The 143,496-nt window shown below is 47.2% G+C and overlaps 3 protein-coding genes, 2 long non-coding RNA genes and 1 pseudogene across 10 annotated transcripts in view; 1 reads left to right on the top strand and 5 right to left on the bottom strand.

Moving 5' to 3' along the window:
• RAB9A (RAB9A, member RAS oncogene family) overlaps positions 1–15,840 on the bottom strand; it is a 22,529-nt gene extending 6,689 nt beyond the window's left edge. For 4 of the 6 annotated variants that reach the window (XM_047075902.1, XM_047075899.1, XM_047075901.1 and 1 more), the window contains exons 1-2: positions 15,705–15,840; positions 215–307 (exon numbers count right to left, since the gene is read on the bottom strand). The gene's annotated coding sequence lies outside the window, so the exon portion shown is untranslated. Of the gene's footprint in view, positions 1–214; positions 308–12,161; positions 12,252–15,704 lie in introns of all 6 variants that reach the window. The other 2 variants (XM_047075900.1, XM_047075903.1) reach the window with 2 other exon arrangements.
• Positions 15,841–33,779: 17,939 nt separating this feature from the next.
• TCEANC (transcription elongation factor A N-terminal and central domain containing) lies at positions 33,780–38,386 on the bottom strand. The gene is given in 5 exon segments (XM_047075897.1): positions 33,780–33,986; positions 33,989–34,141; positions 34,144–34,595; positions 34,597–34,937; positions 38,353–38,386. Coding segments are annotated over 4 exon segments (975 nt in total). The 5' UTR covers positions 34,788–34,937; positions 38,353–38,386; the 3' UTR covers positions 33,780–33,807.
• Positions 38,387–38,642: 256 nt separating this feature from the next.
• LOC124509643 (uncharacterized) lies at positions 38,643–44,040 on the bottom strand. Its single transcript, XR_006961476.1, has 3 exons — positions 43,948–44,040; positions 39,292–39,573; positions 38,643–38,681 (listed from the first exon to the last, which is right to left on the bottom strand). It is a non-coding gene; the product is annotated as an uncharacterized LOC124509643 (long non-coding RNA).
• Positions 39,864–41,894, top strand: LOC124509644 (uncharacterized). Its single transcript, XR_006961477.1, has 3 exons — positions 39,864–40,120; positions 41,148–41,284; positions 41,583–41,894. It is a non-coding gene; the product is annotated as an uncharacterized LOC124509644 (long non-coding RNA).
• Positions 44,041–51,721: 7,681 nt separating the features above from the next.
• Positions 51,722–108,120, bottom strand: EGFL6 (EGF like domain multiple 6). The gene is made up of 12 exons (XM_047076343.1): positions 107,807–108,120; positions 85,196–85,335; positions 79,244–79,336; positions 74,942–75,061; positions 71,926–72,045; positions 68,686–68,820; positions 66,799–66,921; positions 63,711–64,037; positions 62,588–62,668; positions 58,801–58,902; positions 55,333–55,598; positions 51,722–51,832 (listed from the first exon to the last, which is right to left on the bottom strand). The coding sequence occupies exons 1-12, from the start codon at positions 108,118–108,120 to the stop codon at positions 51,722–51,724; spliced, it is 1,932 nt and encodes a 643-aa protein (XP_046932299.1).
• Positions 108,121–131,709: 23,589 nt separating this feature from the next.
• On the bottom strand, positions 131,710–132,675 carry LOC124509614 (aldo-keto reductase family 1 member B10-like; annotated as a pseudogene).
• Positions 132,676–143,496: the final 10,821 nt, after the last annotated feature.

The raw sequence follows: 143,496 nt of genomic DNA, 5'->3' as shown, positions 1-143,496 counted from the left end.
ATGCGACACCGGCAATGCTGGGCTAAGGCTAAGGCAGCGCATTGTCCAGAAGCTTCTGGACAGCCAAGGCAGAGGGGAAAACTTTCCCGCAACAGAATCTAGCCCACCGTCAGAACGGAGAACAGCTCCTGGCACAGAGGCCAAGGGTACACACCCCGGGCCAAGCTACGTGCCCTCCTGAAGCTCACGGGACAATGGCCACAACAGTACCCACCTCCTAGGACCGTTGGGAAGAGTCACTGGGACACGGACAAGGGAAAGGCGTTTCACCAAAGTGCCAGGCTCATGATAGGAGCGCAGGAAGTTTCTGTGGAACAAACACAAGAAGTCTTCACAGGTGGTTTTAAGGAAAGGTTGGTTTCTTCCAAGACCATCTCTCGCATCAAATTGCACTAAGAGCCCCGGGCAGAACAAATAAAGAGGATTATGCAAGCAAACACGAGGAAGCCCTAGAGACCAAATTCAATGTGAAGGTTTCGGAGTGACGGCCTGCCTATGCGAAGCTGGGCTAGCGCACCAGCCTCTCTTGATCTAAACCAAAAGTTTTACACGCCCCCCCACACATCTTTTTTAAGCACAGGGCATCTTTGTGGAACTTACAGACAGCAGCTCGTAACTTATAAATGCCATCAACAAATAAATGAGACTCTACAAAATGCGGACATCTGGGGTTCAAGATACAATAACGACAGCAACAACAAGCACAACAGCCAACACGGACGAAGCCCGTAAGCCATTTACTCCGCTTCACTGCAGCCATTCTCAAGTAGTGTCCCTATGCCTACATCACAGAATAGGACACCGACTCAGAGAGGTCTGCGACCTTGCTTGAGGTCACACAGGTAGGAAAAGGTGGGGAGGGAGATCTCAAGGCAGCTGACTTACTCACCCCTTAGGTACAGCTGCCTTTGCAGTTATATGCGAGGGTTTCCTGTTAGCTGTTGGAATGTTAGCTGCAGGTGGAATGAAAATAAGCAGCTGCAGAGCTAAGGGTCTTTCACCTGTTTGCTTTATTTCAACAGCTGCACAAAAACAAGTTAACCTGGGCGCGGCGGGGGGGAGGGGTTGTCAGTCGGTTGAGCGTCCCTCTTGATTTTGGCTCAGGTCATGATCTCATGGGGTTCATGGGATCGAGCCCCATGTCGGGTTCCGTGCTGACGGCGTGGAGCCCGCTTGGCATTCTCTCCCTCCCTTCTCCGCCCCTCCCCCGCCCCCACACGTGCACACTCTCAAAATAAATAAACCTTAGAACAAAACAGGTTAACCTGACAGACGAGGAGTATTCAATCCATTAGCATGTGATATAAATAAAGCGCATCTAACCGTGGCTAAGTTTTAACAGAGTTTCAGTAGTTTAATCATGTTTTGAATGACATGTCTGCAGAACTCTGAAGCATCTCCCCAGAAGTTCCATGGAACGAGCGGGAAAGCAGTTTTTCAGCAAGCACTTAGTGGGGCCTCCCGCGTGCCAGACACTGAGGATGGGGCCATACCTAGTCACTGCCTTGTGCAACCTGGGGTTGGGGGAAGTGACAGCCTGCACGCAAACCCGTATGCGTTACAACGTGGCAAGACCCACAAATGAAAGGTACGTGGTAGACAGTGCAACTGTTCCTCCTCAACCAGAAACCGAAGCACGGCTTAGACAGTGTGGGGGGTTCTGCCCAGAGTCCCCCTCGGTGAGGGGCACACGCCGTGTGCACACCTGTGGCTCCCTCAGGCCCAGGCCCCACGTGTGACATGTCAGGGGGCCACACGTGATCCCAGGCGCTGGGGGACTTCATTTCCATACACCACCATCCTGTGATGCCGCCAGCTGCGTCGCCCGCTGCTCAGAGACTCAAGGCCAGAGGGAAACTGGTGTGTTCAAGTGCGTTAGAGCCTCCCCGCCAGTTTCCAGGGTGAGCTCTTCCCGAGCCACGTCTCAGTGATCGTTTTGGCCACATGCTGGTACTCAGAGCGCAGCCTCACCTCGCTCTGATTCTGCCGCAGGGGCATCTGATCCAGGGTAAGTGGGTCTGATCACAGGCTAAGCTCAGCAGCAGGAGGAGAAAACTTCAGAAAGGTGGAGGGGGCCGCGGGGCCGAGGCAGCCTGGCCCAGCGGCTTCAGGCAGGGCCTGGGAAGGGTTTCTGCCGCCACCCTCACAACGACGACAGCACCGAGACAGCTCCGGCAGCGGGCCACCTGATGGGACATGGAGTCCACAAAGGTAAGTGGCTGAGGGGAGGGGAAGAGGACGGCCTCGGGTAGAGCTTCAGTGGATGCCCTTAGATCCCTCGACTACTGATGGCACCGGCCGGCTCTGGGACTGCAAACTGGCTTTCGTGCCTTGCGGGGGATCCTGTAGCAAAACGTTCACACCGAGGCTTTGCGCCTCACCTCGCTCCCTCTGAACTCTTCCTCTTGCTCCTTAAGTCGTGCTCACCCCTGTAGACGCAGCTCATCCCCCACCGAAGCCACCTCCCCCACATTCCTAAGACCCTGCACAAACCTCCAAGTGCAGAGGTAACGATGCGGAGATCGCCATGCCCACATGCCTAATAAAAAGGAATCACACTCTCTAAAACGGTTCGGTTTTGTGGAAACGCATTATACCATCATAAAAATGCCCATACTTTCCCCCGAGTTATCAATTTTCTCAACTATAGCAAAAAATATATCCCTATACTCTTCTCAAATCATCTCAAAAAGAAAAAAAAACGTGCAAAAATGTGAACGGTACGGCAAATGCCGATGCCCTAAACGCCTAACTGGGGGTGTCCTGCAGCCCCGAGGAAGCACGGGGACGCAGGACGGTTAGAAACGGGCTACTGCCGAGAGAGAAAATAGCACGCGCACCGCCATCACACCATATAGAAGCTTACAGTTTATATGAAAGTCTGCAAGAAAACCCAGACCATCAATACTGAGTTCAAGCTTCAAAGTTTCGATTTGATTGCAAAGTCACTTTTTTTATCAAAAGTATCTTTTTAAAGCTTCATTTTCCCTTAAAGCCTAACCTTGACTGTATGCTGCGATTAAAATGAAACGGAAATCATTTTCTTTTAAATTTTCTTCAAATACTGCTATCCACCAGACCTCAAGTACAATGGCTTCCTAAATTTTTCTGTAACTCAGGTTATATTAAAAAATAACTCGATGACACAAAAAACAAAAGGAAAAAAGATAAACTGAACTTCACCAAAATTAAACTTTTTAATTTTTTTTTAAAGCAGGCTTTATGACCAGCGTGGAGCCCAAAACAGGGCTTGAACTCATGACCATGAGATCAAGACCTGAACTGACATCATGAGTCAGGCGCTTAACTGACTGAGCCACCCAGGCACCCCTCAAAATTTAACATTTTTGTGCTTCAAAGGACACTATCCAGAAAGTGAAGACAACCCACAGAATGGGAGAAAACATTTGCAAACCACGTACCTTATAAGAGACTCGTATCCAGAATATATAAAGAACTCTTACAACTCATCAGTAAAAAAAAAAAAAAAAAAAAAAAAAAATTTTTTTTTTAAATGGGCAAAAAACGGTCAACATCATTAGCCAGTAGGGAAATGCCAATCAAAACTACAATGAGACATCACTTCATACCACCAGGATGGCCACAATCAAAGAGACAGACAATAACAAGTGTTGAGGAGGAGGATGTGGAGGAACTGGAACCCTCATACACGGCTGGTGGGAACGTAAAATGGTGCAATAATGGAAAACAGACCAGCAGTTCCTCAAAAAGTTAAACATAAAGTGGGGCACCTGGGTGGCTCAGTCAGTTGAGCATCCAACTTCGGTTCGGGTCATGATCTAGTAGTTCAAGAGTTCGAGCCCCACCTCCGGCTCTGTGCGGACAGCTCAGAGCCTGGAGCCTGCTTCAGGGTCTGTGTCTCCCTCTCTCTCTGCCCCTCCCCTGCTCGTGAAATGAAAACATAGTCCACACCAAGACCTGTACATGAAGGTTCACAGCAACATTATTCATAATAGCCAAAAAGTGGAAACCATTCAAATGGCCCTCAACTGAATGGATAATCAAGTGTGGTGTATCCATACAATGGAAGATTAACCAGCCATAAAAATGAAGTACTGATACAGACAACAATGTGGATGAACCTCAAAAACATTATAATAAGTGAAAGAAGCCAGACACAAAAGGCCTCGTATTACATGATTCCATTTATATGTCACGTTCACAATAGGTAAATCCATGGACAGAAAGCAGATTCGTGGTTCCAGGAAATGGGAGTGGAGAGGTAAATGGGGAGTGACTGCTAATGGTATGGGGATTCTTTTTTTTTTTTTTTGGGGGGGGGGGTGGATATCCCGGAATTTGTGGTGAGAGCTGCACAAGTTTGTGAATATACTAAAAGCCAATGAATTGTATACATTAAAAGGGTAAATTGTATGCTATGTGACTTATATCTAAAGAATAGTTAACTAGAATTTAAATAAGAATTTGGAAGAAAAAAAAACTATAGTATGCATATGGCCTAAGAATTAGCAATAAGACCCTAAAATCAGATTTATGCAAAGCCACAAAGGATCTCTTTGTCCCTTCAGCAGTGTCCTTTTAAAGAAACCAGTTATGCACACAATAGGTCCCTTAGGGCTACAATACCATGTACTGGCACAAACACACTTGTATACAGCACACATTACTCTGAATGGGAAAATGGAGAAGTAGGTCATGGCAGGAAAGAAAATGAACCATGTTTTTGGAAGAGCCCTCAAAACTAAAGGTAAAAAAGAGAGCTTTGTATGTCAACCCTTTTCTTTTTACAACACGATTTTTCCCATTTTTCTGCTGTGTACTTTCTTATCTTAACTATCAGTTGTTTATTAAGGGCAGTTTATCGGCAGTACCATTTTCGCGGGCTGTCCCAACCCCTTGCTGGTTTCCGAAGCCATATACTACAATAAGGGGGGGGAGGGTCAGATCCAAGCCCGGAGAATATCTAAATCTCCACTAGGAATGCCTGCAGGGATTAAAGGCAGACATGTTTTTCATTGTTTGTAGATCTAACTGCTTCCATCCTAAACAGATAACTAACCCCATTTATTTCCTCATTATTATTATTAAATAAAGGTTTTGAGCATGGCATCCACAGTGCCATCCAACCTCACTTACAAGCATGTCCCAGTTATATCCCTACAAGTCACTGTCCCCACACCCTTCAGAGGCATTTGCAGTTTACCTTGCCTGGGAGTTCCCTCCCTACACCTACAGAGCTATGAAAATCCTAGTCACGCAAAGGCTTCGTTCAGATCACCTCACCCAAAAAGCCCGCTGTGGCCCCAAAAGCCTAATGGTTCTCTTCGCCATCCCCACCGGATTACAGCTTTCACTCACACCCTAACCACTGTCAGTCTCATATCTGTCTCTTTCCTAACTACAAACTCAACTCCCTGGGAGGGACACACAACACCTAATTCCATCCATTCATTTGTCCTTTCTTGGTTCTGCAACATCTCGTACAAAACTTTACATGGGGTGAGGTAGCAAATAAAGGCAAAATCGAGAACAAAGAGTAAATTACTTCCTCCTTTATTCTCGTTATTCTATTCTTATTCTTCTAATCGTACTTTCCACACTTAACAATTCTTTGTTTCTCTATTCAATCAGTTCTTCCCCCATTCTATTTTTGAAGTCTGTTACACTGTGTGGGAAGGGACCAAAAAATGGATTCTTACTTGCAAGTCTAACAAAAACGTCACTTTAAAATAAGTACTTCTGACTGCAACAGGGAGCTGGTGAACATTAAAAAACAACGTTCCTCTAATAAGCGGCCAAAAGGAGAGTAGGCTGGGTTTGTGAACTGCTCTTCTCAAAATTTCAGATTTGGAACACATAACACATACTTTGTAACCCCTTGACTAGTTCTCACTTCCAAACACTCAAATTGAATTTATCACTCTTGGTTTAAATTTAGGAACATTTTTTTCCCCTCAAACTCACACATTCCTTTTGCATTTACCCTGAATGTCCTACTTAGACACATACCACTTACTCTGAGGCTGAAAGGAACTAACCCAGGAAACAAAAGCACGGATGATCCCTGAATGATGTCTATTGTCGCTTAGAGCTGTGTTCATTTCCTTGTGGTTTAATATCGGTGTGTCTCACTTAACAGCCTAATTAATCAGTTCCACTCTGTTCCCAGTCTTCCTGGGTTGTCTTGCTGAAATGCATGAGCAAGAAGCAAGCCAAGGAAGTCTCTAAGTCTAATGGGTGCTCTAGCTCTACAGCAACAGGTCGAGACGCACGCACGCACGCACACACGGAAGAATTAAGCAAAATACCGTAGGAAGAGACCAACTTGGAGGCATAACTTGCCAACTGAAATAAATTACCTAGCCGACCACTGAGCCGACCACTGAGCCCAGAGAAAGTGAGAAGGAAAAAACTGTAAACCAAACTACACCATCACGATGCCAGAGCAGCACACCCTGTTCAAAGAACTCGTTTCAATAAGCACTCTTTTTTGAAGATAAGTCCTCTAATCAAACTTCTAAGAAACATATACTCACAATTTTGTTTACAACAAGGCACCCCTGTAGTTAGCTATACAAACTAATCATTAACAGTGGTGGAGAGAGAGCGAGTAGAGGGGAAAGCGAGGTTAAGGAACAAGTCTTCTTAAACCATCCTGAGAACACAGAGCACCGCGGTCGGACGTAACTTTCTGCAACGGGAATATTCTAGAAGTGCACCATCTAATCTGTTGATCATCAAGCACACGTGGCTACTGACCGCTTGAAATGGGACTGGTCTGAGGAACTGAACTTGTCATTTTATTTCATTTTAATTGGTTTAAATTTAAATTGCTACATGAGTATTGGACAGTGTGGGTACAGAGTGCTTACTTGGGAGCCCATGAAGGAGCTGCAGGGGGAAAACGCACCTCCTAGAATGACACGTGAAAACAAGGATGAATGTGTGGACGCAAGCGTGTGCTTCAGCTTTTCTCCGGAAAGAGTACAAAGGGTTTCATCTGATTGTTAAAGGATCTGGAACGATCAATACATGTCCAGATCACTTGTGTGCGCTTTTACATTATATATATACATATATATGCATATGTATGTATCTCTCTGTATGTAGATGTACCTATCTATAGATATATTAACATATTTTTTTAAGGTAAACTCTACCCTCAGTGTGGGGCTCAAACTCACAACCCTGAGATCAAGAGTCACATGCTCTACTGACTGAGCCAGCCAGACACCCCCACATCATTTGTATATCATGTGTGATCCATTTGTGTAACTCCTAACACCCTCCAGACTTTCGTCTTTACTTGGCATCAGCATTTCCCCATGCTCCCCCTCACCTGTGAGACTTTATTAATATTACACTTTGACCATGAACTGTGACAGTTCAGTGAACAGATTTACTCATGGGAAACTGTTAATCCTGGAAGTGAGGATTCTGTTTTGTTCTGTTCTGTTTAATGAGGTCCTGAAAAGGAACACGCGTAAATCAACCTGTAATAAGACACTGACCTGTGAAAGGCACTTAAAGTGCTTAATAATAAAGAAAAGAGTAGGGATAGTTGAAGGTTGCACTGTGAGGGGCAGAATTCAAAGACAAAGAAATGGATAAAGGTCACAAGATAGAAATACTGGAAATTCTGGCTAGGTATTTCCGGAAGGAGACTGCATTGTGAAAGAAATGAACTTCAATATGCATGTTAGAAAAATGCATTAAAGCAGCAAAACACAAATTAAATGTGATCTGCAATGATCTGCTGTAACTGAAGAGAACACTGACTGCCTCCTCAAGTCAGATAAGAAACCAGGGGTCTGTAATTTGGAGCAGAAAAGGGTAAGGGCTGGAGAACTCGCCTAGAAGCCCAGGGAAGAGTGAGTACACAAACAATGCCCACAAGACGTGAAGCCACAGCAAAGTAAAACTTCTTGGCTGTTAAGAAATTAAGTAAGAGGAACGGGGATTTCCCAAGATGTATTTCAAGAGGACAGCTATGTGTCTAGCATGTAGGACTCAACTAGACTAGAGGCTCCCATTCTGCGGGGGAGTTGGCACCAGGTCAAAAGCAGAAGAAATGGAAGAGCACTGCAGGCGGCTTTCGGGAAAGTTCACTTCATCCCACTTCTCCATCAATCATGCCCCAGTTTGCCCCAACCAAGGTACTGAAGCGGACTTGGCTTACGAAAAGGCTCCCGAGCCCAAACTCACTCTGCCATCAGTATCTGTTTCACCTCTACACCTGACCGCCCCTCTACTCCGCGCCCCCCACACAGGCTGCCAACTTCTCCATCCCCATGAGTGGCAGCAGAAGTGACCAGAGGCCTCCTAAATGCCAGTCCAAGGGCTTCTCCTCAGTCGTCATCCAAACGCCCTAAGGTACATGCAGCCCTAAAGCAAAGAGAAAAGTGCTTCTCTTAGGACTTGGCTATGCACGCTTCCAGAAAACACCTTCACAGTTGACCAGTGTTCCCACAGGAAGCCCACCTAGTAAGCAGTGAATTCTCTCAGATGTAGCCACTTGTCTGGATGTACGTGACATAAAATCTCACAGGGTACTCAAGACTTTGTTTTTAAACAAATAAGGGACCAGAGGCCCAACTGGGAAAGGGTCTTAGGAAGTATCACACCTCTAGCTGGAGGCATAGGTGGGACCCGCAAGTGTTAACCAGGACTCCATTACTGCCTCAGTAAGGTCTGCACAGCCTGGCAGTGACCTTGAAAATACTTCCTATTTAATGGTCCATAAAACGCCCCTTAGCTTTCTGCAACTTAGATGGCTCCCTCTTCCAACAAGCTCTTAAAGCAGGTATGTGGCAAGGCGGAAGCCCTTACCTCTTCCCAAACCACTTCTTCCCGTTTTAAAACCCAGGGATTCCTGAAGTCCCCCTCCTCAGGACAAGAATTCCAACCCCTTTTATAGTATGTTCGCCTGGTACGCTGATGGCAGTTCAAATTCAACATCTACAAAACCAAGCGAGTTATTTCCCCCACTTCGAAAAATCTCTTTCTGCTTTTGTCTTCTCCGTTCACCCACACAAGAAAGCGTCTACTTCCTCCCCACCTACCGCCATTGTCTTGTTTGCTCAAATAACAAATGCTACGACCATAATATCATTCGCCACCACTATTTACTGAGTATCCACTAGGTACCTGGCATACAGCACCTTCAAATCACCTGCAAGTTGATTTTTTTATGTCAATGTTTTATGTATCGATAAACACAAGTTCACAAAGATTAAGTAACCTCCCCCAGTCTACTTGAACGGGGCGGGTCTACCACGTGTTCCCTTCACTCCCACCGAATGACAGAAAACATCTAAAAAACATACTAATCCAAAAAGACAAGAGGGAACAACTGTAGACGAGAGCAATGAAATTGGGGTAGGAAGCAAATGTTCCAGTAAATGACAAACTGAAGAGGCAAGGAACCCTAACTGCGGGAGAAGCATCTAGCAATGAGAACGCCCATTCCTGGGGCAGACTCCAAGAGGCACAGGCCGGAGAGAAGCACGCCGGCACTTGTGGACGCTTACCGAGACAGGCTGGCCGGGCTGGAAGCACAAGGGTTTGTCCTGAAAGGCCGAAGAGCCCACGGCCACCCGCTCCACACCTGGCGGTTCCCTTCTCCACTAAAGAAGCATGTGCAGCAGAAGATGGGGATAAAGGCATAGGGACAGGGGAAGGAGGGTCAAGGGACAGTCCGCATGGCAACAGGGGCAGGGCAGGCTCTTCTCAATTTCTGCAGGAACCACCGAAGAGCTGAGTGTCTGCAAGGCACCACGCAGGCCGGCGCCCGAGGGGGTTCACGGTTTCCACGTTAGATCGGACATTCCGGTCGAGGACGCCGCTAGCTTTGCAAAGCTGGGTTTTCCAGGGCTGGTGTGATAAAAATCAAGTACTGCTCAAATATTAATGTGGAACAGGATATGAGGGTGGCAGCTGTTTGCTCCAAAACAACAACTTAGGAAACCTCACTTAAGAATACTAGTACTCGGGGGCGCCTGGGCGGCTCAGGTCATAATCTTGCAGTTTGTGAGTTCGAGCCCTGCGTCGGGCTCTGTGCTGACGGCTCGGAGCCTGGAGGCTGCTTCAGATTCTGTCTCTCCCTCTCTCTCTGCCCCTCCCCCACTTGCTATCTGTCTCTCTCGCAAAAATAAATTAACATTTAAAAATTGAAATGAAAGGGGCGCCTGGGTGGCTCAGTCGGCTGAGCGTCCGACTTCAGCTCAGGTCAAGATCTCACGGTCCGTGAGTTCCAGCCCCGCGTCGGGCTCTGTGCTGACGGCTCAGAGCCTGGAGCCTGTTTCGGATTCTGTGTCTGCCTCTCTCTCTGACCCTCCCCCGTTCATACTCTGTCTCTCTCTGTCTCAAAAATAAATACAAAACGTTAAAAAAAAATTTTTTTAATTGAAATGAGAATACTAGAACTCATTCCAGATGTTCTGCATTCACCAACGTGTGGTCCTCAAGCAGTTCTTCCACTGTTCTGTTCTGACTTCCGACTAAACCAAGTAGGTATTTTCCAGTACGTCCATCCCATCACAGCGCTGATGAAATACACACGTGTGAAACTGCACAGACCATAGCAGCCGCCTAGCTGCACACGGCAGCCCAATGAGTTCTGACTTTCCTGAACCTGTTACGTCATTTCAACACTCCTCTAAGTGTTCTACACAGCGAGTTCTGGAAAGAAATCTGTAAGGCTTTTTCCAGGCTTCTCGAACACTGATGATGCAACCACTCTTCCGAAAACTACGTTCTGAAAACCACCTTGGACTCTGTACCCAAAAACCGGGTCCAATTCACAAGAACTTGGAATTAAGACAGTTTAGTTTACATTGAACCGCCAGTTCAGTTTGTTGGCTCACACTGCTCCGCAGTCCCCCACACCTGGATAATGAATGTGGCCATGGAATGAAGACGTCAAGTTGTTCCACGCCGATTCTCCGGCCGCGGCCAAACAACAGCATGGACTCGTAAGGCACCGGGCCTTAGACGAAAGTGGCGTCTGTGTCCAGACTCGCCACCCTGAAACGAGCTGGCTTCGGTGAGGCCGGGATGTGAAACCTCGACTGCCTGTTTCATTTCTATCTTTCTTTCAAAATACGAAGCCATGTGTCTCGCGCGGTCACCTTACTTACGCCCATTTACTTCTGGCTGTCCTCTCTATGTTCACCACAGGCAACAGGATTCTAAACCCTGAGTCCGCCGTGGTCACAAATTAACAAACAGTAACGGAAGAATACAGAATGTGGACATACCCAGAGTTCAACTTTCACAACCGTACCATATCAAGATTCACTTTGGGAACCAGATTTCTCTGCCCCCCCCCCCCGCCCCGCCCCCCGCAGGCCTCACCTCTCCCAGCAGGAGGCAGCCAGGCCTCCCCCACCTACTTACACAGCCAGGAGTCCCAGGCCCCCTCCCTCAGGCATCCTGACCTTACATCTGCATCACAGCTTTCCAAACTCCGGGAGGCGTTTTATGACTTCACACCCCACCCCCCAAATCCCCGAATAAATGTTCTCTCTTGATGACCTACTTAGTCACAAGCCCTGTTTTCCGGCCCTCGGTTTTGACTAACCAATTTATTACCTAGCTAGCTTTCAAGTGAGACGCATTTCCCAAACACATGCACACTTCTATTTGCCTGATTTCCTCCTGCTGCTCAACTAGCAAATTGCCTGAAGCAGAACCACTTGGAAGCCAATCATTTGATGTCTCCACTCGGGTGTCATATAATCTCACAGAGGTTATAAAGCACAACCATCTCATTTTACGAAGAAAGAAATGGGGTGACCTAGCTTGGGCAGAGCGGCAGGCCAAGTACAGATGGAGCAAGACTCGTCGGAGGCCGAATGGATGTTCTTCCTGCACCGATTCCTCTTGACCCTTCCCAGAATAAGACCCCTGCGATCAGGAAAGAACGCGGATCCCGGTGTTAGAGCCCGTGTGATAGCAATCACTTTGAGGTGAACACTTCAGCATCCCCTCTGCCCCACTGGAGACAACTCCTGTTAAGAGGCAGAGAAATATACTAACAAAGAACACACTGTCCAGCAGCACGGAGTCAAAAGCAAAGCTACCCACAAAAGACACATGCTGACTGCATGAATAACACTTTCACAGTGATTCCGAAAAGGAGAGCCCAGCCTGTGTGACTCCTCCTCTCAATCACTTACCCCCAAAGTTCACCCTGTAGTTACATCCACCACCAAAATGAAGAGGTATATACTGAAGGGCCCGGTCTTAGACGGGTGTGGTGAAAATGGCTGGAAGACACCAGAAAGAAAACGATGCAAAAGCCATTTTAAAAAATGTCATCATTCCTTTCTTGATTTCAACGATAAAAACGCACGTATAACTGTTGTCTACTAAGGCTAAATCTACGGCAGAATTTTATGCCCAACAAGAATGGCTTCTCGGTTGGATTCTTGTAAATATTCACACACGGTCAACCTAAAAACCTATCAAAAACGCATCAACTCTTCCCCATTTCATATAGGTCCACCCCACGATAAATGTTCTTCAAGTACCTGTGTGTGGGTGTGTAGCTATTTTGTTTTTTTTTTTTTTTTGACACCTAGCCCCACCCTCAGGAGCCCAGGCAATAAATTTTGCTCTAGGACAAAGTGAGAACCTGCTCTTACGCTTGTGATTAGACTGTAAGCTTCGCTGAGTTGGGCACTGCCTACTGCCCTTCATATCACCAGCACCTCCGTATCAGTGCCCGACAGATTGCCCATAAACAGACTGTTCACTGACAATTGCAGTAATACGGAAACCAAACCCCTCAGTCTGTTTCAACAGCTCTGAATTGTTCTCAAGTCCTTTTTGACACTTCTGCCTTAAAAAGAAAAGATTCTGCTATCAGAAATTATTTGCTCACAGGGCGCCTGGGTAGCTCAATCAGTTAAGTGTCGGACTCTTGTTATCAGCTCAGGTCGTGATCTCACGGTTATGAGATAGAGCCCTGTGTAAGATACAACATGGAGCCTGCTTGTGACTCTCTCTTCCTGCCCCTCCCCCGCTTGCATTCGCACTCTCTCTCTTTCAACATAAATAAATAAACGTTTAAAAAAAGGGGGGGTGGGGGTTGGGGCACTTGGGTGGCTCAGTGGGTTAAGCGTCTCACTCTTGGTTTCGCACTCAGGTTTGTGAGTTTGAGCCCCACATTGGGCTCCGTGATGACAGTGAGAAGCCTGCTTGGGATTCTCTCTCTCTCTCTCTCTCAAAAATAAACTAAAAAAAAAAAAAGAATATTTTAAAAAAGGGGGAGGGGGGCACTGGGTGGCTCAGTCGGTTAACCGTTCAATTTCAGCTCAGGTCATGATCTCACGGTTCGTAGGTTCGAGCCCTGCTTTGCCAGCTTCCAATTCTGTGTCTCCCTCTCTCTGCCCCTCCCCCACTCATGTGGGTGCGCGCTCTCTCCCCCGCCTCTAAATAAGTAAACATTGAAAAAATCTTTTAAAAAAGAAATTATTTGCTCACTCCTTAATCTTTCAAATGAATGAATAAGCCTCTTGGTTAAGGGAAATCTCTCCAAGTTCTCAAACCTTCCCTACTGCTCTTTCCTAAAATGACGAGGAGGTATCCTCAATAGGAAAATGACACTGCATTGGAAGAACTACAGAAGCGCTGGAACGTGAGCCCCAGGGTTACACAGACTGCTGCAAAGCAGGGTTTCTCACCCCTAGCACTAGTGACATTTGGGGCCAGACCACTGTGTCGCCGAGGGCTGTGCTACGCCCTGCAGGACGCTGGGCAGCACCCGGGCCTGTACCCACTAGATGCCAGCCTCTCTCCCTCTCGGGGGACAACCAAAAATGCCTCCAGGCACTGTCAAATGTCCCCTGGGGTTAGAACTCACTATGGCTGGCTTTGGATCTTGCCCTGCCCTCTCACTACCTGCGTGACCCAGGGAAACAGACCTAACCCTCCTCCACCTCCCAGCAAATTCATCAGTAAAATGGAGCTGACACCACAGAAACGTTGGGAGAATGAAATAAAATGAAGGACGAACACGATTTATACGCACATAACATTCAGTGCCAGAGTGACTGCCCGAGCAATGGTAAGAAACGAGGGGAGGCTAAAAATCAGCTTCTAGGACCAAAGGAACTTGGCCTCAGGCCTCCAGAGTACTGTAGCCCCCATGGGAGGAGTGGCGGGGTTAGGAAGAAACGGAAGAGACAATCGAGGATGGAAAAGAGGAAGGGCACTAAACTATTTCCCCAACTTCCAAGGGAGTCGAGGCCAACGACGCTCTTAGTTTTTCTCTGGTCTACTCTCTCTGACCTCACAAACGACAAACCCCAAATATCCCCAAATCAGAACACTCTCCAAAATAAGTCACCAAGCCAGAAAGTGTTTCGTATAAAGCAAGAGGCATTTACTTTGGTGTCTGCACAGAAATACTGAAAGCACCCAGCGTCTTCGCTTTGGGAATCTACAGACCATAGGGAGAGTTACAGACAAGTCGCGATGATCAATTTCAACAGAAGCTTCTGAAAGAGAAACTACGCACACCCTTCTTAAAAGTCCCCGATTGAACAGTTCTCCGTTTCCTTCATCTCTCCAGTTTGGCTCCACGGAACAGTTTTTGAGATCACAGACAAGTTAGGGATTTTCCATCACGACGGAGCCAGAGACAGACAAACGTGTGAAAACAGTTTCTTTTATTTGAAAAAAAGCAATCAAATGCTACTGATTTTTCTCGGGTCGCTGAAATATTATATAAAGAGCCCGTGGTCACATGACATTTTGGAAACTAGCAGAAAAGTCATTCCTCAAAGGAACCGTGGTCACGGGATGTATCGTCACTTAAAAGGAAAAACAACAACAAAAAGGCGACTAATACCTCCCCAACGATTTGGCCGGCGCTTTAAATTCTCATCTCGCCTCTCCACATACAGGGTTGGAAGAAAGGAACACGATTCTGAAACCTTAGCTTGGCGTCGCCATCAGATAACGCCCCAAACTGCCTCCAGCCCCTAGAAGTGGCTTTATAAACACTGCAAAGCCCTCACCGGACTGGTCTTAACAGCAGGGCAAATGTTCACCGAGGCAGCATGGCAGAGGTCGCCAAATCAAACCGCGCGAGCGCCTTTGCTTCGTCTACATTAATCCTTCGGGGGTACGGTTTGGTCTTGCGTGGCCTGGGGTGTGTGCACGGGTGTCCCCGAAGGGTCGGGGGAAAGGCTGGCGTTCTGTTGTGTGTCCCGGGAGGACTGGGCGTATTTCTCCGCGCGCGCGCGTCTCCCCACGGGTTGTGTGTGCGCCCGTCTCCCCCCCGCCCCACCCGGCCCCGGGTACGTGTGTACGTGTCTCTCTCCCTGGCTGTTTGGGTCTGTGTGCGCCCCGGGTGTTTGTGGATCGCTCTTGCCCCGGGTGTGTGTGCGTGTGTCCCCGTGCGTCTTCCAGATGTTTGCGCGTCTCTCCGTGGGTCCCCGCGCGCTAGGGTGTGTGTCCCTCTCCCCGGGTCGTGTGGGTGTGGGAACTCGTCTTTTCTCCTGCGTCAGTCCACTAGGAGCCAGGAGGCAAAAAGCCGTCCCCGTCCCGGGACCGACGCCCGCCCCGCGGCTCCGCTCAGCGCGCGCCCCAGCTGCCCGAGGGCCAGGCCGCACTCGGGGCGCACGGGCCCCCCCCGCCCCGGACCCTGACGCGGGCGCCCCCGGCCCCCGGCCCCCGGCCCCCGCCCCGAGGGGCGTTCGCGCTCCGCTCACCTCGTGGCCACGCAGAGGACGCCCGGGAGCTCGCGGCCGGCCCGTCCAGATGCAACGAGGAGGGAAAGTCGGGGACTGGTGGGCAGGAGGCGGCGGCGCTGCCCGGGTCCGACTCCGGCGGCTCACGTCCAGCACCAAGGGAACAACATGGCGGCGGGCCGGGGCGGGGCCCGGGGAGGCGGGGCCTCGAGGCCGCGGTACGCCCCGCCCTCACCTTCGCTCCCCGACCGCCTGTCCCCTGGCTCAACCGTGGTTTCCCCCGCCCCCCCTCCGGGATCGGCCGCTCCTCGTGGGCTCGGCTGCGTTCCAGCGAGAGAGGGCACGGAATCCTAGTTATCTTTAGAAGTTTACTAACGTGGGCATAAACAGATCGCATCAGCACAATCGGGCTTTTGTGATTACCGTAAGAAAACGAGTGTGCAAACGGCTGGATGGAAAATGGAAACAGCTGTGATATTGTGGCCTAACAGGCATCGTTAAAATTAAATTTAAAACTTCTCCGTAATCTTGTTAAAATGCTGCCTCTGTTAGCTCTAAATATAAAGCAGCAGTGGGCAAAGGCTGTATTGGAAAAGCTTCTTCTCAGTTCCTCACTTTATGTATGGAGTTGAGTGCATCGCTCTTAAGATACATGTCCCTGGAGACCCGAGGGACCTTTCAGTGACCTCTCAATATATTTCGTGGGGTGGATTTAGTTTGTTTATATCGCAAGAGAAGGGCCTCACTTTTATGATTTGCTGGGCCCACAATCATGAAATAACCTCTGGCTTTTTAGGGAGTCACTTCCAGGTAAACGATCTAATGTAGTCTTTTCATTCAGCAGTAGAAAAAGTATATTTAGGAGAGTTTCTTGCAAGTATAAAACACAATTTTAGAATGCCTGTGAAAATGTAATAAAGATTGAGTTCTAGATTGAGCTTAGATGAATTTTTCTTTTATTAAAAAAATCTATTTGGGGCACCTGGTTGGCTCAGTTGGTTGAGCGTCCCAACTCTTGATTTCAGCTCAGGTCATGATACGAGGGTCATGGGATTGAGCTTCATGGTGAGCATGGGGCCTACTTAAGATTCTCTCTCTCTCTCTCTCTCTCTCTCTCTCTCTCCCCTGCCCTTCTCGCCTGCTAGCGTGCTCTCTCTCAAATAAAAATTTTTTAAAAATCTATTTTTTATTCATGCAGAATTTTTCCCCAAGGAAATATGAGCAAAGGTTTATAAAATACAAATCTGTTGAAAGTAGGTAGGGGAAAGAGATATTCATTATCTTATTTTAAACACAAAATAATGAAAACTACAAAAAGGGGCACCTGGGTGGTTCAGTTGGTTGAGCATCCGACTTTGGCTCAGGTCGCGATCTCACGGTTATGTGTCCAACTTTGGCTCAGGTCATGAATCTCGAAGTCTGTGAGCTCCAGCCCCGCGTCGGGCTCTGTGCTGATGGCTCAGAGCCTGGAACCTGCTTTGGATTCTGTGTCTCCCTCTCTCTCTCTGCCCCCCTCCCCACCCCGCAGCTTGTTCTCTCTCAAAAAATAAATCAGTAAACATTTAAAAAATAAATAAAGTAAGCCTTGGGAAATTCAAGAGTTTTCAAAAAAAAAAAAAGTTCTAAGAAGGTTTTACAAGTTATTCATATGCTGTTCCAAAATGTAAGCAAGGCAGAGTGTAGCTTATACTCAGCACCTGAAGAATGAGTTACTTTTTCTGAAATAACTATTACTTAGACACTAGACAACTGACACTTAAGAATATTCATGCATTCTGGGGCACCAGGGTGGCTCAGTCAGTTGAGCGTCCAACTTTGGCTCAGGTCTTGATCTCAGGAGTTCGAGCCCCACAGTGGGCTTGCTGCTGTACAGAGCCCACTTCAGATCCTCTGCTCTGTCCCCCTCCCCCCCGCCCCTCTCCCACTCATGCTCTCTCTCTCTCAAAAAATAAACATTAAAAAAAATACTCATATTCTGGTCTCGCCCACCATTCACTTCTTTACCTAATTGATTGACAGCGCAACAGTAGGGTGGGTCAAAAGATTTTTCCCTGAAGGGCAAGTTTGGGGGATTTTTGTTGTTGGATGTGTGTGGTTGGCAAGCTGACACAAGTTAGATACGTGGTCTCTCTCTCTCTTGTTCCATGAACTTGTTTACTGATGAAAAACATTTAAAAGCTGACCTCCTTTGGGGCGCCTGGGTGGCTCGGTCGGTTGAGCGTCTGGCTTCAGCTCAGGTCATGATCTCACGGTTTGTGAGTTTGAGCCCCGCTTCGGGCTCTGTGCTGACAGCTCAGAGCCTGGAGCCTGTTTCGGATTCTGTGTCTCCTTCTCTCTCTGTTCCTCCCCCGCTTGTGCTCTGACTCTCTCTCTCTCTCTCTCAAAAATAAATAAACATTAAAAAAAAAGTTGACCTCATTTGACTCACTTCATCTAATTAACATTTTTGTCTTTCTATTCTGTCAACATCCACTGTGTCACTCATGGAGGAAAAAGAGGTCAAGGCTGCTAAGCATTAATGATTTCTTTCATTAAATGACACCTACTTATTACTGTGAGCACTGCGAGTTAGTACCCCATTTCCAGCTGGAGTCTAAAAGAAAATCATCTCTGGAATCTCTGAAGAAAAACTATAAATAAGTGGGCCCCAGACTCAGGTATCATAAATATTGATGTAATTAAATCGACCATACTTCTCACATACAAGGAAAAACACAGAACTCAATGGTAGGCAATTTGACCATTACATGACGTATCTAAATAATCAGAAATTTTATATTTTCCCTAAACCATCACCAAAATAAGAGATCTGTTCTCAATATTACATAGATGTACTTGTATAGCTGTACTAAGAAGAGAGAAAAGCATAAAAAGTAATTTGAAATCCATTATATTTGGCTTTAAAGTCAGAGGGAACATAACAACATACAATAAGTGAAAAAGAATATTATCAAATATTATATGAAGGAAAGAATCCCACTTTGGTGGAGGAAACATTTCTTATATAAGTTCAGTAAATATTCAAAGATTCATCTAATCATTATTTACTTATATTTATACATTTATATGATACATACATTTTCAATATTCCAAACCAACGTCACACCCATCCTATTTGCCGAGAAACTAAATTCCGCATGTTTCTTACGCTAATGCAAACTTTTTATCCTGATCCTTAAGTCAGATCAAAAAATACGAGAAAATACCAGAAATCTGATTTCTTCCCTGCTTAGCTTAAAAAGGAAGACTAAATAAAAAAACAAAGAGTAGCATCGTCCTTAATCTGTATATCGTCAGTGAGAAACTTTCAGAATTTGCGGTCTTCAGATCGAAGCGATCAAGTGGAAAGTCTGACTCGCAGCCATGACGGAACGTATGTTCTTTCATGGGTCCCATGATTTCTGTATAGTGGTTGGTGTTCAACGGTTACCCGGGAATCAAGAGCCCCCAACATACTTCCTTCCATCGGCCTGCCCACTGTCAGATGAGAGGGGGCATAAGAGTCAGGAGCCAACGCAACTGGCACGTTCCCAGTCTGTGGGTCACCACCACACCAGCCCAAACCCTTCCAATGCCCGCGGTATAGACACACATCTACTCCCTTCCCTTGGGTGGTTTTCAGATTTTGTGGGAAAGGCAAAGTCATCTCATGCTAATACTTGGTGATTCGGCAAATATGTAGAGAGGGCCCACGCTGCTCCAGGTGCTGAGAATACGACGGTGGGACAAGCTGCAGAAGAATTCCAGGGGTGTCCCCAAGCACCCCTGCGTTTTCGCTGCTGTCTCCCAGCTGTGTTGACATCATATGAACTTAACCTTCATGAAGAGAAGAGACATTCAATAAGCAACGAAACGAACGTGCAGTTACAAATTGGATTAAGGGCCTTGAAGGAAACAAACAAGGTGCAGTTGGTGGGAATGCAGGGGGATGGTATCAGAGGAGGCATGAAGGCGGTGACGTGTGCTGAGCCCTAAAGACAAGCAAACAGCAGTGGGAAGGGTGTGGACAGGTGATACTGGTTGAGAGAACAACAGTCTATTAAGAACCTAGAACGCGGTAGCACTCAATACAACTCTAAAGAAAAGAGGCAAACTATTAGAAAATCTTCATAATTGATGGGAGAACCGAAATTAGAGTCGTTTCTCTAGCCACGCTTAGATCTAAAGTATTCTCTTAAAAAATATTAGGTGCATTTTGAATAGTGATCTTTCTCCACCACATTCTAAACATAGCTTCACTCAGGTAATTACAGATGGCAGAACGGAGCAGGCATTACGATTCTGGAATGTAGGGGGGAATCTGATCCCTTTGCTGATTGCCTGACGAATGTGAGTCATAAATGAACTTTGCCTTTAAAGGCAGTAGAAGGGAAATTCCCGGGACACCATGGCTACATTATATAAAAAGTATATTTGTGTGTGTGTGTGTGTGTGTGTTTGTGGGTGTTTCTGCATATGAGTGTTTATTTAAAAAAAAAGAATGGCAAGCAACAAGGAAAATCAAAACAGTTGAATCACTGGGGCAGCAGGATTCTGGGTAATTTTTATTTAAATTTTGAATTCCATGTTACAGTACTTTTTTGAGCAATAAGTAGGATATTTTGGGGGGGGAGGGGCAAAGGGAGAGGAAAAGAGAATCTTAAGCGGGCTCCATGCCCAGCGCAAGGAGGGGCTCGATCTCACAACCGTGAGGTCATGACCTGAGTGGAAATCAAGAGTGGGATGCTTAACCGACTGAGCCACCCGGGCGCCCCAGGGAGCCAACTATTTTGTGAGTCTTTTCATTATAGAAGCTCTAAAGGCCAGATACTTAGATACTCTCTCTTCCAGATACAGGCATGAGACCCAAGGCCAATCAGATACTCTCTTTGAAGATCTGAATCTTAGGCAGGGAACACAGAGATGCTGGAATAGTTCAGCGTTCATTCCGGCACGCGTAGTGGCAGCCTCTGGTATCTCGTGACCACAGATGGTGCCAGAGGTGACGATGCCAGGGGCAGCGCCTTCCACCCAGCAGTGACCGCATCTTGATCAGGCCATTCGTGTTGTGGATTCTCATTGTTCCTGTCCACTGTCCAAACTCCATACTCCAGCCTTGCCTCTAAGAACTACTCCATATCTCCCTGAGAAATCCCTTTTCTAAGTTAGAAGGATTTGATGTCTTTATTTGAAACCACAGTCGATACTTGAACAACATGGGCGTTAGGAGCACTGACTCCCATGCAGTCAAAAATCTGTATAAAACTCTGACTCCCCCAAAACTACTAACAGCCTACTGTGGTCAGAGGCCTTACCAATAGTATAAACAGTCAATTAACACGTATTTTGTGTATGTATTATATACTGTACTCTTATAATAAAATCATACAATAAATATGTATGTGTGTGTGTATACATATACTTAAAATCCACGTATAAATGGACCTGAGCAGTTCAAATCTGTGCTGTTCAAGGGTCAACTGTACAAACTCCGAGTGGTACAAAGTTAGAATGTATCTTATAGATCATCCAGTACAAATTTACCGTGATTCATAATATAAATTCAGGTAATTGGAATGATACCTCTCAACACTTTTGTATCGACCAGCTTAGGCTCAGCCATGCTGTGGTAAAAAAGATGACCTCCCCCACCCCCACCAACTCGCAGGGGCTTATTCTAGGTCATGCTCCCTCTGGACCCAAGCTGATGAACCTGAGCCAAAGGAGAAGCCCTTGTCAGATACAGTGCAGGTCTCATTGGTTGAGAGAAAAGAGACCACAATACTACAGCTGCTGGCTCTTAAAGCTTCTGCCTGGAAGTGACAGGCATCATTTCCACCCATGTGTCCTTGGCCAAAGCAAGTCGCGAATTAGGATATACAATCCTTCTAAAGGGAGGGACGGGATGCTGCAAGTCACGTGGCAAATCTGATGTCAGTAGTATGGTATTCTAGAACTGTCTCCCTGGGAAGGTCATCAAATACTTGAGCAATAACACAGTCTAACACAGCTCTTATGACTCAGGGCTTCGTGTGACCGATTTGGTAAGTTTCAAATGCCATAACATGAATGAAATAGATTTATTTCAAATAATTTGGTTTTGGTTTTTTTTTTTTTTTTTGGATATTGGGTTTGAAACACTAACAATAGTCACGTTTGATCCATTTTATTAAAGTTAGATGCGGTCCTTCCAAAGTGTGGGGTGGCATATGTAGAACAGAAATACATATGAATGATTGGAATTCCACTCTAAGTAAAAACCTATTTTACAACATTGAATTAAGCCATCTACCACACCCGGAGTTAATCTTGGGGCTTTGAGGGATACAAACATCACTAAGATGGGCACAGGAATTTAATGGGCAGTTAGAGGAGGGGAAAAAAAAACCATGCCCCCAAATAACATGAAGCAGTGAGAAAATAGAGGAGAGATAGGTTGGAGAGAATTCACGGGAGGAGCTAAGTGTGAAATCTCTCAGTCTAGAGATACAATGGAATTGTGTGAGGAACAGACTGCCTTATAGCAAGCCACATAATTCTTTTTTTGGGAAGTCATAGATTGCAAATGCACAGTAATTTTATACCGCACGGTATGTGTGTTTGGAAGAAGGCATGCAGGGGAGAAAAAACTGATCCAACATGTGGCTAGGAATTCCTAACTTTGCTCCTTACTAAACAATGGCTACAAGTCTTTACTAAAGACAATGGTTGTAGTGATGAAATCAGACTGAACTCAACTTGGCCAATGACAGTAAGTAGGGGAAAATATCACTTCCCTTTTCTTAAAGAAAAAAAAATCTTGTGACCTTTATCTTGTAGATAAGTGGGTTTTTTTTTTTTTTTGTCTTTCAAAATGTCAAGTTTTTTTTAAATGTTTATTTCTGAGACAGAGACAAAGCATGAGTTGGGGAGGGGCAGAGAGAGAGGGGGAGACACAGAATCCGAAGCAGGCTCCAGGCTCCAAGCCGTCAGCACAGAGCCCGACGCAGGGCTTGAACTCACAAACCGCGAGATTATGACCTGAGCCGAAGTGGGTCACCCAATCGACTGAGCCACCCAGGCACCCTCAAAATGTCAAGTTTTAACATGTGATTACCAAAAATTACTGACATAAAAATGTGGAGAAGTGCAATTATGACAGATGTAAATGTTAATTTATTTATGTAAATTCAGTTAAAGCTGCACTTTAAATAAAGGCCAGTTCAGTTCCTTTGGTTAGTAAAATATGGTTTGCTTCTTGAGTTAAAAAACAAAACAAAAAACCCCCCAAAATACACATGTGAAACAAGTCAGACACAAAGTCACATATTACATGATTCCACTGATAGGAAATGTCCAGGGTAGGCAAATCCATAGAGACAGAAAGTAGATTAGTGGTTCCCAGGGCCTCGGCAGAGGGCAGAATGGGAAGTGATTGCTAATGGGTTTAAGGTGTTTTTTGGGGGCGGTGATTGAAATGTTCTGGAATTAGATGATGGTGATGGTGGTACAATTTTGTGAATATACTAGAAACGAGTGAAAAAAACCTCGTAAGTGGCAAATAGTGTTCATATAATGTGATTTGGGGATGATTATTTTCAAAGAGGCACTTTCAGAATTACTGACATATATCTAGCCAAGCACATTCTGTAATACAGACAAAAAATCAACAGCAACAAAATCACCAAACGACTTTTTCTTTTTTCTTTTTTTTATTTTAGAGAGAGAGAGAGAGAGAGCGCGCATGTGAGCAGGGGAAAGGGGCAGAGCGAGAGGGGCAGAGGCAGAGAGAGAGAATCGTAAGTGGGCTCCATGCTGGGCACAGAGCATGACGCGGAGTTGATCACGACTTGGGATCACGACCTGAGCCGAAATCAAGAGTCGGACGCTCAACCCACTGAGCCACCCAGGCGCCCCACAACTCTCTCAACTATGTTCCTTACCTAAGATTTGCAGGGTCTTCTGGGAACTAAAATGATGAACATACAGAACTTTTTTTTTTATCTCCTTTTCCTTTTTTATTTCTGATGACAGTGCTATTGAACACTAAAATGGAAAACAACATACAAAGAAGGCAACCGGACAATTATCTATTATCTACGGTGGCAGAGAACATAATACAGTCAGATTCTAGATGTTTCTAACAGCTTCACTGAGGTGTAATTTACATACAGCAAAATTCACTCATCTTAAGTACACAATTCAACGATTTTTAGAGCGTCTGTGCAGAGTTTTCCAGAGTTGTGCAGCCATCACCGCAAACCAACTTTAAAATATTTTAAAGACCCCCATTAGCAGTCACTCCCCAGGCCAACCCCCAGCCCCCGGCCACTACGCATCTACCTCTGTCCTTACGGATTTGCCTATTCTGGGCATTTCATGTCACTGAAATCACTTAGTAAATGTATGTTTTTAATGGACAGACCATCGTTTGTCTGTGCATTCACCGGTTGATGAACAGCTGGGTTGTTACACTTTTTGCCTATCGTGAATGATGTGGCTATCAACTCTCCCATACAAGTCTTTGTGGGGGCTTACGTTTTCACATCTCTTGCGTAGGTACCAAGGTGTGAAATTACTGGGTTGTATAGTAAAATTGCATTTAACTTCTTCAGAAACTGCCAAACTGTTTTCCAAAGTGGCTGCACCATTTTACATCCCCACCATCAAAGCACAGATTTCCGATCTCTCTACATCCTCGCCAGCCCTCGTTATTGTCCAGTTTTTTGATTAGAGCCACCATAGCGGGCACAAAGTGGTGTCTCATGGCCGTCTTAATTGGCATTTTCCCATGACTAATGATGTTAAACATCTTTTCATGTGCTTATTGGACATGACTGTATCTCCTTTGATCTTCTTTGCTGGAATGTCTATTTAAATCTTTTGCCCATTTTTATTTTTATTTACTTATTTATTTTATTTATTTATTTTTTGTAAAAAATTTTTTTTTTAAGTGTTTATTTATTTTTGAGAGAGACAGAATGCGAGTGGGTTGGGGCAGAGAGAGAGGGAGGCACAGAATCCGAAGCGGGCTCCAGGCTCCGAGCTGTCAGCACACAGCCTGATGCGGGGCTCGAACTCACGAGCTGTGAGATCATGACCTGAGCCTGAGTCGGATGCTCAAACGATTGAGCCACTCAAGAGCCCCGGTTTTGCCCATTTAAAAAATTTGTTTGTTTGTTTGTTTATTTATTTTTAGAGAGTGTGAGTGAAGGAGAGGGGAGGAGGGAGAGAGAGAATTTATTTTTTTAGGTTTATTTATTTGAGAAAGAGAGAGGGAGAGGGAGAGAGAGAACATGCACATGCACAAGTGGGAGAAGAACAGGGGCTGGGGGGGGGGAGAGAATCCCAAGCAGGCTCCACACTGTCAGGGTGAACCTGACGCGGGGCTCGATCCCACAACCCTGGGATCATGACCTGAGCCCAAATCAAGAGTTGGACGCTCAACCACCCAGGCGCCCCAAATCTTCTGCCTGTTTTTAAGTTGGCCTTCTTATTCTTTGGAATAGAGCCAATAGGATTTGCTGATTGATTAGAAGCTTAATACGAGAGAAAGAAAGGAGTCGGTCATCCCTGCCTGGTTTCTAGCTTAAGTTAGGCAAGTGTGGAGTTGCTATTAAGTGGAGAAGTCATGTTGGAGAGAAGGTCAGAAGCTTGAGTTTAGGGGCGCCCGCGTGGCTCAGTCGGTTGAGCGTCCGACTCTCGGTTTCAGCTCAGGTCGTGATCTCATGGTCTCTGTATCTCTCAAAAATAAATACATAAACTTAAAGAAAGATAGACAAAGTCTGAGACGCTTTAGACATCCAAGTAGGGTTCTCAAGGAGGCTGTTAGATTTGGGGGCTTGGAATTCAGAGGAGAGACACAAGCTGAACCATAAAGAGGGGGAGTCATTCGCACATAGACGGTGCGGAATGAATGTAGATACAGAAGGTGTCCGATTAGGAAACTCTGGACACTCCAAAGTTAAGAGGTTAGGAAAGTCGCGAGGAACCAACAAACAACATTGAGGCAGAGTGGCCGCAACCCACTGCCAGCCACGTGACAAGCGTGCCCGAGAAGGAAGCGAGCGTGTCGAGTGGGGCTGAGAGTTGTCCCCTGCATGTAGCAGTGTGGACGGTGGAGGTGGTTCGTGGCCAAGACGAGAGTTGAGAGACCCGTGTTAGCTAGAAACTCGGGCATCTCATCCCCAAGCAGAAGCCGGAAGGCGGAGTTCCCAGGCCCACTTGCTGCGGTCAGGAGAGCGCGCGCGCAGACTGTAACACGCATTGTGAGGAGTCACCGAGGGCTTGGCGACAACGTACATTCCGATCCAACGGGTCTAAGCGGTTTGGTACTCGCTCCCAGGTCTGGCTGCGGCCGCTGAGCCCAGGGCCTCACTGCGAGGCGGCGGGAGTGGCGCGCTGAATTCATCTGCAGTTTCTTCTCTGAGTGCAGATCTAACCGGGCACGCGAATGGCACTGCTCTAAGATTTTCTGTGTTCTAGGGGCTTGATGTCACTGACACAGTGCAGCTCAGGTCTGTGGCCTGACAAGCGGGGAAGAAACGCAAGGAGCGATGACGGTGGGTGGAAACTTTAGCCCTGTTTGTTTTGTGAAAGCGGGAGGGGCCTTCTACGCACAAATGCAAAGGCTGGGGCCCAGCCAACTGCCTGGACAGAGGCCTCTCTCTCTCTCTCTCTCTCTGTGCAAACTGGCAGGGGAGCCTCCCGCAAGGCCCCTTTGAGGAAGACTGCCATTATTTCTCCATTACACGCGGGAATATACTAAAGGTTCACAATGACTCGCTGAGATAAATATCCAAGAGAGGTCCTATGTCTCATTCCCTCCCTCAGTTCGTTTGATTTTTTTCCAACAGCTTTATTTACTGAGATCTCAGTCACAGACCACACAGTTCGCCCGTGTCAAGTGCATAATTCGATGGTGCTTAGCATATTCGCAGTCGTGAACCATCACCACCGTCAATTTGTGAACATCCTCATCGTCCTGGAAAGAAACCCCCAGGCCCTTTAGCCACCGGCTCGTTTTGAAATGATATTGAAATCCACTAACATGCCTGGAAACTTTCTGCTCAGCAACTTGTGAGATGTCACAAAGCTGGGGGGAGGGGGGAATGCATCTGTTGCATGAAAACAGAGCTGTAGAGATGGAAGTCCTCGGTGTGAGACGACACGACAGGCGAGACCCCCGGTGGACTCACAGATGCCAACACACAAGCCACTGAAACCTGGGGGTCCTCTCCGGTCAGATGTGGGTGACCACCCCCTTCAGCTGGCCCGACAGACGCGCGCTTGGGTCCCCTGCCATGGGCCAGAGCCAAGTGGAGCAGGGCTTGCGTGGACAAGTTCTGCTATGCTGTGGTTGGGGACAGAAAACGGAAAATGGCTTGCAGCTCCGTCCTTACCGCTCTCGGTGCACTAGGCGCACCCGGCCGGAGGACCCCACGGGGCAAACTTGGAAACGTCTTAATTGTTTCCATCCACAACGGTGAATTTAGCAAATTAGGATGCCATTTTGATGATTTCAAAGCAGCAGCTGGGGAGCTCTCTCGATGTTTGTTACACTTTTTGAAAGTGAACACCGTCTAAAAATAGTGAAGTGTTTGAATGGGCAATATTTTCTTTATTAATTAGATCTGTAACTTTCCCACGGCCGTTTTAGATTTTGTAAAAAATATGTGTCATCACAAAGATCATATGACTTCACTCATATGAGGACTTTAAGAGACAAAACAGATGAACATAAGGGAAGGGAAGCAAAAATAACAAAAACAGGGAGGGGGACAAAACAGAAGAGACTCTTAAATATGGAGAACAAACTGAGGGTTACTGGAGGGGGTGTGGGAGGGGCGATGGGCTAACTGGGTAAGGGGCACTATAAGGAATCTACTCCTGAAATCATTGTTGCACCATATGCTAACTAACTTGGATGCAAATTTAAAAAAAAATGAATAAATAAAAGTAAATAAAAAATAAATTTCAAAAATCTTAAAAAAAATGTGTCATCATTTGAAAAAGATTAATGGCTCCTATTTGTACCTTGTTGATATTTTAAAAGAAAGCAAGAATATGTCCAACAAATTTAATTCTTTTTTTAAAAAAAATTGTCCTGCAGGATGCTTGCAATAATTTAATAAAGGATAGAAAACAGCTTGGTTACTTTGTCATAATTGACTGTTATCTTTGTTATATAGTTTCCCTATGTCACACAGAGAATGAAGATATTAACGCCACTATATTTTAGAGGAAATGATATTTGAAGCTGCATTTATACACTTATAGTCTTCAAATTAAAAAAATATATATATAAACATATAAATGTCCCTTTAAAAGCTCCATGTTTTTCTGTTTTTTTTTTTAAATGTTTATTTTTGAGAGAGAAAGAGAATGCGTGTGCACGAGCGGGGAAGGGGCAGAGAGAGAGGGAGACACAGAATCCGAAGCAGGCTCCAGGCTCCGAGCTGTCAGCCCAGAGCCCGATGCAGGGCTGGAACTCACGAACCCTGAGATCATGACCTGAGCCGAAGTCAGACACTTACCCTATCGAGCCACCCAGGTGCCCCTAAAAGCTATATGTTTTTCTGTTTTAAAATTTAAGTATTTTAAAAATCACTTGCTTTTCAGAAAGCTGGATAAGCCACATGGACGCCACAAGGTTTGGGAAGGGTCCCGTGTCAGGAGCCCCAGCATGGGTGGCTGGTGCCCCCGGCTGCACAGCACTGGAGCAAGGTGGAGTCTATAAATCACACACTCTGGTCATTGAAAAAACAAACCACAACTAAAAAACAGTGGTACCTTGGGTGGAATTAACAGGAAGTCAGGATGTTTCTGGAAGCGAATGGATATGCAAGAAAAAAGCCCCCAAACAGCACCCTGCCTGGTTTTGTCGCTGTGTGCCTCCTGCGCAAGTCACTTAATCTCTCTCTGCCTCAGTTTCCTCATCTCTAAAATGCCGGCAGGGTAGTCGTGAAGATGAAAGGAGATGCTGTATATAAAGGGCCAGGAATCTAGCAAATATGGTGATGGGATCCCCTTCCCTCTTCCTCTGCCTGGCTAACTTCATCTCTAGATTTACCCTAAGGGTCGCAGCCTCCGCGAAGCCCTCCCTGATTCTTCCGGGTACCCTGCAGCCCTGCCGGGTCCGTCAGTCAGTCCATGCCTCGCTCCTGGCTCTGCAACTGGAAAATGATAGCCAGCTACATCACGCTGTGGATCCCCGAGCCCCGGGTTGGCTCCTGATCGTCTCATTGCCCCCAGCACCCGGCAACGCAGCCCTGTGCAATCACTACCGCACAGCGTTTCCGATAACTACAGCAACATCTCTGCAAACCTCATTTTCAAGAATCACGCCAAGGGGATTGCACGAAGCTGTCCTCCCCTCTCCTTTTGATTTGTGCGCTGTGCTGAAAGCAAGACGAACGCCTGCTATAATGTAGGTACATACAATAAATACCCCGGCGAGGTAGGAAAGTATTTTTGTAAACTCTTTTGCATCTACTGGGAAGTCATAAAGAAAGCGATCTGACCTGAGAGATGAAGCTGGGCCCCCGGCGGCGAAGGCAGCTGCCAGCTGCGGCTTCCTGGCTGGTGTTTAGAAATGGTAATAGCGCGTGAAAGGGGCCTCTCAGCCGGGGAAGTGCTGGGGAAAGACACAGAGCCGCAATTGTATCCAACTTTTTTTTATCTAAAAAAAGTAACAGGGACAAAAGGAGAGTGATGTGGGCCAAGTCCCAAAGAGCCCTTCCGCATTCAGGTGTAACAGCTGATGCTTCGGGCCCTTTGCAGGGACTCCCGGAACCGCGGCAACAGATCCAGGCTCCACGCGCCGGGGGCTGCGTTTCCGTGCTGTTAGCTGATTTGTATTGCGGGCCCGCGCGGCTAGGGGATGTGGGGTGGGTTGGAGCTGATGAAACGTCCATTTGCCCAACTGCCAACATAAGGAAGGAAGAGGGATCTTTTTTCTTCTACCCCCATCTAGGCTCTCGGCTGGGGCTCTGTGACAAAAGGCAGATTAACGAGAGGAAAGAAAGCGGTCACGTGTACGTAAGTTAAATTTTAACGGGACACAGGAGCCTTCGGAAGGAAAGGAAGCCCAAGACGCAGTTAAGGCGGTGGGATTTGTCTTCTGGGTTTGTTTTTTGTTTTTTGGGGTTTTTTTGGTGTGCTTTTATACTCGGCCTGACGAAGAGTGAAGCATCACGGAGAAACGGGATAGGACAGAAGGGCACGAGCTAAGGGGGAAACCTAGAAGGCCTCTTCGTTCGGATTCCCCTCCGTGTCCCCGCCTCTGCTCTTGCCTGCTGAACCGGGAGGGCACCTTTTCCTGGAGGGTCTTGGGACCTGCCTCAGGGGAGAAGGGAGGGGCAGAGGGTCACTCAGATTCCTTCAGCTTATTCAATGCGCCAAGGTGCCGTATTTTGGAGTACCACGTCCCGAACCCTGTCACCAAGGACTTAGTCCACTATAAAGATGCAGGGAGACCAGCCTTGGTGTTTGAAACCAGTTACATGACATCTGGACCATTGCTATGGCCACCTAACTGGGTGGTCTGCGTCCCTTCTTGCTTCCCCCCACCCATCTAACTTGACAAGGCACAGGGACCTTTCCCAAAGGCCATTCAAACGGTGTCACTACCAGCTCCCTGGCCTCAGTGGCTTCCCATTGGGCTGGGGAAAAAAACCCAAGGTCCTTGTCGTGATTGACAAGGGCCTTAACGAACCCAATGGCTCTTAGACGTCACCTCTCATCCTTCTTCCTCTTGCCACGGCTCCTCAGCCCCGGTGGACTCCTGCTCTGCCTGGTCTGTGTCAGCCGCCCCCCACCTCGGGGCCCCTGCACTTGCCGTTCCCGTAAACACGATTTCAAATTAAATGAAAGCTCCTTAGGGTGCCTGCGTGGCTCAGTCACTTAAGTGTCCGACGTTTGATTTCAGCTCAGGTCATGATCTCACGGTTCCTGAGTTCAAGCTCTGTGCTGACAGTGCGGAACCAGCTCGGGAGTCTCGTCTCCCCCCCTCTCTCTGCCCTTCCCCCATGTACTCTCTCTCGCTCAAAAATAAACATAAAAAAATAAATGAAAGCTCCTTTCTCCCACGAGCAATTTTAAAGAAAAACATTTTTTTTTTTTTTTTTAGCGGCTAAGACAGAGCATGTGAAGGAATGATGGTACTTTAAAATGTAATGCTGTCTCATTGGCTAAAAGAAAAAAACCCACATTACATTACAAAGTTGATAGGAAATGAGAAAGACTACCCAGATTTTTACATGTTAGGGGAGTAAAGGAATTGCCATTTCAAATGCTTCTGTCTGCAAATTAAGTTTGCACAATTCCAGTACCAAAAAAACCCAAAAAACCGCACACAAAAAACAAACACGGCACGAACACTTGGTTTTCATGTGATGTGCTCTTTTATAACCGCTGAATAGTTTTTAAGATCACTCCAAGTCACATGAAACCAGTTTGTGAAACTTGAAATTTTGGGTGACTCTGCAAGTTTCTCTTTACAAGACTAGCATGTTACATCACAACGAGCAGTCCTGGGTAGCCACAGGGAGAAAAGGTATCAAAATAGAATTCCTACGTGGTGGCCTCAAGCCATTTGAAGACACAAACATATTTGAGTTTTATGCACATTTGGGGGAATTCCGGCAGGAGGCAGGTAAGTTGTATGTGTGGTTAGGCCTTCAAAGCTCTGGTTCAGAAGTTAGGAGCGGTGGGGGAAAGAACTGGTGAAAATAGGTAGGCTTGGAGAGAACTTACAAGTGAACTTATTAAAAATGTAACCGTTGGGGCGCCTGGGTGGCTCTGTTGGTTAAGCGTCCGACTCTTGGTTTTGGCTCAGGTCATGATCTCAGTTTGTGAGTTCGAGCCCTGCAGAGGGCTCTGCACTGACAGCGTGGAGCCTGCTTGGGATTCGTTCTCTCTCTCTCTCTCAAGAAAAAAACTGTAACCATTAATGCCCTCTAAGTTCTTAAAAGAGAACACAACCAGCTGTAATCACACGGAAGGCAGGTTGTGCTGAAAGGATTGCACAGACTGGTTAAACACTGCAAAAAAAGCCTTGAAGAACTGACTTCCTCTTCATGATTCATTCATTCGAGAAATATTGGTAGATCCAAAGGCTGAGGCAATGGACTGCCTCTGACACATGAAGGCCTGTTTTTACATAAGCAGAATTGGAATTTCAGACCTAACAGGGTTCAAAATATGTGGTCCCCAGATACGCCATGCTGGCATAAGGATCATTCTGCACTGAGAGCAAAAGAGAAAAGGCAGACACGGAATGAGCTCTCCGCCTTCCACCTACCTGCCTGAAAGTAGAACATAAAACCCCCTTGTGAATCCTGTACCAGGAAGGAGGTAACAATCTTATCACTGGAGATGGGATGGCACGGAGAAGAGTCTACACAAACAAACCTTCCTAAATAAACATTATCTTCCATCAGCACCCCCGTATTTTACCCTCCCACAGTTTGCTGCCCCTAAAAGCCTAAAGCCCTTTTCCTTTGTCTCATTTCTCTACAAACGTACACTTCTTTAAGGTTCTACTATACAAGCCCAAGTTCTAACCACCCCTTTGAGTTCTTCATCACTGAGTTTCTCCTGCATGTATTACACTGCACATGTTAATAAGCTGTTTTTCTCGTTACTGTCTTTGGTCATGCTAATTTGCAGAGTCCCACCTATACAGCCTAGGAGAGCTTTTTTCCTCCCTACAGATCTTTTTTTTTTTTCCCCCAGTAGGCTTCATGGCCAGCACGGAACCCAACTCACAAACCTGAGATCAAGACCTGAGCTGGGATCAAGAGTTGGACGCTTAACTGACTGAGCCACCCAGGCGCCTCCAGCTCCTCCAGATCTAAACTCATACGCCCTTGAGAACATGAAGGCTCTCTAACAGAAACCAAATTTTATAAACGGTTTATAGACTCTTGAGAACTTGTGCAAAAAAAGCCCCCACAAAAAACAAAACACACACACACACACACACACACACCTCCTCTAAGCAAGAGGACTTGAAACAAAATTCTAACTGTGGGATTAGTTACAGGACAACTTTCATGGTTCAAGGGAGAGACCAGTAATGTGAGAAAAGACAGGGAACAGTAACAAAGCTCTAGCTGTCCAATGTTAGGGCCTAAACACACATCTCCAGGAATACATTTCTCAGAAGTTAATGGTGAGACGGTCTTGGACAGTGAATTTGGAAGGCCAATGTGGGAGCCGTTTGAATTGGGCTAGTTAAGGTTGCATGGCTCGGCCAAGTCACAGCACCTCCGTGGACCTGTTTTTTCATCTGTAAAGTGTATAGTGACATTCTTGTCTGAGAGCCGTGAGACAATCAAGTGAGAGCCTGTGTGTGAATAGTTCTCAACTCTGCATCTTAAAATAACTTGAGGAATTAAAAAAGAAATACTAATGGGGCACCTGGGTGGCTCAGTCAGTTGAGCGTCCAACTTCGGCTCAGCTCATGATCTCATGGTTCGTGGGTTCGAGCCCCGCGTCGGGCTCTGTGCTGACAGCTCAGAGCCTGGGGCCTGTTTCGGATTCTGGGTCTCCCTCTCTCTCTGCCCGTCCCCCGCTTCCACTCTCTCAAAAATAGATGAAAATGTTAAAAAAAATTTTTTAAGGAAATGCTGATGCCTGGGTCAGATCCCATGCATTCAGATTTCATTGTTCTAGGGAGGGCCCTGAGCACCAGTGGGTTTTCAAAGCTCCCCAGATGATTCTCCTATGCAGCCACTGCCGAGAACTATATGCCTACTGCGAAAGCAGCACTTGTCAAACTACCTTGAACAGGACCGCTCCGGGATCCTGCCGAAATGCAGAGTCAGACTCAGCAGCACGAGGCCTAGGACTCTGCATTTCTAACAGGCTCTAGGGTGTGCTGAGCTGCTCTCAACCACGCTCTGGAGTCCAGCAAAGTACTAAGTGGCCACAAAGCACAGGGCCAACAGTCATCCACTCTCTCCCCAAACTGTCAACTTTTAGTGACGGTGGTGTGAGCCTCAACGAATGACTTTCCTTCCTTCTTCTTAGGGTTGTTTTGAGAATAGTGTGTACAAGATTTTAAGACCAAGCATAAAAGGGTGGTACCGAAAAAAAAAAAAAAAAGAAAAAAAAAAAAGGCATCACTCCGGCTCTTTGTGAAGAGAACATTTATTTGCAATTACAGGCACACCCACCTGCTGTGGTACCACTGCTCCCCACACTCATTACAGATCACAGAGGTCATCGTGTCTTCGTCTGGATTTGAGTTCCGCACCCAGCCTGGAAGGAAAAGTGCTCCTCTGGTGATTACGGTGACCTTGCAATTGAACTTCTCACAGCTTCTGCATTTTATTTTGTCTGTGTGCCCCCCACCACTCGGGGAAACTGGTGTTCCTGGATGCGAGATTCCGTGTATGCGGCTCTCAACTGCTTCAGGTCCTCGTGTGCCATTTCCAGGACAGTCGTTTTGGCAAATTCTCTTGGCGACATGGTCCCAGAAAGCAAGATTTGTTGTGAGAATTTTGGGGGGGGTTCTTCAGATTGGTGACTTTGCTTCTAACACAAGTTTTGTATTTTTTGAGGTTCTTTAAATAGAGGGTAAGAATGTCTCTTGCGAAGTTGTGCCACATATCGGCTTTGGGCTGCTGCTCCGTGGAAGAACTCGTTAAAGCTTCATAAAGAAGCTCTGTGCCTTTAGCTCTCACAGGTACTGTGGGATCCGGCAACTCACTGGATCGCTCATCAGCGGATCGAGGGGCACCGCCCGTGAAATGCTTTTTCTCAGGTTCCACTGGACTAGTGCTGTTTTCAGGCGCAATCATTTCGATGGCTTCTGCGACATCGTGGCATGATGAATGAGAACCGGAGCCACCCCGTATCTCACCCCGACTTGGGTCATGAGAAAGTCCTGGCTTTTCTTCATTTCCGCCCGTAGGGAATGATTTCGGGCTGTCCGTTGAAGCGGAGGTCCTTATAGACAGCTTTCCATTCTGACAATAGACGCTTGGCTTTCTTTTTCCAAGCCACCGTGGGGCAATTTTTGAGGACTCCGTACACGGCCCTGACCACAACGGTCCCCTGGAGGTGCTCTTGAGTCAAACGAAGAGTTTCTGGCTCAGTAAGGTGGTTGCCAAGATCCTCAAAATTCCTTCTAGACATCGAATGCTCAATAAGGGAAGCTGTGGTTGTCGTCACACATCTTTACAGCAGCAAAGAAAAAAGAAGGTTCCGTTTTTTTTAGGCTTGTGCTTGCCAATCGCAGCGACCTAATAGCAGCACAGCACTTTCTGCCAGTTACCTATGTGTTTTCTGAAAGAGTTATGTAACAAAAAGGGGTGTGACATGTTAGAAAACGGCATCTGCAATGTGCTATTGTTGCAGTTTCAAAAGTCTGAGTCCCTGTAGCGGGGGGAAAAGAAAAGCAGCAATGCAACCAGCTTTTGCAGTCCCAGTCACTTAAAAGAAGCTTGCTGGAAGAACTCTAGAACTTTGTCCATCTCAAGTTGGACAAATCCATGACCTTTGCGGATCCGGATTGGCCAACTGCTTTGGATGGGATTTGACGGTCCTGTTGGGCATGAAATCATGCCAGTGTCAGCATCAACAGGGAAGTCTGGGCAAGGCGGGACCATTTCCCCCCCTCTTCAGCCACATCGCTGAACTACTTGCTGATTTTATCATCTTTAAGAGGTACTGTTCTGAATACGAAAGACTGAGAAACAGAACAATAAGGGGATGCTGTTTAGACATCCCAAGGACATCTGAAGAAATCGTGAGATAGCACAGGTTGGGAGGCAGCCGCAGACAGGCCTGGTGGACCCCAAGGGTCAAAAGGCACTGTGCTGACAACTGAGTCTTCTGAACAACAGGGTAAGGGTTCAGACTAAGCAATCTGGACAAGTGATGACTTTGGACCAAGCCAGTCCCCAGGCCAGTTTGGTTCCATTAATTTTGTAACTTCGAGGTGCAAAAAGTTGCTTGATGATTGTATCTGTGTGAACCTCATCCTGGGCAGGCAAATGTTTCCTTTATCTAACCAGTCCATTTTTCTCTCCACGTAAGGTACATAACCTTGCTACCTAATACCTTTGGACCTACATCTGCCCATCATGTCTACACATAGACATATGCATCTTGACGGTAGGGACCTGTCTCATAAGAAACTCATGGGCTTCCATTTCACAGGACCTGATATTAAATGCCCATCACTAAGCACACAGGCTGACACTAGAGTGCAGAGAGAATCCATGCAGTCTTCTTAGGAACCATCCGACAAGTTCTGTAAAATGCAACGTCCTTGTCAGTGATTCGACTTCTGCAAGTTTACATTAGGGAAACGAGAGATGGGGAAGGTGTGTATGTAAGAATGTTGTCAAACTTCAGACAAACTAGAAGGTCTCAAATGGTTAAAGTTGCATGCAGATGTTCACAGCAGCACTATTCTTAATAACCCCCAATTGGAAACAACCCAAATGCCTGCCAACTGATGGATAAGCAAAATGTAGCATATCCATACAATGGAGTGGTATGTGGCAACAGAAATATGAAATTCTGACATATACAACATGCATGAGCCTTACAAACACTATGCTGGGTTAAAAACACAGAAGACCACAGATTGTACGATTCCATTTATATGAAATGCCCAGAATAGGCAAATCTAGAGACAGAAAATGGATTAGTGGTTGACTAGGGCTGGGGTGGATGGATGGGGCGGGGGACCCAGTGGGGTAGAATGAAAGGGGGTGGCTACCAATGGGTGTAGTTTTTCTTGGGGAAAGTGGAAAATCTTCTCTAAAGTGGACTGTGATGATGAACTGCACAGTAGAAAATATACTTAAAACCACTGAAGTGTATACACTTTAAGGAGGTTAACTGTATGGTGTATAAACTATATCTGAATAAAGTTATTTAACATTTTTAATGTTTATTTTTAAATTTTTTTGGGGCGCCTGGGTGGCTTGGTCGGTTGAGCGTCCGACTTCGGCTCAGGTCATGATCTCACGGTCTGTGAGTTCGAGCCCCACGTCGGGCTCTGTGCTGACAGCTCAGAGCCTGGAGCCTGTTTCAGATTCTGTGTCTCCCTCTCTCTCTGCTCCTCCCCTGTTCATGCTCTGTCTCTGTCTCAAAAATAAATAAACGTTAAAAAAAAATTAAAAAAAAATTTTTTTTAAAGATGGTTTTTACATTAAAAAAATTTTTTTAATGTTTATTTTTGAGAGAGAAGGAAAGAGAGAGAGAGAGAGAGAGAGAGAGAGAGAGAGAGAGATTGAGATCGAGAGCATGAGCAGAGGAGGGGCAGAAAGAGAGGGAGACACAGAATCCGAAGCAGGCTCCAGGCTCTGAGGTGTCAGCACAGAGCCCAATGCGGGGTTCAAACCCATGAACCATGAAATCATGACCTGGGCTGAAGTCAAATGCTTAACCGACTGAGCCACTCAGGTGCCCTTATTTTTTTTATTTTTGAGAGAGAGAGTGAGACAGAATGTGAGTAGGGAGCGGCAAAGAGGGAGAGAGGGAGACACAGAATCGGAAGCAGGCTCCAGGCTCCAAGCTAGTAGCACAGAGCCCGATATGGGGCTCGAATTCATGAACTACATGATCATGACCTGAGCCAAAATTGGACGTTTAACTAAGTGATCCACCCAGGCACCCCCTGAATAAAGTTATTTAAAAACAGTATATAGAGTCTGATCCAAATTTTATTTAAAAATCACATGTTTGTTTGGGAAGACCTTTATCTCTCCTTCTAGTCTAAATGACAGACTTGTTGGATAAAGGATTCTCGGCTGCATTTTTTTTCTGTTCATCATATTGAAGATCTCCTGCCTTTCCTTTCTGGCCTGCCAAGTTTCACTAGACAGATCCGTCACGAGTCTTATCGGTCTCCCTTTATATGTTAGAGCACGTTTATCCCTAGCTGCTTTCAGAATTCTCTCTTTATCCTTGTATTTTGCCAGTTTCACTATGATATGTCGAGGAGAAGATCGATTCAAGTTACGTCTGAATGGAGTTCTCTGTGCCTCTTGGATTTCAATGCCTTTTTCCTTCCCCAGATCAGGGAAGTTCTCAGCTATTATTTCTTCAAGTACACCTTCAGCACCTTTCCCTCTCTCTTCCTCCTCTGGAATCCCTATTATACGGATATTGTTGTGTTTCATTGCATCACTTGGTTCTCTAATTCTCCCCTCACGCTCCTGGATTTTTTTATCTCTCTTTTTCTCAGCTTTCTCTTTTTCCATAATTTTATCTTCTGATTCACCTATTCTCTCCCCTGCCTTTTTAATCCGAGCTGTGGTTGCCTCCATTTTATTTTGCAGCTCATTTATAGCATTTTTAAGCTCCTCCTGATCCTTTCTTAGTCCCTTAATCTCTGTAGTAATAGATTCTCTGCTGTCCTCTATACGTTTCTCAAGCCCAGCGATTAATTTTATAAATATTATTTTAAATTCTTGCGCCGTTATATTGCTTAAATCGTTTTTGATTAGTTCATTAGCTGTCGCTATTTCCTGGAGTTTCTTTTGAGAATTCTTCCGTTTCGTCATTTTGGATAGTCCCTGGGGTGGCACGGAACTACAGGGCTCTTCCCCTGTGCCGTCAGGAGTAACTTGCGTTGGTGGGCAGGGCCGCAGTCAGACCCGATGTCTGCCCCCAGCCCACCGCTGGGGCCACAGTCAGACTGGTGTATACCTCCTCTTCCCCCTCTCCCGGGGGCAGGACTCACCGTGGAGCGGGGTGGCCTCTGTCTGGGCTGCTTGCACCCTGCCGGGCTTGTGGCGCTGCTTCGATGGGATCTGGCGTATTAGCTGGGGTGGATCCGTAAGGTGCACGGGGGCGGGAGGGGCAGGCTCAGCTCGCCTTGCCTTCGGTGGTCCGCTTCGGGAGGGGCCCCTCTTCCGTGGGCCTCTCGTCTACGCCTGGCTCCAGAGAGTCCGTTCTGCTAGTCTTCTGGTGGTTTTCTGGGTTATTTAGGCAGATGTGGGTGGAATCTAAGTGATCAGCAGGACGAGCTGAGGCCAGCGTCCTCCTATGCCGCCATCTTCCCCTCGAACACTAAAAATCACATGTGAAGAGAAAAGGTTGAAAATAAATACACAAAAATTTTAGACAGTGACATTTTCTGAACGGTAAGATTTTAGGTGATTTTTGTTCGTTCTTTTACTCCTTCCTGTATTTTGTATGAGTACGTATTATTTTCACAACCAGAAAAGTGACTAGTCCAATGTAATTTCATGGTAAACATGTATTTATAATATTTGCAAATTGGACACGGCCGGCGGATCCGTCTTCTACCTTCTCTTGGAATCAGAGTATCATACAGGTGTTACAGGACCTGTGGCTTTGCCTTCAGACCAGCAGTCAGAACGAAGTCTGTTACTGAGTCTAAACCAGATGAATCTCCCCTCAAATACGAACGGTTACGTACCCTTGGTCACAGCTATGATGTTCCTACTCAAGTTCTCCCTGTGGGGCCAGCTCAAGAATGACCAAGATTGCGAGTCTGGCATTTTTGCCACGGGAGGGAGTTGGAATGAAGGCAACCTGGGTGGTCTTTTTTTTTTTTTTTTTAAATTATTTAAGACTCAGTGGGCCAGCAATTCAGGATCTTAAGTGGCTATATTTCTTGTTAGCAAGAATCAGTACTTCAAGATCATTGTTTTACCTTTTTAAAATTCCACTTTGAAACACTGGAAACAGTGAAAGAGGTCTTCCTGAGAATCAAAGGCTCACTGGGGCACCTGGCTGGCTCAGTCGGTTAAGCGGTTGAGCGTTCCACTCTGGATTTCGGCTGAGGTCATCATCTAGTGGCTCACGGGACTCAGGCTTGTGTCGCGTTCTGCGCGGACGGCGCTGATAGCCTGCAGCCTCCTTGGAATTCTCTCTCTCCCTCTTCCTCTGTCCTCCCCACCTAGTGCACGTGTGCAATCTCTCTCTTTCTCCCTCTCTGTGTCAAAAAAGAAAAGAAAAGAAAAAGGCTCAGTGGACAAAGAACAGGCAAGATAACACAGAAAAATAAAAAAATACTTGCCTTCAATGGCTGAACATTTCTCCGAACCGTCTGCCTGAGATCCTGGGATCTGGAGGATGCCTAGCAGCCCACATCACGATAAGGTCTCAAGCTGCTTAATACACTTGAACCCTCCCCACCAGCTTGTTGGCAAGTTGCCTGACAAAGAAAGAACACTCACCTGGCCTGCATTCCACATTCACTTTATATGCATCGCTACCAAAGGGATCGGGATTGAAGTTTGCCACATGTCAGCAAGGTGGTTAATAACAGACAGGCCTACAGTGCCCATGTGGAGGCTGGACAATATTTAACTCAGGCCAGAATTTCTCAACCAAGGGTCAGAGTCTCCAGGAGATTCTGAAGGAATGCATGTCTTTTTATTTACCTCTCATTTCCTTCTTTTTCAGTTTTGATTGTGAAAAAACACACATACCCCAAGACTTAGCATCTTAGCCATTTTTCAGCGAACAGTGAAGTGACAGTAAGTACGTTCATGTTGTTGTGCAACCAATGCCCAGAGTTCTTTGCATCTTGCAAAACAAACTTTGTACCCATTAAACAACTGCCCATTCCTTCCCCCTGCGTGGCCCTTGGCCACCATCACCCTACTGTCTCTGAATGTGACTACAGGCCGCATTGAACTGGAATCATACAGCAGGTGGCCTCTTGTGTCTGGCTCATTTCACTTAGCATAATGTCCTCCAGGCTCACCGGCATGGTAGCACGTGTCCTGGCACGTGTGGTCTATACATGCAGTGGAACCTTATTAAGACTGAATCATATTCCATTGTATGCATAAAGCACATTTTACTTGTCTGCTCATCTGCCAGTGGACACATGGGCTGCTTCTACCTTTTGGCCAGCGTGACTAACGGTGCCGGGAACCTGGATGTACCAATCTCTCTTCAAGACCCTGCTTTCGATGCTTTTGGGTAAATACCCAGGAGTGCGATTGCTGGGTCATATGGGAATTCTATTTCCAATTTTTCGAGGAACCGCCATACTGTTTTCCATTCTCCTCTATATTTTTAACAGCATTTACATCCTGTCAAACTTTCTATACCCTCTGTGGGACAATGATGCGGATATAAAGCATTTACTGCCCTAGGATGGTATACTGTGAAAGCAACCGAGATATAAAATTTTGAGAAGTGCCACAAGGAGACAAAGTAAGCTGTGGGTCCAGTTTAGAGTTCCACAGAGCTCATTTAATAAATATCACAGGGGCACCTGGCTGGCTCTGTCAGTAGACCATGAGACTCTTGATCTCGGGGTTTTGTGTTTGAGCCGCACGGTGGGGGTAGAAATGAAATACTACGGATCTCTCCAAGACATTCCCTCATGTTCCCGGCCCTCCAGAGGTTTCCCTCTGCCCTCAGGACGGAGCCCGAGGTCCCCCGCCAGGCGATAAAAAGCCCCCTGCCCCCCCCCCCCAGCAGCCTCCTCTGAGACCTCAGAACCATTCACAGGCCCCGCCTATTTCACAACTCTGTGCTTCACCTCCGTAGCTCCCTGAGCCTAGCCTGATCCACACCGCGAGCGCTTCTCAGTCCTGCCTATAAACCGGAGTCATCTGGAGAAATTAGCAAAAACAAAGCCGAGGCCAGGGCCCTGTCCCAGACACACTGGATCAAGATCCCTGAAGGTAGGCCTAGGTGCTTTCCCAGCCATCCAGGGGACTCTGAGCTGCTGCCACTGCTCTGTACATGGGCACAGGGCCCTCCCTCAATGGGACCGGCTCAGTTCTGCTGCCATCAGCCCAAAGACAGCTCCTGTCCTGTTCCTGGACTGAATGTACAGAACCGCTCTGGTTGTGGGTTTTGCTGGACGAGCCCCCTCAGGACGTGTTAAAAACACTTGCCGGGCACGGCGGTTGCGATGTTGCAAGTGTCACGATGCCCCGACTGCCCATACTCATTCCCTCCCTTACCTCTCCACGGCAGAAGGCACCCAGTGGGGTTACTGAACAAGTCTACGTGCCGTACGCGCTCCCGTCATCTCAAGCCTCACGACAACCCCGAGACAAGCATGCGGCTTATCTCCATCTTACAGATGAGTGAGACCTGTTCAAAAACTGCAAATATTGGCAGTGGTTTTTCATGGCGTGTATCGCACTGAAAAAATGGTTTATTGTCTGCCTTGCCCACAAGACCATAAAAGAATGATGTCTGTTTCATTCACGGAGAATGCCTGGAAAACACTTGGCCAGTGCTTTACTATTTCTCAACAAACAGGGTTTTTATTAAAGGAGAAAAGAGCACCCAGGCTGCGCCCTCTCCTCTCTGCTTGTGCGCTCCCTTCTATGGAACCGCTTGCTTGTACCCACTTCCCCCAAGCCCAGTGCCTCTCAGCTGCTTCCACAGGAGACCCAACGTCACCTCAATTCTAGTTTAAAAAGTCATATAAAAGAAAAAAAACAAATGCAGCAGCACGGTGCCCACTAGAGGCTAATCGAATAGACTCCCAGTGTCAAGCATTTGGGGATAAGGAGGGTCAGGAGGGTGCAATTTCTAGAAGGGAGGGGTGTTGAGCACATCTGGCATGTCTCTTGACGATTTTGTGCCTCGATTTCCTCATCTCCAAAATCAAGGAAATCCCACATCCTAGGATTAATACGGGAAATAAATGACACAGTCCTTATAAAGTCCTTAGAACCGTGCCTGTGACACAGTAGGCCTGACAATTAACACAGGACTCTAATTAAAAAGCTCACATGACATGTATCTACCATAGCAGGCATTGTTTTGCAGCAAGGGGTCAGCAAATCTTTTTCTGTAAAAGGCCAGATAGGAAATATTTTAGGCTGTGCAGGCCATCCAATCTCTGTATGAACTCCTCAACTCTGCCGCAGACAATACATAAAAGAATGAGTAAGGCTTTGCTCCAACAAATCTTTTTTTTCAAAGACAGGCAGGCTGGATTTAGCTGCAGGCCACAGTTTGCTGACCCCTTTCTAAAGCAGTACTGTCCGATAGTAATATAATGCAAGCCACAGATAGAATTAAAAATTTTCTAGTAACCACTTTAAAAAATAAACAGGTGCTCCTCATCTATTTTTTAAAATGGTTACACAAAATAATTAAAACTACAAAATAGGGGCACCTGGGTGGCTCAGTCGGTTAAGCGTCCGACTTCGGCTCAAGTCATGATCTCTCGGTCTGTGAGCTGGAGCCCCACATTGGGTTCTGTGCTGACAGCCTGGAACCTGCTTAGGATTCTGTGAATCCCTCTGTCTCTGCCCCTCCCCCACTCGAACTCTCTCTCTAAAATAAACATTAAAAAAATTTTTTTTAAATACACAGACGAAATTAGTAACATTTTGCCTCACCAGTGTATCCAAAAACACTGCTATTTCAACATGTAATTGGTAAAAACAAATGATGGATATTTTAATTCTTTTTCATACTAGCTCTCCCAAATTCGCTGTTTTACACTACCACACATCTCAATTAGGACTGGGAACATATCAAGTGCTCATTATCCTATGTAGCTAGTGGCTACCATAGTGAACAACACAGTTCTAGAGCATATGCTAATATAGATAATGCCAACATACACACCTATAACTCCTACCTTCTGAATACGTATCGATAAGAGTTTATATAGGGCCGGCCAATAGTTGGTCCCATACATCTGTTGACTAGGTGCATAAAAAAGCTTGTAAATGTTAACTAACGTTTACATGGGCAAGGTGCCCACATCTGCACATTTCTGGCCTAAACCCCGGGGAGAGGGGAGATTAAAGACAATTTCCAAAAGCCGGTAGGTAACAAATCAGCAGTAACTCAATTCTGTTTAAGTCTTTAGACCTAACATCTAGAGAAGAATTCTGTTTCTAGCCATAACCCACATACACAGGGAGCCCCTTCCTCTATGGAGAGAACTGAAGCCAAATATTTGGTAGGGGCGTCGCAGTTTCGGAACAGCCACTCAACACTGCGCTAGCGCCCTTTATCACGTTGGGATGATCCCTAGCACGGGTGCAGCGAGGGGAAGGGACCAGCCCGAAGACCCGCTGTGGCCCGGGTTCGGGGTTCGGGGTTCGGGGTCCGGGGGGTGGAGCGGGGCGACAAGCAGAGCCGGCTGCAAGCCGTCCCAGTGTGCCAGCCTGGCACCCAGCACAGAAGCGGCGGCGGCCCCGAGAGATCTGCCCACCCCGGCGACTTCGGGGGGGGGAGGGGGAGGAAAGGACAGGATAGGGCCTACCCGACCCAGGACGCACCGAGGGCCCACCCCCACCCCGAGCAGTCGCCGGCTTCTCTGAGCACCGGCGTGCAGACACCCCGGCGAACCTAGAGCTTTGCTCACCGAGAAACCGTGAAATTCCGGACACCTCCGCGCTCAGAGACAGCAACCGCACACCTCCGCTCCCAGAGAGAGCTTCCGGACACCTCCGCGCCCAGAGCTTCCGGTACGCGGGCGGGACCACCAAGGCTCAACCAATCCAAGCTCGCAGACTTAGAGACCACCGCCCCTGCCCCTAGCGCCTGCGTGCTAGGTGAATGGCGCCTGCGCAGAGCGACCCGCGGCTGTGAAGCCGCGCCCCCCGCCCCCTACCGGAGGGCTGATTTGCCTGGGCGACTGTGGGGTAGCGGGGCCTGGATTGAAAGAAACGATCCCTAGTGATGTTTTTCAGCAGCAACGTTGGTTGAAGTACTCTGCAACGCACGCTTTCCGCTTCCATTCAAGGCATTGCTGAGCTAAATGTTCACAGAACTTTAGCCAAACGTGCGATTTATTTAATGCAGTAATTAATACAAGTATTTATTGCACCCTCTAGCATACATCAGTTGATATGAAAGTAGTAAACGTTCATTAAGCAGCCGTGGGTGTATCCTGCACTTCTCACCTGTACACATTCTTTCCCTGCAAGGGTCCAATAAAATCAAAGTGATGGTAAAACTAGAGACTTTAGTTTCAAAGGGCTGTCGCTCTAAGATTGTTTCTATTACAAGAACAAAGTGAGACACCTATACATCTAATTTATTGAGTAGGCTGGGATCCATAGGGTATAAGAAGAAACCTATTTTTTCTCACCATTGCTTTGAAACCAGCTCTGTTCACTCTCTCTCTCCCGCCCCTTGGCTGCTCCTGGGCTGGAGCTTGAGGTTTGAGCAAATCCCACAGCTTTTCCAGTCACTTTCAGGTATAAAGAAACAATCTGATCAGTGTTGTGGGTTGAATAATATTCCCCCCCCCCAACCACCCCGACCAAGATAGATATGTCTACCTCCTAACCCCCGAACCCTGTGAATGCAACCTTACTTGGCAAAAAAAAAGGGGGGCTTTGTAGGATCTGGAGACTACACTTGAGCCAAGCAAGGGCCAGAGCTTGGAATTGGATGAGTGCCTGAAGTTTCAATATTAGATTAGGCTGGACTTTCTAACCATCTAAAAATAAGATAAGGGGGTGCCTGGGTGGCTCAGTCAGTTGGCGTCTGACTTCAGCTCAGGTCATGATCTCACGGTTTGTGGGTTTGAGCCCTGCATCGGGCTCTGTGCTGACAGCTCAGAGCCTAGAGCCTGCTTCAGATTCTGTCTCCCTCTCTCTCTCTGCCCCTCCCCCACTCTCTCTCTCTCAATAATAAATATTTAAAAATTTTTTAAGAATTAAAAAATAAAGAAAAATAAAAAATAAAAATAAGATAAGCTTCTGGAATTCTAACAGCTCTCTTCCACTCTGCCTTAAAGCTGAAGAGGGGTGACGGACCACGGGTGGAAGAAAGTAGTGTTGGGCTCTCTATTCGGTGAGCCCCACGCAGATGGTCTAACGTGTCTCTTCATTTTATTATTATTTTTAATGTTTATTTTTCTAGAGAGAGAGAGAGAGCGTGAGTGAGGGAGGGGCAGAGAGAGAGGGAGACATAGAATCCAAAGCAGGCTCCAGGCTCTGAGCTGTCAGCACAGAGCCCAATGCGGGACTTGAACCCACAAACTGTGAGATCATGACCTGATCCGAAGTCAGACGCTTAATAGACTGAGCCACCCCAGCGCCCCTACCATGTCTCTTTAGAACCAGAGGGCACTTACACACGATGCTCAGCTTTGGGGCCCTGGGCAAAACTCTGAGTCAAGAAAAGTCTCATTTAACATCCCCTTGCACCTGTCATAATCTGTAGGTCGTTTCCATATCACTTATTCTTCTCCACGCCATTTGTCCATTTTGCCCATTTTTCTAGAATTATTCTACCACAGATTTGTGACAACGGATTAGCAGGGAAATGAAAGACCGGCACGTACGGCTTCAATCACTTGGTGGTGCATATCACAGGATGGAAATTCAGAGGCAAAGAAACATTTTATACTACTTTGTTACTAGGGATGCCTCGAAATTCCATTTAATCAGGAAAATATAGATAAGGTACAAAAAAAAATGGGAAGAAAGGATGCTAATGCTACGCAAAGACCTCTGCCTGCCTGCTCAAATACCTTTGGCATTTCTGCTAAGAAATCTGAGCCTGCCACCTGGGATTTCATTCTGTCAGAGTTGCTTGTTGCCCGAAGGAATACAGTCCGCGATCCTGATGTTTGGACGGCTCTGTGAAGTGCCTCGCCTCGCTTTGGCTCTCAGGTTTTTTCATTTAAAGGGAGGTTTCTTGGGGCGCCTGGGTGGCTCAGTTGGTTAAGCCTCCGACCCCGGCTCAGGTCGTGATCTCACGGTATGTGGGTCTGAGCCCCACATCAGGGCTCTGTGCTGACAGTGTGGAGCCTGCTTGGGATTCTCTCTCTCTCCCGCTCTTTCTGCGCCCCCCCCCCCCAAATAAACTTGAAATTAAAAAAACCCTGCGACAATATAAAGGATAACATGCTTGGGGCGCCTGGGTGGCGCAGTCGGTTAAGCGTCCGACTTCAGCCAGGTCACGATCTCGCGGTCCGTGAGTTCGAGCCCCGCGTCGGGCTCTGGGCTGATGGCTCGGAGCCTGGAGCCTGCTTCCGATTCTGTGTCTCCCTCTCTCTCTGCCCCTCCCCCGTTCATGCTCTGTCTCTCTCTGTCCCAAAAATAAATAAAAAACGTTGAAAAAAAAATTTAAAAAAAAAAAAAAAACAACAAAAAAAGAAACCATTTGTGTGTAATGACAAATTGTATTTGACAGAGGAATTCACTTTAATAAAGCTAGTATTGGGGCGCCTGGGTGGCGCAGTCGGTTAAGCGTCCGACTTCAGCCAGGTCACGATCTCGCGGTCCGGGAGTTCGAGCCCCGCGTCGGGCTCTGGGCTGATGGCTCGGAGCCTGGAGCCTGTTTCCGATTCTGTGTCTCCCTCTCTCTCTGCCCCTCCCCCGTTCATGCTCTGTCTCGCTCTGTCCCAAAAATAAATAAACCTTGAAAAAAAAATTAAAAAAAAAAAAGGATAACATGCTTATTCCAGGTCTTCTGAATCTTCAGGCGGAGACACATTGGGCCAGATGTGAGCCACCCAGGCGCGCCTGCAATGTGAATTCTGAGTAATGTCCCTTGTATCGAAGCATAGGCAGAGAGCAGCAGCCTGGGGCAGGACAAGTACACAGGGGTGAGATGGGAAATAATGAAAGGTCTGCAAGATTGGCTTCTTCAGGATCTCAGGGGTGACCGGACTGGAAGGTTCTAGGCTCCCAGAAAGAGGCACGGGTTCGCAAGACACCGGGGAGGGGAGAAATGGAGCAGAGAGGCAGCAGGAGATACTGAAGACGGCCCTCTTTGCGGTTTGCCCCCGCGGCGGCCACACACACACACACACACACACACACACACACACCCTCCCGGCTGCCACGAGAGGGCGCTGCCAGAACTAGGAGAAGGATCCGAAAAACGAACGCTGGCAAGAAGTGTCTCCTATCCAGCAGGAGAGCCGTGTGACTGCAGCTTGGGCCCACGAGGGAAAAGATTTTAGAAGGACAGTGACAGGACTGGGAAAGGGGGATGTAGAAGCTTTCACGGGCGTCCAGAAGGACCAACACATGTGGGAGAGGTGAGGGGTTCCTGGCTTTCTGAGCAGCAGGCACATCTCCGGCCTCATCCGCCTCGAAACTCCAATACAGTTTACCTTCAGCAACCAGCTTGGTGACCAGCGTCCGCGGGTATCCTGGGTGGCAAGCCAGGGGACATCCCCAACGTAAGAGGCACCGGTGGCTGGACTATACACGAGCCTGTGGGACTTCAGTGATAGCCCGCCTGGTGTTGAGAGGTGAATTCACTCGGGTGTCCCAAGTCAACCGGCACAGACAGATGGGGTTCATCTTAACCGGGAGAGGGGTGACACTTTTATTTTCTAAGGTACGTTTTTATTGAAGTAGAACCCATACGTAGAAATGCCGGTGCACAGGTCGTAAGTGTACTGCTCAATGATTTTCACAAAGCGTGGCCAACCAAAAAGCATCAAGAAACAGAATGACCGGGCCTCCAGATGTCCCCCGTCGGGCTTCCCCCCTCCACCAACACCCCCTTGGAGGGCAAACCTTCTGGCCACAAGGAGGCTTTTCTCAACCCCTAGAGCAGAAAACCCCAGTGTCATTCAGTACCCCTCCCTGCGTACGGCAAAGGCCCCGCCGTGTTCTCAAAGTCAACTTGGTGCTTTAGTCAGTCATGGACATTGAGCCTCAGAGAGGAGGCAGAAATGGGGACTGGCGCCACTGTTATTTCAATGTGTTAATAGGAAGCCCTGGGACTGGAGGATGTGGGACGTCCTGGTGAATGTTACTCAGCCCGAGCCAGCAAGCAGGCAAGCATCGTTCGGTGGTCACTCGGGCAGCGCTCAGGATCCGCGAAAGGTTGAAGGTCCTGGTTTCGCCGAAGAACCAGCCTGCACAATGTGTCATTCTTTGTAACACTGCTTAGCAAGCCCGGTGACGGGATAGACGAAAGGCTGTGGGTTGATGCGCACTGGGACTCCGCGTGGGGGCTGTGGTGGAAGGAGACAAGAGCATGGGCCTTGGGGAGCGTCGGCAAGAGGGTCTTTGAAGGGATGGTGCGCCTTAGGGTCTAGGTTATGTTTTATTAGAGAGGAGAGTCCAGATACGAGGAAGCCAAGAGAGGGGCCGAAAATGAAGATCTCAAGGGAATGGGGCTTTCAAAGAGTCCAAAGGATAAGTGGGGGGATGATTAAAAGCCAGATTAACTAGAGAGTGTGATGTTGGAGTTCAAGTTCAGAGGTGATGATCAAGTCCAACGGGGCAGCCGCGGTGCGGTGACCGGGGAGATGACGGTAAGTGGAACAGAGGCCCACGAACGGTGAGGCTGGGACACTGGATGGGTCATCTGCATAGATGTCGCCACATTGGTTGATGGCAATGGCAAGGGAGGCCAGAGAGGGCTGTAGAGCGATTTAACTGGACCCTTAAGGATCGGTGGTTTTTTTTTTTTTTTATTTTTTTTTTTCAACGTTTTTTTTATTTTTTATTTTTGGGACAGAGAGAGACAGCATGAACGGGGGAGGGGCAGAGAGAGAGGGAGACACAGCATCGGAAACAGGCTCCAGGCTCCGAGCCATCAGCCCAGAGCCCGACGTGGGGCTCGAACTCACGGACCGCGAGATCGTGACCTGGCTGAAGTCGGACGCTTGACCGACTGCGCCACCCAGGCGCCCCTAGGATCGGTGGTTTTTACACGGAAGCAGAGAAATGAGAGATTGTGAACAAGAGGGGATCAACCGGGTGCCATCTTCCATTGGACCCTGCATGTGGGCAGTGTAGGACGATGAGCAGGGCTCACTGGATAAGGCTGCAAGGGGAGAGGTAGCCCGGGGAGATAGAGGACACCATAGCCTGTTGGCCGGAATTCAAAACAATATTTTGCTATTTCAGGATCCAAAAAGTTAGTCCCCCGAGATGATGGTCTTGTGGTGGAAATGGCAGGGGTAGCCCCCAGGGGTCAGGGAAGAGTAGTCACCAGAGTCTGGATTGTGCTTTGTTTGAAATCCCAGATAGGCTAAGAGAGGGTTCAGTCTTCTCTCACTTAATAAAATGTTGGACCGTGACTGGTTTGGGACAGGGATAGAGATGCCACAGTGTCATCAGGGACCCAGGCGTCTTCCAGCTACGCGCTCCTCCACAAGGTACGGTCCTGGACCTCATGATCACAAGGTAGCTCACAGAGCTCCTGCCCTCACGACCACATTGCAGGAAGGAAGGAGGCGGAAGAGGAATGGCGAGAGGGGCTTCCAACTGACAGCCCTCTTTAATGACTCTTCCTTGAAGCCCCACCAGTGACTTCAGCAGGCTCTCCCACCTTAAAGAGAGGCTGTATATACATATATATTTATATGTTTATACTTGTAAGGCGAAATTCAAAAATGGATATTGGGTAGGCAACTTTAAGTCTCTGCTACAGCTCCTAGAGAGACATGAAACGCTGTTATTTAATTCAACTTAACTCGGCCTTGGGCAATGATTCTCTACCTGTAGAGAACACAATTCCCAGGCTTCCCTATTTCGTTTCGGGTTCAACATCTCTTCCTTTAACCTGGATCACCGGGGCACTGGTCCTTCACTGCAAGTTCTCCCTTCTATCTTCCTTTATTCTAAGCCATAACTATGCTCTCCAATTTCCTTGGTCATTGAAGAAACAGGAGTTCTTTTTCAAGTTCTACCACAGTATTAGAAACCACCTGTATCCGTTAGCTCTTGCTGTGTAACAAACAACCCCAAATCTTAGCATCTTAAAACAACCATCTTATTATGTCTCACAGCTCTGCAGGCTGATGTGACTTAGCTAGAAACCTCTTCATCTGGTCTCACTAGAAACACTTATTTTGGGGGTTTTCATACCTAGCAGTTATCCTAACAGACACAACCACAGCCCTTGGAGACTATATGCCAAAATCCCTTCACACTAAAGGAAAACAACGCTTTCCCCTACCATCTTAAAAGGTTGTATGTGTTGGTTGTATTAAAGAGAACACTGTTGGGAAAAGGTTACTAAATTGGGGGGAAAAAGGATCACTACAAGTTTCAGTTTAAAAAAACTTTGGGGCGCCTGGGTGGCTCATTTGGCGAAGCGCCGACTTCGGCTCAGGTCACGATCTCGTGGTTCGTGGGTTCGAGCCCCGCGCCGGGCTCTATGCTGACAGCTCAGAGCCTGGAGCCCGCTTCGGATTTTGCGTCTCCCTCTCTCTCTGCCCTTTCCCTGCTCATGGTCTGTCTCTCTCTCTCAAAAATACAATAAACATTAAAATTAAAAATAAAAATAAACTTTAAGAGTGAGGCTATAAACATTAAAGATTAGTAAGGAGGCCATTTTCTCTCTTTCCTTCATCCTACAGCTCAATGCCTTCATTGCTTTAGGGGGTAACAAATATCTGGGGAACCTTCTGTTTGGGAGCTGTCCTGGACCCAGAATCTAAAAACACAATATACGTTCATCCTCAGGGGAATATACTTAAGATTCATTACCACACAAAGCTGTTCTTGAATTTGGAAGAAAAGAGAAACAGAAAAGAAGGCACTGGTCTTTCTTCTGTATCCTGGTATTTGCATGATTTCATCTTAGGGATTTCTCTGAGGCCTTACGTTCAAGAACGGAAGCTAACGTGCATTGCACTTATGAGGCCTAATAAAGCAGTCGTGTGCTCCCAGAAAAGGAAGTAATTTTATGAATTTTTAAGAATGCAAAGCATTTCCGACGAAAATGAATAAAACCCCCATTTTCCAGGAAAGCAAATAATTATACACGTAATGAAACACAGCATCAAAAACGCATTTTCTTACTTAGGAACACTTAAACCATGACACAAGGCAATTATTTGAACGTCATTACAAAGAATTTAAATGTACAAGCTTGGCTGTAAAAGGCTAAGCCGCTTAGGTAAAAACCTATCTGTGACGTCACAGTTTCCAAGGAGTGCCAGGAAAGTCAAACAAAGAAACAATTCCCTGTAGTCTTTGTTGTTGTCGTTCGTTTTTATACTTCTAAAAGCACAGTGGCACTACATTTAAAGCAACTCTTGGCACGTCTTATACAAGAAAGGCGTGTGACAATAATGTTTCTGTTGGTACATTACAACTTTTCAGTTTGTATTTCTAAAGTGGGGGAATCTATGGTGTAATATCAGAAAACAGAGAACTGACATAAAAAGCCGAATATAAAGATGCAAAAGACCACGGTCACATTCAACCATTCACAGATAAAAGGCGATCTGGACATAAGCCTGAAACCAGAAAGACGCCGTCCACTGCAATTTCTCCGGCTTTTCCCCTGCCACGTTCTGCTTCAAAAATGATCTAATAACGGAGAAGACATAAAATAATTACTTTCAACTTCCAAGTCAAAGATATACTCAAACTATTTAATAGCTATTAAAGAGGCTTGAGCTCGGGAGCCTGGCTGACGTAGTCGGTCGAGCATGGGACTTCTGATCTTGGGTTGCGAGTTCGAGCCCCACCTTGGGCACAGAGATTACTTAACAATAAAAGGACTGAACTCATCAGCCCTATTGCATAGGAACAGGCTTTGACATTGCATGCATAGTAACGTATTTTCCAGATGCCAGTATCTACACTGAGCGGGTTATAGTCAGAGAAAACTGGGTCACGGCACCACCTAGAAGAATCTGGACAGCCCTGAAGAGCGGAGAAGGGTATGGTTGAAGAGGAAATTTTGGAATTCCCATTTAAAGAAAATAAAAAGCAAAAAGGAAAAAACCATGTGGTTTTCTTTTCCAAAACCAGGCTAGAAGAAATTTAACATTCCCTGTGAACATCTAATGTAAAACCGAACAGTTGAAAGAGAATTATTTTGATATATTCAGATTTTGGGAGTTTGTAGTAGTATGGTTATTTTTCCGAAAACATTGGCTTTAATATTGGAAATTACTGGGAATGTCGTTGTTTTCAAATGTTGAAAAATGTTTGCTAATAGGCTATAATCATTTTCACCTATGATAAAGTAGATCAAATTAAATATCTATTATCTATTAATAATCAAAAGAGAAGCAAACTTCCTTATGTTGTAGAAATACAAAAAAAATTTATCTCTAAATTGGACAAAAACTGACAGGAGTGACTCACTGAACAAAATGAAAGACAGACAGTTACTACTTTATATTCATTCGTCCAACAATATTTAGAAAGAAATATTATGAAAATAAATGACAGCTGACTGATAGTTTTTCTTTTTTGCCCGTTACCACAACTTTTTAAAACATATCTTGGCTATCATAAGTAATCCTGCAATAAACCGAGGCTGCATGTATCTTTCCAAATCAGTATTTTCGGTTTTCTTCGGGTAAATACCCAGGTGTGAAATTACTGGATCATATATGGGAACTCTGTTTTCAATTGTTTCAGGAATCTCCACACCGTTTCCCACACTGGCTGCCACCAGTTTGCCTTCCCACCAACACGGCACAAAGGTTCCTTTCTCTCTGCATCCTCACAAATACTTTTCGATTTTAGCCACTGTGACGGGTGTGAGGCGGTATCTCATTGTGGTTTTGACTTGCATTTCCCTGATGGGTGATGCTGAACATCTTTTCATGTGTCCGTTGGCCATCTGTAGGTTTTCTTTGGAGAAATGTCTTTTCACGCCTTTTACCCATTTTTTAATTGGATTATTTGGGGATTTTTTTGGTGTGGAGTTTTAGAAGTTCGTTATACATTTTGGGTACTAACACTTTACTGGATGTCGTCTGCAAATATCTTCTCCCATCTAGTAGGTTGTCTTTTACTTTTTTGTTGATTATTATTTCCTTTGCTGTGCAGAAACTTTTTATCTTGATGTAGTCCCAATAGTATATATTTGCTTTTGTTTCCTTTGCCTTAGGAGACATATCTAGAAAAATGTCGCCATGGCCGATGTCAGAGAAATTACTGCTTGTGCTCTCTTCTAGGGCTTTTTGGTTTCAGGTCTCACGTTTGGGTTTTTAGATCACTCTGAGTTTATTTTTGTGTATGGTGTAAGAAAGTGATCCCGTTGAATTCTTTTTTTTTAATAAAGATTTTTTTTAACATTTGTTTATTTTTGAGAGACAGAGTATGAGCAGGGAAGGGGCAGAGAGAGAGGGAGACACAGAATTAGAAGCAGGCTCCAGGCTCCGAGCTGTCAGCACAGAGCCTGACATGGGGCTTGAACCCACAAACTGCGAGATCGTGACCTGAGCCAAAGTCGGACACTTGACCGAGCGAGCCACCCAGGGGCCCCAATTCTTTTTTTTTTTTTAGTTTATTTATTTACTTTGAGAGAGACAGAAAGAGAGAGAGAGAGAGAGAGGCAGAGAGAAAGAGGGAGAGAGAGAATCCTAAGCAGGTTCTGCGTGGTCAGGGCAGAGCCCGACACAGGGCTCGATCTCACAAACCATGAGCTGAAACCAAGAGTTAGATGCTTAACCAACTGAGCCACCCAGGTGCCCTGGTCCAGTTTAATTCTTTTGCATACAGCTGTCCAGTTTCCCCCAACACCATTAAGAGACTATCTTTTCTCCAGTGTACATTCTTGTCTCCTTTGTCATAGATGAATTGACCACGTAAGTGTGCGCTTATTTCTGGGCTCTCTATTCTGTTCCGTTGATCTATGTGTCTATTTTTGTGCCAGTACCATCCTGTTTTGATATCTTGAGCCCTGGGATTATAATACGTCCAGCTTTGTTCCTCTTTTTCAAGATCACTTGGTCTGTTTGAGGTCTTTTGTACAAAGACCTCAAATTTGTACATACAAATTCTAAGATTATATGTTCTAGTTTTGTGAAAAATGGTATTGGTATCCTGGTAAGGGGTGCGTTAAATCTGCGGATTGCTTTGGGCCGGAGGGACATTGTAACAGTATTTGTTCTCCCAGCCCATGAGAATGGAATATCTTTCCGTCTGTTTGTGTCATCTTCCACTTTCTTTTCTCAATGTACTACAGTTTTCAGAGTACAGGCCTTTCACCTCCTTGGCTAAGCTTATTTCTAGGTATTTTGTTGTTTTTGGTGTAATTGTAAATAGGTCAGCTCTTTTGAAGTTTTGTTTATTTTGAGAAAGAGCGTGCGCACGAGGGAAACAAAAAGAGAGAGAGAGGCAGGGGGAGAGAGAGAATCCCAAGCAGGCTCGGCACCGTCAGCATGGGGCCTGATGCAGGGCTCGAACTCGTGAACCGTAAGATCATGACCTGAGACGAAATCAAGAGTCAGACGCTTGGGGCGCCTGGGTGGCTCCGTCGGTGAAGCGTCCGACTCCGTCTCAGGTCACGATCTCCCGGTTCGTGGGTTCGAGCCCCGTGCCGGGCTCTGTGCTGACAGCTCACGGCCTGGAGCCTGCTTCGGATTCTGTGTCTCCCCCTCTCTCTGCCCCTCCCCCGCTCACACTCTGTCTCTCTCTCTCTCTCTCTCAAAAGTGAATGAACATTAAAAAAAATAGTAAGTAAAATAAAAATAAGAAACAAACACTTAAAAAACTGGCCCTGCAGCTTCCACTCATCGTGATCAGTGCTGGGCACAGAATGAATGAGCAAGACATTCTTTTACATACTAAGTTACACAAGTAAAATTAGAGTCTGGTTTGGGAAGACGCTGGTGAGGAGCCGGACACACAAACGGATCATTTCCATGACACGTGAGGGGCACGCACCTGACGGGTGTTATCGTGAGCTGCGCTGCTTAGCCGCCTGGCCTATTTTGCTCCAGAATATAAACTCTCGAAGTATAGGGAAAAAGCCTCGCTCATCTTTAGGGCCCCACCGCCCCTCTGTTTGTTGAGTCACTGCAAGAGAATGTCAGTATCCCATGTGACACTGGTTTTCCACTTACACTTTTGGTAGTGCTGATCCCTTGCTCCAACTGAATTTTCCCCGTCTTCCACCTTTCGTCCTTGCTCCTGGTCTCCTCCCATGCCAGGGCGTTGTTACTGCTTTTCACAAACACTCGAAGTTTCCCGACTTTGTCTCCGGCCAGCCGGTAATCAAAGAGCAAACAGAAGTTGCTCTGGGGCTGCAGGTCCGGGAGCAGGAGTTTCAGGCGGCCGATGTCCTTCTTACGGCCTGCCAGGGCCGGAACTGCCATATAGTAGCCAACAGCTTCAAGAGAAGAAAAATGCGCAGTTAACGAGGCCATTGTAAAGGGTCTGGCTACGGGGTATAGAATAGCACAGAAGATGAATGATAACCGGATTCAAAATCTTAAAAAAACACACAGGGGGCGCCTGAGTGGCTCAGTTAGTTAAGCGTCTGACTCCGGCTCAAGTCACGATCTCGCGGTGCGTGGGTTCGAGCCCCGCCTCGGGCTCTGTGCTGACAGCTCGGAGCCGGGAGCCTGCTTCAGATTCTGTGTCTCCCTCTCTCTCTCTGCCCCTCCCCTGCTCCTGCTCTGTCTCTCCTGCTCTCTCAAAAAGAAATAAACATTAAAAAAAACAAAAAACCGGGGCGCCTGGGTGGCGCAGTCGGTTAAGCGTCCGACTTCAGCCAGGTCATGATCTCGCGGTGCGTGGGTTCGAGCCCCGCCTCGGGCTCTGTGCTGACAGCTCGGAGCCGGGAGCCTGCTTCAGATTCTGTGTCTCCCTCTCTCTCTGCCCCTCCCCCATTCATGCTCTGTCTCTCTCTGTCCCAAAAATAAATAAACGTTGAAAAAACAAAACAAAACAAAAAAAAAACAAAAAACCATTTTTTATAAAAAACAAAATGAAAAAAAAAAAAGAATAATAGTCTCCTGTAGGGAAAGCTGAAGTCTCTCTCATTTCCAACACAGGAAAGACAATTTCATGCTAAAATGGATTTTAGGGATCACAGAGCTGAAATCCTTTGTGGTACGGAAAGGGAAAGGTAATTTGCAGCTGATGGAGAACTCGTGTTCCAGAACTTTCCACCTTGGTTGTTTGAACCTTGGACTGCATTTTCCCACAGAGTCAATGAGATGTATGACGGCCAGCTCCTTAGGTAGGGTGGTATTTAATCCACAACATACATGAATTTGTCCTAATGGTTTCATGGAGCTCAACTACCGCCTGTAACATATCAGTCCGAGTTCCGGTTGAGGAATGGAACACACCTCCTTCTATTTCTAAGATCCATGTCCTAAGTATAGCTCATCTTCAGTCCTTTGCTTGTGGCTTTGACGAACCTGGGCAAAAAACTCTCAGGGAATGGGGGTCTAAAGAAGTTGACGAAAAGAAAGAATTCGTACAGAAGCCAGGAGGAATGCATTGGGGGTAGGGGGTGGGGGCCCGGAGTCTTCTGCTAGTATATTCCGAGCGTCACTTGAAGGACCCAGGTTGACCTTGCCTTAGTTTTCACTGGACTCAGGGACTGTCTGGTCTTTTCCCCAGCTGCTCAGGTTGCCTGATTCAGCAAATAAAGATACAGGATGCTCAGGAGAGCTTGAATTTCAGATAAACAACCTGTCTGAGGGGCGCCTGGGTGGCTCAGTCGGTTGAGCGGCCGACTTTGGCTCAGGTCATGATCTCACGGTCCGTGGGTTCGAGCCCCGCGTCGGGCCCTGTGCTGAAAGCTCAGAGCCTGGAGCCTGTTTCGGATTCTGTGTCTCCCTCTCTCTGACCCTCCCCGTTCATGCTCTGTCTCTGTCTCAAAAATAAATAAATGTTAAAAAAACAAAAACAAAAACAACAACCTGTCTGAGATGTACTAAAAAGTATTCTGCTAATCTGAAACGTAGGCATCCTACGCTTTAGCCACTGCCACTCCACCAGCAACACCCTCTCTTCTGTGACCCACTGGGGCAGATTTCCCTACTCTCTCCCCTAAAGCCCATTTTGATTTGTCCTTGAGATTTTATCCTTCTAGAAATGCTGACTCATCCCACGTTTCCTCAGAGAAAGACGAGCCCACCTAGAGATCTGAACGGGGCGCAGGGGGGAAGAAGGTACGATTTGAGTGACACAAAGGCTGGGAAACCTGAGGCCATTTGTGAATCGCGTTTGTAAACAGGGGACTTTCCATTGCTGGAAAACTCCACATGAAGACCCTGCTGACTGTGTGAGCTGTCAAGATTCTGGAATAACCTATGGGCTCCCTGTATGATGTGGCTCTGGCGGATAGAAACTTGGAGATGTCATGATGGAAGAAAGGAGAAATGCAAGTTAGCTATTGACCAGACAGGCTCTCTCAAGATATATGGTCTTGGGACTGGTTAAACCTGCCTTGAATCTTCGGCGATAGTTCCACTCACACAACTTGCTGCGTGAGATGTACCCCCTCTACCCTAATCTCAAGTTTTGCAAGGAATTTTTGTTGGGGGATATCCAGGTTTCCTGGTTGCGTGTGAAGGCTTGAAAGGGAGGAACTAGTCTAGAGGAAGGGTCCAGGAGAAGGATCTTGTAACTGAGGGCTGAACTTGTAGATTCCCAAATAAATAAATGGATTGGTAAGAAAGTCGAGTCCCCAGAGTTGTCTCTACCTACACCTCTACGTGTCAGCCTCAGGAGACAGGGCCTCGATTTATGCTCCAAGTGGGTTGTATCAGCCAAAATGCTCTACCCAAGGGGAAAGCTAGGGCCCGTCAATAGTGTTTAAGCAAGAAGTGGAAAGTGCTAGAATTCCACAGCTCAGAGCTGAAGTCGAGAAAAACCCCAGTGTAAGTGGCCAGAAAGGAATCTGCAAGCGACGGAGGGGAACATTCAGTCCAGAAGTTCAGGTTGCTGACCTGATGCTCATCACGGTGTTGCTACTTTGAGGGGTGGCTTTACTAAAACTTCAGGTTTAGGCAGAGGTCATATTTCCTTTCCAGATTTATGTCCCTACAAAAAGCAAAACAAAAACTACAGAGCACCACGAGCTGCCAAACTGGGGAAAAGAACAGCTTCTTTCTACCCTTCCCCCAATACTCTTAAAATGTACATGAATTCTTGGGCCCTGGCTGGCTCACTTGGTAGAGCATGTGGCTCTTGCGCTCGGGGTCATGAGTTTGAGCACTACGTTGGGCACAGAGATTCCTTAAAAAATAGGGTTTTTTTCTTTTTAAGTCAAAAATGTTCACGAGTTCTAACATCTGTCTCTCGGCAGCAGGAGTGACTATGGAAAAGTTTTGCTAGAACATCCTGTATGTGGGTGGGTGATGGGGGTAAGAGGGATAAGGCGGGACACAGATACTGAACCAACGGAGCCATTCAACAGGGCAGACTTCGGAAGGTCTAGAAGTTTCCAAAGGTGACAAACGCTGACCTAACGAGAGATAGGAATAATAACCCTCCGTCACTGGAGAGCCTTCTTTACCTGTACGGAGGGCAGAGCACACAGCAGAGAACACGAAACAGTAAAATCCAAATACCATTATCTCGATCAGCAGGATTCCAGTCAAAGTCATCTTCTATATCCTGTTTCCAGTCACAGACCCCGTGCTCAAAGCTGCAGTCAACTGAGATATTTAAATCTGCTAAGAAAAAGGGTACATTGTATAATCACGAAGAGTATTAGAAGCACGTCTGACATTTGGAGCTTTGGAAGGAAATGCCGTATTTTCAGCTGTTGAGCATCGAGCCAAGCTACTCCACGGTATTGCTGCGTCCGCCACCATCTGGTTTGGCCAAACAGCCTACGGGGTCCTAAAACGGACTTTTGCCCCTCATGCAGGTGCGAGCCCTAGAGTACAGCCTGCTGAGTCACAAGCTAATTAAGTTCCTAATATGACTTCCCAACAGCCCTTGTAGATAAGACTCCCCTGGAACTCACCAAGACCCAGATCTTTCTGGTCTGAACGGACCAATCCACTAATAAAGGCCTGTGCTCTAGGTCCCGCCTCTCTCTCTAAGCACCCTGCCTCAACTTCCCTGTGTGGCCCTCGAGGCCTGCCATGCTCCTACAGGACCTGCGAGTAATAAACTTCTCTATCTCAATTTCTCTTGTGGTCTTTTGTTGAGCCATCTGGCACCCGGGAGCTCTACCTGACAAATATTAATTTAACAAAATCATAACAACTGCATGGAGTACAGATCACGGCCACTGAAATGGCCTTAAGGACAGTGTCAAACTAGATACTGCTTCAATTTAAACCTGTGAAGTCCTTCTGGCCAAATTCTGTTGTGATCTTAAATAAAGTAGAAGCAAAACCAAAAACTTAAAAAAAAAAAAAAAAAGTAATGGGCAAGAGCCCTGTGAGCAAAGTGAGACACAGAATATAGGCAAGAGTTTGTAAAATTTAGGCCAGAAAATCTCTCCTACCCAAACGAACTAGTGCAGACCTTGTCAGATCCTTCGGGATAATCTGCGGAATGCTAAATTTCTCTGTGTGAGGGTATTCTCTTGCTGGAGCATGCTCGGATCAAGCCAGGCAGACCAGAATACCAGGAAGCTATTTCCCCAGGAAAACCCTCAACCACTGATGGACAGGTGTTGGTGGACAGATACCGCAATTTTCTTGCCTTTGGGTAAGACCATAAGTCCCTGGAATTGAACATGGACCTGAAGTCAGACTGGAATCCAGGCTCTCTCTGGTCTTGCAGAGGGTCCAACTGGGATGGAGGTCCAGTGGCCACAGTGGTGCCCTTCCCTGCTTTTATGGCAAGCCAGGAGTACCAGGGAATTAACACCCTCCCGGGAGCGGCCATTAATCACTGTCAGATGGGAGATGGTGTATGAATACCCAGCTCTCTTGTCCTCCAATAGGACAACTCTGAGCTGTGTGTTCTACACTGGCTTTCAGAGTTCCCTAACGGGATTGAGCTTCAAGGGGACTGAGTTCCCCAATGGGATTGAGCTCCAATGGGATTGAGTTCCCCAATGGGATTGAGCTCCAATGGGATTGAGTTCCCCAATGGGATTGAGCTCCAATGGGATTGAGTTCCCCAACGGGATTGAGCTCCAATGGGATTGAGTTCCCCAACGGGATTGAGCTCCAATGGGATTGAGTTCCCCAACGGGATTGAGCTCCAATGGGATTGAGTTCCCCAATGGGATTGAGTTCCCCAACGGGATTGAGCTCCAGTGGGACTGAGTTCCCCAATGGGATTGAGCTCCAATGGGATTGAGTTCCCCAATGGGATTGAGCTCCAATGGGATTGAGTTCCCCAATGGGATTGAGCTCCAATGGGATTGAGTTCCCCAATGGGATTGGGCTCCAATGGGATTGAGCTCCAGTTGCCCCCAGTGAAAATTTCTTAATAACACACTGTTGATTGCCTCCTTCTCGCTCCCACTCCCCAAGCATTCTTTCCTGGGACCGCCTCCCACGTAAACCACTTGCACACAAATTCTGTTTCTGGGGAATCCAGCCTAAGACAGCACCTTAGACAAGAGTGGTGCTTTTACTCCAACCTCACACATGAAAGCAATGAGATGTTCTAAGTCTCAGGGACTTGCCCAAGGCAAATAGCAAGTAGAAGGGCTGGGGTGTCCACCGAGTCTTCCAAGTGAGACTGAGTGCTCCAAGGGACCTTACTCAAGGACCTTTGACAACTGAGTAAACTTCACGTGTTTCATTAAGGATCATGGAAGAAAAAGTAAAATAAGAGACATGGTCATTCTGGGGATCCAAAGGGGGTCAATTTAGTAATGTCACTTAGCAAGTGGAGAGCCGAGCAGAAGCAGTTCTAAGCACCCGGAGAATGTAGCTAATTCCCTGAGCTATGAAACATTTTCTTCCCAACCAGGAAAATGGATAATAAGATGTTTGCTGCAGAGAAACTTAAAAAAAAAAAAAAAAAAGAACATTGAGGGGTGCCTGGGTGGCTCAGTTGGTTAAGCGTCCAACTCTTGTTTTGGCTCAGGTCATGATCTCATGGTCTGTGAGATCGAGCCCCGTGTCGGGCCCCACACTGACAGCATGGAGCCTGCTTGGGATTCTCTCTCCCCTTCTCTCTGCCTTTCTCGCTCAGAATAAATAAGTTAAATTAAAAATAAAATAAAATTGAAAACAGAACATTTAGGGGAAATATGGAAGAAAACAAGATGCCTGTCGGAGCTGGGTCACTAGCCTTTGGAGAGGTTTTAGTAGAAGCTTCTCAGATTAAGTTTGGAGGACTGAACCAGAGAGGCTCTACCTTCATGGTGGAGATTCCTATAAACCAAAGGGACCGAACTGGAGAATGTACTCATGGGGTAAACACAAATGGCGGTCAAATTAGCACTAGCTTAGGACATGCACAGAGGTAAGTAAGAGAGTTTGCAAAGGGGAGGGAAGATCGACGCATGAATATTTATGCCAAATAAAGGGATAGATACAGAAATAGGCTTTCCCCTGGTGTCTGTGTAGAGATGCCACATATAATTTGTCACAGGTAGTCAAAGTGCTAAAGGGACTCAGAGGAACCCGGGATCACGCCTACGAGATTCCTGACGATGAGACTCTGTTAGCCTGATCACAAGAATGGTCCCAATTTTTACCCCTCCCTGTCTCCACGCTCTTTGCAACATGACGTTGTAGCGCCTTCCCCAACTCTCAAGTCCCGGCCGGCCTTGGGACTTGCCTTGGCCAACAGAATACGGTGAAAGTGACACTGTGGCCGCTCTGAGCCTAGCCCTCACAAGGCCTGTGTGCTTCCACTCTCTCTTGGAACCCTGCCACTGCTTCTCGAGAACAAGCCTGGCTGGCCCGCTGGAGGATGAGTCACCACATGGAGCAGAGCTGAGACAGCTCTGTTGTCCCAACTGAGGCCCGGAAAACAGCTAAGATCGGCCAAGTCACTGAGTGGGACCAAAGCTGACTGCGGACCCGTGGGTGAGCCCCCCCAGACCAGCTCGGATCAGCAGAACCACTCAGCCGGTTGACGGACTCATAAGCAAAAATAAACAGCGGCTGTAGGCGACCGAAGGTCTGGGGTTGTCTATGACGCAGCACTATCGTCCGGAATTCAGTGCATGGTCATTTTCAGGTTGTGGGCCGTCGGGTGTTGAAGCTGAAGCAAAGGGGTCATTTTCATCTATCTTCACATATGTACCATGTGTCATTCTCGGTGTCAGGCGGGCGTGGTGGAGAGAAGACAGCCTTCCTATACTGTCGTCATTGGTACTGACCCCGTAAGGACCTACTACTTCATACTGGCACTGTGTCCAGATGTAACGATTTTTCCCTCGGGGGCTTAGGAATGAAGCAGTGATTCATAAATGAAGGTATCAGTTACCTTTGTGTTCCAGCCTGGATGTGACAGCTTTTCTCTGGACCAGAACCAGACCCAATTCACCCGCTGCGTTCACCTTCGGGGCTAATTAAGAACACTTGGTCAGTTAAGAAAAGCCCTGAACCCTCGCATGCTAAGGAGGTGTCAACGAACGACCGAGCAGAGGTTTATCCTGTTATTCTGAGTACAGACTATGTCAGAGCAGACTTTCCTGAACATTCCCAAAGCATTCACACTGGTTCCAGTTTCTGTGTCTAAGACATCGTTTTCCAAAGATGACCTAAGCATCTACACTAGTAACATGCCTCTTCTCACCCGGGTTTGGAAATACACTCTTGAGATTTTCGCTCTCTATTCGAGGAGACAACACCATCGTTATGCTAGTTCTTGGATAAGTGGGCCTGGGTCTGCTTTCCATTTGGTTAAATCCAAGAGCCATGGAGCCAAGGGCAGACAAGGCAAAAAAAAAAAAAAATAGGGGCAGTAACAAATGCCTGGTGAAAATGAAACACCAAGTTTCCGCCTGGGGATGTAGGGGAGAGGGGGTTAATATGGAAACTGTCCTGGAGGGGCTGAGACTTAGCTGTGGGCTCTGCACAGCAATGGGTGAAAAGGGCAGATATCCAGTTCAGGGAGAAAATTTAAGCTCCTCTCTAGAATGTTCCCCTCTACAATTGTCATTCTGGCTTTTTAACCTGTAACCTCACAGCTGCGAAATTCCCCTGGCATCGAGCGGGCAGGTCGAAAGTGCCTTCGAGAAGTAAAAAGGCAGAGCTTGGCAGATCCAGCTGGACCCAAGGTCTCTCTGGTCTGGGGGTGTGCAGCATGGCCAGCCAGGGCAAGCGTGCTTACTTGGCTGGGAGCGGAAAGAAGGTCTGCATCAAACAGGAAGCCCCCCAGGGAAGGGGAAAGGACTTAACCTCCTTGTTTCCCACAGCAGCAAATACGATTTGGGATCTGCACGGGTTGTTCATTTCCAGAACTTACAGAGAACCCTGCTTCTTTAGAATCAGTACCGAACCTTAGTGTTACGGCAGGCACGAAGCCGTCTTTCCTTCTTTCCCTGCCAGGAGAAATCACCATTCGCTTTTCATAAAATGTGCAAAATAACCAAAGTGTTACTCACAAAACACATCTCCTCGAAGGCTTTGCTCCCGCTCCACGTGGTTCTTCAGGGTTTTCTCCTTTCTCTTCTTTTCCTCGAGCCCCTCTTTCTTTCTCTCTTCATTTCGGTTTTTTCCTCCATCAGAGTTCCTACCTCTGGAAACACTCTCTTCAGACTTGAGGGGCTGCAGGTTGACCTCAGGGGCAGGAGCTCCAGAAGGTTCTGTGATGACATTTTTGATTTTTATCTTCTTTTTCATGCTGTTTTTGTGAGCCAGCAACTTCTTGATTCTGTCTTTGATGGTACCAGGGGCCGTGAGGACTTCCTTCACAGAATTTTCAGGGATCACTACAATAACAACAGGTGGGAAGTTTCACATTGGCTGACAATTAGGTCACTCATGAAAAATGGAGTGAAATACAGTAAATGAATGCTTCCAGAATCAACCCACAGGAGGCCCTACTGCTTGATATTTTAATACATATTTTTTTAAGTAGGCGCCATACCCCACGTGGGGCTTGAAATCATGACCCTGAGATCAAGGGTCACGTGCTCTACTGACCGAGCCAGCCCTGAAACAAGGATTTGGGGGCAGGGGGTTTATTTGAGAGGTGATCCCTGGAGGCAGAAGTGAGGGGAAGGAGGAAAACAATGTAGAACACACCTCAGAACTGTCCCATCCTGCGACAATTTAGGGGTATTTATCCAGACTCCTGGCCCCCACTGGTTGAGGGCTGTCCTTACAAAGGGGCTGAGTGGCACTCTAGAGAAGCGCGCGGCCACAGGCAGAGAGCCCACTGCCCTGGGGCTGAAGATCTGCGTGGAACTGTCCATCCACCCTGCCGTGTTGAAATCAGGGAGCAACAAGGGACTGGGGCCTAGCTGGTCACAAGCTGGACAGGAGCAAATGGAGTTTGGAGAGGTTGAAAAAATTTTATCGAAGGTCATAGCCAGTATGGGGCAGAGCTCAGAGTGAGATGCAGGCTTTCCTAGGTCCTGAACCTCAGCTGTTGACCATTACACCAAATGGCCCACAACAGGTGAGGCTGGAAGACAAGCGTTCAGATTTGGTGGCACGAAGGAGCCCTTGACCACGATGCAACACAAAAAGCTGATCTACTCCACTTCTTCTCTGGGGGCCTCTCCAGGGTATGGCATCCCTCCTCCCGATCCACCCGTGCACGTCCTACACGGGCCGTCGAGCTCTCTCTCTCTCTCTGTCTTTGAGAAAGTTCCAGAAGGAGATCACGAGCACATGTGCACGGGATCGAGACCCGAGCACTGTGTGGTTGGAGACCCAGTGGCTGTGTAATCCCACCTCCAGCCCCGTGCAGGAATCCCTCGGAGAGCCGGGCCTGGAAGCCCGAGTGGCGGAACACGCGCTGGGCAGGGCTCCCGGCTCCACTCCCAGACACCTGGCCATCATCTGGAAGACAGAACATGGCCTCCACCCGGCGCTCCCAGTCCGCTTTAGGAAGTCACTTTTATTTCACATTCCTTAAATACCTACGGGCACCACGTATACTTTTCCATACTCTTTGTTCCAGACGAAATGCTGCCCAGTTCTTCTGGCGGTTCTGCAGAGAATTTGGTTTCTAGACTCATCCTCCTTGACCATATTCTTTGGCGCACACACTCTCGTCCAGCGGCACTCAACCACGGCCCACCGGGGTACTGTGAACTTTTATGGCTGTGGGGCTCAGCGTCTATCACGGTGCGGACACTTTGCTTTTGGCCACCCCGGAGTGGCCACTCCGCTGTGTCACCAGGAGCACTGGCCATATAAGGACACGGGACAGGTCAAGGCAGAACTTGAAGCCGTACGTGTTGGAAGACGTGAGAACCATGCTAAGGGGTATACAGGACAGTGGAGTCAGGGCAGTGAACAGATTGAGGCACGTGATGGGCCAGTGCTAAAATGGACCAGACCAGGGGTGCCCGGGTGGCTTGACGGTCGGGCGTCCGACTTCAGCTTGGGTCACGATCTCACAGCATGCAGGTTCAAGCCCCGCGTCAAGTTCTGTGCCGACAGCTCGGAGCCTGGAGCCTGCTTCGGATTCTGTGTCTCCCTCTCCCTCTGCCCCACCCCCGCTTGTACTCTGTCTCTCTCTCTCAAAAATAAATAAACATGAAAAAGAATTTTTTTTTTTAAATAGAGAAATAAAAGGGACAAGACCCGAGGGATAAACCTAAGGGACCTCAGACATTATGAGACACTTTCGCCAGGACGGTGACTGCAATGTAATCACCACCGGCCTGTCTTGGTAGACGTTCCGGGTTCTTATGGTCATTTCTAGTTTGCCAGACACACAGCAAGACTATGTATATTTTGCCCCTACTCCCAAGTTGAATGAACGAAGAGCTGGTGTGCGATTGTCCATGCTTCTTTCCCTGCCTTGACAAACCCTAAGGGCTCCAATCGGTATTGTGGTATCACAGGACGCTGGGGACTCTATCGGCGTGGCTCCCTGAGGGACCACATGGAGAAGAAACGTCGGAGAGAATACACCGCCAAGGGCAATGAGTGTCACATTTCATGGTTCTACGTGTGGTTTGTCAATTTGAGATGTTACCACCTACGCAGGAAGGAATTCACCAGCAAGAACAATGGGACTCTTTGCTAAACGTGTGAATCTAGGTTTGAGGATGACCGATAAAGTGCCGTCAGCTTTGTCCGACTTGCTTTTGGTGGTGTATTCTGGAAGAAGCTCTGATTCCTGCGGTCAACAAGCTTGTGGTTCTGAGCCCCTGACGTGTTAGGATTGCTTGCTACTGTGCCATAACCTGCCCTCTCTCGGCAGGTAACATGGGCCCAGGGCCATGTGTCCTTAAATCTTCTTTTCGGTCGTTGAGAGTGCATTGTGACCAGACAGAAATCCAGGACCTTTGCTGCTCTGTAAGCTTTAGTGGCTACGACTTCAGTGAGTAGTGAAGATATGGTCCAGTTAGCAGAGAAGTCAAGGCTGAGTTAGAGTTGCCAAATATTGCATGCACACGTTATCATACGTGCAGAGAGAGAGAGAGAGAGAGAGAGATGAAGGGAGAAAGAAGAGAAGGAGAGAATGCTTTACTGAGAATAGCTAAGACGCCATGAGCAAATCCTACTTACCGGAACACTGAAGGCCATTGCCTCTGTATCCCTGCTTGCATTTACACTTGAAGGATCCTTGGGTATTGAGGCAGTTGGCATAGAGGCTGCACGGATGGGTATTCCCAGCACATTCGTTTATATCTAAAAAAATGTGAACGTTCCCGTGAACAACTCTGCAGCTGCTGGGCTTTGCTAAAAGCCCGACTATCCCTTACACTTGAGCAACTCCAGGGCCAACCCCTCAACACCTGCCAACAAACCACGTGGGGCTTGAGAACCGGGACGCTGTCAAATCTCCCAATGCCTGGCTTTTGCCCGACGCCGGTACGCAGGGAACTGGGGGGCCCCCTGCACCCCCAGCAACCTCGACTGCTTATCACAACTACTGAAAGCTGGAAGATGTTTACGTCTTTTTCTGCACGTTTTCATCTGTCTAATTCCAAACTAAATAACGGCATCAAAAAATAAATTCTCCATGTGGAAGGGCTCGGAACTCCTAACCAACAAAGGAGAAGGGGGGTTATGAACCAATGACATCATCTAAACTCCTAGGCATTTTGTTCCAAGGCTGCCAGGAGCAGGGCTGGGCTGGTAGGAGCTTGTCTGCTGGACCGAGACCAGGAAAGTTGGCCGAATTCCACCCAAGTGAGAAGTTCATTAGCCCTCTTCTGCATCTGACTTGCTATCCACCCTTTGGGAGACCTATGCACACAAAATAGCCCATTGTTTTTAAGTCAGCCACCAAAGGAGCCCAGATGCCAATCTTAATCCTTTAAAATCACAAGATGGGTTTCTTCTGGAAGCTCTCCATGGGAATTCCCACCCTGTCCAGTGGAACCGGCTAGGGATCCAGGAACGGGCTACTTCTCAGGGACACAGCACCACTGGGTTACACAGCTGGATGGGTCTGCGGCGGGACATGGGGTCCAAGCCCACGAGCAACATGGCTTGTGACGAGCCGGTGAAGAATGGCCTTTGTGTTTGAAAAGATCTGAGTAAAGAGCTGGGGAGTCTTCCTAAGACGGTTCAAAATGCTGGAGCCAACGGTGGCCACGGTGCGGTCACACAGGACACAACCTGGGACGCTCTGCACGTGGGGTTGAAAGAAATCCCACTTTCCCCCAACTGTGAGCTTTCCTGTCGCGCACACGTTGGCTCCACGTGTTACACGAATAGGCATCTACAGGGAGCTCGGATCTCCCTTCACCGAAGGGCAGGCCCCGTCCCCCATTACATCAAGGGCAGTGCGGATGCACCCAAGGTCCCCAAACGCCGTACTTTACTCGCTCGTTCGGACTCGGAATCCCTTCACTAAGGGCCCAAATATCTTCTTTCACACAGATCAGGCCAATAGCCAACTGAGACCAGAATCTTATCAGAGAGTGGCTTCGGTGACCTGGAAAGGGAACATCTTAGGCCATTTGGAGCCTGAACCATGAAAGGGGCCTTCATCTTCTTTATACCTTTGTCTAATGCCACCCCTAGAGGGAACTGTCATGAACAGATCATGGAGATCAAGCTCAAATAGGCCTTTTTAGGCTTCCTTTTGTGCTATATTGTTTCCATTTTTAGGTATGTAGCTGGAAAGTCAAAAATTAGAAAGAAAACCAGCCAAATTTTTAAAAAACGCACAAAAACCATCTTAAGATATTTGCCCCCAGAACAAACGATACCCGCTGAGGTCCCTTACTTTTGACCTTGACTGACCTGGCTTCTTCTAATTCATCTCATCAGACTTTTCCTAAAAGCCAGAAACAAAACAATGTGACTTCTTCTGTATTGTTAAACTGGTCAGTACAATAGACTGTTCAACTAATAGACGGAATCGACCTCAAAATATCCATAGACGACGGCTATAGGTTTGGGGGGGAGAACAAAAAGGGAAACGGTGCGACCCACTCTTACCTACACAGTCATAGCGGCCACGGACATATTTCAGTTCAAAACCAACGTGACATTTGCAGTAGTAGCTTCCAAATGTGTTCACGCATCTTCGATTGTAAGGGCAGACAGCTTTCCCAGAGGCACATTCGTCGATATCTAGGACGCAGAACCAGAAGGCGTCGGCGATAGCCAGAGCGGCACTTTCCCTCCAAATCACACCCGCACGCACGCACGTGAGCCCACACGCACAGCAGTCTCTCTGATTATTCTGCCAGCATCATACCCTCGGGAGGTGTTCTCAGCACACTCACGGCTCTTCCTCTTACGTGTTTCCATCACGTTGTACATCCCGTCTTAGAGACGTTATCTCACGGCACTACTTATATTCGCATCTGTCCTGGTAGGCCCAGGCTCTTCTGGGGCTGGGAGATGCCTGGCCCTGGGGACATATACACTACAGGCTTGGTGGCCGAATTACTACCTTTCCAGGTATATAGACCGTGTAGCGAGGTCATGACCTGAGCCGAAGTGGGACGCTTAACCGACGGAGCCACCCAAGTGCCCAAGATGTGGTTTCCTGAAACTGCACCTAAACAGAAACTGTGTGATGATGCAACTTCAGCAGACAACAGGGTTCCCTCCTTTCCATGTGAGTCAGGTCACCGAGGGGCCGGCGGCAACGCTGAGCAAAATAGCCAGAATCCGGCTTTGCGTTCACTATCAGATCGAGCAGATGGTGTATGTTGTTCATTTGGACCTGTGGTGCATTCTTAAAATACTAAAGAAGTGTCGGACTGATCAAAACTCATTTCTCAGTGACCACTTTTGGGCAGATCAGCTTTCCCTTCAATAAAAAAGGCACCCGACAAATCAGAGGTGGTGAAAATTGCCTTCGGTTTGGTCAAGAATTAGCCTTGTCATATACATCTTAGTTCACCAAAGAACGTTAAACCCGGCGAATGTAACTAAATCGGATTACTCTCAAAGAACAGAGCCAAAATTGTAATTTTACAGGGATTTTTAAATTTTTTTTTTCAACGTTTATTTATTTTTGGGACAGAGAGAGACAGAGCATGAACGGGGGAGGGGCAGAGAGAGAGGGAGACACAGAATCTGAAACAGGCTCCAGGCTCTGAGCCATCAGCCCAGAGCCCGACGCGGGGCTCGAACTCACGGACCGCGAGATCGTGACCTGGCTGAAGTCGGACGCTTAACCGACTGCGCCACCCAGGCGCCCCAACGGGGATTTTTAAAAAAAAGATGTAACTGCTTTAGGTAACCTGTTTGGCGGAACTTTCTAAATGCAGCTTATCAAGTTAGGTACATTTAGAATAAACGTCCAACATCTTGACTGAAAAGTATTTCTACTGCAGTCAACAAGTAAGAATATGCTTAATTCTTTATTATTTATTATATATAAATAATATAAATATATAAATAATATATATAATTTAATTTATCATATTAATTTATTTTATTATATATATTTTTGTTATATAATAAATAATTTATTATATATAATATAAACTATCTAAATAATATAAATATATATTTATTATTTATTATTTAAATAATAAAACAAAGGGGCGCCTGGGTGGCTCAGTCAGTTAAGCGTCCGACTTCGGCTCAGGTCACTATCTCACGGTTGGTGGGTTTGGGCCCCGTGTCGGGCTCCGTGCTGACGGCTCGGAGCCTGGAGCGTGCTTTGGATTCTGTGTCTCCCTCTGTCTCTGCCCCTTCCCTGCTCACGGTCTCTCTGTGTCTCTCAAAAATAAATAAATGTAAAAAAAAATTTAAATAAAAAAACCATTAAGAACCCTTTCAATATTCTGATTTGGTTTGAGATCCCTTATTAATGCTATGTGCTCACTTGCTCTAAATACCGTGTATCTTTAGTGCAATCTAAGTACAGATCCAGGAGGATATACAGTTTGGTTGTTGAACAGAATACAAATCCACAAGGGAGCTAAGGCAGAAAGTGTTGCATCAGTCACTGAGGGTGCCCTGTGGGTGCCCCACCCATCGCCCCTCAGCACTCAGCTACCTGCCTAAGGCCGTACCTGGGACTTTCTGCAATGACCCTTATCCGGGCTGGGCTGGGCTGGGCATGTCCTCGAGTCAGTGTTCTGGAGCCACTCCCCCATCAATAAACTTGACGGCATAAATCCGCCCCCCCCCCCCAACTTGCTCTGGAAGGAAGGAAAATGCGGAGGCAGCTCTCCCAGCCTCCTGGAAGGGCACAGATGTGTAACCGGCTCATTGAACTCACCCTAGGGTCTTCCCTTCCCTTCTCCCCTCCTCAACCAGCATTCCCTGAGATCACCTCCCAGATCAGCTACTTGCTTGGGGTCAGCTTTTGGGGACCCAAGACTAAGCACAAAATAAGACCAGAGAGAGTAAGAGCCCAAAGTTCTAATCCAGTGACTTGACTAAATTCAAAGTTATAAATGATGGCTGTCTCTCGCCCTCTAATATTATGGATTTAATTTGTTCACCCCTCCAAGCGGAAATGATTTTGGAATACTTAGTTCACATAATTTAGAGCAACCTTTAAAGACCACGAGAAATTGGTTACTTGCTAACTTAAACAGTGTACAAGGGATAGACTACTCTCAACAGTTTTAGATCTAAAAAAAAAAATAAGTAACATTAAAAACAATTTTTTTTTACATTTTATTATTTATTTTTGATAGAGACAGAGCGTGAGTAGGGGAGGGGCAGAGAGAGAGGGAGACACAGAATCCGAAACAGGCTCCAGGCTCTGAGCAGTCAGCACAGAGCCCGACGCAGGGCTCGAACTCATGGACTGGGAGATCATGACCTGAGCCGAAGTCGGACGCTCAACCGACTGAGCCACCCGGGCGCCCCAGTAAACACTTTTTTGTAGGAAAATATTAGTTAGAACCCGGAAGGGAGTCCAGTGGCTCTTGGGATTTTATCCACTGAATGGCAGTAAGTGGCAGGTTTCTGTGGGATGGTGACTGAAGTGAAACATACAGGGTAAATGTACTAAAATAAGATGACCTGTATCCTTTTTTCCACTATGACATTAGACAACCCCCAAATAATAGAGAAGTGTGCTTTCCAGCGTCCTAACGGGTGTCTAGAGTATATGTGGCTGATGGTCTCAGACATGGGCATAAACCTGTACTTTCAGGAACTTTCGGTCTAGTCAACAAGCAGACTGTGATGAGTGAGAGAGAAGGAGGTCAGTAAAGGGGAAAGGAGGAGGAGTGGAGGCCGGCCCTCCTGCTGGGCTACCTGTACAAACTCTTCCATTCGGCGCCAGGCGGAGCCCCGAGGACGGACACAGACAGCGAGGCCCTTCCTCTGTGTCTTCGCAGCTGTACTGGCAGCTTGTCATGGCACACGTCCTGGAGTCTGAAAACGTAGGCAAGGATTAGCCGAGGTGATAAGAAGTACTTACTGAGGAACCATCTCTGCATTCTAGGAACATTCGGCGGGACACCTGCAATGTATCATAGGATAAGCACACTGTCTGAGACCCGAATGGAATCTGGGCAAGGGTGGCCTCTTGGTGGCCCCCACGGTCTGTTCTGCGGGCCGGTGTATTGAATTTGATCGTCTTTAGGTCGGCACGTCCCTGGCAGTTACCAGAGACTGCATCTTCCTCTCCTCTCGTACAATCTAAAGTCATTTTTAAAAAAATGTTTATTTATTTTTGACAGAGAGAGAGAGAGCCGGAGACACGGAATCCGAAGCAGGCTCCAGGCTCCGAGCTGTCAGCACAGAGCCCGACGCGGGGCTCGAACCCACGAACCGCGAGATCATGAGCTGAGCTGAAGTCGGACGCTCAACCGACTGAGCCCCCCAGACGCCCCTCCTCTTGCACATTCAAATCACTCTTTACGTCACCCGGCTGGCGTCGCTACGCTGAAATGCAACTTCTGATGGAGATGATCAGTCTGAGTAATTAGGGCAAACAAAAATCTATCCCTTGTACACTGTTTAAGTTAGCAAGTAACCAGTCGTTCACATGGCTGTATTAAAACATGCGGCAAATAGGACCGACTGGCTGCCCGAAAGCCATCCTGGACGCCCTTTCCTCTCGCCACTACCGTCGTAGAGGCTGGAAAGCCAGTTACGTGTCTTCATCCCGGCTTCCTCCGCAGCAACAAAGGGTGGCCATAGGACCCAGCCGTGGCCAAAGAGACATACAGAGAAGTCTCCTGGAGGGAGTGGGGCTTCCCCAAACATGCTGCTGCATGACAAAAAGGGACAAGGACGAAAGAGCCATTCACTCATTGACATCACTCCCCTCTGTCTAGCACGCCTCAAATGCGTGTGTGATACCTGGAGCTGGGGCAGCCATCCTGTGACTATGAGGTCACAAGCATGAGCATAAAATCCATACCCTGAGGATGGCAGAGATGGAGTCCTTGCCGAGCTGTTCTAGAACTGTGTGCCTCCCGTTTTTTCAGTACCTGAGATAATTTAGGTGGATTTTCCGGTTACTTGTTGCTACACGTAACTTGTCTCCCATAAATGCATTTCCCTGGCACAGGCCTACTATGTATGGATCACGCGTGTCTACTATAGGCAAGTATGGTGAATATACTCCCTTTATCCACCATGGGCATCCGTAACACGCCCATCACTCAGCGGGACAAGAGAGACTGCCAGGAACCAGGTGAAATAAAATTAGGAAAGAGGTCCAGGGCTCCCTGGACACTCTGAGCTATAAACAGGGAGGCACAGGCAACAGCTTCCATATACAGAAATAGACAAAGAGGGTAAAGGATACACACACAGGTCAAGGTAATGTAACAAACACCCACCAATGGTAACATTTCTAGTTTTTACTCTTTTCCTCTTGAGTCGCCTCTTAAGATTAGTCTTCAACATTTACCTAATTCTATCTTTCCGTTTGGGAAAAGATACCTTTCTTGGCACTGGTTAGGCTTTTCGTGGAATGTTTCAGAAACATCCATTAGTATATATCTATTTAAAAGTGTTAAGTGATCACTGTAAAAGCCTAGATGGTAATTCCCATGATGGGGCAGGGAGGGAGGTTCTGACAAAGTTCTATTTGGTAGGTGTTACAGGGTTATTCTTGCCTTATGAGAATTCATGAAGCTACATATAATATAATATATAATATCATATGGATATATATATATATATATATATGGATGGATACATATATATGGAGATATATATATATATATATATATATATATATATATGGAGATATATGTATATATATGGAGATATGTATACACACACACACACACACATACATACTTGTCTTTGGTGGGTTTAATTTATAATATTAAGGATTTAAAAAAAAAAGACTTTGAATGTCTGCTTTATCTCTTAAGCTTGCTTGCCAACAGAGGATCTAGGTGACTGGTGGTATTGGGCGCTTTGCCAAGGACCGAAAGCACAAGGACCCGTCAGGAGAGCAGCAAGCCACGCGCTAGCCAGCCAGGACTGTGACACTGTGGCAAAGCCCCGGATGGGCTAGGGAGTCCTAAGGCTCTGTAACCACAGGGAGCTAGCAGAACACCTAAGCTCCAGGTTTGCTGGGGACAGCAGGACAGAGCAAAGAGAGATGGGAGGGGGGAGGAGGGGAAGAAGGGAGGAGGGGGAGAGGGGAGGAGGGCAGGCAGGCAGGGAGGATGGGTTTGCCTGTCGGCTGTAACATTAAACCGAAAAACCTTCCCTCTCAATAAATGAATAGATGTACTCTCACCCTCCCACGGGACATGGGTTTCTCTTTATCAAAGAAGGGCTTTTCTTTTTCAGGAATGTGAATCGGAATGTATTCCCAACAAGAGTCACTAATCTTTGAGCATGGGGCAAGGGGCGTGAGAAAGGCAGTTGGTGGGAAGAAGATGGGAAGTGGGTGGAAAGAAGATGTCCCAAGATGGAATCTCAATGTATCACCTTCCCAAGGCAATATGCTCATTTTCAGGAAGAAACCCCATACAACCCTGCATATAGAGATATGTAAGTTCTTTTTCTTCCCAGTTAGCTGTTTTCTTTAAAAAGCCAGTGTCCAGAATAGGCAAATCCAGAGAGACAGAAAGCAGGTTAGGGACTGTGGGGGAGCTGGGGGAGGAGGAGTGGGCAGTGATTGCTGATAGGCACAGGGTTTCCTTTTGGGGTGATGAGGATGTGGTGACGGTTAAAATGGTGAATTTCACGTTTACTTGTTTTACCACCTTCCCCCCCCCCCCCCACCCCAACTGCTCAGATGGCAAGAATCTAGTCTCAAAGGATGACGGAGAGCAGCCTGGCTGTTGAAACTTACTTGCACACGTGGCATCCGGCATGAGCACGTGGCTGCTCAGGCAAAAGCACTTGTAGCTCCCGTGTGTGTTCACACATCTGTGTTGGCACGGCCGGGGTTTTAGTCCACACTCATTCACGTCTGCACGGGGCAGGGGGAAAAGGGAGAAAGGTTAACCGGATTGGAAAACATCAAGATGTAGGATTGGGTTGGCCTCCCTGGCCCCCACCGGTGGGGGTGGGTACAAGGGGCAACGAGTCGCCTCTTCTCCAGGCATCATGAAAACTCCATCCTGAAGGACGAATGAGCGTGCGGAGCGAACAGGATGATCACGCGCCATCGGAGGGGAGGCAGACGCGCACAACCACTTTGGACAACTGTTGGGCAGAATCTACTGAAGCTAGATACAGATTTACCCAAGGACCTAGCAGTGCCTCCCCTGGGGAGATCCCCAACAGCAACATGGATATGTGCCCACCAAGAAAACACGTGCTAAAATGATGACAGCACAGAGGCTGATATATACAGGGCTTGAACTCATCAACGGTGAGATCATGACCTGCGCCAAAGTGGGGCGCTTAACCAACTGAGCCACGCAGGCGCCCCGACAATAACACTATTCTTAATCGCCCCAACCTAGAAAGAATCCAAACGTGTCCCAACAGAAGGAACACTATATGGCAATGAGACTGGACACAGTACAGCTACAAACACAATGGATGAAGCTCACAGACGTGAGAGCGAGTGGAAGAAGCTACGAGACAAACGAGTACATTAAAAATCAGGCAAGGGGCGCCTGGCTGTTTCTGTCATTAGAGCCTGCGACTCTTGATCTTGGGGTGTGCATTCGATCCCTACATTGGGTGTAGAGATTACTTAAAAATAAAATCTTTAGGGGCACCTGGGTGGCTCAGTCGGTAAAGCATCCGACTTCAACTCTGGTCATGATCTCACGGTTCGTGAGTTCGAGCCCCGCGTCGGGCTCTGTGCTGACAGCTCAGGGCCCGGAGCCTGCTTTGGCTTCTGTCTCCCTCTCTGCCCCTCCCCCACTCATTCTCTCTCACTCTCTCTCTCTCTCAAAAAGAAATAAAACATTAAAAAATTTTTTTAAAAACTAAAAAATAAATAAAATAAAAACGATACAGGAGGGAAATAAAACGATCATGAGGAGAGGAGCTTATCTTTGGAAATGTGGTCACGTGGGTCCCTCATAGCTTAACTCCTTGAAGGAAGATACAGAAAGGAGAAAAGAACCAAGTTGTACGTAACACCACAATTCAGCAGGGCAACAGGCAAAGCGTATCCTTGAAAATAAAGAAGTGGGAATTGGAGAAAGCTGATGAGACATAATGGGAAACCCAGAAACGCCCCATCACTTGGCCCTAACTCAGAGGTAACTCACGCGTCGCTTGGAAGAAGCATTTGGGGGAAAGACGGCATAGCGGAGGGCTGAGGCCTGTCACCATTAATGGATACATCCGGGCTTTGATCAGGCCACCCTGGGGGGCAGAAAGGCTGTGGGGGGGAGACAGACAGTTCCAGACCTGAGCCGACTAGACCACTCCCTCGACACTGATATTTTACTGGGAATCGAACACCAGCATGAAAAATCTCTTCTCTATTCCAAATCTCTGGTGGAGCCATTTCGATACAGAATCCAAGACACGAGGGAGAAACAGGTTTTCTGGCGCGAGCCCCTCCGGTGAGGGACACTGCTGCATGACGACTTAGAAGAGCACGATCCGTGACGCACGTCTCTCCGGCAGGTGGACACGGGGGGTAAGAAGCACCGTAGGGCACCGGCCTCTGTGCTGGTGGTGGGATGGAAGAGGCTCAGAGGTCCCCGCAGAGGCCACAGGCCCAGCAGTCCCCTCGGCCTTCGTAGCTGATCTCTGGGCTTAGCAGCAAGGCCTGGGGATGGCGGAGTGGAGTGTGCCTGCCCTTCTCTGGGATCCCACCTGTTCATCTGGAACCCCGGTGGCCCGAAGGACAGCTCAACGTGATCTGTGGCTCTTTGCTCAACTGCTCATAGGGCTGGGGACACTTTCTTCAGGCCAGGGTCTCTCAGCCGCAGCACTGTGGACACTTGGGTCAGAGCATTCTTCGTGTGGGGTCTGCCCTGTGCACTGGAACATGATCGGTAGCATTGCTGGTCTCTACCCACCAGACGCCAGTAGCACCCCCCCCCCCAAAATGCCTTCAGACACTGCCAGATGTCCTCGAGGGGGAGCTTCCCAGATTTAGCAAGTAAAAATATGGGATGCCCAGTTAAAGTTGAATTTTATTTTATTTTATTTTATTTTATTTTATTGAGAGAGAGAGAGAAGCAGGGCTCACCCAAAGTGGGGCTCGAGCTCACCAGATGAGGGACTCGAACTCACAAATCATGAGATCATGACCTGAGCCAAAGTCAGATGCTCAATGGCTGAGCCACCCAGGCGCCCTAAGTTTGAATTTTAGATAACGGACTAATACTTTTTAATTTTATTTTTATTTTTTGAAATATTGTTAATGTTTATTTATTTTTGGGAGAGACAGAGAAAGACAGAGCGTGAAGGGGGAGGGGCAGAGAGAGAGGGAGACACAGGATCTGAAGCAGGCTCCGGGCTCTGAGCCATCAGCACAGAGCCCGATGCAGGGCTCGAATTCATGAACGTTGAGATCATGACCTGAGCCAAAGTCGGACATTTAACTGACTGAGCCACCCAGGCGCCCTGACTAATACTTTTTTAGTATACCTATGTCTTGTGCAGTATTTAAAACGTTCATACACTATAATATTATCTGTTGTTTATCTGAAATTTAAATCTAACTTGAGATCTCTATTTTATCTGGCAACTCTTTCTGGGGAACAAGATTGCCCAAATTGAGAACCACTGTTCTCATTATTATAAATACTCTTTAATGTCCTCAGATAAATAGCTTATGACAAGTCACAAAGTATCTTTTTAAATACGCTAATTATAATTAAAGATATTCATGTCAGGGCACCTCGGTGGCTCAGTTAGTTAAGCGTCTGACTCTTGATTTTGGGTCAGGTCATGAGCTCGCGGTTTGTGAGTTCGAGCCCCACGTTGGGTTCTGTGTTGACAGCGCAGGGCCTGCTTGGGATTCTGTCTCTTCCCCTCCCGCGCGCTCTCTGCGTCTCTCAAAATACATAAAGTTAAAAAAATGTGTACGTCATTCACCCCGACAATTCTATTTTCAGACATTTTTCCTATAAAAATACTCAAGGGTACAAGGATACGCAGAGACTGACATCCGATTTAGTATCGCTTGTAATGGTGAGAAATTGGAGACAAGGTAAATGAGAGCAGTTAAATAAAATCTTTTTTACACAAATGATAAAAGCATTCGCATCGGGGCCTAGGATACAGCCTTAAAAAGCACGAGCTAGCTCTGTATGCGCTAACATGCAAACCGGCCCACGAGAAACATCCCTGTCTGCACCATCACAGAAACAGATCACAGGTGCTCAGTTCGGCACTCCCACTTAAAAAACGTGTTTTTAATTTTAATTTTTGAGAGAGCGAGAGGGGAGTGTGCATGGGGGAGGGGCAGTGAGAGAGGGAGACAGAGGCAGTGAGAGAGGGCTCACGATGTGGGGCTTGAACTCACAAGCTGCAAGAGAACGACCTGAGTCGAAGTCCAATGCCCAAGGGATTGAGCCACCCAGGTGCCCCAGTCCCACTTTTTCATTTATATCCTTTTGCATCGTTGGGTTGTTTTGCTTTTTTTTTTCCAGTAAAAATATGCATTTGGTAGCATAAAAACACAATGAAAATTGTTTTATGTATTTATTTCATTTATTTTTTAACCATTTTTTTAAACGTTTCTTTTCGAGAGAGAGAGAGAGAGACAGAGCATGAGCAGGGGAGGGGTAGAGAGAGAGACACACACACAACCTGAAGTAGGCTCCAGCCTCTGAGCTGTCAGCACAGAGCCCGACGCAGGGCTCGAACTTACAGATCACGAGATCATCACCTGAGCCGAAGTCAGACGCTCAACCGACTGAGCCACCCAGGTGCCCCACAATGAAAACTGTTTCAGAAAAGAAAAATTGTTTAGAGAAAAAAATATTCTAGAGGCCAAAAAAGGCCTTTTGTCTGGCATCTTAACAAAAAGATCAGAAAGACTTTTACATTTTTCTAGAAGAGATGGATTGAAAAATCTAGTCCTGAAACCCTTTTCATTCTAAGACTCGGGTTAAGTCTACAAAATCCCGGGCGCTGTCCTGTATCACAGAGCCCCCCGCAATGATTGCGTTGCTTCTGAAAGCCCCGGGGAAAGGTTGGTACTGGGACCCTGGCTTGTGGTACTGACCTTGACTGCACGTCTTTCCGGTGTATCCCGGGAAGCATCTACATTTGTTCGGTCCCACGCACTCCCCGAACTTGCATCCGGGTTCACACAAAGCTGTGGAAAGGAAAGACGTTTTGAGCAGGAGTAGATTGCACGGAGAAATGCACGTGTGTCACACTCAGCAGCCTTCTGTACGGCACAGAAATCCGGGGGGCCGTAGAGAGGACGATGTGCTGCTCCCTCTCGGGTCTGTTTTCCCCTTCGGGATGCTGGGGAGCCCTCTGCCTGTGAACGAGAGTACTCGCCCCGTCCCGCACCCCCATGAACGCAAGCTTTTCCAAGTTTATCCTCACTTTGCTTAGCCCCGCCAGGCCTCCAAGTGGCATTCCAAGATCAACAAAGCCTCCCAGACCACAGCCAGATAGGTTTGCATCTAAACACAAAAACATTTAATAAAAGAAGTATAACGTGGGAGCTGGAAGAGAGTCCAGAGTAATTCTAGGTCAAGGTCCTCCTCCTTTCTGTCACTCACCTCTCTTTTCTCTTGCATATTGTTTCTCCTGTTTTTCTTTGGAATGAGCAAACTCTATTTCTTTATAATGTTTTATTTATATTTTGAGAGAGAGAGAGAGAGAGAGGGAGAGACAGTGCATGCGCACGCGCGCGCAAGTGGGAGAGGGGCAGAGAGACACAGACAGAATGCGAAGCAGGCTCCAGGCTCTGAGCCATCAGCACAGAGCCCGACGCGGGGCTCGAACTCACGAGCCGCGAGACCACGACCTGAGCCACAGTCGGACGCTCGACCGACTGAGCCACCCAGCAAACTCTATTTTGAAAGCTGTACGTTATCAGTCAAAAGGATCAGCCTAAGGATGGTGATGGTGATGATGGCGTGAGGCAGGATATGCTTTTTCTGTGTCATTATTTTGTTTTGTTTTGTTTTGATGTTTGCACCCAGACGCCTGACACGAATGAGGCCCTCGCTTAATATTTGTTTGATGAAAGAAGTGACAGGAGAAAGAGCGAGGCTGGAGCGTCTGTCTGGGTTGGGGGCAAGCAAAAAGAGTCAACGACGGTGGGAAGTTGGAGTCCGGCTCATAGGAAGGAGACGGGGAGACGAAGTAGATCAGAAAAAAAGGAAAATGAAAAAACCCAAAGAGAGGAAGAGGCCAAAGGAATAATGAACGAGAAAGGAGGTAGGTAAGGAGTAGAGAGCCCTTAGCAGCTTCTGGATCTAGGAGGAGCCCAGGAAGCAGCTGGGCCCTGAACGGCTGACTCGGCCGTTGCCCAGGAAGGCCACCTACCTCCCCTCTCGTTGATTTCCCGGCTCCGTAGGTCTACCTCTAAGCACGCCTGTTCCCAAAGACCCCAGCCTCCTCCCGCTCCACCACAGGCCCTATTCTTTGTTAACGTCCACATCTATCTCCCAGTTACCCGGACTCAAAATGCCAGTCATCGCTATTATCTCTTGTCCCCAAACCAATCCGTTGCAACATCCTATCCCTCCTTTTCCACCATCATTCCTCGAACAGGTCTTTATCTACCTAAAGGGAACCACGCTGCCCACAGATGTCTGGGACATTACCCTGCACCCGTCTGTCTCCCGCTTCTCCCCGCCACAGCCCTGTGACCAAGTGCTTGACTGGCATGGGGTCTCACAGCCTAGCCCCTGCTTTGGGGGCAGGACAAACTCGGTGGTGGGGTTAAAACTCGAGCTGCCCGGGGATCAAGCCGAAGGCAGACTTCTCTCGAAACCACATCTTTGCCTGGCTTCCTCCCCTGCTTCCCGGCTCCCTTACAGATCTCTCCGGAGAGCGCCTCTCAACAGACTGTTTGTCCAGGAAGCCCCCTTACAGGCTCTGCTCCTAGGAAATCCGATGTCAGATACGACATTAAGCCGATATTCCAGAAGCACAGCTCTGATCATGCCAGGCCTTGCGCAGAAGTCACCAGATATTATGAACTGCCTCTAGGATACAGTATAGGTACCATCACCATGGCCTGGCTTCACCTTCGTTCATTCCCTTGGCCTACTCTGTTCCCTAGACATAGGCAACCCTGTGGTCAAACTAGATTGCCTACTCTTCTCTAAATCTACCCTTTTCTGGGGCGCCTGGGTGGCTGAGTCAGTTAAGTGACTCTCTGATTTCGGCCCAGGTCATGATCTTGCGGTTCATGAGTTTGAATCCCGTGTCGGGCTCTGTGCTGACAGTGCAAAGCCTGCTCAGGATTCTTTCTCTCCGCCCCTCCCCTGCTAGTGCTCGCAATCTCTCTTGTTCTCAAAATAAATAAATAAACATTTAAAAATTAATAAATGTGGGGCGCCTGGGTGGCTCAGTCGGTTGAGGGTCCGACTTCGGCTCAGGTCACGGTCTCACAGCTTGTGAGTTCGAGCCCCGCGTCAGGCTCTGTGCTGACAGCTCAGAGAACGGAGCCTGCTTTGGATTCTGTGTCCCCCTCTTGCTCTGTCCCTGCCCCGTTCATGCTCTCTCTCTCTCTTTCTCTCAAGAATAAAAACATTAAAATATTTTTTAAAATAATAAATCTACCCTTTCGGCCTCTTCTCACCCACGGGCACCCCTTTTTCACCCTCCAATGGTTAATATCCTCCTGATCCTTCAAAGACTACTCTGCATGACCTCTGCTTCCAGAAGCCTTCAGGGGTTTCTCTGGCCATGTGTGAACTTGAGAATTCCACAGACCTCTGGCGGGCCTCTCCCATGAAGCCGATCAGGTACCATCTTATTAAATAATTAGACATATATTTGGTTTCTATCCTTGACTTGCATCTCCTATCTGATCCCAGTGCCTTCAGAACACAGACTTAAACATTCATCGTTGTTCCTCCCGCTGCGCTTAGCGGTGTCGTGAACGTGTCAGACGCGCAAACAGTTCTGAGTCGTAAGTAAAATAAAAGGTGCAGAACTCTGACCAGGGCAACCTTTTATGGCTCTGAACAAATCACAAGTGAGAAGGTCAGGAAAAAATGCTTCCCGGCAAATTGCTTTCACTTCTGGAGACAAAAGAGAATTCTGCTTTCCAGCGTCTATTTTGTTATGGATGTGTTCTTGGAGAGGCAGCCTTAAGTTCAGATGTTAGGAAAAGAAATCTGTTACTTTTTTGAGCCTTGAATACCTCTGCTGGCTCCCTCGAAAGTTATTTTCAATGTGGGCCACAGAGGAAAGCCAGGCCCAGGGCCAAATAGAACATGAGAGAAATGGTGAATAATATTCCCGCTGCTCTGAGGTCAAAGCTTCAGCAAGATGTTTTCCATTTACAGTGACTTCGGATCTGTGATTCGAACAGCCAGGGTCCAGCACAGGGAAGTTTGGTTTATGTCCACAATGGCCTGAGGTTTAAGTGTCCTCCAGCTAAAGTTCTTGTTCATCCTCCCTAGATTCCTCCAGATTCTCGGTGGGAACGTGTTCGCGGACAGCTCTCAGCTCCGTATCTCATCGCGCTAAGTGCCGTACATTTGAAGGGTAACGATGTCGAGCTGAGCCAACCCGCCAAGAGCTAGAAAGTGCCAGCGTGGAGTCAGGGCCTCTGGAGGAAGGAACAGACAGATGGAAGTGACCTCCCAGGTCTGGGGTATGATTCGGCTTGTTCAGGACGTGCGTTCTCGCCTCATTACCATTCAGCCCACACTCTGGCTTGGGAATCAGAGGTCTGGCAGTCGAGGGCTAATCACGCTGTTATTTGGTGCTTCAAGGAGATGACTTTACCGTCAAGAAGGACCATGCAAATTGGACGTGATACAACACGGATTTCAGATACAGAAATCATCGCAATGCAATACCTGAACCTTGGGCTCGGGCAGCAAGGGGAGGGGGGCGATGGTCCCCCCGGCTTGCCAAATACGCACAGTGAGCATTTCGCTCGAACCCTGTGCACGTGCTCTTTTAACATCTTGCTTTAAAGCCTCTCCTGCCTGTGGTAGTACGTTGTCCACAAAAACATCGAGAATGTGACCGGCTGGCTGAGCCATGGCCAAACTGCTCTGATTTAGGTACAGAACAGACCTTACCGCCCTCATTTATTCACCAGAGACGTGTCGGTTTTATGGCAGTAGGTGCTGGGGTTTGTGCAACTGTGAGAGATTCCAAAGCATGCGCTTCACGTGGTTTTTGCCCCTTTCCACCTGACTGGCTTCAAATAAAAATGTGCTGTGTCTCGAAAAAGAATACAGCAACGTTTCATTCCTGCGTCACCTGGTGCTTTCGGGGACAGGAGAGTTACTGGTCCTTTCCGAATCAAGGGTGATTTATGAGGTATTTTCTTTTTTTTTTTTTTTAATTTTTTTTTTTCAACGTTTATTTATTTTTGGGACAGAGAGAGACAGAGCATGAACGGGGGAGGGGCAGAGAGAGAGAGGGAGACACAGAATCGGAAATATGAGGTATTTTCTACGTGTGCCAGGGAACGAGCATATCCTTCGATGCTTACTCTCCTCGTCCTCTGAAGCAGGGCTTAATCTCTCCACATGGAGGAAGGAGAGCCTCAGCCGGCTTACCCACCTTGCCCATGGTCACAGACAGCGTTCTGAGTTCTCAGGACAATGTCCTTGATCGGGACACTATAAATCCCGTCAGTGTGAGGCCCCACCCTCTTTTTTTTTTAATTGACAAAGCCCCAGGAGAATGTTCTAACTTTACCGAGGTGGGAAAGAACGACCTCAACTATTTTTCTGGTATCTTTATACTCTTACCATCTGGGCACAAGGAGGCTGATGGTGAGAGATGTTGCATAATAATGAGTGGGTAGGAGCATTATCAGTGCCTTCCAGGGTTTTATAGATCTCAGTTATCATCAAGTTCTGTCTTCACCTGTGGTCTATCCGGCTATTTCTTAACCAGCTAGAGAGGAAGAGTTTAGGGCAGAGACAGAAAGAAGGTAGTACTGTCAAAAAAAGCTAACAGTTTTGCGCCTTACTGTTTATAATCCAGTTGTGTGTTTATCCTATTGAAGAGATTAAGGGCTTTGGGTTCAGGTATAGCCACCTGCTAGGGAATTGGGGAACATGAGACCAGATTCCTGCCCTGAAGGAATGTACCCCCGGTCAGACAGTCAGCTAGGAGTTATGTGGATCGGATTCTTCTTCACTGTGACTGTGGGTTCTCATAGACAGTCATACAAAACAAAGAGGGGCGTCTGGGTGGCTCAGTCGGTTGAGCGTCCGACTTTGGCTCAGGTCATGATCTCGTGGTTCGTGGGTCCGAACCTGCGTCGGGCTCTGTGCTGACAGCTCGGGGCCTGGAGCCAGCTTTGGATTCTGTGTCCCGCTTTCCGCCCCTCCCCCTGCTCATGCTCTCTCTCAAAAATAAACAAACATAAAAAAAAAATTTTATAAAAAAAAGAAAGTGACATAAAAGTATGCAAAGCCTCGTCCTCCCTAGCCCTCCTGAAAATGATCAGAGGCCTCTCTTGGGAGTTCCTCACACATGGTCTGAGAAACCGTATCCAAAGCAAATTACGGTTCCTTAGATTGAAATCCAGACAAAAGGATCAGAAAAATACTTAAAGTGTTTACCTATACGCACCTATCTCTTGAAATATCTAGAAACAGGCATAATGGACTTTAAAAATGTGAGTAACCAAACCATGAAGTAAATGACTTACTTTCTGGTGTGTAATTGGAGCCTACTGGTTGGATGATTCATAATTAACAAGTAGATTTCATTAGCAATCAATTGGAACAATTATAACTAGAAGGAAGTATACCGGCCGGAGACTGACAGAAGTAACTCACAAGACCCCTCTCCTAAAGCAAATCCTGTCTAGAATGAAGGTAGCAGCCACATTTTGAACGGGAAAACATCTCACAGGAACCCGGACCTTGGGTATAGATATTTTCGTCCCTCTGCTGGGGAACCCACTGACAAGTTGGCGACAATTTACGGTGTCACAGGTAAAAACCTAAGGACGCTGGCCTCATACTCGAGCACAGGGTGGTCTGAGTTTTTATAAAATTACCTTCACAGCCTCCCCTGCTGTTCCTTCTCCAGCCATAGCAGCAGGCCAGCTTAGTTCCGTAGCGACAGAGCCCGGGCTGCGGTGTGGACGTCGACAGCCCACGATCCTTTGCACTGTGGGTCAAGAGCCACCCGTTAGTACTGAGAAAACAGAAAGGGCAACAGAGACCCTTTCCTGCTAGTCAACGAACAGGAGAGATGACAAGTACCTGGTGAGTTTCCATAAACCCGCCCTAAGGGCTAAATTAGATTCCGAAAACGTCAATTTCAGGTTGCCAGCCTCTGCCACCATCCCTTACCAGCCTTCCCCGATCATAAGCGCCGTCCATTTCTTTCTTCTTCAGGGTTAAAAGAATTGAGTGACATAATCTATAAAACGAGGGCGCGTGAGAGGGGCCCAAAGTTGGTCTCCGGACACTCTGCGGTGCCAATTTTCCGCTCCAATTCCGCATAGACACAGTGGCGATCCAGGTCTGTGTCTGTTTCGCTGCCGAGGGCGGTAATGTGACTCCCCGGCCCCGCCGCTTTGTCCCAGACAAGAGTGCTGCATTCACCCCACTGGCCACCTGGGAACCACTAGACAAACTGGAATCTCCACACGCCACAGGCAGTTAAGAACTGGAAGGGCTCCAGAGACCCTTTGGCAAAGCCCTCTCATGTCACACATGAGGACACTCCAGCCCGGGGTGGGGGGGGGGGGGACAGTCGTGTGCCCAGCAGAGCCGGGTGTCGGGGAATCCAGCCCGGGGCGGGTTCTCCGTCCAGACCGCCTCCCAGAAACACCATTTGCTACACTCCTTAACTGTGGAGCAGGGAGTGGCAAATGTTTCTCATAAAGGGTCAGATGGTAAATATCCTAGGCTTTGTCATAAATACGGTCACACGGTCTCTGAACAGGCACAAAAGCAGCCAGACGGACAACAGTAGGCAATAGCACACAGGTGCGCATAACTGGGTTCAAGAAACTTTCTTCATGGACACCAAAACTTGAATTTAATACACTTTTTGCGCGCCATGGAATAGTACCCTTCCTTTGGTTTAGCTTTAACCGCTTAAAAAGATGCAAACCACTGCTGGCCCGCGGGCTGGAACTTGCCGACCCCTGATCCGGAGACCGGAAAGAGCGAGCCCGGCCATCAAGCGCCCCTCAGCATTCTGGGCCACGAGTGAAGCTCGCCCACATTTACTTGCCTGCTGACCTAGTGTCGGACAGGGTTGCTACCAGCTTCTGGAAGAAAAGACTGGAGCTGTGTATTCTGTGGAGGGCTGGGATGGTTTCCTCCCGCGTGTTAAATACAACGTAAAACGTTTCCCGGGCTCTTTAACAGACAAGGAACGCACGCGTTACCACCTGCTTTCTGCTGCACGACTGAATTCTATGCAATAACACCTTAGTCAAGGTCGGGAAGTTACACAGCCTTGCGGTTTTCCCTTGTGGTCTGCCTCTCCCACCAGCCTGGTTCTTCCGTCAAGAGCCACAAAGATACGGTCTGGGACATTTCATTAACCGAGAACACCGAACGCCAGGATGCTTTTAGTGTTTAATTTTTCTTCAAGGGGACTTTCATCTTCTGCTGAAGTTAATTTGATGGATTTGTAAGTCATTCGCTCGACCATTTAGAACTGGGTTTTTCAACCTCTACGTGGCGGACGCTTTCGGCCAGATACATCTTTGCCGCTGAAGGCTGTCCTGTGCAACATCCCTGGCCTCTACCTACACACGCCAGAAGCGTGTGGGTTACACACCCACCTCTCCAGGTGTGGCAGGCAAAAGTGTCTCCACACATTGCCACACGTCCCCTGGGGACAAGACTGTCCCGTTAAGTCCCCCTGCAAGTGAAACCTTTACTCAGCACTTGCGATATTGCAAGCACTGTCTTAGACACATAGAGTGATGAAAATAGACCCACTATTTTCTCTCTTAAATTCCCAATCTATTGCAAACAGATATATTGCAGTCGAGGACAGCATGGTAAGTATCCTTTGCGACGCTTTCAGAGCTCTGACCGAGAAATAATACAGTCACCTGTCATAATCTGATATGGATATTACTAACAATTCTTCAAGGGATCCCACAAACTTTTTTTTTTAATGAAAGAAAAAACTTTTAAAGTTCACTTACTTATTTTGGGGGAGGGGGAGGGACAGAGAGAGAGAGAGAGAGAGAGAGAGAATCCCAAGCAGGCTCCATGCTGTCAGTGCAGAGCCCGACGTGGGGCTCGATCTCACAAACCATGAGATCATGACCTGTGCCGAAATCGAGAGTCGGACGCTTAACGGCTGAAGTATCCAGTTGCCCAAAATACCACAATCTTGACCCAGTCTGCACGTTACTAACAATTCCCAAACAAGAAAGCAGACTAAGGAACATAAAGTGTTATGTGTGTCAGTCCACACATCATGATGCGCTTCAGAATCTTGGTTTAGTATTTTAGAAATTGATAAAATTGACATAATAAAACACAGTACGTTTTAGTATTCGCTGTTGGGAAACCATCACCATTATCTAATTCCAGAACAGTTTCATCCCTCCAAAACAAAAACCAAAAAACAAAAAACCCCAAAGCCACACCCATTCGTAGTTCCAATTTCCCCCCCTTCTATCCTCTGACAACCACAAATCTACTCTTTGCTTTGGGATTTGCCTAGTTTGGACGTTTCACATAAATGTAATCATACGCTATGTGATCTTTTGAGTTTGGCTTCTTCCACTTAATATGCAAAAGGCTCATCTGTGCTGTGGCACGTAACAGGACCTCATTCCTTTCTACGGCTGAATAATCTTCCATCGTATGGATACACCACATATGTTCATCCATTCAGTGGCTGACGGAAATCTGGGTTGTTACTACATTTGGGCTATCACGAATAATGCTGCTGTGGACATTGATGCACGACTTTTTGCACGGACATGTTTTCACTTCTAGGAGTGGAACTGCTAGGTCATATGGTAACCATGTTGAACTTTCTGAGGAACCGCCAGAATGTTTTCCAAGACGGCCGCATCATTTTACACTCCTGCCAGCCATGGACAAGCCTGCTGATGTCTCCATTCTTTTTTTTTTTTTATTTTTTCTTTTAACGTTTATTCATCTTTCAGAGACAGAGAGAGACAGACTGTGAGCCGGGGAGGGGCAGAGAGAGAGGGAGACACAGAATCCGAAGCAGGCTCCAGGCTCCGAGCTGTCAGCACAGAGCCCGACGCGGGGGTCGAACCCACGAACTGTGAGATCGTGACCTGAGCTGAAGTCGGACGCTGAACCGACTGAGCCACCCAGGCGCCCTCCTGATTTCTCCATTCTCACCAGAACTTGTTACTGTCCATTTTTTTCCATTACAGCCATTCTAGTGGGTGAGAAGTGGTATCTTACTGTAGTTTTGGTTTGCATCTCCCTGATGGTAATGGTGTTGGGCATCTTTCATGTGTTTATTGGCTATTTGTGTACCTTCCTTGGAGAAAGATCTATTCGGGTCCTTTGCCCATTTTTAAATTGGATTATTTGTCTCAATGTCCTTAAGATGTGAACACAAAGATTGAAACTAGTCGGTAAAAACAGCTATCCCCAAACCTTGGTGAATAAGGTAATGTAACTTTGTCTCACCCTGCAGAAAACTCCTCCCCCTAGAACTTCAGAGTTAGTTTCTTTTTCTTATTTTTCAAGTTTATTTTTGAGAGAGAGCGAGCGAGTGCACACATGAGCAGGGGAGGGACAGAGAGAGAGAGAGAGAGGGAGACACAGAATCCGAAACAGGCTCCAGGCTCTGAACTGTCAGCAGAGAGAGTGACTTGGGGCTCGAACTCAGGGGTGGCGAGGTCATGACCTAGGCCGAAGCCACGCAGGCGTCCCTCGAGAGTCAGTTTCTTCACTACACATGCCTCTCATAAACATTGACAAAGCACGCACATCTGCTTTCTCCTTTAACAACCTGGAGCTGATGTTTGGGGAGCAGAGCAGACAGAGGAAGTAACTCTGCCTGGGAAAGAAGAGGAAGGTGTCACAGGGGATGTTGACACTGGGGTTGGATTTGAAAAGAAAACATGACAGAGGTGCCCGGGTGGCTCGGCTGGTTAGGTGTCGGATTCTTGATTTTGGCTCAGGTCATGATCTCATGGTTCGCGAGCCCAAGCCCCGTGTCAGGCTCTGTGCTGACAGTGCGGAGCCTGCTTGGGATTCTCTCTCCCTCCCTCCCTCCCTCCCTCTCTCTCTCTCTCTCTCTCTGCCCCTCCCCAGCTCATGCTCGCTCCAAAAAACACAAACATTTAAAAAATAATAAAAATCAAAGAGAAAACATGACAAACAGGAAGACGGGGATGCATTTAATTAGATTTCAATCTATCAACTAAAACCTTGGCGATGACCGTGGCCAACTTCTTGCCTATAGGTTTACAAGGGAGGGCCTTACCGATTTCCCGACGCCCCAAGCTCAGCTTATTCAATAGGACGTGAATATGTATTGAGCGCTGAGCTGGGGACTGGGGATACAGAGATGAACATGGTCCCTGACTATGAGCTTTCAGACAAGAGGGTGAGGGTAATAGAGGCGCTAAACATACTCCATCAGCTATAGAAGCTTAAAGCAAAGAGACACACTCTGGTTGAAGAGTTCCAAGATGTTCCCTCTGAGGGCGCAACCTTTCAGGGAAACGCAAGATGAACAGAAGTCAACCGCATGGAGTGAGGGAAAGAATATTACAGGCAGAAGTCACAGCACGAGTGCAGGGTAAGAGCTAAGAGACACCATGCTGGTGCTCGAGGAGCCGAAAGAAGACGAGAGGATCGGAGGGAACGGAGGCGAGCGGGTTACGACGCAGAGTGCCCTGTTAGTCAAGCTAGGGCTACGGGGCCTCGTAACTGAATGGTCATAGGGCAGCACGGAAGGGTTTGAAGTAGGGAGGTTATTTGATAGCATTTGCCTTTAGAAAACTATTATCGTGGCAGCAGTCTGGAAAGTGGACAAGATGGAGGCAACACGGAAATAGGGATGCCAGCTGGCTTGGAAGATGCTGGTCTTTTGGACTGGAGCAGTAGCAGGGGCAGTGGGGAAAAGCGAATGGTTCAAGGTGGCACCAAAAGGCTTGGTAATGGATGAATCTTCATTCATTCATTCACTCACTCATTCATTCATTGAAACATTCAGTGTTTACTGAGAACCTACCACGTACCAGGCATTGGGTTAGTCTCCAGAAGCTCAGCAGCGATCATGAGGAACGTCAGCTCTCAGCCTCACAGAGGTCGTATTCTGGTCAATCAGGCGTGGAGTGTGAGAGGGATGCAAAAATGGGAAGATGGCAGGGTGCTGTTTCTGGAATGGGGAGCATGGATGGAGGACCACATCCAGGAGCAGGGTAAATGAGGAGTTGTCTTTGGGACATGATAATTGTAAGGGCTCATTAGACGGGATGTTGAGGAGGAAGCTGGAGATTGAGGCCAGAAGTCCAGGAAGCAGGACTGCATTCCGGAGTCTTCTGGAGGTACTTGATTACTGAGTCCATGGGAATGCATGTAGTGTAAGAAGAAAAGAAGGCTTGGGGCACAGCCGCAGGGAAACTAGCACGTGAAGGTGGGCCAAGGAGGGAGGGGAAAGGTCCAGAAAGAGACCCAAACAATGCTCAGAAAGGTAAAAGGAACACCAGGTTAGTACAGTGTCAGGAAAGCCAAATGCAGAGAGTGTTTCTAGAAAAAGCAGGATCAGCTGATGCTGAGTGGTTATAAAATATGATGGTTAGGACTACAGTCTCCTTCCTGAATTGGAATCTTGGCTCTACCATATACGGGCCTGTGACTTTCAGCACGTTACTTCACCTCTCTCTGTCTCAACGGATCTCATTTGTAAAACGAGGATAAAAAGGGTATTTACTTTAAGGGTTTTCGTGACAACGAGATGATTGAATACATATACGTAAAGGGCTTAGAACAGTGACTAACACGGTAAATGCCCTCTACCTGATCGCTCTCAGTAGCGTAGGATTATTATTAGATGTGTTGAAGAGGGTATAAGGTTTAAAACTGCCATTGACTCATAATCAACGAAAAGAATCTCAGTTTGAACTAGGTTTCTGCTTCAGTCCGAGTCCCCTGAGAAGCAGAACCCATAAGGGGACTAAACGTGCAAGGATGTTATTACAGGAAACACCTGTGAGAGAAAATGGACGGGAGCCGGGGAAGGCTGGGATATCTGTTGGAGCCCCATGGACGTCTGACTCGGAGTGGAGGGAACAGGGAAAAAAGTTGAGCGGAAGCATCCGAGGCTGCCGCGTAGTCTAAGGAAGGTTTGGCAAAACCGAGGGGACTCCTGGAGCCCAAGCTGACCTTCAGAGGAGAGTGGTATTTCCCACAAAAGGTCCTGCCTTAGTATCCCTGCCATGCTCAGCCTGGAAGGCGGCCTGGAGGGAGCAGCCCATGGGAGGCGTGGCCTTGCTCAAATGTGGTGATGGATTTTTCTTTTTTTTTTTTTTTAATGTTTATTTATTTTTGAGAGAGAGAGCATGAGCAGGGGAGGGGCAGAGAGAGACAGAGACACAGAATCGGAAGCAGGCTCCAGGCCCTGAGCTGTCAGCACAGAGCCCGACGCGGGGCTCGAACTCACGGTCTGCGAGATTCATGACCTGAGCCAAAGGCGGACACATAACCCACTGAGCCACACAGGCGCCCCAAATGTGGTGATGGATTTCTAAGAGCAGAGTAGTCGGGGCCCTGGGTCAATTACACCCCCGGCAGCTGGAAGTCTGCAAGGCACATTCTTGTGGTTGCCACAGTTTCCACGCGAATTGACTTGTTAACGTACCTACGAATTGGTTTTCACCGTAAGGGGAGGTTATTATAGAATTTTACCTTAAAGAAAGTAACCTTAGGCATCAGCCCCGTTCTACCCTATCATTTTACACCTGAAGAAACCAGGGCCAAGAAAAAGACCGGGGGACTTTACATTGTATCAAAAGTCAGAGGGGAACACACTTCACCAAAGTATGGAAGGGGAACAGAGTTTTCACCTCAAAATATGCTTCTTTGGCATAAGGGCTATTTGGGGCTGATTATTTTTAAGAAACAGCAGACATAGGAGAAGCTCTGAAAACCTGAGAAGAAGAGAAATCTCCATCTGTAAGGGTGTCCCCCTCTCTGTACCAGGAAGGGGATAATGGCTTTATTATTTTTTTTAAGTTATTTATTTTGAGAGAGAGAGAGAGAGAGAGAGCGTGAGAGCGCACACACAAGCAGGGGAAGGGCAGAGAGAAAGGGAGAGAGAATCCCAGACAGGCTCCGCACTGACAGTGCAGAGCCCGATGTGGGGCTCGCTCGAACCCACGGACCACAAGATCATGACCTGAGTGGAAGTCGGACGCTTAACTAACTGAGCCACCCAGGTACCCCAATGAGGACTTTAAATCTCAAGAAACTGTTATCAATGGAGAAGGCCAGGACTTAAATCTGTGTAACAGCCTTACCCTTGTTTACAGTGCTTTGCCTGGTAACCTCTCATAACCTGCTCCTCCCCCCACCCTCAACATCATCTTTGGTCTTTAGCTGGAGATGTTCCTTAAATAACTCCATTTGGGGGAGTTATTTGGTTTTCCTGGGTCTCCCCCATGTGCGCAGCAGGTAGATATGTTATTGCACTTCTGTTTGGTTTTCTATTAATCTTCTATTACAGGGGGAACTCAGTCAAGAACCTAGAACGGTAGAGGGAAAATAATTCCACCCTCCTGCGCTATTCATTCATCCATCTATCCATTTGTTCACCCCAAATATATTCAGTAACTACAGATGTTAGGCACTGTAGTGGGCACTGAGACTCTAGACATATATAAGGAACAGCCCCTGCCCACAAAGAACTTATAATCTAGGCATGAAGAGAGGCAAGTGAACAGATAATTACACTCCAACATGACAAATCATATCCAAGGAGTAAGTTCTCAGGAGCTCGGAGAAGATAAAAGAATCGTTAGGTTCAGGTGGGCAGGTGAGGGGTTTTCTGGCTGAAATGGGGGCCTGATGTGAATTCTGGTGACTGACGGGACTTACCCGGGTAACACGAAAGGAGGCTGTTTGGTGGGGAAGATGTTCCAGGCAAAGAAAATAGCCTGTGCCAAGGCGGGGGCCACTAAGAACACGAGGATTGGTGGCCTATCAACTGGAGCTCAGATAGGGGTGTGTGTTTAGAGCAGGGGAGTGGGAAGGGAAGTGGGGAGAGTATGGGGAGGAGAAGGTAGCAGAGAGATAAGCAGGGGCAAGAAAAGGCCCGCGACCATGCAGAACATTTTGTCCATCCTGAAGGCTCTGGAGAGTTAGAGAAGGATTTCAAGCAGTTTGAAAATACCAAGGATTTTGCAAGACAAAGCAGCCTCCGTAGGCATAGGGTGAACTCAATAAGCAACAACATTACTGAAACTTGACACCAAAAGTGAAAATTAACAAGTGGGATGACTTCAAACTAAAAAGCTTCTGCACAGCAAAGGAAACCATCAACAAAATGAAAAGGCAACCTACTGAATGGGAGAAAATATTTGCAAATCATATATCCGGTAAGGGGTTAATACCCAAAATATATAAAGAGCCCATACAACTCAATAACAACAAGACCAACCTGGTTAAAAAAAAAAAAAAAGGCAGATCTGAATAAACATTTTTGCAAAGACAGCCAGATGGCCAACAGGTATATGAAAAGATGCTCAACGTCACTCGTCATCAAGGAAACGCAAATCAAAACCACAAGGATAGATCACCTCATACCAGTTAGAACGGCTATTATCAGAAAGACAAGAAATGAGCGTTGGCGAGGATGGGGAGAAAAGGGAGCCCCTGTGCACCGCTGATGGGAATGTGAATTGGAAAACAGTATGGAAGTTCCTCAAAAAATTAAAAAGAAAACTACCATATGACCTAGCAGTTCCACTTCTGAGTATTTATCCAAAGAAAATGAAACCACCAACTAGAAAAGATACACACACGCCCCATGTTCACTGCAGCATTATTTACAATAGCCAAGATCTGGAAACAACCTAAGTGTCCATTGGCGGATGAACGGATAAAGAAAATGTGGTATATGGGGCGCCTGGGTGGCTCCGTCGGTTGAGCGTCCGAGTTCAGTTTAGGTCATGATCCCACGGTTTGTGGGTTCAAGCCCCGCATCAGGCTCACTACTGTCAGTGCAGAGCCCGCTTTGGATTCTCTGTCCCCCTTTCTCTCTGCCCCTTCCCTACTTGTTCTTTCTCTCTCAAAAATAAATAAATCTTAAAAAAGAAAGAAAGAAGAAAGAAAGAAAGAAAGAAGAAAGAAGTTAAGGAAGAAATAAAGAAAATGTGGTATATATACACAATGGAGTATTATTCAGTCATAAAAAAAAGTGTGAAATTTTGCCATATGCGAAAACATGGACGGACCGTGAGGATGTTATGCTAAGTGAAATAAGTCAGACAGAAAAAGACAAAAGCATATGAGCTCACTTCTATGTGGAATATAAATAACAAACAACAACAAAAAAAACACAAGATCATAAATACAGAGAAGAGATGGGTGGTTGCCAAAGGCAGGGAGGTGGGGGTAAATGTGAAATGGGTAAAGGGGGTCAAAAGGTATAAACTTCTAGTTATAAAATAAGTAATGTACAGATGGTTAATAATACTATTTTGCATATTTGAAAGTTGCTAAGAGAAAAAAAAAAAGAAAGTTGCTAAGAGAAAAAGTCTTAAAAGTTGTCGTTACAAGAAAAAAAATTGCAGCTCTGCATGGTGACAGAGAATAACTTGACCTATGGTGATCATTTTGCAATAGATACAAATATTAAGTCATTATGTTGTACACCTGTAATTAATATAATATTATCTGTCAATTTCACCTCAAAAAAAAAAAAAAAAAGATTGCCAAAGCTGTTGGGATGTAAAATCACAACAAAAAAATTGAAATTGGTTGAAACACGGTATTTTTTTAAAAGCCTAATTAAAAACTTTGGGGAAAGAGTCCAGGGTCCTCTGAACAGTGCTCGCACATTACCGCAACTCTCCAGAGAAATCCTTCTTCTCGAGTTTTCTTGCTTTCCCATGCGTGTCTTTAGGTGAAAAGGTGAAGCTGGGAAATCTGAGGTGTATCGATTTCTCCCAAATCATCATTTTTGACATTGGGTACAAAGCATCACTTGAAAAGCTCTCCAAAATGTTAACGACCCACTCTTGGGCCACCAAAGACTTGTTAATCAAGTAAGATTTCTTATCCGCTGTAAAGAGTTCCTTCCCCGCAAATGCATCTTAGCACTACAGCTTTGTTAGAAGATAACGGAGATTTGTTATTAAATCTAGCCTTATTCCCATTTGGTAAAAAAAAAAAAAAAAAAAAAAAAAAAAAAGGAAACAATAGTTAAGAATGAACTTATGATTGAGAACCATACAATGGATTCTGATGTCTGGGCAACTACAGAAATCAGAAAATACCAGTTCAGCCGACAGCTCCTCTGTAGCTGCAGCGACATGTTCTGTGCATATTTCCTAAAGAAGACCGAGCAGCTTGAAACAACAGCATAGGAAAAACCATCAGAGAACCACGCAAGTCCACAAACGAGCAACATGCCTTTTAATTCAAAGGGACAGCCACAAATGGGATTTTAGTGGTTTAATCATCCGATTCTACATCTGGTCAGGAAAATGGAAAACTAGTTTAAAGGCGGGGGGGGGGGGACTCTCTGGCGGATAAAATGGCTAATAATTACTTGTTGGTTTGTAGATGCCAGAGGAAATTGATTTATTACCCCAAGAATCCGGCTCTACATTCTATGTTTGCCGGGTTTTTCTTTTTTCTTTTTTTTTTCTGAAATGCACATATGCAGTTATTTAAAATTATGGATAAAAAAGTACGTATTAAAATATTTCTGTTTAAGTTGAAACAATACGATTGAGGGGAAGAAAGGAACGCAGCGCAGGCAAGCATCTCGACAATACTAGCAGGGCACGTGGGCTTATAAAATCCTTTAAAAAGCGCTAAAAAAAAAAGGTTTAATCTAGAGTTCTTTAATCTAGAGTTCTTGCACGGCATTGCAAGTTAATGTTAGCGAATTATTCAGATTACTTCCCTAGCATCCTCCTTCCACCTGTCTTTTGCTCTAATTCCTGTCCAATCACTAACTTTCCCACCATTAATTCAATTATCGTTTTACTTTAATATCTGGTTGTATTCTGGATGAGGGACATACACTGTTAGGTTAAACTACATGAAATTTTTACAAGATGAAACTGGCCCCCCAAAACGGCCAAGTTTCTGAACTTTCGCGTTACGATTTAACGATCGTGGATGAGAACGTTATAGGTACTCAGCAAATCGGCTTCTGTGTCTCCTGGGCTACGCTATGCTTGCCCGCCAGCCTGCCAGTTAGGTGGGGTCACCATGACTGGTTTGGGCCCATCAAAAGTGGGCAGATCACCCCCAGGTCTGTTCACAAAGCCTCCCGTGGGATCCCGGACACGCTCCATTTCTAACAGCCCATTGGACAAAAAGGACTCTGTGGACCTGGAGGAAATGGCACTTTGAGATGGATGGAGCCTGGACCCGTGTGAAAACATGCAGCAGAAGTCTCTCAAACATGCCTTGGACTTCAAGGCAGGTGAAGAAATAAACTTAACCATGTTCAGCCACTGCAAACTTGAGATGGTTTGATACGGAAATTAGCCTACCCTGATCAACAGAGTAGTATCTCAAGAGCGATTTCCTTTCCTAAAGTCTAGCGCACATATTTTCCTCATACGTGCATCTGTTTTTTATTTCTTTTTAATTTTTATTTGTTTCTCATACGTGCATCTGTTTGCACAAATAAAATCTTACGAAACTATCAACATGAATTGCATTTAGTTCCCTGTTTAGTGAACCGTGTATTTTTTATTTATTTTCTTAACGTTTATTTTTGAGAGAGAGACAGAGACGAGCAGGGAGCAGCAGAGAGAGGGAGACAGAGAATCCAAGCAGACTCCAGGCTCTGAACTGTCAGCACAGAGCCCAACGTGGGGCTCGAACTCACGAACCGCGAGATCACGACTCGAGCTGCAGTCGGACGCTTCACCGACTGAGCCACCCAGGCACCCCAGCGTGTATTTCTTAAAATGTACAAAACTGGCGGGGCGCCTGAGTGGCTCAGTCGGTGAAGTGTCCAACTTCGGCTCAGGTCGTGATCTCGCGGTTCGTGAGTTCGAGCCCCACCTCAGGTTCTGTGCTGATGGCTCAGATTCTGAGCCGGATTCTGTGTCTCCCTCTCTCTCTCTCTCTCTGCCCCTCCCCAACTTGTGCTCTGTCTCTCTCTGTCTCTCAAAAATAAATAAATGTAAAAAAAAATTTTTTTGAAATGTACAAAACTGGAGCAGTGCATTCCAAGATACGAAGGAGGCATGCTTCCGGCACAGTACGAAGCACTGGAATTTAATGCATAACAGACTATAATGTGCTTGTATGCATTTGGCTGGATTACCTAACCTGCTGGGACCCGATAAACGTGGGGTCATCAATCCAAAGGGATTTACGAACCTAGAAAGAGAATTCCTGATCGTGGGCTGAACTGACCCCAGCAACATCCTCGGCCATCTCGGGAGGTCTGGCCTGGTCGGCTAGCGGTGGTGTCTCTCTGATCTCTCTTGCTGAACAACGTTTGGCATATCGGAGGCCCAGGGAACCTGTTCCCGAGGCAGGGACGTGTCAGTGTAGATGAGCAAACGTCTGTGGAGAGGAGGCTCTGAGCTGTGGGAGTCTGAGCTAAATGCCAAACTGTCCCCAGTTCCTTTAACGCGTTATACAGCTTGCTGTCTACACTGATCGAATTAATCACGGATCGCCATCTCCACAGCTGAAGTTAATTTAAAAACATTCCAGGGATTGTGTAAGTAGTGTAGTATGTCTTCATGGGATTCCTTATTTTCCGCAAAAATATACTGTGCCAGAGTTCTTTGCTTGCTGATGGTCAGGTTCCAGGAAACTTTAGGCTATTCCTTCTACAAGACAAATTGAGGAGTTAAAACTTCTTCCGCTCACGTTTATATATGGCCAAACAAATGAAACGAAATGGTTTCTAGAGAGGGGCCATCAGGTCCGGCCATGAGGTCTCTTTGCTCTGTTTCCTTTTGTGTTTATCAGAACTCCCAGGACGGCTGGCCCATTGTACCTAACCGGTTAGGATTAATTCTGATTTCCGGCACATCTTCAATATCCAGAGCCCAAGTCCAACAGGCCCAGGGATGCCCCAAAGCGTCTCACCTTCCCAGATGCGTAGGCACTGAAGAGCCTCATCAAAAAATGCCCGGACTATCACGTGTGCCCCAGGATGTGTCCCTTACCTTCCAGTCTCCCGGGTCATGAATGGTAGTGTAATACGTGGTGCCTCCCATGGCTTCCTCCATTTCTCTCGCTTGCCTTCCAAGCTCAGGAGCCGGTGGAAACTGGGCATGGGGGTGGTCCTAGTTCGGGCTCTTCCAGAGGCCGATCGAAACAAGGGTCTGAATACAAGTGGTTAGTCGAGGAGGGAAAGGCATGGGGGCCAAGGGCAGAAAATGGAGTCTGAGAACTAGGCAACGCTGGATCAGACAGGGCCTTCTACACCATCTTAGATGGAACAGATTTTATTCTTCATCCAATGGAAAGCCACCGAAAGGCTTTAGGGAGAGGGCTAACGCCATCTGATTTAAATTTGAAGAGGAACACTTTGGGACTGAACTAGAGGGGACACAAGAAGCAGGAAAGGGATGCTACTGTAGGGGTTCAGGTGACAGATGACGGTGATGTGGCTGGGTGGTGGCAGGCGAGAGGGAGGCCAGGAGATGGGCTTGGGACGCGGTCTGCAATGGGATTTAGCGCCAGACTGAACAGAAGAGGGGAGAAGAGTGAGTTGTCAGGAATGATGCCCAGGTTTTGGGCTTGAACCAGTGGGGATACTGTTTGTTCTGGAAGAGAGAGACTGGGTGAGACGGGGGGCAGTGAGTTCTGGGGAGCCGATCTAGAGCTCAGTTTGGGATGTCCTAAGCTCAACGGGACATCCCAATGGACAGGTCAAGAGTACAGCAGAGAGCACCTGGGGCTTGATGCTGACATTTTGAAGCCGTCTACACATAGATGGCATTGAAACAGCTAGAACTGGAAAGATCGCCTGGATGGAGTATAGATAAGGAATAAACTCGGGTCAGAGATGGAACTCTGTGCAAATGGAGGCTGATGAAAGAGGCTGAGGAGTAACCAGCGTGGGAGAAGGAAAACCAGAAAGTGTGATGTGGTGGTTTTAAAACATACCCACAAATTTTTTTGTCAGTCCTCCTTTCAAAAGGTGAAGCCCACGTCCCCACCCCTTATGTGGGACTGGACTTCGTGCCTGGCTTCAGACGAAGAGATCATGGTGGGCGTGACAGAGGCTCACTTCTGAGATTAGGACACAGAAGGCGTAGCAACCTTCGCCTTCTCTCTCTCTCTCTCTCTCTCTCGGATTTCTTGCGATGTGGAAGTCTGCTGACATGCCATGAGGACCCTCGAGCAGTTCTATGGAGAGGTCCACAAGGCCAGGGGCTGAGACCTCCTGCCACGAGCCACTGAGGAGCCGAAGTCTCCTGCTGTGGTCGGGTGAGTGCGCCATCTTGGAAGCAGACCCTCCAGCTGGAGTCCAGCCTTCTGAGGACCACAGCATTGGCCGACAACTTGGCCGCAACCCTGGGAAAAGCCCCAAGCCCTGTGCAGCTGACGTGCTCCCGAACTCCCAGCTCACAGAGACCGTGAGGGATAAGAAATGTCGTCTGAAACCTCTGAGCTTTGGAGTATTCTGTAGAACGGCAGTAGAAAATTAATGCATGTGGTGGCCAGAAACCAAGCAAAGGGACTACCCGAAGAGCAGAGGTGATGGTCTTTGTAGAGATATTTGGTGCTCTGGTATGATTTTTAATGTTGCATTTGTTTTCATCAAGTCTGAGGCGCCCCGGATCATAAGCGCGCTAATATGTACCTCTGGAAAGGAAAAACACTGCCAGTCTAACTGAACTATGGTCCACTGCCTTAAAGATAATTCAGTGCGATTGTGTGATCATTCTGAGCTTGAATTGCTCATGATGGGGTTAGCTTTACAGAACGCGGCCTGCAAGGCCCCCCCTTGCTCTCTGCTCTCACAACCGAGCCCACGTCCCGTGGCCCAACCCACAGGCTTCCTGCAGCCTGGTTCCAGCTTGCCTTCTTGGCTGTCCCTGGGCTCGTGACCCCAGATGCTGGCCAGTCCGCTTCCTATCTGGGCCCAATGCCTTCCTTTCACATTCCTCTTGCAAGTATGTATCAACCCAGCCAGCCATTCATATATTCCTATGAAACATCTACTGGGAATTAAGCAGTGGGATCCTGGCTTGCTGCCCTCTGTTTTCTATCAGGTGGGCTCATATTCATTGCGCAAGGACAGTTTAAATGTCAGCCCCTGTCCTCCACTTTCCCTGACTCACGCAGACTAAATTTCTCCTATCTGGTTTCTATGGAATGTTTCCTATGTTCTCTATGTTCTCTCCCCCCCACCATACACACACACACACACACACACACACACACAAATGTGTATATAGTTTTATACGTGTATATATATACATAAACAGACGCAGTTCATCTGTGCACAACGTGGGAGTTAGGGGCGCTGGCCCCCGGCACAGTCAAAAATCCTTGTATAACTTTTGACTCCCCCCAAATTGAACTAATAGCCTACCGTTGACTGGAAGCCTTACCGATAACATACAAAGGTTGATTAACACGTCTTCTGTAAATGTATTAATATGGTGTTCTTACAGTAAAGTAAGCTAGAGAAAATGAAATGTTATTAAGAGAGAACGCATCCACAGTACCGTACCATAAAAAATCCAAGGTTAAGTAGTTCAAACGCGTGTTAAGGGTCAACTGTAATACGTAAAAATATAATATATACGTATTCATTCTTTGGAATGCAACACCTACTATGTGCCGGGCAGGGGGCTAGGAGCTAGAGTTACGACCCTCACCCTGCACCCCATTCACCAAAACAGACAGAGATGTTGCCTGTCCTACAAAGTTGTTCAGTGGGGGCGGCAAAGAGATATGTATCTCTGGCATCCAGGAGAATGTTTGGGCATGTCGTTTGTTCAATTAATGTTGAGTTGAAGTGAATTAGTTTTAACTACTTTTAGAACATTGGGTTTTGGGGGGTTTTGTTCATTCGTTTTCATACACAAGACCTTCAGGGGCGCCTGGGTGGCTCAGTCGCCTAAGTGTCCGACTTCGGCTCAGGTCATGATCTCACCGTTCGTGGGTTCGAGCCCCGCACTGGGCTCACTGCTGACAGCACAGAGCCTGCTTCAGATCCTCTGTCCCCCTCTCCACCTGCCCCTCCCCAGCTCATGCTCTCTCTCTCTCTCTCAAAACAAACAAATAAACTTTAAAAAACCCACAAAAAGCGAGACCCTCATATTTAAAACAGGTATTTATTTTTTTTTAAATTTTTTTTTTTTCAATGTTTATTTATTTTTGCGACAGAGAGAGACAGGGCATGAACGGGGGAGGGGCAGAGAGAGAGGGAGACACAGAATCGGAAACAGGCTCCAGGCTCTGAGCCATCAGCCCAGAGCCCGACGCGGGGCTCGAACTCACGGACCGCGAGATCGTGACCTGGCTGAAGTCGGACGCTTAACCGACTGCGCCACCCAGGCGCCCCTAAAACAGGTATTTAAACCAGTACACTGATTACTCTGGATAGAACACCTCATGGAAAGTGATCTAACTATCCTTGGGAGACAACCGCAGCTTTTAAATCTGCTACCTCTCCACTATGATATTTTAAGCAAATCACTTAATCACGCAGTCTTTTGAAAAAAAAATTTTTTTTAATGTTTATTTATTTTGGGGACAGAGAGAGACAGAGCATGAACGGGGGAAGGGCAGAGAGAGAGGGAGACACAGAATCGGAAGCAGGCTCCAGGCTCTGAGCCATCAGCCCAGAGCCCGACGCGGGGCTCGAACTCACGGACCGCGAGATTGTGACCTGAGCTGAAGTCGGACGCTTAACCGACTGAGCCACCCAGGCGCCCCATCACTCAGTCTTTTGAAACTCAGTTTATTCATCTGTAAATTGGAGACATGATCTGTAGTTTACACATGGCTGACATCGCAAGAGGGACCTCAATATCTGTTCTTCTTATGGCTGGAATTTGGATAGATTTGCCAGAGCTCTAGAAGCCATCTTTGGCTATGAAGGGGGAACCTTCTGGTAGAGATGTTAGATGGTGCAGCCTGGGCGCCTGACTGACCCAACTACCCCCTCCTATGTTGAGAAACACAGTTCTATTTGTTTAAGCCAAGGTTATGTGGGTTTTCTCTCACTTGTGGCCAATATTAAAGGGTCAAAAGGCAATGTTGCTATACTCACTGGCCAGTTACCCTATTCTGACATCTCCTACCTAAAATCCCCAACGTCACATGTCTTGGGAGGCCCAGTTTTCAGTGTGCATTCAACCGGAAATCAAGATCACGTCCCATAGGGTCTCTATCTTTTGTGCGCTTAACTTGCGCGTTCGTTTGCTAGGGCTTTCGTGACAATGTACCCCACACTGGGTGGCTTCAGGACCAGAATTCATTTTTTCACAATTCTGGAGGCTGGAAGTCTGAGATCAAGCCACAAATGGTTTCTTCTGAGGCCTCACTCCGTGGTTTACAGATGGCCATCTTCTCCCTGTGCCTTCACATGGTCTTTCCAGTCTTTCCTCTGTGGTTGTACGTGTGTGTGTGCGCGCGCGAGTGAGCCTGTGTGTCCTAATGTCTTCTTCTTACAAAGACACCAGTCATACTGGATTAGGGCCACCCTAATGACCTCATTTTTAACTAGTTACCACTTTAAAGACCCTATGTCCCCCAAGAGTCACATTCTCAATGTATGAATTTGGGAGGGGAGGACACAACTCAGCCCACAAAACCTTAGGACACCCGTATGTCCTGCCCCTAGTCTCCCCAGAGGACTTTGTGTCCTGGAACTTGTCACCAGAAGCACAAATGCCTGCGGCATTTCCCTGTGTCATCAGGTTAGTGACAAATGGTGCCCTGTGGCTGGTGGCCAGCCTCGTTTCGTGATGTTCAAGGGTCTTCTCTGTTGGCGGCAGCCAGCTCTGCCTGTGCCCACGGTAAGCTGAAAGTGTAGAGTGCCCCCCTCAGAAGCCCTCAACCAATGACTGATGGGAGTATAAATACCCCAGCTCCCTTGCCTTCAGGGGGGTAACTCTGAGCCGTGTGTCCTACGGTCTTCCAGAATTCCCCAGCAGGATGAAATCACAGTGGTAACTTACTTCGAAAACGTTTCGTTCCCTACTAGAACTTTCTGGGGTCACCTTACAAATAAACCGCATACACTCGGATCCTGGTCTCAGAATCTGCTTCTGAGATTATGTCAGCATCGATGTATCCAATTTGGGGGGTGGGGGAATAAATTTGGAATATTGGAATGTCACTGCTCTAAAGGCAGAAGAGCCAATCAAATAAGGATCTTGGAAATTCATCAAATCTCTTCAAGCTTGTCCATCCCAACGTCTGTCAAATAGGTACAATATCTCTTTCTTAGGGTTGAGGAGAGAAGTGATTGAAATCACACTGAAAAGCGTTGACACACAGTAGAGTGTCAACAGTATTTGTTAAATGCTGATCTGATTTATGAAGACTGGGTAAGATACTTATTTTCATTTTAATGTTCGTGCAACCTTGGCTTATCGCATCAATTACATATAAATAGGATTTTAATAACCTCCTAAACCAATGAGCGGAGTTCCTCTAGGAAATAGTGACCATGAAACGTAAAAGATGCATGATACCTCAGCCACTGACAAATCACTAAAATCGTGTTTAAAAACAAGATCCAGGGGGCCCCTGGGTGGCTCAGTCGGTGAAACGTCCGACTCCGGCTCAGGTCGTGATCTCACGGTTCATGAGTTCGAGCCCCGTGTAGGGCTCTGTGCTGACAGCTTGGAGCCTGGAGTCTGCTTTGGATTCCGTGTCTGTCTGTCTGTCTGTCTCTCTCTCTGCCCCTCTCATGCTCAGGCTCAATCTTTCAAAAATAAATAAAACATTAAAAAAATTGAAAAAAAAAAGATCCAGCCCATAAAACCAAGAACAACGGATTCACAGTTCATGCTTCCTGTGGAAGGCTGAAAAATGGTCTCCCCAAAGATATTCACGTCCTAAGGCTTGGACCCTGTACATGTTACCTTATGGCAAAAGGACTTTGCAGATGTGATCAAATTAAGGATCTTATGAGAGAGAGACCATCCTGGAATATCTGGGTGGGGCTGATATAATCACAGGCTGCTTCTTCGAGGGAGGAAGATGACTAAGAGAAAAAAGGCAAGGTGATGAGGAAGGGACTGAAGTGATGTGGATGCAAGCCTAGGATTGTTGGAAGCCTCCAGAAGCTGTAAAAGACAAGGACAGATTCTCCCCTGGAGCCTCCAGAAGGAACCAGCCCTCCGAACCCCTTCGTCTTAGCCCCTTATGACTCATTTTGGATTGTGGATCTCCAGAACTCTAAGAGAATAAATCTGTGTATTTTTTAAGCCACAAAACGTGTGGAAAATTCATACAAGGGCACTTTCTTAGCAGGGCTCGGACAAGAATCAGTTCTCAACATAGGCGTGATTTACAGAAAGCAGGCATCTCTCTCCCTGAGCACAGACCCTCAGCATGAACCCACTCATTCCTTCCTCTCACATTTTCACTTGAATTCAACAGAGAAAAAAACGTTTACCAGATATATGTTATAACAGGGAATTGCTCCAAACTTGAAAAGATTAACAACGGTAACATTTATCTCATGTGCTCAAGGCCAAAAGACACCAGTGTTAGGTCCTGGAACACTGTGGAGGTGAAATTCAGATCAATAAATGTCCTAGACGGGCAAAAAGTCCCAATGCCCAGAGAGCATTTAAAAAATATAAGATTCAGGGGCGCCTGGGTGTCTCAGTTAAACGTCCGACTTCGGCTCAGGTCATGATCTCGCGGTTCATGAGTTCGAGCCCTGCGTCGGGCTCTGTGCTGATGGCTCAGAGCCTGGGGCCTGCTTCGGATTCTGTGTCTCCCTCTCTCTCTGCCCCTCCCCTGCTCACGCTCTGTCTCTGTCTCTCTCTCGAAAATAAATAAAACATTAGAAAGATTTTCTTTTTTTTTTTTTTTTTTTAAATTTTTTTCAACGTTTTTATTTATTTTTGGGACAGAGAGAGACAGAGCATGAACGGGGGAGGGGCAGAGAGAGAGGGAGACACAGAATCGGAAACAGGCTCCAGGCTCCGAGCCATCAGCCCAGAGCCTGACGCGGGGCTCGAACTCCCGGACCGCGAGATCGTGACCTGGCTGAAGTCGGACGCTTAACCGACTGCGCCACCCAGGCGCCCCATTTCTTTTTTAAAATACATAGGATTCAAGCCAAATACTGATGCTTAAGATCAGGAAAATGCATGCTGCTAATGATTTATTCAGTCGATGACTGATAACTGTGTAGTACGCACTAAGCACCATTTAGGAGGCATGCAATTTTCTAGATCACGAAAATCATGGTGCAGTATTTTAATTAAAAACAAAAGAAAACAGTGCTTCTATTAGAAAGCTCTACACAGCAGTCGCAGATTTTACTGTAGGCTGTGAAGCCTCAGGAAACAACTGAAGACACACTCTTCTCCAAGCAAGTGCCTTTGCCTTTTTGGTGAACATATCGTCTGTAACGTGGGGGCTGGAGTTGATTAAACGTGGTTTCTGGGCAGCTCCTGGAGGGCTGACCGCCTGACATTCCCAAGCCCGCTGAGCAGGTAATAAACACACCAGCTTGTGAACCTGATACCGTGTAAAGGAAGCACATTTCACATCTCGAAAACCAAGGAATTGCAGAATCCTGACGTGGATTCTTCGTTTTACTATTCCTTGGTTTATTTGAGGGCTTTTCGGCTTTTATTTTAATTTGGTGGCTCTTTGCGAGTGGAGCTCTTGGAGGTCGGTTTGCCGGCTGCTGAGGAACCGTTAATCTCATCTCCAAAGAGCATTTGGTCTTTCTTAAGTAGGCTTTCTAGCCATACAACAACCCCCCAACGTTCCAGGAAAACGTGATTATGAGCAAAATTGCGTCTGCTTACATTTTTATTGTGGAAAGGAAATTGAAACTTACGATCATACGTTCTAAGAACCTGGTTTGAGGTTTGTTCTGTTTGAACTTCAAAATCCCTTAATACGGTGGCTGACTGATGAAACATTTTTTTTTCCCCCCTGTAAGTCAAACAAAGATAGTCAGGCTCACCTTTAAGAAGCCTGTTCCACACCAAGGCTCTCAGCCTGCTCTCCCTGGGAATTAGTGACACACAAAACAATCTCCACAGGGCAGGGATTCTGGAAGCCACCGCCTCCACCCCCACCTTGGTGCGTGTCTGGGGACATTCTAGCTGGAGAGGCTGCTACTGGCATCTAGTGGGCAGAGGCCACAGATACTGCCCAAAAGTCTGTAATGCACAGGACAGCTTTCCACCCACCCCCGACCAAGAATTGTCCAGCCCAGCCCCAAAGGTCAACAGCGCTACAACAAAGGAACCCAGCTCTAGTGGGCACCCCAGAAAGCAAGGTATCACAACCAGAGAACCCGGAAAGCATTTCCAGGGAGTGATTCCTAAAAGGCTGCCCTCGTGCGGGAGAGGAGTGCAGGAATCTGAGCCAGACTGCCTGGGTTTGAACGCGGGCTCCATCACTTACTGGCTGTACCTCTTTGGGCAAGTTATTCAACTGCTCTGTGCCTCATTTCCCTTCCCTGCCATATGGGGGTTATAATCATAGTGCTTATTACCGCAACACTTATGGGCTTTAAATGGGGTTAATAGTGCTCAAGTGTTTAGAACGGGGCCAGGCCGACAGTAAGCCCTAACTACGTTCGTCTTTACCAAGTGGCTCTGCTGATCTCTGGAGAAAGAAGTTTTTCAAGGGCTTCGAGAAGTTTATCAACAGTAGAGAGAACGGCTTCAGAGTCTCAATTGCCACAGCAAGAAAAAACGAGTCAATTTCATCCGACACCCACACCCTTTCTTTCTGGTTCCTCAACCTTAATCAGAAAGGCACCTAGACCGAGGAGGGGCGAGGAGGGGCGGGGGGGGGGGCGCGGCCCCCCCCCCTCCGGGCTCAGCCCAAGCACGGCAAACACTTACTCCCTCGGCCTCAGTTTCTCCCCCTCCTTCCCCAGCAAAACTAGCGACGGACAATCAGTGGGCGCCCTACAGACAGAACGGAAGATACAGAAGTCCACGGGCACAGAACCCACCCACCCACCGCCGCTCGCACCCGCACAGATGTGTGCAGACCACCAAGCCAGAACGCGCGCACCCGCCGGGTTGGGCACAGAGCCTCTCTCCCCCACCCCGAAACCCGCCCGACGCCGCCAGGTGCGGCGCAGGCGGTGCGGGGGTGCCGGGGAGGAAGCCTCGCCAAAGGGGCGCGGGTTGGAGAGCCCGTGGGCGCCCCGGGCCCCGCACCTTTTGAAACCCCGTCTCAGCGCGCGCGCACACTGGCACCCCCTCCCCTACGCTGCAGGGGTGCCTGGAGGGACGAGGAGAGAGACAGAAGCCGCCGCGCGGGGGAGCTCAGGCCGGGCGATAACCACTCACCTGGCCGCGTCCCCCGATCCACCTGCCACCCAGGGGAGCAGCAGCGGGAGCGCCAGGGCCCAGGGCCGCGGCATCGTGGCGCCGGGGCCTCCCTCCGCCGCCTCCCGCCGCTCCTGCTGCGCCCCCTCGGGAGGGCGCGGGCCCCGGGGCGCTGCGGGCCGGCCGCCTCCGCTCTCCTCGGCCGCTCGGGGCCTCCGCCGCTGCCCGGCGCGGTCGCAGCGGGCTGTGGGGGCGCCCCGGCGAGGCGCGCGCGGCTCCTGTCCCCGTGCGGCGGGGCCGGGCGCGCCAGGGAGGGCGGGGCGGGCCGTGCACATCTGGCCGGGACCCGCCTCCAGCACGACCCGCGCATCCTCCGCGCTCTCTGCTCACCCGAGAACCTTCCCCCCGGGGCTCAGGGCGCTTGTCTCCAGGCAGAGTCACCGCGTGGCGCCATCTGTTTGGGGCCGATTCCGGGGATACCTGCGCTCGGGTTTCAGAATTTGGTGAAGTCGAAGCAGGGGCCCAGGATGCTGGTTCAGAGCACTTCTGTACCACTTTTGTTTAGGTCTTCATACTCCGCTAGGTTTTCTTCCACGCACTGTAAATCATGGGCGGCTAGAGCCGGAAGGTCACCAAGTCCGGGGCAAACCCTTCCTTTCACAAGCGATCTCTCAGGCTCATCTGCGACGGCTTACTTAGGGGACCATCGGATGATACTGTAATATAACCAGCGCAGAATCTAATGGCAGAAACACGTTCGGACCTTCCTCCACCCCGCCCCTGCACATCCATACCCTTTGGCTTCACGGTGGGCACAACCTGCGGCCCCACGTTTTTGTCTCTGGACTTGACTGTGACTTGCCTCGACCACTGGCATAAGGGCGGAAGTTAGCCAAGTTGCCAGTTCCAAGCCTACGCCATAAGACACCTGAGCCCCTCTCCCGGACAAGAGAAGACCATGGCCCAGCTGGCATCATAGGCCAAGGAGAATGAGGAACAGAGCCACTCAGTCAAGCTAAGCCTGTATCATCCAACCCCCAGATACACGAATGAGCTCAGCCAAGGTCAGCGATGCCAGACAAACTACTGAGGCTCATTGTGACCCTCTGTTACGCGGACGCAGCCTATGACCTGGTATTAGAAATCAAAAGAAGTATAATGGAGAAAGAGGAGGTTTGTCTTGATATGCTTGATCATGGTTATATAATGAGTATATGCCTTAACTGTAGCCAACAAAATGTGAGAAGCGGAGATGGGAAGATTCAAGTGGTGGACTCTTGATTTAAACCATAATGGATCTCCTTATTGGTGTAAGCCATGTTCAGTTGGATCCTTGGTTTTATGGTTGAAGGTATCCTAATGGATGCGGTATCGTTGGTCAGTAACCAGTTAGGCCATTGAGCTGCTCATAGATAATGGCCTGTCCTAACACTCTACATGCATCATCTTACTCAACACCCACAACTCTATACGTAGTGATCATTGGTTCCCCCATTTTTAAAGTGTCAAGAAAGGCAGCCAGAGAGGTTAAGCGACTTCCCCAAAGTCCTACATCTAACAAGTGTGAAGCTGGGATTGGAAAGGAGGGCCCTTCTCCCCCGAGCTCTGCTGTTCCAGAAATCCTTTTTCTCCTCTTCTTAATCCTTGGTGGCTTCAGATGTCAAATGAGTCTCGTGAATAAGGTAGTAAGATGACCACTTCAAGGCCATGACCCCAATCCTTTGGACTCTTCACACCAAAACTGGTGAGATTTACTGAAAGTACCAAAACTGAGTTCTAAAGGTGAGGCTGTTTTACGATTGTTGCTTTTTTCGGAACAGACCTCTCTTCTGTCTGCTTAAAGGAGGTGATGAACGTTATAACAGGAACCTTCCAGAGTGGTCAAACTCTCCTCTGCCAACCCACCTATTACTTCCTAGGGGGAGCTGTGGACAAAGGCGCCATCGGGTAGCATGATGAACAGAGAAGGAACCTGGAAATTATGTGTTGCCAGGTGAGAAGACATTGGATACAAACTGCCGTGGAGAGGCAGGTGTTTCTAATAACCACACTGGCGTCGCTGACGTTGAGGAGTGCGGCTCTTTAGGGGGGCCCACTGCCTCCTACAAAGGAAAAACAATCTTTGATCAGAATCTCATAAAATCATCCGCACCTTTTACCACATTTTTTTTTTCCTCCAATCTATTTTCGCCGAGCCCCCTGCGTGGTACAGGTGTGATGGGATATTCTTGTGCCCTTCTGAAATATACACACGGAACACACGTATAAAACTTTGAATGCTGACATCGTGTCCGGTGCTGAGATCCAAAAGTTGTATTGAAATAGCGGCACCAGAAGCAAAGCATTGTGAGATCAAACGGCTGGGTGGAAGTGTCTAGGCCAGAGCTTTTAAACTCGAAGGTCAGTACACACTAGCTGGGGGTCTTGTTCAAATGCAGATTCGGATGGTGTTAGCTCTGGAATAAGGCCGGAGTCTCGATTACTCAAAAGATCTCAAGTGATGTCTATGCCGCCGTCCCAAGAAGTGAGAGTCTGGAGATCACCTGGAGGGGGCGCCTGGGTGGCTCAGTCGGTAGAGCATTGGACTCGACTTCCCCTCAGGTCAGGATCTCAAGGTTCGTTGAGTGCAAGCCCCACGTCGGGTTCTGCGCAGACAGAGCAGAGCCTGCTGGGGATTCTGTCTCCCTCTCTCTCTCAAAATAAAGAAAAATCAAAAACTTTAAAAAACAATTGGAGATCACCCGAAGGAGTAGTTCTCAAGTTCAGCTGCACATTGAGGTCACCTGGAAAGCTTTGAAACTGCCGATGCCCCGCCCCACCTCCACAGTTTCTACTGTATGAACCATGGCTTGAGCATGGGGACCCTTAGAATCTTCCCTGGTGATTCTAAGCGCAAACCAAGATGGAGAACCATTGGTTTGGGCCGACTCCAAAATTTTACAAATGGAAAAGCAGCTCCACTGTGTGAAGAGCCATGCCCTAGGCCACACACAGGGCGAGGTCCTGCCTCGGTTTCCATCACGTGGCCCTGCCCTCAAACTTCAAGAGATTTTCGAGATCACCCTTCCTCTCAAGAGGAAAATGGCCCCTCTTCATTCTTAGTCTTCTATGTTAATTGTAGTGACACGTTCTAGAAATTGATGTTTTCCCAGTCTGTTTTTCTTTCCATTTCTCTGTTTTGTTGTGTTTTATTACTTTTTATTTCAATTTTAGTTTTATTTAAATGTTAGTTTAAGTTTTAGTTTAGCACAGTATTGGTTTCAGGAGTGGAATGGAGTGATTCATCACTTACAACACCCAGAGCTCGTCCCAGCAAGTGCCTTCCTTCATATCCATCACCCTTCTCATTTGTTCCGTGAAATTCTGTATGGCAAGGAGAATCTTCAGGTATACACAGCTTTGCTTCATCCTGTGCCTGGCAGGGACCCTGTTCTTGGAGCTCTGTGGTGGCAGAAAAATCCCAACCGCTTTCAGTCTTCCTTCCCTTCCTGGTCCCCCACCTCTCCTTCCTTCCCTCTGCGTCTTCTCCCTCCCTTCTTGCTCATTTATCTGGACCCTACCAAGTGCCAGGCCCTGTGGGGACCGCTTGGTAGAAATGTGTCTGCCGGACAGGCTCTGCTTTTTCCTCCCTGGGGACCTGGGATGGCCCGCTAACACCTGGCCCTCTTCAACATCATGACCCACACCTCTTGGGGAGCAGGAAAAAAAAGAAGGTCAACTTGAAAGAGAAAAAAATCACACCGTGATTCATTTTCCCTCCAATTTTGCCCGCTCCTAGGACCTCCCACTTGATAACTGAAGAGAAATTGATATTTGTGGAGGGATTATCACATGCTGGACATTTCAGAGTCATTCTTTACTCTTGGCAATAAGGTAGATACCATCACACCGTTTTACGGATGAGCCACGTGAAGTCTGGAGCAGTTAACGTCTCGTCCACGGTCACCCATCGACAAAATGGAAGGAACATGGATGTGGGAGTCAGACCCCGCTGGTGGTTAATTTGGCTGCCAGATTTCCTTCTTCCTAGTAGGAATTCATGGCCTGGCGGTGGTGGAGGAAGGCCCGTTCACCACCAGCAACAGTGCAGATTTTCGATGTCGGGGAGTATGTGCTGGTGAGGGTCAGCACGGCTTTCATCTGATTTTTTTAAAAAATTTTTTCTTAGTGTTTGTTTATTTTTGAGAGACAGAGAGAGGCAGCATGAGCGGGAGAGGGCAGAGAGAGAGAGAGGGAGACCCAGAATATGAAGCAGGCTCCAGGCTCTGAGCTGTCAGCCCAGAGCCCGACGGGGGGCTTGAACTCACAGACCACGAGATCATGACCCGAGCCGAAGTCGGACGCTCAACCGACTGAGCCACCCAGGCACCCCGGCTTTCATCTGATTTTTAAGGGAGTCTGTGATCTAGGACGCTTTAATTTTTTTTTTTTTCAACGTTTATTTATTTTTGGGACAGAGCGAGACAGAGCATGAACGGGGGAGGGGCAGAGAGAGAGGGAGACACAGAATCGGAAACAGGCTCCAGGCTCCGAGCCATCAGCCCAGAGCCCGACGCGGGGCTCGAACTCACGGACCGCGAGATCGTGACCTGGCTGAAGTCGGACGCTCAACCGACTGCGCCACCCAGGCGCCCCGAGGACGCTTTAAACGTCACTACTGTCTAGAGAGATCTCCTTGCCCGTGAATGAAATTTCACTGTCTGAATGTTAGCGCCCTTGACTTTGACTCAATTCATGTTTCCCACCTATGGCACTCAGTCACCAAGGGCTTTTCTTTTTGTCTTTACAGGGTGGGGGGTGGGGGTACAGCTGGAGTGCACCCTATATACTTCCTTCCTGCTCCATGTGTAAATATCCTGTGCTGCTTTCCTGTTCACGATTGAATATAATAGCTCGGCATACCCTACAGGCTGATTTCTGAGAATTCAACCCGGGCAACTCCGTTTACATGGGCCTTCAAAGTACAGACGTTTGTCCCAAGTCGCTCTGACTTGACTTGGGAAAGCCTGGCTAAGAGCTGCTCCGTGGACTGTTAAATTGCAACTATCTCTGTGATGCCTCTTTTAAGGATGAAAGTAGCAACATTTGCTAAAACAATATATTTTCGTTCTTTTTTTTTTTTTTTCACCTACATACCTTCCGATTTGCAAACGGTTCTCATGGGGTTTGCAGACTTATTCCTTTAACCCATTTATTGTACTCCTGCCAATCACGTGCAGGACACTGTGTCCGGCGGGGATGGAAAGATGAGTAAGAGATAATCCCGTGCCTTGGGTGACGGGGATGTCAATACATTAGGATTAACGGTGTCAGTGCTAACAGAAGTACTTTAGGTGCTGTGGAAACAAGGAAGGAAGAAGATAAATGCTTTGGGTTCTATACCTATCGATGTTCCCTACTGGCATAAATTGTCTTATAAAACAGTTTGTAGATGGCGGGGGTTTTACAAAACAGGGAATCTTAAAAACTGTCTTTGCTCAGATAATAACTGGTCCCAAACCATGACGTTGATCTGACCCACGGGGATGCCGGTCCTTTTGAGAGAGGGAGTATCTGGATTCAGTTCAGGGTTCTACCAACTAATTGCCTCCACTCGCGCAAAGTCAGTTCACGTCCTCAGGCCTCACTACGTCTGTATCATGCTTGCAAAGGATTCTGGATCCTTAAGTGTCTCTCTCCAAAGCTCCATGATTCTAACATTTTCTTTTGTAGGAAGGTGGGGGGAAAAAACAACTAGGACCCAAAAGACCGTATTTGAAACTCAAAAGTAGGGTTCATTTCAGCAAACAAGGAATCTTGTTTCAATGAATAAATGGATGGAAAAAGGAGTGAATGAAGTTTCTCTTCCATTGTGGCTAAGATTCACTCTGCTCTGCTTCTGGCTTTTATTCCACACATTGTGTGTGTTTATACAGTAATTTATTTAGTACCCACTTGGGGTGCCTGGGTAGCTCAAGTCGGTTAAGCGTTCGACGTCAGCTCAGGTCACGATCTCGCGGTTCGTGGGTTCGAGTCCCGCATCCGGCTCTGTGCTGACAGCTCGGAGCCTGGAGCCTGCTTCGGATTCTGTGTCTCCCTCTCTCTCTGCCCCTCCCCGGCTTGTGCTTTCTCAAAAATAATAAACGTTTAAATTTTTTTTCAAAAGCTGTATTTAGTATCCACTTGGTGTCAGAGAGCTTGGGGTTGGTAATATAGTTCAGGATGTCTAGCGTTAACTGACATTAGTACCTCTAATCATCACGTCTACTAAAAACCCACCGTACATTTCCATTAGGCCCTCATGAGGGTGGTCCTGTGCTATTGAGAACTGCTTAGCAGGATGGGGACCACAGCGAGAGCTCCCTAAATACACACTCTGCGTATGGCTTCCTTCCTTTCTTTGTCTCACCTACCCTCTTGTTTACCATTGTTGTCTTGAATCATCTGTAAGTCATTTTCACTCATATTTAAGTCTCGGGGTCTCCTTCTGGGAGGCAGGCACTTTGTTAGGGCAGGAGGCACGATACGGCATCCTAAGCTCTCTTAAGAAATTCTCTGGACCCCAGGGCTCCTGGGTGGCTCAGTCGGGTAAGCGTCTGACTTTGGCTCAGGTCACGATCTCTTGTTCGAGAGTTCAAGAACCCCACATCGGGCTCTGCACTGACAGTGCGAAGCCTGCTTGCGATTCTCTCTCTCTCCCACTTGCGCTCTCTCTCTGTCAAAATAAACTCTAAAGAGGAGGAGGAGGAGGAGGAGGAGGAGGAGGAGGAGAAATAATAATTCTCTGAACCTCGTAGCCTCTTGTATGTGTCACCTTTTTTTCCTTTGCTATTTTTTATGGGCATATGTACCTTTTGGTATTACCTTTCCGCTGTTTTAAAATACTTTCCTTGAAATGCAAATCAAAACCACAATGACCTATCCCCTCACACCTGCCAGCAGAAGGGCTAAAATCAAAAACACAAGACACAAGTGTTGGCGAGGATGTGGAAAAAAAGAAACCCTCGGGCACCGTTGGTGGGGACGCAAACTGGTGCAGCCACTGTGGAAAACAGTACGAAGGCTTCTCAAGCAGTTAAACATGGAGGGGCGCCTGGCTGGCTCAGTCAGTAGAGCGTCCAACTCTTGGTCTTGGGGTTTTGAGTTGGAGCCCCACAATGGGTGTAGAACTTAGAGTTTCTGTGTAAACAAAAAAAAAAATTAAAACTAGAATTGCCCTAAGATCCAGTAATGTCGCTGTGGGGTGTTTACCCAAAGAATACAAAGACACTAATTTGAAAAGATATATGCACCCCTATGTTCACTGCAGCATTATTTACGATCGCCAAATCATGGAAGCAGCCCAAGTGTCCAGCGATAGATGGATGGATAAAGAAGATTATGTATATACAGTGGAATATTACTCGGCCATAAAAAGAATAAAACCTTGCCATTTGCAGCAATATGAATGGATCTAGAGAGTATAATGCTCAGTGAAAGAAGTCGGAGAAAGACAAATAGCAAAGGATTTCACTCGTAACAAAACAAACGAACAAAGAAAAAGAGAGACAAACATGAAAACAGACTTTTCACTCTAGGGAACGAATTATTGATTGCCAGAGGAGAGGTGGGTGGGGGGATAGATAAAATAGGTGAAGGAGATTAAGAATACACTTATCACGGGGCGCCTGGGTGGCTCAGTCGGTTAAGCGTCCGACTTCGGCTCAGGTCACGATCTCACGGTTCGTGAGTTCGAGCCCCACTTCGGGCTCTCTGCCGTCAGTGCAGGGCCCAATTTGGATCCTCTGCCTCTCTCTCTGCCCCTTCCCTGCTTACACAAGCACTCTCTCTCTCACAAGCAAACATTAAAAAAAAAAAAAAGTTTCCGAAAACAAATAAATAAGTACTTGCTTTGAATCACTTGCAGCCCAAACACCCTCATCCTCTTTAAGTGCAGAACCATGCCTCTAGCACTCCTTAAGAATAATTAAGAAGACACATTTTGGGGTGCTTGGACACCTTATGACTCCCTCATCACTTCTTTTTTTTTTTTTTTTTTTGAGAGCACACATCCATGCTGTGAGACACAGAGGGAGAGAAAGAGAATCCCAAGCAGGGTCCATGCTTAGCGCGGGACTCATGACGTCGAGATCATAACCTGAGCGGAAGTCAAGACACTCGACACCCGGAGCCACCCAGGTGCCCTTCCTTCGTCAACTTTAAAACTAGTTCCCTTCAGTACTAAAAACACAGTAGGCTTAGTAGTCACGTTTGTGCCCTGTGACTCACCAGTCCTTGGCCGTGGCTGATTGGACCAGGGTGGATATACAAGCCATGCTTTTCCTCTCCAAGACTTTGGAATTGGAACACTAAGGTCATTAGTCTGTCGGTCAACTGGAGAGTGGCATGGGACAAGTCAAGGCATGTCCAAGCCAAAGTTAGGGCAGGGGACTGACGGGGGAGAGGAGTAACAAGGCCACTGAGCAGAAAGGGAGCAAATGCTGAGGGACTAGGTGGTTCTTATCCATTTTATCTGCATCTATGTCTATATCCGTATCCATATCAATATCTATACACAATCTACATATCTAGCGACATATATATAACCCCGTATCACAGTATCTCTACAACTACACCCACGTGCACCTATTTCTATATAGCTCTATGTCTATCCCTCTCTGTGTATGTTTCTCTCCATGTATCCATGAGTATCTAACGCCATATCTGTATCGACATGTCCATAACTCTATCGCTATACCTCTATCACTCTGTGCGTGATTCTCTCTCTATATGTGTAGCTATCGATATCCTTAGGTCTATGATAGTATCTCTATATATTTACATCTCTGTAATTCCATCTATATACCTGTAACTGTCTATAACTGTCTATATCATATCACTGTCTCTCTATCTCAAGTTAGTTTTAGGATTCTTCTGTTCCTTGAGCTCTCCGTCTCTAGGAGTCCCTGGATCCTTCTAATAGACGTTCTCTGACCCTGAGCTAGTTTGAGTGAGTTTTTATGTCCTGCATCCAGAAGGGTCTAGACTAAAACACTATTACATTCCACCTCCTACCTTTTGCCCAGTCTGGCCAACCTGCACTGACCTCTTCTTTTTTTTTTTTTTTAATTTTTTTTTTCAACGTTTATTTATTTTTGGGACAGAGAGAGACAGAGCATGAACGGGGGAGGGGCAGAGAGAGAGGGAGACACAGAATCGGAAACAGGCTCCAGGCTCCGAGCCATCAGTCCAGAGCCTGACGCGGGGCTCGAACTCACGGACCGCGAGATCGTGACCTGGCTGAAGTCGGACGCTCAACCGACTGCGCCACCCAGGCGCCCCTGCACTGACCTCTTCTAATAAGAAAAGGAGACATTCATTTGCATCAAACATAGAATCTTAAGATGGAAGAAATTCGGGGAATCACATGGTCCACGCCTCCCACTTCACAGACAAGAAAATGGGTACAGAGAGCTCCAGCCTGGAGTCGGCCTTAAGATGTTGGAGGTATTTACTACTAGAGGTAGTAAAATATAAAAATGGGAATAGAATGAGGGCACCTGGATGGCTCAGTTGCTGGAGCATCTGACTCTTGATTTCTGCTGGGATCGAGCCCCACATTGGGCCCTGTGCTGAGTGTAGAGCCTGCTTAAGATATATTCTCTCTCTCTCTCTCTCTCAGCGTCTGGGTGGCTCAATCCACTGAGCGACCCTTGACTTCACCTCAGGTGAATTCTTCACCTCACCTCAGGTCGTGATCTTACGGTGTGGGAGTTCAAGCCCCACATCCCTGCTTGGGATTCTCTCTCTTCCTCTCTTTCTGCCCCTCCCTCGTTTGCTCGTGCGCACTCTCTCAAAATAAATAAACTTTAAAAAGATTCTCTCTCCCTCTGCCCCTCCCCATGCTCATCCTCTAAAATAAAATATAAATAAATAAAAAGAATGAGGTCACCTGATAAGTGTTCTTCCTGGCCCTGCAGTTTATTCTCATGGGGCAAATGAAATGCACAGAGGAATTGAAAGAAACAGTTCATCCGTCGACCTTTTAAAATCTATGGCAGCAGGGGCGCCTGGGTGGCTCAGTCGGTTAAGCATCCGACTTCGGCTCAGGTCAGGATCTCACGGTCTGTGAGTTCGGGCCCCGCGTCGGGCTCTGGGCTGACAGCTCGGAGCCCGGAGCCTGCATCGGACCCTGCGTCTCCCTCTCTCTCTGCCCCTCCCCTGCTTGCACTCTGTCTCTCTCAAATATAAACAAACATTGACAAAATTTTTGGCACTCTCTGTTCATTGCCGAGGGCTGCTTACCTTGAACCCTTGCCACTCTTCATCAAAGGGCTTTGTAGTCACTGATGACAACTAAACTAGTAATGGACAGGGATTTGGTGACTCAACACCCCAGATACCTCACCTCTTGGTTGGCAGAGCTCTACACGGACTCCTGGCGTTCCCCAGGGGGACTGAGCACCAGACGCCCAGCATGGACGCTGGCTTGATAATTTACTCTTTACTGGCTTTCTTCTCCTACCCATCTCATTTCCACACTCCCTTGCCAAAACTTCCCACGATCACCTTCCAAGTAACCTCCTGGCATTCACCCCCTTGCCTCTGGGGAAACCCTAAACAAGATACCTACGTACCTTCTAGTAGAAACATTTCCATCTGAGCTTTGGGGCCCTCCTTAGAAGCCCATCTGACATAAACTCTATTGTATATATGAATTCAGAGGTTCCCCACATCCAACTTGAGAACAGTGAGGTGCTTTGGTCTTCTTCAGTGGCCATTTTGGTACAACCTGTTATCCTAGTCTGACTATAAGCAAGAGGATAAAACCCATAAATCTAATCCTAAATTTATTGCTTGGCCCCACACCTTTCATTTTACTGAACTTATTTAAACATGTGGTGTTTTGGGTATGGTGTAATATTTGTATGGTATGAAAATGAAGAAAATACACCTTGTAAAATTAAACTATAAATTGCCTAGGGGGGCACCTGGGTGGTTCAGTCAGGTAAGCACGCAACTTCAGCTCAGATCATGATCTCACAGTTCATGGGTTCGAGCCCTGCACTGGGCTCTCTGTTGCTTGTGATTCTCTCTCCCTCTCCCTCAAAAATAAACATTAAAACAATTGTTTTTAATTCCCTAAATGACAGATTTATGATGTTTATAAATTCTAGAATTTTTCTTTCGTCAAACTCCTGATACTTGAACGCCGGAGACAAGAATTTATGTAATTGGAAGCTTATGGTAGAAACACAACATAACAATTATTTTGTATTTCATAGATCTCTTTGCCAAATAGAAACATATGTAACAGGGGCGCCTGGGTGGCTCAGTCAGTTAAGCGTTTGACTCTTGATTTCAGCTCAGGTCATGATCCCAGGGTCATGAGATTGAGCCCCATGTACAGCTCCACACTGAGAATGGAGACTGCCTAAGAGTTTCCGTCTCTCCCTCTGCCCCTCTCCCCTGCTTGCGTGCACTCTCCCTAAAAAATAAAAAAAAAATACAGAAAAATATGTGCTAAAATTTTGTTGATGTGAAATAATCTTCATACTATGAAAATAAGATACCTCACGTTTGCTACTGGGCTCCATTAATGTAAGTTAATTAGTAAAACATTGTAGATGATGGCATATTTTCAGGAATTACTAATACAACATAAAGCTGATGGAAATGTTTGTGCTTGAAGCTGACTGTTGAAAAGTTGATTGTGTTTTCTCTTTCACGCAAACGATGTCCCCAGCACCCATCTGTAGAACAGAGCACCGAACAAGAGAAAATTCCTACTCTGAGAGCTTCCTTATGAGGGAAAGCAGATGATGGTAGGTAAATATGCAAGTAATAGAACTTTTGCTTTTAGTTGGTTTTTTTTGGCGGGGGGGGGGGGGGAGGAACATCCCGTTACATACAAAGCCCTTAATTTGGCTTTATAGTCACAGAACAACAAAACTGGAGATTTACATACCATTTATTTAAACCGCACCTACTTTCTACAACATACCTTTTAAATTAATACTTAACCAAGTTTTAGGGGCGCCTGGGTGGCTCAGTCGGTTAAGCATCCGACTTCGGCTCAGGTCATGATCTCGCGGTCTGCGAGTTTGAGCCCCGCGTCGGGCTCTGTGCCGACAGCTCGGAGCCTGGAGCCTGCTTCGGATCCCGCGTCTCCCTCTCTCTCTGCCCCTCCCCTGCTCGCGCGCTCCCTCAAAAATAAACATTAAAAAAAAAATCAAAGAAACAAAGAATAAACATTTTTTAAAGTAGCATAACACTTGGTCTCTTTTGGATACAACGGCAAGGGGCAGCAATTATAGGAAACACATGCAAAACAGCCACCTAACGCTTCGTATCAGTCCTGAAGGATAGAAACATACAAGTGCAAACCTTAGCAATCAAGCAGCATGAGACCCCCTCCTCCTCGTCGTCAAAGGAGGAAAATGCCTGCCGGGTAGTTGCCGTGAATTGCCGAGTTTTGCTTCCGGCTTCGGGGGCTAAGCCGAGGATCTCTGATTCCCAGACCCAAACCCGTCAGGTGTCACCCGAATGCTAACGATACCACTGACGTGCAGCCTCGCTCTGGCCTCATCACCCCGAATTTTGCCTGACCTGTTTTCCGGGTAACAAGACGGCTGCAAGCAGGTATTTGTGAGATCCAATATAGCTGGACTTCTAAGACTCAGAAATCAAGCGGTCGGTCTCAAACTGCGAATTCTGGGATCATTCAACGACGGCATTTCTTCACCAGTCTCCAAGGGTTCGTGGGAATACTCTGGGGATAGGAGCCATCTAGAAGGTTGGTATTCTGATTTAAGTGCAAGTGCGGACAGATAGAAGATGCCACCTTTGAAGGAGGTGGGTCCAAGCCTGCCGCCCAATCATTTATGCAAGGATTCTTTTTTGGTGCCTTTACTGTTCTGTCCAACTCAAACGGATTCCAGGCCAACTGAGAACTCTGGTTCCCGTACATATTCATCGAAGTACAGACACGGGAAATGGTGAACTGTAAGACAAGTCTGGGAAGACAAACTTCTAAAGAAGTTGGTCCCATTTTTCTCTGGTGTCACCCGTCTTTGTTTTGTTTTGGCTTTTACGACATAAAAATCAGGGCCAGATAGGGCCACGTGAATGATCTGGGTTAAAGAATGGAGGTTAAAGTCCCACCTGTTACTAGCTGTATCACATGGGGGGAGTTCAACTTGTTTTTTTAATTTCCGCAGTTGTGAAACGGGAAGAAGCTACCTCCCAGGGTCATTGTGAAGTTAAGTGAGTTAATACAAACCCAGACTTTAGAATGGTGTCTAGTACAAGGCAAAAACCCATCTAGTGTTAGAGGTCATCAGACAGTTGGAATGGGTTTTTTAAAATTTATTTTATTTTATTTTATTAAAAAAATTTTTTTTAACGTTTATTTATTTTTGAGACAGAGAGAGACAGAGCATGAGCAGGGGAGGGGCAGAGAGAGAGGGAGACACAGAATCCGAAGCAGGCTCCAGGCTCCGAGCCGTCAGCCCAGAGCCTGACGTGCGACGTGGGGCTCGAACTCACGGACCGCGAGATCGTGACCTGAGCCGAAGTCGGACGCTTAACTGACTGAGCCACCCAGGCGCCCCCAATTTTTTTTATTTTAGATGTGTCCCAAGCCCACAACTAGAGTGGCATCCATGCTTTGAACTCCCAAAGCTCCTTCCATACCACCACACTACAGCCCCCCCCTTCAAAACCAACACGGGTTCTAGAGTTTGGGGGTCAACTAGGACTGAATCTGCCAGTTGTACCGTTGGTTACCATACCAAAGAGGATGCATTTGGGGAGACCGAATTTTCTGCAGCATGACAAATATGACGTCAGTATTCATTGCAAGGATTCGGTCAAGGCTTTCTAAGAAGTTTAGTAAAAGCCTCCTTGTTTTTCCATAATAAACCTCCTCAGGTTTTATTCTTCGGCTACAGAAGATCCCCAACACTCACGACCACGCCAAGGGGAAATCTCGGTCAAAAAATGTTGTCGTATGGTGGGGACAGAGAAACATTTGTGCTCCAGTGGAAAGCAGTGTGTTTAGATGGCACCCTTCCTGGTTTCCTGACTCTAGCTTTTCAGAGTCTGTGAGCTATTCGACTACATGTTGTAGACGACGGGTCACAGCGCGTAATCATTACTATCCACAGACCTGTACCATCCTGCAAATGGAGGCACGTTCATTTCAACATTCCTGGTCTACGTGTGTCTGTTCTTTGATTTCTCCCCTGAGCTACTTGTAGTATCGTCCTAGTTCCCACAGCGATGAGTTAAGTCTTTAACATGCGTTCGTCTTACATTTTTAGGAGAGCCATGATTTTTTTTACCTTTCGAAAACTATCACTTTGGTCTTCAATCAGAGTTAACCGAAATACAGCTTAAATATTTGAAATCTAACATGACCAGATAGAGTAGATAATAGGTTTTAAAAATACTGGTTCTACATACGGGGCACTGGTTTGATAACTAAGACACTCTGAGGTGTGATTTCCAAACCAGTTAGATTCTTTTTTTCTTTAATTTTTTTTTCTTTTTTAAATTTTTTTAACGTTTTTATTTATTTTTGAGACAGAGAGAGATAGAGCATGAATGGGGGAAGGTCGGAGAGAGAGGGAGACACAGAATCTGAAACAGGCTCCAGGATCTGAGCTGTCAGCACAGAGCCTGATGTGGGGCTCAAACTCACGGACCGCGAGATCATGACCTGAGCTGAAGTCAGGTGCTCAGCCGACAGAGCCACCCAGGTGCCCATCAGTTTGTTTTTGTTTTAAATCACAATTTATTTCTACTTCTCTGTAATAGAGTTCTTAAATTTGAACAAAGCAAGGGTACCTGGGTGGCATTCCTCTCCCCTGCTCACACACTTTAAAATAAAAATTCTTTACATTAAAAAAACCCCAACAAAATAAAGTACTTCCCCAACCCAAATTTACTGAAATAGAAATAAACTTTAAAAAACGAATATGTTGGGGGGCGCCTGGGTGGTTCAGTCGGTTAAGCACCCGACTTCGGCTCAGGTCATGATCTCAGAGCTTGTGAGTTCAAGCCCTGCATCAGGCTCTGTGCTGACAGCTCAGAGCCTGGAGCCTGCTTTGGATTTTGTGTCTCCCTCTCTCTCTGCCCCTCCCCCGCCCACACTCTGTCTCTTTCTCTCAAAAATAAATAACAAAACCTTAAAAAAATTTTTAAATGAATATATTGGAACCATCTATGTTGACTAGGGAGGGCTATTAAAAAATTAACTGTTAAGATAGAAGATTGATTTTTCATCAGAGAGGCTAAAAACAACTAACATCACATGGCTAGCTGGTAATTTTTTTTTTATTTTTATAATTTTGTAAAGTTTATTTTATTTATTCTGAGAGATACAGTAAGTGAGCACAGGAGCGGCAGAGAGAGGAGAAAGAACCCCAAGCAAGCTCCACACTGTCAGCACGGAGCCCGATGTGGGGCTCGAACTCACGAACCACGCAATCACGACCGGAGCTGAAATCAAGAGTCGGACGCTTAACTGACTGAGCCGCCGAGGCGCCCCCAGCTGATATTCTTACTACTAGCTCCCATGTGTGTTTATTTTTCTAATACCACCAAAACGATTCACTCAGTTCTCCGAGGACACTGACCAAGTGCCCCACAGATTCAATTCCATTCTCTGACACTGTCTACCCAGAGGTAACATCCGATGCCACAGGTTAAGGGCTCAGTCCTCCAAGACTGCCGCCACCAACTTCAGGCACCAGTCCCAAGTACCAGTTGTCACCCGTGCCTCTGACCGGCAAGCTATAGGACTGGAGGTTTCAACGATCCTTTCCCTGGGTTTAACTTGCTAGAGCAGCTCCCAGAACTCCAAAAAACCATTTTACTTACTAGATCACCGGTGTATTAGGAAAGAATAGAAGCGTGGCACAGCCAGATGGAAGAGTTCATCGGACAAGGCGAGGGGAAAGGGCGCGGAGCTTCTATGCTGAGCATGTCACTTCTTGCAACCACATGTGTTCACTAACCCAGAAGCTCTCCAGACCCTGTCCTCTTGGGTTTTTATGGAGGCTCTGCGACATAGGCTTGATCAATTACATCACTGACTATTGGAGATTGAATTCCATCACCGGCCCCTTCCCCCTCGCTCCCCCCCCCCCCAAAGGGACTTAAAGTTCCAACCCTCGAGCACTTGCTCGGTTCCCCTGGCAACCAGCCCCCATCCTTAAACCCCTCCCCAAAGTCACGCCATTCACTTAACAAAAAAAACGCTTTTCATTGCCGAGGAAATTCCAAAGGTCTTAGGATCTCCGCGCCAGGAACCGGCATTGGAAGACCATATAAATATTTCTTATTATGACTCACAAGTATCACACTACCGTTTCAGCTCTGTGGACAAAGTTAAGGCAATTTTGTAGGTAATTTAGACCAAGGTTACTTTCTTTGGAGGTGGGTGGGGAGAGCTTGGGTAGGATTATATAGGGTGACCAATTTGTCTCCGTTTGCCTGGGACTTTTTGGTTTAGCGCTGAGAATCCCGTCTTAGGAGAACCCTCAGTTCAGGGCAAACTGGGATGGTTGGTCACCCCAGGTTTGAGTTATCGAAAAAGGCTAACCATATTGAAGATGAACACGTGAGATTTTCAATCATCTTCCTATCATAGTAGAGAAAGTATGGGCTTTGGAATCTAACTTGGGCTCAGATTTCGGTCATGCATCTTACCAGCTCTGTGGCCGTGGGCAAATTACTCAACCTCTCCGGTGCCCAGGTTAGTGAGGATAACACTACCTGACTTCCCAAGACGGTGGTGAGAATTAACGCACGGCCTTCAAGGACGTTTGTGCCACAGTAAGCTTGCCGTGTGTGTGGCTCACAGATAATGCCGGTGGTGCTGAGGTGGGAGGTGCGGGGCGCTGGGAGGTGGTTAAGCACAGCAATGAACATAGCATGCATCATACAACAAGCAGATCCCAGTTGTGGGACGACCGTGGGCCAGGTACCGGTCTAAACCCTTTACCCGAATTAACGAACTTAATTCTCATTCCTCCTGGCAACCCTAGGAAGTACACGCTGTTGTTACCTCCACTGTACAGGGAAGGGATCGGAGGCATGGAGAGGTTAAGTGATTGGCCCAAAGTCTCCCTGCTGATCAATGGCAAAGCCAAGGTTCTGATCACGAGATGGGCCAAAGTGAAGGGCCCGCCAGGGTGTCTAACAGGCAGCTAGAGACACAAGTCACGGGCTCGCAGCAGAGGTCAGAGTGGTGTTCACAAGGCCCCATCTGGGAGGGCAGGAGAGGAAGAGGGTACTGAAGAAGACAGAGTAGGAAAGACCGGGGAAGGAGAGAACATAAAAATGAAAGGGAAACTTTCGAGGGAGTGTTCTAGTATGTGGACAAATTCAAGGAGATCAAGGATGATGAGAAAAAGGCCGTTGGGCTGGGCAGGTAGGCCCCCTGAAGGCTTCTCTAGTGCAGCTCCGGGGGGCTCAGGGAGAGGAATCCAGCTTATGGTTACAGCAGGTCCTGGATCCTGCCCGTCCACTAGGACCATCTGCCGGCCTCTCCCAAAAGTAGGAGTTAGACCCTAGGACTCATCTCTAGAGATTCTGATCCAATTGGTTGGAGGTAGATCACTGGCTTCCGGCTTTCAGTGTTTCTCTAAAAGACCCCGAGATGATTCCATTTACTATCGTAGCACTGAGTTCAAGAAGGGCTACGGTTTGCGAAAGAGTGACGGTCAAGTTGCAAGTGGGTCTGTAAATAAGTTTAAAAAAGGAGAAAGAGGGGCGTCTGGGTGGCTCAGTCGGTTAAGTGTCTGACTCTTGATCTGAGCTCAGGTTTTGATCTCAGGGTCCTGAGGTCAGGCCCCACACTGGGTGTGAAGCCTATTTTAAAAAAAGAAAGGAGAAAGACAACTGGAGGGGAACAAGAACCACCATATGAGCTCCTACTATGGGCCAAACTCTCTCTAAACACTTGGCATACACCTTTGCGTTTAATCACCAGACCAGCCTGTCACCGGAGAACCCTTAGCATCCCCCATGTTCCCCGCTTAGGAAACGAACGTCTGAAAAGATCCAGAACCTTCCCCAAGTCACCTCGCGGGAAAGCAAAGAAATCAGGATCAAACCCTGGCAGCCTGGTAAATACAAACGAAGTTATTTTTCAGGTTATCAGAGAGAGGGGCATATTAATGGGCAGGAGGGGAGACTTCTCTACACCAACGGTTTTCTTCCCAGGGTAACCTGTGTTCATTTCCTCTTGACAGATGAACTTTTGCTTTTTAATCCAAATGGATTATACTTCCATGTCTTATGTCCTTATTTTCTCCCACGCCTTCTTCCTGCCATCCCCCCAAGAACAAACAGTACCTGTGAACAAGCGCGATGGTCTTCAGAGAGGAAACCCCTGTTCTGGAAATTCCGCTGGCAGAAGTAGAACCCTTTGCGGCTCTGCCTACAAAGAAATGCGGGTGCTCTCAGAGGGTCACGCACACTGGAGGCACTGTGCCCCCAAATGTAAAGGGTGCCGAGGGGGCCAAGGGCAGGTGCGTGGAGTGCTGCTGATGTCTGCTCCCAGGTGGGACAGAGTTGTCCGGGATGGGTCAGAGATGTGGGAGAAGGGAAGGAACTTCCTGTTCCATCTGAAAGTCACATGGCAAGAGGTGGCAGGCAAGCGGGAAGCCCGAAGCTGTGCTCAAATGAGTCAGAGGGACAATCCGCAACCCCGACAAATGGGGGAGTGCGTGGACCTCTTCCACACCTCCTCAACTCCAACGCACCGGGAAGGGGTCTGGAGGGACAGGACTCGACCATTCAAGGGGGCCGAGGGCTTTGGTAACTTGGAAACCGAAGCTCTCTCTGAAAGTTGGACGATCTAGACACATCCGGGCTCGCGAAGCAGATATACACATCCTCTGACAGGCCCCGCTCCGCAACAAGTATTGCCTAACACCACAATGAGGAAGGGGACAGTTGCACAGCCTGCTGCCCACGGGTCTTTCCAGGGCAGTGGCTCGACCCCGCCCCCCGATTATACAGATGATCCCAGAGAGGTTCTGTTGATCACCCACGGGCTCAGCTAGGCTACTGACTGTGCCTAAAGATGAACGGCATCAGAAATCTCCAAACCCGGATCTTCCATGACTGCCCTAACCCCACCCCAGTCACTCACCCTGCCAAGTGTCCTGGGAGAAGTGGGGTACTCTAAGCATCTCCGGCAAACATCCACGCTCGGTCTCTTCACCACTGGCTAGCGCTAGCTCTTACTCTGGTCTAGGATATGTAGAACCCTCAAGAACTCTTGGGGCACCCGGGTGGCTCGGTCGGGCAAGACTCTGATTCTTGATTTCAGCTCAGGTCATGATCTCATGGTTTGTGAGGTGGAGCCCCACATCAGGCTCTGCATTGACCAGGCGGACCTTGGGATCCCCCCTCTCCCTCTCTGCCCCTCTACTACTCGCGCGCACATGCTGTCTATCAAAATAAACAAACATTAAAAAAAAAAAGAAAGAATTCCTTTTGCTTAAGACCTAGGCTACTGCACATCTATACAGTTTAACCAAGAGGCGCATGCTTTTTGGACCTTCTGAGGAGCAGACAGTCCAGGGCTCTGGCCACAGGAGTTCGGAGAGAGACAAGAGTAACGGAAAGATGGTCCTATGGAGTAGAGGTTGGCAAACTTGTTCGCAAAGGGCCAAAGAACAAATAATTTAGGGCTTGCAGGTCATGTGGTCTTTGTCCTAACTACTCAACCCTGCAGGGGTAGAGCAAAAGCAGTATAGTTGATACAAACATGCACGAATGTGGCCATGTTCCAATAAAACTTTATTTATGGACCTTGACATTTCCGTGTCACGTAATTTTTGTGTGTTGAGAAACACTCTTTTGATGTTTTTTTCAACCATTTAAAAATGTAAAAGCCATTCTCAGCTCCCAGAACGGACAAAAACAGACCGTGGAGAGGATGTGGCCCATAGACCATAGTTTGCCAATCCCTGTTGTAGAAGGAAGATCCCCAGCGAGCCCAGCCAGCTACACTCACACACGCTTTCATTTCTGTCATTGCACATTTCCACATCTTAGCAGACCAACCTTGACGTGCGATCTCCAGAATATTTTGTCCACGGCTAGGACGCGTCTCTCACTCTTGGATTGAGAGTTGAGAGAGACCTAAGTCGCCTGTGAAGTTAAATCACGGGGCCACGGCAACAGATGTTGGCGAGGATGTGGAGAAAGAGGATCCTTCTTGCGCTGCTGGTGGGAATGCAAGCTGGTGCAGCCTCTCTGGAAAACAGTAGGGAGGTTCCTCAAAAAATTAAAAGTAGAATGACCCTACGACCCAGCAATGGCACTACTAGGTATTTATCCAAGGGATACAGGTGTGCTGTTTCGAAGGGACACATGCACCCCCATGTTTATAGCAGCACTATCAACAATAGCCAAAGTATGGAAAGAGCCCAAATGTCCATCGATGGATGAATGGATAAAGAAGATGTGGTATGTGTGCGTATATATATATACACACACACACACACACACACACACACACACACACACACACACAATGGAGTATTACTCGGCAATCAAAAAGAATGAAATCTTGCCATTTGCAACTACGTGGATGGAACTGGAGGGTATTACACTAAGTGAAATTAGTCATTCAGAGAAAGACAAAACTCATATGACTTCACTCATATGAGGACTTTAAGAGACAAAACAGATGAACATAAGGGAAGGGAAACAAAAATAACATACAAACAGGGAGGGGGAACAAAACATAAGAGACTCTTAAGTATGGAGAACAAACAGAGGGCTACTAGAGGGGGTGTGGGAGCAGGGGATGGGCTAGATGGGTAAATGGATAAGGGGCATTAAGGAATCTACTCCTGAAATCACTGTTGCATTACACGCTAATTTGGATGTAAATTAAAAAAAATTAAGAATTCTGAAAAAAAAAAAGAAAAAATGGGGCCACATTAGTCACTTGTGGGTGAAATTTTTATTTTATTTTATTTTATTTTTTTTTAATTTTTTTTTCAACGTTTTTATTTATTTTTGGGACAGAGAGAGACAGAGCATGAACGGGGGAGGGGCAGAGAGAGAGGGAGACACAGAATCGGAAACAGGCTCCAGGCTCCGAGCCATCAGCCCAGAGCCTGACGCGGGGCTCGAACTCACGGACCGCGAGATCGTGACCTGAGCTGAAGTCGGACGCTTAACCGACTGCGCCACCCAGGCGCCCGTTGTGGGTGAAATTTTAACTTACTAAATATTAAATTGCAAACTGAAAGAAGGGCTTTCCAAAGGTTTAAGGAAGCCATTCTACACACACATGCACATTTTTCTCAACTTGAAACAGAACGTAAGAATATTCTGGGAGCCGAAGCTGAACTGAATCAACATGCCATTTGGTCTGAGTTTTTGGAGAAAGAAGTCAGGAGAAACACCAAACCATTTGACATTTACCTGTGGAAAGTCCTCAAACCCGGGACACCGTGGTCGACCCCAAGTGCAAGCTCCCAACCTTCAACTGGGTGATAAACATTTTGAGCGTGAGGGCCTCATCGGGGATCAGAGGGTTTTATTTCCTGTCAAAATGCCTTTCCCACCGTTCAGCCACAATAGAGGCCTGTCACTGTACTAGCCGCTCTGCCCTTCTCGTAGAAGAAAAAGGGAAGTCCCATTAAAATGACTCCCGCGTTGTGGTCAGTGGTAGAGGACACCAAGAATATAGTTAGTGGTTCTGCAAAGGTCAGCCTCTGAGCATTATACATGTTGACATTCAAAATCAGTCACGTAAGCTGCCAAAAGTAGCTAACAGGAGCCTCTGGCGTTTAAGTCGCCAGAATCTCTATTTGGAGAGAAAGCTGATGGCACGAAGGTTACGGTGCCAGACTTTAGGGAGCTTAAACGTGTTTTATTATTATTATTGGGAGTTTGGAGCGGATGGAGACTGGACGGGCGCTTGAAATAAAATATGGGTTTTTACGTTTTTAATGTTTATTTTTGAGAGAGAGAGAGAGAGAGACAGACAGAGTGTGAGCAGGGGAGGGGCAGAATGAGAGAGGGAGACACAGAATCTGAAGCAGGTTCCAGGCTCCGAGCTGTCAGCACAGAGCCCGACACGGGGCTCGAACCCACGAATGGTGAGGTCATGACCTGAGCCGAACTCGGACGCTTCACCGACTGAGCCACCCCGGCGCCCCAAAATACGGGTTTTGATGGCAGCCCACATTTTCTATGTTATGAAGATGCTACCCTGAGTTTAGACCTGTGGTGTTTTTTTTTTTTTTTTTTTAATTCTTCCTGCATCTTAATTCCGGAGTAAAGCAGGACAGACCCTTTCACCCTTAAGTGTCCTGTTCATTCCTAGAAATGGAGAGCAGGGACTGGAATCTATGGGGATGGAGAACCTAGACCTTGTCGGAAAAATGATGGCTTTAGGATTCTGGCAGTAGGGATTGAAGGCAAAAGGTCGAAGGAGCCAAGAAAAAACAACCCAGTAAGATTTGATATCAGATATAAATGAGCCAATGAACTTCCCACGGAGAGAAAGCAAGCAGCTAAAAAAGGGTCACATTTGTAGGAGAAACACAGAGTCGAGTCACGAACAGGTTTAGCTGGAAGTTAAGAGAAACATTCAACAAGTGACGTCCTGGGTACACGTGGAAGCACGGAACTGGGGTTCAGATAAGACGTGGGGACTGATCCAAATGAAGAGACCATCATCCACCATTTTAGAACATTCTCTGAATGGTCAAGGGAGTCAAATTTTTTTTAAGAGTTCGAGGGAAGACTCAAATGATCATTTATTGATCTATGCTCTGAAGATTTATAATGTTGAATTTTTTTTTTTAAGTTTATTTATTTTGGGACACAGAATGCAAGTGGGGGAGGGGCAGAGAGAGAATCCCAAGCAGGCTCCGCGCTGTCAGCTTGGAGCCTGATGCGGGGCTCAAAATCATGAACCGTGGGATCGTAACCCAAGCTGAAGTCGGACGCTTGACCGACTGAGCCACCCAGGTGCCCCTAATGTTGAAAATATTAAACAGAATGATAACCTGGCCCTTGATACAGATGTGACAGAGAGGGCGGGTCCTGGTGAGTAAGAAATCCTGAACTGTAAGGGGCGGGGGTTGCTGGCCCCACGGACCTTCCTCTGTTCGTCCTCATCGCAGAAGGCTTTCCTTTGCCGATCCCACGGTCGGGACTACGCTCTGTCCTCATCTTTACTTGGCTGGGTCCTTCGCACCATTCAGGTTCCAGCTCAGATGTCACCTCCTTGGAGAAGTCTTTCCAGATGACCACATCTGAGGCTGTATCCAAAGCTCTCAATCTGTACCGTGCAGGCCGATCTGTTACAATGCAGACTTGCGACTCCGTGGTTCAAGGGGCTGGGGGTGCGAGGCTGCGATTCTGCCTTTCTGACAAGCTCCCGGGGGCTCCAACCTGGCTTCCCCACACCCCACCTTGGGTAGCATCACTACCCCTTCCATCTCTGCTACACCACCTGCTGTGTTTTCTTCACGGCGTTTCTGGCACTTGGAAATTCTGTGTTGGATTGTGCATAAGTCGAGCAATTTGTTTACTGAGACATAAATTCCACAAGAGGAGGGACTTATTTTTTGTGCCATTATTCGTCTTTTATTTTTTTTTAATCCTCAAATCCTTCCAGTGTTCCCCAGTGATCGGATCAAATAATTGAAAAAAAGAAAAAAGATGGTAATTTGTTTATCAGTTCTACCTCCCTGTGATAATCTGCTCCTAGCTAACCGTACTGACCTAGACACAACCCTGCCTAGATTCTGGCCTACAGCAAGGCCAGGGTCACTGGGATTTCAGATCGGCTTGGCTAAAAGGGGACTCGGGTAGAGAGAGTTACACTGCAGTCAAGTCAAGAGAGAGAACCTGCCAGGTAATCTTATCAAGAGATTCAGCTTCAATAAGTCTGCACTAAAGGGATAAATCCTCTAAGTGAGAGCTAGAATCCACACTGCTTGGCCCTCCAGTTCTACTGAGTTAGGTATGGTCACCATCTCATCATTACTCAGTTTAAAGTCAAAAGCCTTGATGTCCTCAACAATGCATGCCACTGTCGCAGACTTGGGGATTCCAACCCTCTTCCCCTGGCTGGGGAACTGAATCAGACCCTGGGCTGTGGGTTTTTTGGGCTCTGCATCAATCACTTTAATCTTGAGACCCTCCAGAAGCGAAAAGTCCTTGGACTTGGCCCAGAGTCCTTCAGGAGAGCCCAGAAGGCTGTCAGTTGTAACGGGGATGCCCTTGGAATGGCAGTATTAGATCCATTTTTTCTCGTGTGGGGTATTTGCTTCTATTTCAGTCCAGGTTTGCTCAAGAGCCTTTCGATCTAGAAGTGGTGGAAGACTGCAAAGGCTCTCACCAGCCCCTCATCTACCAGCTCCTCCACGGTCCCCCAGGCTCCCAAGAACGTTAATTTACTGGTGAGGCCACTGCCTTATTGTCTTTGGAGAAAAAGTCCTTCCCAGGCTGCAATCCCGGTGACCAGTGAATCAAACAGACGTCCAAACAGTTCTGCGTCAGATCCTTCTAAGTCTTCTGACGGGCCTCTTTTGCTAGGATTCTCTCAAAGAAGGTGGGTCCTCACTTGCCAGTGATGAAGAGTTCCTCTTGCTTGACAACCTTCTCTTGGATGGCTTCTCCCACCTCATTCTTCCTCTTGATAGACACGGATAGGCTATCCTCACCTAGACTGTGCCTACATCAGCGGCCACCTTCACCGGCTCCTTGACTTTGCCTGGGGGAGACTTCCAGGTGCGCAGACCCACAAGAGACACCTTAGCTTTGGTACTGAGCTCCACGAAGGTGGCCGTGGTCAGGGATGAGACATTTCTGAGCAAGCAGGTAGATGTCCTGTGCCATGATTGAGGGCCCTGGCCCTCAAGCAGGGACTTCATCCGGGGTGCTCACCTTTGTATTCCCGACACTTAACACAGGGCCCGGCATGTTACCAATGTTCCCTAAGCACTACCGAATGAGTCTTTTTCAAAATTCATTAATTCCTTTCTCTCCTTACGGACTCAGCGACTGTTCCTGTATGCAACGGGACCTAGACTCTAAGTAAAGGGCAGAGTTACTCAAGTGCCAGGAACTGTTAGTTACTAGCCCAAACCAGGATAAGAAGCTTGTACTAGAAAGCAAATCTGACATGTTTCTCAGCAGTGCTCAGGGGGCATGACTTCCTTCTTCACAGCAACTTTCTTGATGAAGTAAATGGCTTCCCTTCCGGCACAACCTCCTTTCCTTGACAGACAGAACAGCGTGAAGTGGCAACTGTGGGTAGGTTGCATCGTTAACCAGGGAATTCCAATCCCGAGAATTGTAAAGACAGAATTTGGGGAGGGACTGGAGAATTATGGGCTGCACACAACTATGGGGTGGATGTAGAATTGGGGGGTGGGGAGACAGGGAACTGTGGGAACAAACGGAGAGTTGTGGGTAGAGGAGAACTGTGAAAGAAAATGGACAATTATCAGAGCAAAGGGAACTGTGAGAGAAAATACAAAGTTAAAGATGGAAATTAGATTACTCGGAATTGTAAAGAGAATTGTGGGAGAAAATGAAGAAATAGGAGAGTGGCGTCTCAGTGTAGGAAGGACGGGGACTTGTAGGAGAGCAAAGGAAGGAATATCCTTACGAAAGGAAAGGATATTGTGGGAGAAGCAAAGACTAGTGGGAAAGAAGGGGGATTATGGGAAAGACTGGAAAGCTCTGTGAAGAAGAGAAATGGCAGAGTGGGGATTTATCAGAATGAAAATACATTCTGAGATGCACCTGGGTGGCTCAGTAGGTTAAGTGTCAGACATTGGCTCAGGTCGTGATCTCAGAGTCTGTGGGTTCGTGCCCCAGGAGCCTGCTTCAGATTCTGTGTCTCTCTCCCTCTCTCTCTCTCTGCCCCTTCCCTGCCTGTGCGCTGGCTCGCTCTCTCTTTCTCTCTCAAGAATAAACGTTTAAAAAAATAAACATTTTTTAAAATTCTGAAAAAGACTGCAGAATTAAGAGATGGAAATTAGAATACTGGGAATCATAGAGAAAATTGTGGGAACTGCATATAACTGTGGGAAGGATGGGGAATTGTGGGATAGCACGGGAATTAAAACCCAGGGACTTGGGGTGCCTGGGTGGCTCAGCTGGTGAGGTGTCCAACTTCAGCTCAGGTCATGATCTCATGGTTCGTGAGTTCGAGCCCCGCGTCGGGCTCTGCGCTGACAGCTCAGAGCCTGGAGCCTGCTTCGGATTCTGTGACTCCCTCTCTCTCTCTGCCCTTCCCCCGCTCACGCTCTGTCTCTCAAAAAATAAATAAAATGCTAAAAAATAAGTAAATAAAATAAAATACAGGGACTTGTGGGAATGGCAGGGACTTGTGGGAAAGAAGAACATTTATGGGAAAGAATGGTGAGAGATGGGCAGAAGAAATGTGAATGGAGAATTATCAGAATAAAAAAAATTGAGGGGTGACTGCAGGAGACGAGGGGCGATCGTGTGTGGGAGCTGGGTGTGGAAGAGAAATGGGCTAGTGGAGAATTAGCAAAATGAAAATAAAATTTTGAGAGAGAATGGGGAATTGTGAAGGAGATGACAATTAGAATACCAAGAATTGTGGGAAATTGGAGAATTATAAGAGATGCAAATAATTATGGGAAGAACAGACTTGGAGCAGCGGAGACTTGGCAGAAAGGTTATAAAGTTATTTTAGCAAAAACAAAATTGTTAGAGTCTAGAACGATGGAGATAAAAATTGTAATACTGAAACTTGTAGGAATGTCAGGGAGACCTGTGGGATGCACGGAGAGAATGTAAACAGACTGAAAAAAAAATTGTGAAAAAATGGGAGAATTATAGGGGCTGATGGGAAATTGTGGCAGAAAAGGAGAACAGAGAATGGAACTGTAAAGGAAAACAAATTGTAGGAAACTATGGAGAACTGTAGGAGAGCCTGGGCACCATGGGAGAGAAAGGCATTGCGGGAAAGAAAGAATTGTGAGGGAGAAGAGAATTTGAGACTGAGAATTGTAGGAAAGAATCAACTGTGAGGGACAAGATATTGTCGAAGCTGAAATACAAAAGCAGCACTGAGGAGAAAGAAAAAATGGCAGGTTTGGAAAGGTGACTCATTTTATCAGGACCAACTCTAAGTTCAGCTTGCAACTCAGAGACCCACGCTTTTAACTCTGCTCAACGCTTGGGTCTGATAGCAGCTGTTTCCTATTACGTTACAATGGATCGGCAAGCTTATAGGCACCACCTCTTCCATTCCAATGTCTGGGGTAGTATTCCAGACCCTCTCCATACTCTCCTCACAGGCCTTGCTCTGCCTCAGTTCAGAAAGTTCGACATAGTCAAAAATGAACTATTGGGACCTCATCAAGATACAAAAACTTCTGCACAGCAAAGGAAGCAATTAACTAAAAGGCAGCCAACAGAATGGGAGGAGATATTTGCAGATGACATATCACATCAAGGGTTAGTATCCAAAATCTACAAAGAACTTCTCAAACTCAACACAAATAATCCAGTGAAGAAATGGGCAAAAGACACGAACAGACACTTTTCCAAGGAAGCCGTCCAGAGGGCTAAGAGACACATGAAAAGATGCTCAACATCACTCATCGTCAGGGAAATACAAATCAAAACCCTCAATGAGATACCACCTCACACCTGTCAGAATGGCTCAAATGAACAACTCAGGAAACAACAGATGTTGGTGAGGATGTGGAGAAATGGGAACCCTCTTGCACTGTTGGTGGGAATGCCAAACTGGTACAGCCACTCTGGACAACAGGGTGGAAGTTCCTCAAAAAATTAAGAATAGAACTACCCTGTGACCCAAGAATTGCACTACTAGGTATTTATCCAAAGGATACAAAAATGCTGATCGATGGGGCACATACACCCCAGTGTTTATAGCAGCCCTGTTAACAATAGCCAAATTATAGAAAAGAGCCCAAATGTCCACTGACTGACAAGTGGATAAAGATGTGGTGTGTACACACACACACACACACACACACACACACACACACACTCTACTCGGTGATCAAAAGGAATGAAATCTTGTCACTTGCAACAACGTGGATAGGACTAGAGCGTATTATGCTAAGCACAATTAGAGAAAGACAAATCCAGGATTTCACTCCTATGTGGAATTTAAGAAACAGACGAACATAGGCAAAGGGATGGAAAAGTAAGATAAAAAGAGAGGGAGGCAAACCATAAGAGACTTAAATACAGAGAACAAACCGAGGGTTGCTGGAAGGGTGTTGGGTGGGGGGATGGGCTAAATGGGTGATGGTCATTAAGGAGGGCACTTGTTGGGATGAACACTGGGTGTTACATGTAAGCGAGCAATCACTAAATTCTACTCCTGAAATCATTTTTACACTGTATGTTAACTAACTTGGACTTAAATAAAATTTAAAAACTAAAAGAAAGTTCGACATAGTAATTTAGTGCCTCTATGCTTTGCTATCCCTGAGATCCTACCCTTGGGAGTCCTGATGGGAGGTCTAACTTCAACATTCACAAGGCACTCATTTTTCATGTCAGTTTCAGTTGTCCAGAAAGTAAAGAAACACAGAGGTTTCGCTGAGTGACATTTTCCTCCTTTTGTAGTATATCTTCCAATGAATGGTAGGAAATCTGTTCATTCATCGGGAAATGGCCCATTTATCATTTTCATGAATAAATGTAACGAGAAGGCTAGGTTCAACCTGAAGTGTTATAAATCATTGGCTTTCGAATTAAAAAAAAAAAGTCTTTGCTCACCTCTGGCTAAGAGCTGAGGGTTTCATATTGCCACGTTTCTGGGTCTGTGATTTCATTAAGTGTTTATAATTATAACCAGGACATCTCCTGGATCTCATTGAGGACTCATTCATGTCTTGGTCTGTAATATTTTCCATATGTTGGTTTAGAAATGTTGTACCTCTGTTAGCAGCTCCCCGCTCTTAAAGTAAAATATCCCTCATGTTTTTAAGTGGGAAGAACATTGTAATGTTACACAGTTACTTTCTCTTTGAGGTACTTCTGTGCCTATACACGCACGTGAACGTTTTAAAGACTACCTTTAGGGCGCCTGAGCGGCTCAGTCGGTTAAGCTTCCAACTCTTGATCTCGGTTCAGGTGGTGATCTTGCCCGTTCGTGGGATTGAGCACAGAGCCTGCTTGGGATTCTCTCCCCCTCTCTGCCACTCCCCTGCTCATGCTGTCTCCGTCTCTCTCAAAAGAAATCAATAAGCTTTAAAAAAAAAATCAAAGAAATAATAAATTAAAAAAAGGCCTATCTTTAACTGAAAGCTGACCATCACTGGAAGCAAAGGCGGTCCAGTTAATTCCTCTTCCCAGGAGCAAATGAACGAGGGCAAAATGACAACCAGAGTCTACGTGATTGCAAAAAAGAATGGCACTGGAGGGGACAAGCAGTCAGGACTGTCACCATACAGCTCTGACAGCAGCAGGTCAGACAGAGAATTCAATGAACCAGGTAACGCTAAGGTATCCACATAGTCCAAGGAAAATCCCATTTTCATCGTCTAGTCACTTTTTAGGAGTTAATTCATTTTTTTTTTAACTTTTTAAATGTTTATTCATTTTTGAGAGACAGAGAGAGCATGAGAGACAGTGGGACAGGGCAGAGAGAGAGAGGGAGACCTAGAATCTGAAGCAGGCTCCAGGCTGTGAGCTGTCAACACAGAGCCCGATGCGGGGCTCGAACTCACGAGCCGGGAGATGGTGACCTGGGCCGAAGTCGGATGCTCAACCGACTGAGCCACCCAGGCGCCCCCACTTTTCGTTGTTTTGAAACTTAGAAAAAGCATAGTACTTCCTCCGCACAAAGAAATCGGAAAGATTCCGAAGCATCAAGGGAGAAGGCCACCTCCCACTTAGCCTGGGTCCTCCCGTCACTCAATATCCCTCCCTGGAGAGAATACGGTTATCATTTCCTATGTAGAGTGGATTCCTCTTCAAAATAAACAGGAGTCTCGAGCTCAAACTGTTTTCCGCTAATATTATTCAATATGCGATGTGGCAAAATTCCATTCCAACAAAATAATCTGCAATGAACCTGAAAGCACGGGACCTGTATTTGTGCAGCCCAACAATGGGGGTCGAGAAGTTGCGTGGGAAGAGTCAGTGGGTCTATTTGAATGAGAGACACCCGAACTATCGGCGACTTCTGTGCCAAGGGCAACGTTCTGGGTCCTTTTCAATCTAGGAGTTGCTCTCCTGCACCAACAACCCTATGGCTCTAAGCCTCAAAAAGTCAGCCCAACTTAGAAAGACAAAGCCCAGGATGCCACATGCCCAAGTCAACAGAGAATTCTAGACCGTCAAAGGAAAAATGCAACTTGCTGGAATTTCTTAAATCTGTGCTCTAACAGCTGGAGACATCAGAATCTAAATCTTAAAAACACAATCCTCAAAGGCTGTATCCTCCACTAACAGAAATCACCCAAGACTCAGACTTACTAGAATTGGGAAACACAGAGCACCTGAATATAACAAAGAAACCTTCCTCATAAGGCTGGCAGGAAATGTCCAGCAGCCTGGGGCCAGGAGACAAGAGGGCCCAAGGCCAGCAATCAAGTTAGCAAACAGAAGCAGAAAATCTGGGGACGCCTGGGTGGCTCAGTCGGTTAACTGTCCGGCTCTTGGTTTCAGCTCAGGTCACGGTCTCACGGCTTGTGAGTTCAAGCCCTGAGTCAGGCTCTGTGCTGACAGTTCACAGCCTGCTTGGGGTTTTCTCCCCCTCTCTCTGCCTCTGCCCGCCTCACGTGCGCGCTCTCGTTCTCCAACTAAGTTAAAAAAAATAATTTAGGACGAGTTTTGGCAAAGCTGCTGGGAAGTGTGGGAGCCCAAGCATACCATTAGAGGAAAGTTGTGTCTCCCAACCACAGGCTGCCTCAGTTTCCTCCTGCACTCGATACTGAGTTCCAAGCACAGGCACTAGTCCCCAACCGGGGTGGATCTCCGCTCCTGCCGCCGAAGGCCTGTACGCTACATGCCGACGGCTGGCCTAGGGCACTGCCGGGTCTCTCTCGGGCCTTACTGTGTTAGCATCAGCCATGTCCACGTGTAGGGAACTTGGGAGTCGAGGTCACAAGCAGTCGGTCTCCAGCCTTAGTCCTGAGAAATCTCCATGTGCTACACTTAACTATTTAGGAAGCTATATATAGTTCACTTCCTTAGAGAGGATTTAATTTTGACTAGCTTTTCTGTTGTCATTTTATCGTTAGCAAAAGAAGCCTTTTAGCTATTAAGGGAATTGAACGGGTCAACTGTGGCAATCACAATCAGGTTTCTGGGGCTAAGAGGCAGATCAACTGAACAAATGCACTGCACAACCCGGGTCCTGCTAAGGCCCACGTTTTTGGATGCGTAATCACTGCCCGAAACACCTGTAGAGCAAGAGGCCAAACTCCGACACAGCTGATGACAGAAGAGTCCAAGAAGGCTCCCGGCGGAGGCCAAAAACGTGTATTAGGAAAAGAGCAGAGGGGCGCCTGGGCGGCTCCATCAGTTCGACGTCTGACTCTTGACCTCGGCTCAGGTCATGATCTTCCGGTTCGTGAGTTCGAACCCCACGTTGGGCTCCAGGCTGACAGCGTGGAGCCTGCTTAGGATTCAGTCTCGGACCTTCCCTCCTGTGCTCTCAAAAAGTTAATAAACTTAAAAAAAAAAGAAAAAAAAAGAAAAAAAAAGAAAAAAAAAAAAAGGGGACCCCAGGAGTGGAGGAAATTCCCAAACTCGATCACATCATCCTCAGTCGGCTGTTAACGAGGGCTCAGTGTCATAGAAACAGTGCTTCACAAAACCCCTTTCAGCAGAAAATGAATGTCCCTCTGCTTCTTTTTTGCATACACGTGGGCTAGAGCACATCTCCCATTTCAGGATCTGTTCTCATTTGTCCAAGCGGAGGTTCGGAAACAGCACATTTGTGGGAACGGAATACAATGCCTGCCTGCGAAACTGATCCCCGAGAGAGATAGAGGCCATTTCTGTGGTGTGGTAGGCCGGCTTGACCCGCTTATCTGTACGGGTGAAACTCAGAACTGAGTTATCAAAACCCTGGGAACATTTCTAAGCTCTCGGCATTTCCACCCAAGTTTCCATAAGCACGGCCTAAGACTTCCTTCTACATCCAGAACCATTTTGGAAGAACTCTAAACCGTAGCAAGAAAAGGGGTTTCTGGAATTCATGGTCTTGTTTTCATCCGTGTAAAATTTTCAAACTTTCTATTTAAGTTTATTTTGGGGCCGAACTCCAAAGTACAAAAGGGGGCACCCGGGGGGCTCAGTCGGTTGAGCGTCCAACTCTTGATTTCGGCTCAACTCATGCTGCGGGGACTGTAGGGTCGAGTCGCGTGTTGAGCCCTGCGCTGAGTGTGGAGCCTGCTTGGGATGCTCTCTCCTTCTCTGCCCTTCTCCCCCAATCCACATGCACACTCTCAAAAAAAAAAAAAAAAAAAGAAAGGTACAAAAAGATTTGCCATGAAAAAATACACCTCGTTCCTTCTCTCCGACAAGGATATTGAACGCTACCTGAGCCCTGTGCTCCTGGAAAACAGCAGAAGGAAATCTCCCCAGGTTTTGGATTCCAGGAAGCAGCTTACTATGAAGAACAACCTTTCTCCACAGGACTTCATTAAGACTCTCCAAATTCCCATTTTTTTGCCTTGAAAATGATTAGCTGAGGGGCGCCTAGGTGGCTCAGTTAAGCATCCGACTGTTGCTTTAGGCTCAGGTTATGATCTCATATGAGGTTCAGGAGATCAAGCCCCACATCCGGGTCTGTGCTGTCAGCACAGAGCCTGCTTGGGATTCTCTCTCTGCCCCTTCCTCTCTCCAGCTCTCTCAAAATAAATAAACATTAAAAAAAAAAATGCTTCGCTGAATTGTTCTGTCCCCACCCATCAATCAAAACAAGCTTGTTCATGGAAGTTTGACTAAATCAAGTCTGGGTTTTTTGCTCAATCCCCACCTCCCACTTCTCCCCGAAGGCAACCCCGGTTCCCAGTGGGTCACATATCCTCCCCTAGATGGTCTGTATTTACAGCAATAGGTCTGTAAACATTCCTATTTCTACCTTATTTCCATGTGACAGCGTGTTTTATGGATTATGCCACTAGCCTATGTGGCCGGCCTCACTGGATCTTGAGCTATGGAGTCTTCTATGGCATTTTGCGGAGGCCCTAGCTTTTATCTCCCCAGTCCCCTACCGATGGGCATTTAGGCCAGTGCACGAACTCCAATGTGAGGAATTTTTGCATACACGGGTCATCTTGCACTAGGTGCACATGTTCATAAGGGACTACCTAATTGGACGGGGTGCCTGGGGGGGGGTTCAGTCGCTTAAGCGTCCTACTTCAGCTCAGGTCATGATCTCACGGCTTGTGAGTTCGAGCCCCGCGTCGGGTCTGTGCGGACAGCTTGGAGCCTGGAGCCTGCTTTGGATTCTGTGTCTCTCCTTTTCTCTCTGCCCCTGCCCTGCTCACACTCGGTCTCTCTCAAAAATAAACGTTTAAAAATTAAAAAAAAAAAAAAAAGACTACCTAATTGGAGAACTCCGGTCAGAGCATATAGGTATGCTGTATTTCGTTTGATAGTCGACTGTTCTAAGAAGCTGTACCAATTTACAGTACCATTGGCCAATTTTCTTTTTTTTAATGCGGCATCTTGTCCCAACCCAGATTTACAGAGTCAATTTGCAGTTCACCAAAGCCCCTGGGGATTTGCAAGCACATGTAAGGTTGAGCTGCTGCCCTACAGCAATGCAGTTCACCCCTGGCCACTTATTAGAACCCCCTGGGTCGAGTTAAAGAATTCTGATGCCCAGGTCATACCAAAGAAATCAGAATGGAGGGATTTTTTTTTTAAATGTTAATTTATTTTGAGAGAATGAGAGACAGAGTGTGAGCAGGGGAGGGACAGAGAGAGAGGGAGAGAGAGAATCCCAAGGCAGGCTCCACGCTTGTCAGCGCGGAGCCCAATACGGGGCTTGAACTCACCAATGGCGACATCATGACCGGAGCTGAAATCAAGAGTCGGAGGCTTAACTAGCTGAGCCACCCAGGTGCCCTAGAATGGGGATATCTTTTCATAGCTCCCCAGATGATTACGGCGTGCAAAGCCATTACCTTAGAAATCGACGGTTACCAAGGACCGGTTTTATTTATCACGTGCCTCTTTGAACGTTGACAGTGTGGGATGTGGGAAAAAAGTGGTTCCCCCGCCTCCTGGGGATTCTGAATTCTTTAATTCCTTCCAACTGGGGTACACAGAGCAAACTTATTTGGGGCCGTTTAATGTTGGGGACCATCAGGGAGTTCCTTTGCCCTATTCAAACTTTTAACCTCATCTGTGCCCATTTTGTGCATCCCATTTTTTTGTTTATTTTTGAGAGAGAGAGGGAGGATCCGAAGTGGGCTCTGCACGGACAGCAGCGAGCCGAATGCAGGGCTGGAACTGGCCAACCGTGAGATCATGACCTAAGCCGAAGTCAGGGGCCCAACCGACTGAGCCACCCAGGCGCCCCATCCATTTCTGAATAGCCACCTCAAGATGGCGACCCTGCCGGGGGTGGGGGGTGTTTCCTGGGACTCTCCTCGGTCTTTGTTTCCCTCTGAGCACATTTCTCCTAGTCACGATCTCGTAGTAACCGTTTACAAGTTTCCACTTGGGGGGCAAGATTTCCTAGACTCCCCTCAGCCTACTCCTATCCTCTCATTAACCTCAGGTTTTTATCAGCATTTGTAAGACACAGGAGGTCAAGCAGGGACGGCCAAAGTGACAAGGCTCCCTGAGTTTTGTCCGTTTTTCAGTAATAAGGTTAAATGAGGTGCCCCTGTGAAGGGAGTCCCCCTCTCCCCCCCTTAACCACAGCAGTCACCAGTCCCACCTGGCTTGCATAGAAACTTCTGGACAGCTTTACCTGGAGCGTTCCACAGAGTCATTCACAGAGGGAGGGGGGCAGTCCCCCTTCTCAGGGTTAACAGATCCTCCGGTGGCTTTTGTCCGGTCCACTAGGCTGCCTGTTCCTTCAGGAAGAACCTCCCATTTAGGTCTGGATCAACTCAAACACGCACTTCCCCTCGGCGGCATTCAAAAGCAAAGACAGTCCTGATTAGTCGCTTTCATTCATAATCCATTTCAGCAAAGGTTGCTTAGGAAACCGAGCCACAAAAATGAGGCCGCCCGTCCCCAAAATGATAGCTTCACACCGCGCACCCTAGTTTCGATAGTTTCTTGGTTTCGCCCTTCCCCCGTGGCGACTACCTTCCTGGTGACCAGAGGTCGTAGAGGGGCTTTGTGTTGTCCCTGCAGAAATTTCCCCTTTTCTAGGTGGCTTCGAGGCTAGTGGCCAAAGCTCAGGCCCACTGAAATCTAAGCTGGGTCCAGCATCGCAGCCTGAACCAGCACCCTTGTAATTTCATTTTGGCTGTTACAGATAACAATAACCCGGGGGGTTGAAAATTCTGCCTTTTTCTTCTTAGTCTGCATTTTCTTATGCGCCCAGTGAACCAAGTCCCCAGCCGCTGGATCCGTCCCTAGATTCCGTTGGTAACTCTTACCTTTGTAACTCAGGGACGGCCCAATGGCAAAGACGCACTCACCACCCCCGTCCTCCTGGGTTTTTATGGAGGCTCCACCACATCATTGAGTGAATCACTAGCTGTCGGTGATTGACTCAACCTCCTGCCCTCCTCGGAGCTCAGGGG

Source organism: Lynx rufus, unplaced genomic scaffold (assembly GCF_022079265.1).
Source record: "Lynx rufus isolate CCGP_SWC_20201006 ecotype Redwood Valley unplaced genomic scaffold, mLynRuf1.p SCAF_14, whole genome shotgun sequence".
In the NCBI taxonomy this organism is placed as follows: domain Eukaryota; kingdom Metazoa; phylum Chordata; class Mammalia; order Carnivora; family Felidae; genus Lynx; species Lynx rufus.
This window is presented reverse-complemented; position numbering and strand designations above follow the sequence as displayed.

What these genes read in the sequence shown, in the direction of transcription:
- EGFL6 (XM_047076343.1), bottom strand. Translation starts at nt 108,120, where the DNA reads ATGTGCACGGCCCGCCCCGCCCTCCCTGGCGCGCCCGGCCCCGCCGCA. An exon ending in CAGCAGGGGAGGCTGTGAAG is followed by an intron (nt 79,337 to 85,195) that starts GTAATTTTATAA and finishes TCCTTTCCACAG; the next exon opens with CTTTGTGTGAACCCGGATGC. An exon ending in GCCGGATGCCACGTGTGCAA is followed by an intron (nt 72,046 to 74,941) that starts GTAAGTTTCAAC and finishes CTACGTTTTCAG; the next exon opens with ACTCCAGGACGTGTGCCATG.